Raw genomic sequence first — 123,006 nt, 5'->3', positions numbered from 1 at the left:
AACCATTATTTACACTATGCGTTCGTCCGCTTGTCATTTCTTGTGTTCTCTTCCCCAGCACTTTACTGATTTCTTCTACAAGCACTTCTATGATCTCATCGTCAATCCGTGCTCCCGTTGGCTGCCTTTCCTCCGATCTCGACGCTATACTAAGCTCCCCCAGCTCACTGCTTCCATTTGTTCTTTCCTTGTCACCATGCCCGTCTTCTCCGGTGATGCTTTATATTATCTGCCTTTCTTCCACTCTTGTCCCCATCACTTCTTCCTGCATCAGGCCTTCCTCCACGCCCGTAATTTCGTCACAGTCCAAAATCTGACCCATCTGCCATTAGTTACCACTAATTGCTGCCCCCTAATGTGCGTTCTTAATCCTTGAAGTCTGGCTCTTACTGAATGTTTCTTCAGGAATTTAGATTCTTATTCCCTTCTCTTCTCTTCCCATGTCTCTTTCAATCAGAATTTTTTCACTCTGTACGTTCCCCGCGTTTCTTGTCGCTATTTCAACCATCAATGTGGATAATAACTTCTTTTTATATGCCCGTTGCCATGCGATTTACCTATCAATTCCGAACCATTTATATCTACACGCTGAAGTTAACTTTCCTTTTGTTCTGTATGACATCCGCAACTTTGCAGATTGTCCCTACTTTGTCCTCACTGTTTTCTCACGGCACTCCATATATAAATAAGCATTTCTTCCTAAGTTACTGACTACTGTTTCTATTTCTCCCTTCAGCTTGAACATCCCCTCTTCCATATTCCTTTTCTCTCTGAGTAACACAATTTCTCCCTCGTTGTTTCCAACTTTGGTCATTGTTTCCTCCGTTTTTTCTGAATTCATTATCTCAAATTTTCGAACTCCTTCACTTTTTCCTGTAACATAATTTAATCTGTTCAAACGTGTAAACTTCTCCCACTACCTCCTGTACTACACCCCTTATGACTTCGACATCTTCCCATCTCATGTTGCCAATGGAAATCGGTCCGAGGTTAACTTCACCGCCCCCTATGACTAGCAGCATCATAATGACTTCTGCCACCAACATCCAATCACCCTTCATTCCGATTTCCACTTTACCTCCTTCACTTTTTGGCTGTTTCCTTATTCCTTCTCCCCTGCCATCTTCCAATAATTACCAGATATTGTTTCACACCAATCACCTTCCTCGTCACTCTCCGCTTCTCTCTTGCACTCACCGCCCACACTCCACTCCCGCTCTACCGGCACACTCGACCCAGCACGTCCGCATGCGATGCCAGCTTAGGCTAGACTGAAAATTATTAGTAAACCAATTATGTCGCGTAATGAGAGTTCATTTTCATGCAACATAGTGAACGACAGAATAAAATTCGTTAGCTAGTTGTAAGTAGTTCATGCATTTTTCTATTGTCCTTTCATATCGTGACACAGTTTAACGATTGTTTTAAGAGACATGGCTTCTACATCCGGAAAAGAGCGCTTATATAAAGAGACAAATCTACAATGGGTTTTCACGAAACTCGTTGGGAGGAATATAGAAAAGCGTCAGTGTGATATATGTAATAGAGTTCTTATTGCAAGGATCAAAAAAACGAACCAATTTAAGAACACTTCGAGAAAGTTCAGAAAGAGTTATCAGGTAAAGATGTGGATTTTATTAAAAGAAAATATTGTTCCGAAGTCTTCAAAACTGGATTCCACAGGAAATGTACAAAGCCAACTGAACTGTGTCTTCAAATTTGACAACCGTATCTCTGAAACATGTTTTCTGAAAGATAGACGTTACGCTTTGCCTGTTAAGACATTTCATTCAGATTTACTAAGCTCCTTGAGAGACGTAGTAAAAATTGTGAATCATATTCGAGGGGCAGCTACGAATTCCAGATTATTCAAAATTTTATGCGATGAAGTTAGTGGCAAATTTAATGTCTTTTGTATCACACAGAGGTACGCTGGTTGTCGATAGGGAAAGTTTCAAACAGGGCATATGAGGTCGGCGAAGAAATAGGACTTTTCTCGAAAATAAGAAACAGATCTGTAATCAAAAATAAAAGATAAAACAATTGTCAAACGCTGGCGAATCTTTCTGAATTTTTCAGTGTAATTAACATTCTGAATATCTCATTACAAGGAAATATTACGTACATCATGGCAGCACAGAATAAAGTTGCACTTTTTCTGCATACCAACGCATAGTTCAAGTTGGCGATATTTACACAACTGTGTGAGCAATTGGTCAGTGACGAACCTGAAAAAATCACGTTTGAAAATTCCGTGATTCACCACTTATCTGCAGTGACATTTGTCAGTCCAATTCTTGGATATTAAGACCATTTTGATGATGACATGTTTAAAGACGAAGATGTCCCAGGATAAGTAGAATTTCTCAGAATACGCGAGGAAAGCATGATGGGATTTCAAAATGATGACCTCGGTACATTTTGGCGAAAAGTAGGTGGTGAATATCTTATTATAGCTAACAGAGCTCTACGAAAGATAATATAATTTGCTATCACTCATAGATATGAGAGTGGTTTCTCAACTTCAATAAGAGTAAAAAACAAAGGCCAGAAAGCGTCTTAATGTGGAACATTACTTGAGATGCGCGTTATTTGAAACTAAACCTAACAAGTAAACTTGCGAACGCAGAGCGATTCTAACCTTCAGGTTATCTGTCATTAATAAATTAAAGAAGTATATTGACATTGTAATTATTACTATATCATCATCATCATCATCATCTGTTTACCCTCCAGGTTCGGCTTTTCCCTCGGACTCAGCGAGGGATCCCACCTCTACCGCCTCAAGGGCAGTGTCCTGGAGCTTCAGACTCCTGGTCGGGGGATACAACTGGGGAGAATGACCAGTACCTCGCCCAGGCGGCCTCACCTGCTATGCTGAACAGGGGCCTTGTGGAGGGATGGGAAGGTTGGAAGGGATAGACAAGGAAGAGGGAAGGAAGCGGCCGTGGCCTTAAGTTAGGTACCATCCCGGCATTCGCCTGGAGGAGAAGTGGGAAACCACGGAAAACCACTTCGAGGATGGCTGAGGTGGGAATCGAACCCACCTCTACTCAGTTGACCTCCCGAGGCTGAGTGGACCCCGTTCCAGCCCTCGTACCACTTTTCAAATGTTCGTGGCAGAGCCGGGAATCGAACCCGGACCTCCGGGGGTGGCAGCTAATCACGCTAACCACTACACCACAGAGGCGGACTATTACTATATATTTATGTGTAATTTTATGATTCATAACTAGCAATTACCATTAACTAGCAATTACCAGCGGCTTCGCTCGAATGGGTTTCGTAATGTTATCAAAGCAATCGTTCCCCGACATTGTACTAAGACATTATCTGAAAAATCCTAAACCATAAAAACTTACCCCAAAATATAGTTTCATTTACTCTAGAAATTATTTGTAAACCATGTTTGCGGTATTACCTTTTGGGGCTAAGACGACCATGTGACATAGAACTGTATATGTGAGAAACAGTCTTCTCTTAAGCCGGAAAAATATATACATGTTACTTTAATTTTAAAGGAGATTCCAAATACCTATTCCCACATCTGTAACATCTCCAGTTTTTGAAATATACATAAGTATCCCCACACAGAGAATTCAACCCCTTTATCAGTCCTCCCCCCCTCCACCACCACAGGCATCTAAGTGTATTTTGCAAAAAATACATGTTTCTTTTCAAAGGATATTCCAAATACCGTTTTCACGTCGTTAACATATTTAGTTTTTGACATATAAGTATTGTACCAGGAAATGATTAAGGGGCCAGAGCATGGGAAGGATCTCATGTAGTGTTCGGTTTATTATTGGAGTAGGTACAGAGACGGATAGTATCGCAGGGCGAATAATAGATGGTAATTTTTTGATATAATTTATTAAAAATATTCACAGAAAAATCACCCTGCAATTGGGATTTCAAAATCAAATTCCCAGCCAATATTTTCCAAAAAGTGCAATTTAAAAGGTAGATGCTATTATCTTCTGAGGCGTCTACTTGCTTAAGGATGTCCAAAATAAATATTACTCTTTTATAGACCAAATACACCCTACAGTTCATCTAATATGAATTCGAACACAAAAATATCACTTTGCACCTTGAATTTTATCAAGTTCATCACTTATGGTGCTGACCTACAGTCTTTCTAATATTTTGAGCATAAAATGAACACACACTGTCATGAAAAAATTGATAGATTAAATGAAAAAGTGCGATCACTTGCTGTATGTCTCTACAGTTCATTTAAGATGAAAAATGAAATAAATAGTGCACTTGTAAATCCTAAAGTTCATATATGTGAAATTAATTCAATTTATGGTTGATTTTAAAAGGAATTTACAGTTTAAAATCAAGACATGAACCTCTCTTGAATGATTCTAAATTACGAGTTGATATTCACACGAAGCACTTGTTAGAGCACTGTAATGAACTGAGTGCTTTGTAAAAAGCCAGTCAGTAGGATTACTCACTCAGAATACGAGAAGATCTACTTACAAGTGTTGAGTTGTGCTGTACGGCGACTTGGTGTCTGGAACATTCCGCAGCGTGCAGCCAGGGCTCGAACTCAGCACCGGCGACGTGTTCAGTGAAGATACCACGTTAATCTCCCTCGTCGACGTCCCTCGATGGGTACCATAATTGAAGAAACCACGTAAATCCCACGTTAGAAGCGACGTTCAATGCAGCAGGATCTCGCAGCACTTTGCCAAGATTTCCGTTGATCTTTGAGGTAATGTCGGAACACGGAAATTTCAATTGGCTTTACAGAGCTCTCAAATATCACTAGAATTGATACACTGACTGACAGAGCAAATGCAACACCAAGAAGAAGTGGTCAGAACTTTATGCCAATTGCAGGGTAGACTGACATCACTGAGGTATGCTCATGATGTGAAATGCGCCGCTGTGCTGCGCACGTAGCGAACGATAAATGGGACACGGCGTTGGCGAATGGCCCACTTCGTACCGTGATTTCTCAGCCGACAGTCATTGTAGAACGTGTTGTCGTGTGCCACAGGACACGTGTATAGCTAAGAATGCCAGGCCGCCGTCAACGGAGGCATTTCCAGCAGACAGACGACTTTACGAGGGATATGATTATCGGGCTGAGAAGGGCAGGTTGGTCGCTTCGTCAAATCGCAGCCGATACCCATAGGGATGTGTCCACGGTGCAGCGCCTGTGGCGAAGATGGTTGGCGCAGGGACATGTGGCACGTGCGAGGGGTCCAGGCGCAGCCCGAGTGACGTCAGCACGCGAGGATCGGCGCATCCGCCGCCAAGCGGTGGCAGCCCCGCACGCCACGTCAACCGCCATTCTTCAGCATGTGCAAGACACCCTGGCTGTTCCAATATCGACCAGAACAATTTCCCGTCGATTGGTTGAAGGAGGCCAGGAGGCCTGCACTCCCGGCGTCCGCTCAGAAGACTACCATTGACTCCACAGCATAGACGTGCACGCCTGGCATGGTGCCGGGCTAGAGCGACTTGGATGAGGGAATGGCGGAACGTCGTGTTCTCCGATGAGTCACGCTTCTGTTCTGTCAGTGATAGTCACCGCAGACGAGTGTGGCGTCGGCGTGGAGAAAGGTCAAATCCGGCAGTAACTGTGGAGCGCCCTACCGCTAGACAACGCGGCATCATGGTTTGGGGCGCTATTGCGTATGATTCCACGTCACCTCTAGTGCGTATTCAAGGCACGTTAAATGCCCACCGCTACGTGCAGCATGTGCTGCGGCCGGTGGCACTCCCGTACCTTCAGGGGCTGCCCAATGCTCTGTTTCAGCAGGATAATGCCCGCCCACACACTGCTCGCATCTCCTAACAGGTTCTACGAGGTGTACAGATGCTTCCGTGGCCAGCGTACTCTCCGGATCTCTCACCAATCGAACACGTGTGGGATCTCATTGGACGCCGTTTGCAAACTCTGCCCCAGCCTCGTACGGACGACCAACTGTGGCAAATGGTTGACAGAGAATGGAGAACCATCCCTCAGGACACCATCCGCACTCTTATTGACTCTGTACCTCGACGTGTTTCTGCGTGCATCGCCGCTCGCGGTGGTCCTACATCCTACTGAGTCGATGCCGTGCGCATTGTGTAACCTGCATATCGGTTTGAAATAAACATCAATTATTCGTCCGTGCCGTTTCTGTTTTTTTCCCAACTTTCATCCCTTTCGAACCACTCCTTCTTGGTGTTGCATTTGCTCTGTCAGTCAGTGTATGATACACCGACACAGGTTGTAACGCACACTATCCTCATATTAATTTTACGGTTTTGAATTAGAATTCACAGTCCATGCTACGGAAAACGCAGTTTTCATGGAATTAAGATTTAACACAGTCACAGTTCAGAATTGTCAATAATTATGTCTGAGGTTCGACCGTCGAAAAATCACAGTCCATAAGCACTTGAAAAATGTTAGAAACAACAGTCTCTACCACAGTCTCTGAAATAACATTTTTCATAAATTAAGACGACCTTATGGCACGATTTACAACACACGAGTCTGTACTACTTAATAAAGTCATAAAAAGTCCTTAATGTTCAATGCGTTTCTCTCAGGAGCGGTCGAATGATCGAGAAAATGCACATAAAAATAATCAATTCTAGCCCTGATATTGGACGAATGTCGAGTGAAATAATGTCTCATACAGTTCACTATTGTATTATTGTAAGGGAAAATACGCCTCAGAATGATAAAATGGCCTCAAATTAGGATTTTAGTTCACCACACGCAATGACTTAAAATAGTGTCACAGTTCAAAGATACAGTTCAGAATTACGTAAAATTGGCAAAGTTCACAATGCCATATACTGATAAATGAAATACCTGACACTTCAATTCGCACTTCCTAATATAGCTTCACTCAGTTAATATAATTCTAAGTATGGTATCACGACAATTTAGTCGGAGAAATTTTTAGAATATTTCCGTCGTCGCGTCGCTGCAAAAACTTGACTTACGACGTCTTCGTACTATTTTCACAGCGTTCGAGTGTGGCCACTGCTATGTCCTTGCGAATCACGACGGAACATACTGTCCTTCATAAATGCAGAACACACACTGGTTATAAGCTTGGTTCACTGACCTATTTATACCGGTCTGCGAGCAGCGCTCGGAATCGGGTGATAAAGTGGTGATAATTCCTTCCAAAGTTTAACTTATTATATTTCGGAATCCACTGGACGGATTGATCTCAAATTTGCAGGGTTTCACTTCCAGAATATTGGCTATAATTCGGCGTTGGTCTCATGTTAATTGGTCCAGGCGTTAACAATTTCATAAAACAATTTTCGAGAGAATTCTGAAGGCGAGGGAAGCTATAGGCAGTGGTGACGTCACTTGACCTTGCTCGACTTGCGCTCTCCCTCACGCAGCGCAGTGAGAACGAGAAACTTCGCTCACACGGCTGTTCATGCATCGGAACTTAACTGTACGTTCATAATTCGTATGTGCGTGGGCCTATGCCTTCCTTGTACAGTATCTTCATACACAGAATACAACAATTTTCAATTCATGGGGGGGTCTTAACTGAATTCTCCGAAACAAAAGAACAGGTGATTCTTTACTTTGAAAGAAGATTCCAAATACAAATGTTCATGCCTCTAACATCTTCAGTTTTTGAGATATACGAATCCTCAAAAAATAATTAAACTCATTTTTCATCCCAGACCGTGACGTTGGTTCCCCCTCCAAAATATGCGTGTTTCTTTCAATCAATCAGTACTGATTTGCATTTATGGCAATCGCCCAGGTGGCAGATTCCCTATCTGTCGCTTTCCTAAGTTTTTCTTAAATGATCGCAAAGAAATTGGAAATTTATTGAACATCTCCCTCGGTAAGTTATTCCAATCCCTAATTCTCCTTCCTATAAACGAATATTTGCCCCAATTTGTCCTCTTGAATTCCAGCTTTATCTTCACATTGTGATCGTTCCTACTTTTAAAGACATCACTCAAACATATTCGTCTACTGATGTCATTCCACGCCATCACTTCACTGCCACCTTGGAACATACCACTTAGTTTTACAGCTCCTCTCCTTTCTCCAAAGTCTTCCCAGCCCAAGCTTTGCAAAATTTTTGTAACGCTACTCTTTTGTCGGAAATCACCCAGAGCAAATCGAGCTGCGTTTGTTTGGATTTTTGCAGTTCTTAAACAAGTAATCCTGGTGAGGGTCCCATACACTGGAACCATACTCTAGTTGGGGCCTTACCAGAGACTTATATGCCCTCTCCTTTACATCCTTTCTATACCCCCTAAACACCCTCATAACCATGTGCAGAGATCTATACCCTTTATTTACAATCCCATTATGTGATTACCCCTATGAAGATCTTTCCTTATAATATCAACTAGATACTTACAATGATCCCCAAAAGGAACGTTCAACCCATCAACGCAATAAATAAAACCGAGAGAACTTTTCCTATTTGTGAAACTCACAACTTGACTCAATCCAGTTTATCATCATACTATTGCATACTGTCCATCTCACAACATTATCGATGTAAATTTACAGTTGCTCACAATCTTATAACTTATTTATTACTCTGTATTTAATTTTAAAGGAAAATACAAATTTTCACGTGTGTAAGCTTAAGTTTTTGAGATTAGAGTTCCTCAATACAAAGTATTAATATTTTTCCCTTTCTTTCACCCTCCCCTTAAGTGAATTTTCCGAATACCAAAAATACTTTGTTTTTTTATTTATAAAGGAGCTTACAAATGGCAATTATCGCGACTGTAACATCTTCAGTTTTTAGATACCGACATATGTATCCTCATAAAAAGGAATTAAACTTCTTTCTCACCGCCCCCGCCGCAATTTTATTTCCCCTAGGAAATGCGTGTTCCTTTATTTTTAAAGGAGATTCCAAATACTAATTTTCACGTCTGTAACATCTTTAGATTGAGGTATAAGTATCCTCACACAAAGACTTCAAATAACTTTTCTTTAATTAATTGGATTTTCCAAAAACAAAAGATTACGTGTTTCTTCATTTTGAAGGGAATTTACAAGTACAAATTTCCATGTCTGTAACATCTCCAGTTTTTGAGATATAAGTAACCACATAAAAGAATACAAATAATTTTTTTATGTAATTAAGGTGGATTTTCCAAAAACATAACTTTACGTGTTTCTTTGCTTTGAAGGAAATTTCCAAATACAAATTTTCATGTCTGTAACAGCTCCAGTTTTTGAGATATAAGTATTCTAATTAAAAGAATTCAACCCATTTTTCACTCCACATCCACACGTAAGTTGGTTCCCCCCGCCCAAAATGCGTATGTCTTTATTTTTAAAGGAGATTCCAAATACCAATTTCCACGTCTGTAACTTTCAGTTTTGATATATAAGTTTCTCCAGAAAAAAGATTACAGTTTATTTTACTCATTTTCACACTCCCCACTGAAGTGAATTTTCTATAAACAAACAATTCCCGTTTGTTTAAAAGAGTTTCCAAATACCAATTGTAACGACTGTAACATCTTAAGTTTTTGAGATATACGTATCCTCATAAAAGGAATTCATCTCCGTTTTCATGCCCTCTACCAAGTTGATCCCCCCCTACAAATGCGTGTTCATTTATTTTTAAAGGAGATTCCAAATACCAGTTTTCACGTTTGTTACATCCTTAGAGTTATTGGTGTATATAAATACATTCTCAGACAAATAATTCAAATAATTATTCAATTCTTTCACCCCCTTGTTAAGGATTTTATTCGAAAACCAAAGAATACCTGTCTTCTTATTTGTAAAGGAAATTCCAAATAACCATTTTCAAGCAACAAGTACTTGAGATACGCTGTAGATAGGCTAATTTTCAAAATTCACCCCCGTTTACAGTTCCCTTAAGTGGATATTCCAAAAAAATATTAATGTTTCTTTAACTTTGCAGGAAATTCCAAATAACAGTTTTCAAATGTGTAATATGTTACGTATCTGAGATAATTTCCAGATATAATCTTTTTAGAATTTCCCCCGTTTGTCATCCCTATCCATCGGATTATCCAAAAGCACAAAAATATGTGTTTCATAATTTTCAAAGGAGATTCCAATGACTAATTTTCATGTCTGTAACATATTCAGTTTCTGATATATAAGTCTCGTCATAATAGGTATTCAAAATATTTTCCCTCCTTTTTTCACCCCCCTAATGATATTTTACGCAAACAAGAAATACGTGTTTCTTTATTTTTAAGGGAGATTCCAAATATCAATTTTTACGTCTGTAAATTTTAAGTTTTTGAGATATAGATATCCTTATATTTCATATTCACCCCCCCCCCCCTTTTCATTCCCTTAGCGACGGAATAACCAAAAATCCTCCCTTAGTGAGCACCTACACCCTAATATAAATTTAGTCCCAAAATTTCATCTCTTTATTTCCAGTAGTTTTGGCTCGTCGATGATGAATATTTCAATCAGTCAGTCAGGACATGTTATTTTATATATATAGATAAAGGTTAGTTGTATGAATGTGTTCTTTCTTCGATAACATTTTAAACGGGAGGGAAATCAGTTTCCTTGATAGGTCTTAGGGGTAAGAAGACTGAAATGGTTTTGAACCGCTGCTCTAGACTCTAGTCGATTATGTGATCAATAGTTTTATCTTGACGAGTTTTCATTCTAATTTCCCGAATTTTCCTACCTGAGGCTTGTAAACCAGTCCCAACTATATTGGCATAAGTTAAGATTTGTTTGGTGTGTTGAAACTTTTCCGCGGACTGGCAATAAATGCGAGAAAATGCGACGACGAGCATTACTTCTTCCTCTGGAACATACAATGGAATATTGGAATGCCTCATAAGACGTAAAACGTAACGTGATTTGTTGGAGACATGGGAAGATATTATCAAAGTCTTTATTTTCACAAATAGGGAGTAATAGCTTATGATTTCCATCGGTAGTAATATCTATAACAGTTTATTAAGTCCGAATATCATTCGCTACCCCCACGAGTTCATGAGCTCTACTTTAATAAAGAAAACAGCATTTTAAAGTTTGCCGAAAGTATTGTGATTTACTCCCATCAAGCCTCCGAATAAAAATGCCGCAGTATTATAGAACAAGCTCTCAAATCTTTACATTTTTCAGAAACACGGTTTTGCGATTGAATCCTCAAAGAGCTCTGCTGTTCTCTTTTGAATGAACGCTTATACAATCATGCAGCCATTCAATTTAAATGGCAAGATATCAATATAAGAATGCAGTTAAATACTTATGATCCACATTGACAATAATCTAAATGGTCGTGTATATACGCATTCGGAACTCCGTCGCAAAACTGATAAAAAAATTGCTATATCAAAATCTTTAACGGGAAGAAAATGAAAAGCTGATTTACGATTATAATTGATCATGTATAAAAATGTAATACGTTCAAAATTAAGTTATGGATATCATTTCATCGATTTATCTCCCAATTACTACAAAAATGAATCAGACATTCAACAGTTAATCTATTCGTTTGACAATCGGAACTATGAATTCTTCGCAGTCAAATGCTCTGCTAGTGGAAGCAGCAGAAGCCTTTTTATAATTACGTCGAAGGGAAAAAGGGCTCATCCTCTTCTTCCTCATCTGCCTGGCAAAAGGGCTCTTTCTCCTCCTCCTCATCCGCCTGATAAATCAATCAGTCAATAGTGATCTGCATTTAGGGCAGTCGCCCAGGTGGCAGATTCCCTGTCTGTTGTTTTCCTAGCCTTTGGAAATTGGAAATATATTGAACATCTCCCTTGGTAAGTTATTCCAATCCCTAACTCCCCTTCCTATAAATTACTGTTTTCTCCAATTTGTTCTCTTTAATACCAACTTTACCTTCATATTGTGATCTTTCCTACTTTTAAAGACTCCATTCAAAGTTATTCGTCTACTAATGTCATTCCACGCCATCTCTCCGCTGACAGTTCGGGACGTACCACTTAGTCGAGCAGCTCGTCTTCTTTCTCTCAATTCTTCCCAGCCCAAATTTTGCAACATTTTTGTAACGCTACACGTTTGTCGGAAATCACCCAGAACAAATCGAGCTGCTTTTCTTTTCGAATTTTTCCAGTTCTTGGAGCAGGCAATCCTGGTGAGGGTCCCATACACTGGAACCATACTCTAGTTGGGGCCTTACAAGAGACTTTTATGCCCTCTCCTTTACATCCTTACTACAACCCCTAAACACCCTCTTAACCATGTGCAGATATCTGTACCCTTTAGTTACATTCCCATTAATGTGATTACCCCAATGAAGACCTTTCCTTATATTAACACCTAGATACTTACATTGATCCCCAAAAGGAACTTTCACCCCATCAACGCAGTAATTAAATCTGAGAGGACTTTTTCTATTTGTGAAAATCACAACCTGACTTTTAACCCAGTTTATCAACATACAATTGCCAGCTGTCCATCTCACAACATTATCGAGGCCACGTTGCAGTTGCTTACAATCTTGTAGCTTATTTATTACTCTATACAGAATAACATCATCCGTAAAATGCCTTACCTCTGATTCCACTTGTTTACTCATATCATATATAGTCTAGTCAAATTGCACTTATTTTTGCCAGTAGTCTCCCATGATCCACTCTATCAAATGCTTTAGACAGGTCAATCGCGATACAGTCCATTTGACCTGCTGAATCCAAGATATCTGCTATATCTGGCTGGAATCCTACAAGTTGAGCTTCAGTGGAATAACCTTTCCTAAAACCGAACTGCCTTCTAACGAACCAGTTATTAATTTCGCAAACATGTATAATATAATCAGAAAGAATGCCTTCCCAAAGCTTACATGCAACGCATGTCAAACTTACTGGCCTGTAATTTTCAGCTTTATGTCTAACACTCTTTCCTTTATACACAGGAGCTACTATAGCAACTCTCCATTCATTTGGTATAACTCCTTCATGCAACCAATAATCAAATAAGTACTTCAGATATGGTACTATATCCCAACCCATTGTCTTTAGTATATCCCCAGAAATCTTGTCAATTCCAGCAGCTTTTCTAGTTTTCAACTTTTGTATCTTATTGTAAATGTCATTGTTATCATATATAAATTTGAATACTTCTTTAGCATTAGTTTCCTCCTCTATCTGGACATTATCCTTGTAACCAACAATCTTTACACACTGCTGACTGAATACTTCTGCCTTTTGAAGATCCTCACATACATACTCCCATTGTTCATTAATTATTCCTGGAATGTCCTTCTTGTAACCTGTTTCTGCCTTAAAATACCTATACATACCTTTCCATTGTTCACTAAAATTTGTATGACTGCCAATCATGCTTGCCATCATGTTATCCTTAGCTGCCTTCTTTGCTAGATTCAATTTTCTAGTAAGTTCCTTCAATTTCTCTCTACTTCCACAGCCATTTCTAACTCTATTTCTTTCCAGTCTGCACCTCCTTCTTAGTCTCTTTATTTCTCTGTTATAATAAGGTTGGTCTTAACCATTCATTACCACCTTTAAAGGAACAAACCTGTTTTCACATTCCTCAATAATTGGTTTAAACCCATCCCAGAGTCCGTTTACATTTTTATTTACCTTTTTCCACCGATCATGGTTACTTTTTAGAAACTGCGCTATGCCTGTTTTATCAGCCATATGGTACTGCCTTATAGCCCTACTTTTAAGACCTTCCTTTCTATCACATTTATTTTCAACTACGACAAAAACAGCTTCATGAACACTAATGCCATCTATTACTTCGGTTTCTCTATAGAGTTCATCTGGTTTTACCAGCACCATATCCAGGATATTCTTCCCTCTAGTTGGTTCCATCACCTTCTGAATCAGCTGTCCATCCCTTAATAGCTCCTTTGCCATTTGTTGGTCATGCTTCCTGTAGTTCGCGTTTCCTTCCCAATTGACATTTCGTAAATTCAGATCTCTCGCTACAGTCTCATTCCTTTCCATGTCGTTTCCCACATAGCGGGTTATTTTATAAAATAGTTCTGAATCCGTGTCAGCGCTACCCTTTCCCAGTCTGCACACTCCAAAGACATCAAATTACCAGTTATCTTTAGAAATGAGCCTTATACCTAGAATTTCATGTTTCTCATCTTGAACTTTTTCGTAGCTTACAAATTCTCCTTTCACTAAAATGAATACTCCCCTTTCCACCATTCCTATCCTATCTCTACGATACTATCTCGAATTTCGTGAGAAAATGTTAGCATCCATTATATCATTTCTCAGCCATGATTCAACTGCTATTACAATACCTTGTAAATATATATCTATTAAATTAATAATTCTATTCCTTTCTTTACAATACCCCCTCATTCCCTCCCTCCTCTTAGAGTTAGTAGCGTTTGACTACCTCCTCCCCCTCCCGAGTGCAAGCTTAACCTAACAGGCACGGATTAAACTCCAAGTTTAAACTTACAGGCCTTGGATTCGACCCTAGGAGGAGGAGGATGTCTAAGGCGACGAGGAGGAAGAATAGGTTGTCATACGCTACTAGGATTATGAGGAGGAGGAGGATATTTAGATAGATGAGATGAGACCTTCTCCTCCTTATCCTCCTCCTCATAGACTTAGAAGAAAGATTTTATGTTCTAGGGCTTAGAGTTGAACTTGGAACAGGATGGTGACATAGGACTAGCATGATTGTGTGAGGTTTAATACTTGTGCTTTATTTATAGGGCACAGGGGCTACACATTGTTCTGATGGGACTGGGGAGATGGTGTAAGTCTTAATATATGTGCTTTATTGATAGGGACATAACTTTAGAGAGCGACTTCAATTTCTTGAACCTGAGCTGCTGCAGAGTCAAAGATGCTAGCATGTGAGCTGATGCGTAATGCGCTATTAGTTTTTGGTGTTTGAAACACTGAATTTTTTATTGTAACGTTACGAGCTTATAGATTTGAAATATAGAGACATTCAATTGTCGACTGTAGTGTTGACATCACTTAGGGATTAAAACTTTGTGTTTAGAACAGAAAACGTTTTGCGCTTTACACGACTGGGAGTGGAACCCAGGGCTCTTCCCATTGGACTGCTGGGTGTCGTGCTAAGTAAATAACTGTGGATCGAAAGCGTGCGTTAAATTCAAAAACACCCAACGTTCGAGCTATGATATATTTGAAAATCACCGACCCGAATATGAATCTTGGGGTGGAACCCGAGGTCTGTAAGGTTAAGCCTAGACAGAGAGCCAGCGTCATGTGTGGTCAAGAGCGCGCTCATGTCATGTCTCGGCAAATACTTCCAAGTCTAATCAACTTGCACCTGCAGTCATTTTGGCCGTGCTAAATTCAGACAATAATTTTTACTTGAAATGCAGTAGGTTGGTACAAGTTGGCTGCGCGGCGTGCAGCTGTGAGCTCTGTGCTTGCATCCGGGAGACCGTGGGTTCGAATCACACTGTCGGCAGCCCTGGAGATGGATTTCCGTGATTTCATATTTTCACATCAGTCTGTACCTTCATTAAGGCCACTGCCGGTTCCTTCCCACTGCTAGCCTTTTCCTATTCCACCGGCGTCATAAGACCTATCTGTGGGAGTGTGACGTAAAACAAATAGCGAAAAAAGAAGAAGAAGGATTTTAAATAAAAATTCAGCGAGAGAAATGTATTTTGAGTAAATAAATTGTAAACTCTTCTCTGCTCGATGATGATGATGCTTGTTGTCTAAATGGGCCTAACATCTAGGTCTTCGGCCCCATTGCTCAGGTAACAACACTTCATACGTTGGCCTTACCGTCATAACAGTAGTAATTGTCAATGTTTAAATGTTAAAAGTTCAGATTATCTTGGATAAAAATGTGTTACGATGCTGTCATATGGCAAAAACGACACCGCCTAAAGGATTATTCTTTGAAAGAAAATTCATGGGTAAAAAATACCTGATTAGCGTGATTAGCTGCCACTCCCGGGGGCCCGGGTTTGATTCCTGGCCCTGCCACGAAATTTCAAAATTGGTACGAAGGCTGGAACGGGTCCACTCAGCCTTAGGAGGTCAATTGTGTAGAGGGGAGTATCGATTCCCACCTCAGACATCCTCGAAGTGGTTTTCTATAGTTTTCCGACTTCTCCTCCAAGCAAACGCCGGGATGGTAACTAACTTAAGACCACGGCTGCTTCCTTCCCTCTTCCTTGCCTATGCCTTCCAATCTTCCCATCTCCAACACAAGGCCCCTGTTCAGCATAGAATTTGCGGCCGCCTGGGCGAGGTACTGGTCATCCTTCCCAGTTGTATCTCCCGACCCGCAGTCTCACGCTCCAGGACACTACCCTTGGGGTGGTAGAGGTGGGATCCCTCACTGAGTCGGAGAGAAAAGGCAAACCTGGAGGGGTAAACAGAGTAAGAAAAGGGAAAGAAAGAAAGAAAGAAAGAAAGAAAGAAAGAAAGAAAGAAAGAAAGAAATATATAAATAAATAAATAAATAAATAAATAAATAAATAAATAAATAAATAAATAAATAAATAAATCCTACAACCTGTTTTACAGTCATTGACCGGGTCAGGGATGTAATGAATGATATATATATATAGGCTGTTATTACAATGGGGCCGCCACTCTGAAGGTGATTTATTAATGAGTGATAAATGCTATGAAATGATAATGGAGAGTGTTGCTGGAATGAAAAAGGACAGGGAAAACCGGAGTACCCGGAGAAAAACCTGTCCCGCCTCCGCTTTTTCCACCACAAATCTCACATGGAGTCACCGGGATTTGAACCACGGTGTCCAGCGGTGAGAGGCCGACGCGCTACCGTCTGAGCCACGGAGGCTCTAAAGAAAGAAAGAAAGAAAGAAAGAAAGAAAGAAAGAAAGAAAGAAAGAAAGAAAGAAAGAAAGAAAGAAAGAAAGAAAGAAAGAAAGAAAGAAAGAAAGAAAGGTAAATACCCGAAATTGAAACGGAAAACTAAGATGAGAGTGCTACCTGCTTTTAGCCAGTCCGTAGTTTTGTGCTGGTCTACAGATAATTCGTGAAATGATAGTGTCCCTTTCCTCTTCTTTTCTTGTTCGAAATACAAAAAAGGCACACAGCAATATATATTCGAATATTTCCTTACACAGTTAACGAAAAGCAAATCACCACACCGTTAAAAAACGAATTAGCGCATAAATTAAAATCCTTGTTCAGGACGAAGTTACAGCGAGAAATCACTCTGTTCTTGTTTCCATAAAATTTCTGCTTGAAGTACGAAAATTGCACAGGAATGTCACAAATTCCAAGATTTGTAAACACAATTTAAAAAATATAATCAGCACACTACACAATAAAAAATTAAACTCACTAGCGCATAACTATCAGATATCAATATCAAGCCAACAAGCACCTCATTGCGAACAAATTGCCAACATTTGCGACAGCAAAATCATATAAATAAAACTGGAAATGCGGCAATTTGCGGTATACAGCTTCCTGTCAGTGGGTAGTAGTCCAGCGCTCCAGCGGCATTATGTGAAACTTTCCAATTACAGCTTTTTGCTGGGCTTCAGAAGCGATTGTCAAAGCCAATATAGAGCGCAGCGAGGGATCCAGTCGGCCGTGGGTCGTCTTATCAGCGGCAAATTAGTATAACCAAATACAGTAGAGACAATACGCGACACTTACGGATTTAGTCTTAAGATGAGAGACAATTCGACGGTGGCGCTCCTAGTGCCTTGACCTGAAAAGTAGCGCTAAATTCAAATATCAATGGAAATACGTATACGAAAAAGGATAAATAAATTACGTCTAGAAAAAAGTGTTATTGAGATATTAAGTTCGGAGTTGCTAAAGCAATTCTGCATAAATGAATGAAGAATTATTTAAAAGGTTATTATTCAAAGACCGAAATTAGACATATACACAAGATGTGAAATGGACTGCTGTGAAATGGCTTGATCTTTCATTTATACATTACTTTTTTGCTTTGTCATCCCTGTCTGAACTTTTACGGTTATATTTGTCCTTTTTCTCATTTAAAAAACATTTTATCATCACATTAAGATACTTGTCAATAAAAATATCAGCACATTCTTTACACACATGATGCAATGAATTAACATTTAAAAGCTGGACAATTTTTCTCTTAACATGAAGCCTACTAAGAGAAAGGAAATCTATAAAATTAGCCTCAAAAACATTCAAAACTTCCCTATAAGCAATATTTGTTATTACATTAGAGTAAAGCAAATTTCCATCATCATATTGCTTCCAACAAAATGTGTACATGTCTTAAGTCACCCATATTTTTTTCAGAATTTTTAAAGTCGTTGACCTGGAAATAATCTGGACAGATCTTATAATTCTTATATAAGCGTAATGCCCCTTCTTTCTTGTACACGTTATCCAAATCACTTCTGTGACATTTCAAAACCCACAGATCACACCTACAACAATACATCGGTATTGAATGTTATTTGCGGCACTGTACAATAAAATATGCGTATTATATTTAAGCCAGTTAAAATATGGGTCGAGCAGGTCAGAAAATTATGAAGTACTATGAAAATCTCTTTGTCACTGGAAGAATATATATGCAATCACAATATTACTTACATTTTCTTGTCACGACGGAAACGAAAGAAAGACCGCGCTTTCTTCTCTTCTTCATAGTTACTGCAGCCAAACACAGCACATACCTTTACCCTCATGTTGAAAGGAGATATCAAGGAATGACACACGCTACTATTTAATTATGTCAACTCACTGAAAACGCATAAATAACACCAAAAACTTCACACACAAATACACGTGCTCTTATGTCAGAATCAGTAGTTCGCAGGTCCATCCGCTAGAGAGAGCTTTAATAGCTGTCCCTCGATATCTCGTTGAGTGTCGCTTGATGTCTTTTCTGTATTTGGTATAACTATATCCCGGTCTTGCCTATCTCGTAGGCAACGATCTGTGCTAAAGAAAGTAGAAGAAGAAGAAAAAAATATTTGGGAAGGAGTCGTAAGAAGAAATTCGCTTGTAGGTGGAAGCAAACACAGTATTGTATTTGGTGGAAGTTCGCAATCGCAATAGTTCTTTTTCTGTTATGGAATGAAACGTTATTGTTCTGAGGTTTTCTAATATCTTAATATATATAAGTAGGAAAGAGATTTAAATTTCCCAAAATACAACAATTTAATTTTGAGGTTTGTTTTTATTGACAGTCACGTTTGCATTAAACGAAAATCGCTTGGCGTTTTTTGTGGTCGGCGACGTAGCCTAAATAGTTGGTTCGACGCTCGCCTGTCACGTTCAAGGTTGCAGGATGGTGGACAAGAGGCTTTAGATTACTATCCTTGGATACCATAATGCAGCAGAGCTGTCAGGGTCATTTTCTTATCGTACAGTGTTCTATAGGACGACTTCTCTAGTTCTCTAGAACAGCCTGTTCATCCTGTGCCATTTCTCACTTGATTGGTGCATATTGCAAAATCTGATCTCAACCGGCCCGTGTAGCCTAAAAGCCATTCATGGTTTACATGCCATTAATTGTATTATTCATTCGATCATCATTGATTCCCTATCAGTTGTTTACCTATCTTTTTCTTAAATATTTTCAACGAATTTTGAAATTTATTGAACACATTTCCCTTGTTAATTTATACCTATACTTTACTCCTCATTCTATAAATGAATATGTGCCCCATTCTGTCCTCTTGAATTCCAACTTCGTATTATAATCTTTCCTACTTTTAACCCTGGAATGCCACACTCGCAAAACATATGTACAGTAAATACCACAGTGGTGTCCGATTGACCCAATCAAACTGTAGTCATTCATATCATATGCTCTGAATTTTACCACTTCTTGTTCTAGCTGTCTACCGTATAGTTAGAGGATACCGGCAAATGACTATTGGGATCTCTAATGCTTACATATTTTAATTAATTAAATTATAATTATAATGAAAGCAGTTGCAGCCTGAAAATTGCAGAGATACATAAATACATATATTTTGCTGGCGCTATGGATAATTTTCATAACTGTTTTGAGCATATTTGCAGCAAAGGTATTAAACAGTTATAAAACAGTCACTACAAATTATAGCACTGATAGTTCATCTTAGTGAGAGGTTACAAAATCCTTCACAGGAGATGTTTGCAATCGACACATACCATGGCATGCTGACTCTGACAGAATATTTTTGCACACTGCAAGCAAACTGCGTTGGTTTTTCTGTCATTCTGCCTTGGACAGACTGCACATCAAAGCTTCCTCCAAACATCTCGTCAGATAGACACTTGGTTAATTACTTCAATGTTCAAAAGTTTAGCAGTTGTTTTCTTTATAATTATAGTTCTGTACTGTAGGTATACTGAGCCGATTGTGACGATGAGGCTCAATGATTGACATGCCTAAGTCTGATATAGATGTTGATTTCCATAGGGAATCTGAAATATTTGTCCTGAATGAGCAAATTTATAATACCAATATAAATGGTCCGTTATTGGACATTATAAACTTTCCAGCTAGCTCATTCTTGGTTGCCAGCGTTTCGCCCTCGTGTGCTAGGGTGGGCTCGTCAGTTGGTACCTAGCACACCTACCAATACGCTGGCTAGTGCATACCGTGGAGGCCACTGCGTAGGCTAACTGGAGCCACCGGCAGTGCCAATGCACTAAGAGACTTTGTCTCATCACTAAAAATTTATGCCTGCTTGGCCATCAGATGATATAGATGTTGATTTCCATAGGGAATCTGAAATATTTGTCCTGAATGAGCAAATTTATAATACCAATATAAATGGTCCGTTATTGGACATTATAAACTTTCCAGCTAGCTCATTCTTGGTTGCCAGCGTTTCGCCCTCGTGTGCTAGGGTGGGCTCGTCAGTTGGTACCTAGCTCACCTACCAATATGCTGGCTAGTGCATACCGTGGAGGCCACTGCGTAGGCTAACTGGAGCCACCGGCAGTGCCAATGCACTAAGAGACTTTGTCTCATCACTAAAAATTTATGCCTGCTTGGCCATCAGATGATATAGATGTTGATTTCCATAGGGAATCTGAAATATTTGTCCTGAATGAGCAAATTTATAATACCAATATAAATAATTTATAATGTCCAATAACGGACCATTTATATTGGTATTATAAATTTGCTCATTCAGGACAAATATTTCAGATTCCCTATGGAAATCAACATCTATATCATCTGATGGCCAAGCAGGCATAAATTTTTAGTGATGAGACAAAGTCTCTTAGTGCATTGGCACTGCCGGTGGCTCCAGTTAGCCTACGCAGTGGCCTCCACGGTATGCACTAGCCAGCGTATTGGTAGGTGTGCTAGGTACCAACTGACGAGCCCACCCTATCACACGAGGGTGAAACGCTGGCAACCAAGAATGAGCTAGCTGGAAAGTTTATAATGTCCAATAACGGGCCATTTATATTGGTATTATAAATTTGCTCATTCAGGACAAATATTTCAGATTCCCTATGGAAATCAACATCTATATCATCTGATGGCCAAGCAGGCATAAATTTTTAGTGATGAGACAAAGTCTCTTAGTGCATTGGCACTGCCGGTGGCTCCAGTTAGCCTACGCAGTGGCCTCCACGGTATGCACTAGCCAGCGTATTGGTAGGTGTGCTAGGTACCAACTGACGAGCCCACCCTAGCACACGAGGGCGAAACGCTGGCAACCAAGAATGAGCTAGCTGGAAAGTTTATAATGTCCAATAACGGACCATTTATATTGGTATTATGCCTAAGTCTTTCAAAAACTGTCTGTGATTCCTCTTTCCTTGTTGTAATCCCAAACTGGCATGATTAAAAAGAATAAAAGAATTGACTCCACCAGCACCTAAGATTCCAAACATGACACAAAGTGGCCACCGCTTTGTTTTTCTACAGGTAGAGTATGTTTCACACAGTTGATAAAAGGTGTCGGTGCCACCTTTAGTTTCATTGTGTGTATGTGAATCATGACTGGTTTATTTGAGATTTCATTCACAGAGTTATCATATTTCACAGTTGATAATAAAATTACCAGCTTGTTTAGCTTAGATGAATACTGCACAAGGGTTTCCTCAGGATTGAACGCACCAAAGCAGTCCCATAATTCTCTTATTGCGGCCAATTTGTCCGCTTTTTTCCTTTTCCATTCATTCCGGTTTTCTTTGTTATCAAAGCATAAACAACAAAGAAGGAATAGAAATCTTTGTTCTGACATTGTCGCACGAAATATGTCGTTCCCATATGTGACAGCCCAGAGATTTTTGGTGTTAGAATATGACACTTGTAGAGCCCCTGGTATGTACAATAGCCCCAGAAGTGCCTGTATTTCACTAACAGTAGTCTCTTTCATATAGCTTTGTTGATTAGCTGTTGATAACATGCGACGAATTTCTTCGTTAGTGTGAGTCACAAGTAGATGGAGGATATTATCGTCTATCAACAATGACCGTGCTTCGAGAGGACTTTTTACATTTCTTGCAGCACCTTTTGCACCAGGGAGATGTATTCTGAGAATATTTTCACTCACAAGTCGGTCTCATTTCTCCAGAGTGTCTGAAGTCCAACTGTGCCCATCTTTCCCCTTCACGCTGGATATATTGCGACTTGAACTCAGTACCTCATCTTCAACTTCGGTGTCACTTTCATACTCAGCATTGAATTCACTTTTAAGCTCGCTGTCCTCGAACACATTGACAAATTCAAATTCTGAATCACCACCGATATCCTGCTCACTGTCATTATCTTCTAATGTTACGATCTGATAGTCCTTCCTTGGAATTAGGCATTTCAAACCTGTCTCTAGTAATAACGAAACACGTGTCGGCTTGTTATCACATAGCAAGAAATGCAGCAGCAAGGTAATCACCAGGAAAAGACAACCGTAAATACCACACCGGGTGTTTCCGTGACCCTGCACTATATTTACTTATCTTCAACGGATGTCTGCTTTCGCTGACAAATCTGAATGACGCTATCAGAGTGTGACAAGGTACTTACTCAATTTACAAACATGACTCGGTAGCCTACAGTTTCATTAATGTTTATTCAATAATATGTTTCCCACAGGGTCGCTGAGACTCCAGTGTGGTGTTCCAGGGTTAAAAAGCTTCACTCAAGCTTATTCTTCTACTTATGTCATTTCACGCCAACTCAGCACTGACAGCTCAACACATACCACATAGTCGAGCATCATATCTCCATACTCCCATGTCTTCCCAGCCCAAAGTTTGCAACATTTATCGTACCACTACTCCTGTGTCAGAAATCATCCAGAACAAATTGTGCTGCTTTCCTTTGAAATTTTTCCAATTCTCGTATCAAGTAGTCCTGGTGAGGGTTCCATACACTGGATCCATACTCTAACTGCTGTCTTACCAGAGACTTATACGCCATATCCTTTACATCCTTACGACAACCCTTAAATACTCTCATAACAATGTGACCGGGCGAGTTGGCCGTGCAGTTAGGAGCGCACAGCTGTGAGCTCACATCCGGGAGATAGTGGGTTCGAGTCCCACTGTCGGCAGCCCTGAAGATGGTTTGCTGTGGTTTCCCATTTTCATACCAGGCAGATGCTTGGGCTGTACCTTAATTAAGGCCACAGCCACTTCCTTCGCATTCCTAGGCCTTTCCTGTCCCATAGTCGCCATAAGACCTATCTGCGTTGGTGCGACGTAAAGCAAATAGCATAACCATGTGAAGAGATCTGCAGTCTTTCTTAACCTCGTTAATTTGATTACCCCAATGAGGACCGTTCCATATATTAACACCTAGGAACTTACATTGTTTCCCATGAGGTAATATCACCCCATCAACACAATAATTAAAACTGAGAGGACTTTTCCTCTTGATGAAACTTACTACTCGACTTTTCATCCCATTGACATTCATACCATTGTCTGTTGTCCATCTCACAACATTGGTTTAGTCCCCCTGCAGTCGCTCACAATCCTGCAACTTGTTCACTATTCTATCTCTATACATCATCCACTAATAACCTTATCTGTGCTTCCAGATCTTTACTCACGTTATTCGTTATGCTAAGGCTAAATAGCCTAATAAGAAGTAAACAGTATCATAGAAAGTTGTTGCAGTCTGCCTCATTCTTATTCGCAAATCTTGATTATCTTACTATCTAGAGCGACTTGTGTGTTCAGTTTCATTACTGATTATAATTCCAAAGATTTTCTTCATCCCTGCCGTACTACATGTGTTACTCCAATGAAATTTCACCTGCTCCTACATTTTGTAAACTGTTGTATATTTTGTATTCTCACTATTTGTATAATTTTCATCGTCATTCAACTCTGGAGAGCTCCAGTGAACTAACTGTTGGAATGCACACAAGTGCAAGCACAAATATTTTAGTAGATGTACCTATCAACACTGGCATTTCAATATTTGTTACAATCATTAGGCTCTTTGTAACACAATTCAGTGTGGTATCGTTCACAAAATTTACCACACAGATCATTAAATAATAAGGTACTTGCATTTTTCTGTCATAATCTCATCCGTGGTTTCGATAATATGAAAGTGACTGAGGTATTACGTTCAAAATATGATTGGGCTTAGGCAGTAGTTCCAAAATTCTCACAGGGTATACTCTAAGACAGGGCATGACAAATCCTGGATGCAAGACCACCCTGGTATTTAAAATTAGTGGATTACAGCTAGTTGCAGCAAATTTCCCTCAATTTGGCATTAATCAGGCATATAGAAGACATTTTATGATGACAAAGAAGAAATCCATGCCCTGGTTTGAAAATCTTAATTTGCCTACACAGTAGTTTTCTACTGGACCTACTTTCAGCTGTTTATTAAAAACAATCTGAAGTACCTCTTTTCATTTGCAATTACACTTTTCACTGGAACAAACTTTTGAATTTGTGTATATTGCAGTACAGTGGTTTTGCAGCCATGTCTTCATATATTTCTCAGGCTGATAACGTTATTCATGAAGCTGAACCTTCAATGTTCACGATTATGAGTGTAGCTAGAGAGTTAAAACTTGCTGACAGAATGGCAAAATTAAAAAGGAAAGAACCATGTAGTACTGCAGAAGGAATACGCAAGAAATTGGAAGGCATAATCTAACGGGAGGAGTTATCAAAAGGGCATACGGCGTGTACCTGCGCATACTTTTAACTACAGCCCTGTGCTTAGGCAAAGCAGTGCCAGTGTTTATCATAGTTGGTAGATGACAGCAGGGCAAGCAGTGGGCATGTCAGCGGACCGAGTACAGTCATCACATGAGATTGCATTACCGACAGGACAAGATGAAATTTAGAGAAGAATTTCTGCTACAGATGCAAAAAACAATTGGACAAATTCGGAACGGAGTGTGTATTGATCCTTCAGCGGCTAGTGACATTAGAACAAAAGGAACCCCTGTATCACTAAAGACTGACCGACTGACTGAGCAGTCATAGATTTAATGCACTCCTGTACCTGATAACTGAGCACCAGATGTAAACAAGCAGTAGTTCTTAGCATGACCGAATGTAGTCATATTTTGAACACGTAATATGAGTTCTACTAGCAATACTAAGAGCCTCCGCGACTCAGACGGCAGCGTGTCGGCCTCTCACCGCTGGATACCGTGGTTCAAATCCCGGTCACTCCATGTGAGATTTGTGCTGGACAAAGCGGAGGCGGGACAGGTTTTTCTCCGGGAACTCCGGTTTTCCCTGTCATCTTTCATTCCAGCAACACTCTCCATTATCATTTCATAGCATTTATCACTCATTAATAAATCACCTTGGGAGTGGCGATCCCATTGTAATAACAGCCTATATATATATCATTCATCACATCCCTGACCCGGTCAATGACTGGAAAACAGGTTGTAGGTTTTCACTAGCAATACTAAATCTTATCAGCCAGTCTTTGTAATGAATGGTGTGAAAGTGTTATTCATGGGGTCGGTTGATGTATGCATTTCATTAGGCTTTGGAAACAGGTATGTAAGAACATCTGGGTTAGTGAAGGAAATCAATAGGAAATTACCTCACTCCTCATTTCCATAGTACACCTCTTCGGTGACGCATACGCTATTTATGACAGCTGATGGTAGATCTCAGGGGGATCGAATTAGCCTTTAGGCTGAGGTCTCATCATACTGTTAAGAATTTAAAAAAACTGTCATATCTATCTAATATAATTGATGGCCTAAATTACGAAGGAAGTTATATATATAACGCAACAAAATTTTTTTCCTTCTAAAAGCAGGGTTTTATTGAGGATTCCAATACACCATGTTATTCTCCAATACAATACACTATTTTTCAACATAATCTCTGTTCAATGCTACGGCCTTACGCCACCTTAATGTGAGAGCCTGTCTGCGTGCATGGTACCACTCGACTGGTTTATGTTGGAACCTACGTCATGCTGCAATGATAACTTCCCCATCATCTACGTAGTGCTTCCTGTGGAGTGCATCCTTCATTGGGCCAAACAGGTGGAAGTCAGAAGGCACGAGATCTAGACTATAGGGGAGAGGGGGTGGGAGAGAGGAAGAACAAGCCACTGAAGTTTTGTGAGCTCCTGTCGGGTTAGCAGACTTGTGTGAGGTCTTGCATTGTCATGGAGAAGAAGAAGTTCATTTGCATTCTTGTGGCTACAAACACGCCAAAATTTCCTTAGAGTAGCACAATATACTTCAGAATTGATCTTTTCACTACGAGGGAGGACATAGAACAGAATAACCCGTTCAGAGTCCCAGAAGACCATAGCCATGACGTTACCAGCTGAGAGTACGGTTTTGAACTTTTTTCTTCGTGCAGTTTTGTTTCCGGTTCGAAGTCGTGAATCCATGTTTCATCGTCTATTACAATGTTTGACAAGAAATTGTCACCTTCAGCCTCATAAGGAGCAAGCAATTCTGCACAGATGTTTCTTCTTTGCTCTTTATGGTCTTCCATTAGGTGTTGAGGAACCCAGCGGGAACAAAGCTTTGAATACTCCAACTGATGGATAAGTGTGTCAGCACTACCAACGAGACGTCAAGTTCAGCAGCGAGGTGTTTGACTGTGATCCGACGATTGCCTCCAATAAGGGTGTCCGCATGTTCCAACTTTGCAGGTGTCACAGCTGTGTGCGGCCGGCTGGCACGCAGGAGATCAGACAGGTTTACTTGACCTTGTTGTGGTGAAACACGCCATGCTCAATGACTCACTATGCTTTTGTCTACTGCCAGGTTTCCGTCGACATTCTGCAAGTGCATATGAATATCTGGAATGCTCTGGTTTTTCGCCAAAAGAAACAATAACGGCTCTCTGTTTGGTATGCACCTCCGTTACACATGCCATTTTGAAGGCTAGTTGTAGCGCTGCCACCTATCGGAAATTAATGAAACTGTACAAGACGAAGCAGGAATATTCAAGGATATCCCAAACAAAACTCCAATTTTTTAAAACCAAAATTGGCTGAATAATAAAATGTGGTGGGTGGACTCAGGATATCTTATTCATAAGTTAGAAGTAACAGACATGAAAGTAGCAAGAATGATTGCTGGTACAAACAGGTGGGAACAATGGCAGGAGGGAACTCGGAATGAGGAGATAAAGGCTAATTTAGGAATGAACTCGATGGATGAAGCTGTACGCATAAACCGGCTTCGGTGGTGGGGTCATGTGAGGCGAATGGAGGAGGATAGGTTACCTAGGAGAATAATGGACTCTGTTATGGAGGGTAAGAGAAGTAGAGGGAGACCAAGACGACGATGGTTAGACTCTGTTTCTAACGATTTAAAGATAAGAGGTATAGAACTAAATGAGGCCACAACACTAGTTGCAAATCGAGGATTGTGGCGACGTTTAGTAAATTCTCAGAGGCTTGCAGACTGAACGCTGAAAGGCATAACAGTCTATAATGATAATGTATGTATGTATGTATGTTATATATCGAACGCCCCCCCGTAGTATACACATATGTATACACACAATATATTCACCCATGAATAACTATACTCCACTAATTGCTGTCTATTTACAGGTCTCTTACAGCAGGAGACCTGCTGGGCATTCTTTACCTGGACAGGCAACCTTCTGTAAATCTTGATTGACAGTTCGCCTTATTTTCACTTGATTTCGCAAATCCAGTCAGACAGCTGCATGCAGACACATGACGACTGTTCCTTGGCTTAACTCCAGAGAAAGTTTGCCACTCACACAATCTATTCACATGGCCACTCCACTCAGTGGACTACTCAACACCGACAAATCAATGTTCCACACACTAACTCCAAGGCAATACCCAGACAGTATTCCGCTCAGTACACGACGATACTCTGACTCCGGTGGGACACTGACAACAACCAGCACAACTGCTGTCCAGCACCAATCACTCGCTTCACGTCGGTACACATACAGTACTCAAAGGAAATACGCACATAGTACATTGTACTCCAACATGACGGCACTCTGACACCGATGGAACATTGACGACAACCAGCAGTACTCCCCTCCCCTAGTCCAGCCACTCAACTGCCTGTTTGCAGCTAGCCTCCCTTTTTTATTCTGATGATGGAGTACTAGAATCTTCGTGGTGCGGCTAGGGAGGGAAGATAGTCATTCCTCTCTTCAGGAGGCTCAAGGGGAAACTAGACGAGAAGAACAATAGAGGAGAAACCGCAGCATGTCCTCAGGCCGGTTGAGAAGTCCCTGGACTGTCTTACCATCCCTTCTAGGAAATACCGAAGGGGGCTGAACAGCGAGACGTACACAATGAAGTCGATATAATTCGAAGAAGCAAATGTAAGGATTAATACAGCTTGGATGATGTAGTGAACGATGACAAGTGTCTCCCACCAATCCCCAGAAGAAATGCCATGTGAAATTGTAGACCTATCAGACCATTATCTGTCCTGTCACAGTCTATTGTACTGAATGTTGACATACTACTGTATAAAGGAAGCTGAACCAAGAAGAGTCATGGAGACAAAGATGCTGAGATGCTTACAGATGTCACTGGATTGGTTTGTTTCCTATGTAGACTAGAAAACCATTTGGTGTCAGGCCACCCAGGTGCAAATACATGAAAGCTGACTATGGTGGTCGAAATGAGACCCTAGGGATGACTTAAGTAAGGATTGGCTGATCTGCTTTATTTTTGACATTGTAATGGACAAACCTTGCATAATTGGTAAGAAGACATATGTAATTAATTGTATGTAGGGTACTTAGATAGTACTATCATTATGTATACATATAAGCATTTAGTACTACAGTTTGTAATGGAGCACGCTGTTAATTATTTAAAAAAAATTCTATATGTTGGCATGGATAAAGTGAATCTACACCCCAATATGGCCTCGGACCAAATGAAATGGAGATGGAGGAGCCAAATAGACCTTGCAAATGGGCAGAACAAATGCTGATGAACCTATTGATGATGAAGCATGTATTTATTTAAAGTTAATTACAAGTAGGAGCAGAGGACCCTTTGGCTGTAACTGCCTCTGTTACTTAAATGTATCAATTAATATACAAAATCTCATAAAAAGAAACCCTGAAAGAGCATAAAATACATTTTCATACTGAGGATCTAAATGTCTAGGAGATTATAATATCACTTTTAACATTTTAGAAACATAGGCTATACTAACGAGGAAGAGAAAAGAGAGGAGAAACCTAAGACAAATTTTAATGCTGAGGTTGTTTGAGTCATCAACCCATAGACTGGTTTGATGCAGCTCTTCATGTCACCCTATCCTGTGCTAACCTTTTCATTTCTACATAACTACTATATCCTACATCTGCTCTAAACTGCTTGTTGTATTCAGACGTTGGTCTACCCCTACTGTTCTTCCCGCCTACACTTCCCTTAAAAACCAACTGTACAAGTCCTGGGCGCCTTAAGATGTGTCCTATCATTCTATCTATTCTTCTCGTCAAATTTTACCAAATCATTCTCTCACCAATTCGATTCAGTATCTCTTCATTCATGATTCGACCTACTCCTCTCACCTTCAGCATTCTTCTGTAACACCACATTTCAAAAGTTTCTATTCCCTTTCTTTGTGAGCTAATTATTGTCCATGTTTCACTTCCATACAATGCTATGCTCGAGACAAAAGTCTTTAAAACATCTTTCTAATTAATATATAAATGTTCGAGGTGAGCAAATTTCTTTTCTTAAGAAAGGTCTTCCTTGCTTGCATTTTATGTCGTCCTTACTTTTACCATCGTTAGTTATTTTACTACCCAAGTAACAGTATTCATCGAGTTCCTTTAAGACTTCATTTCCTAATCTGACATTTCCTGCATCACCTGATTTTGTTCGACTGCACTCAATTACTTTTGTTTTGGACTTATTTATTTTCATCCTGTACTCCTTCCCCAATACTCTGTCCATACCATTCGGTAATTTCTCCAGATCTTCTGCAGAGTCTGATAAAATCTCAGGGTTTTGATTTCCTCTCTTTGGATTGTGATTCCCTTTCCAAATTTCTCTTTGATTTTATTGCCTGTTCTATGTAAACATTGAAAAGGAGAGGGGACAAACTGCAACCTTGTCTCACTTTTTGGATTGCTGCCTCTTTTTCAAAGCCCTCGATTTATCACTGCAGACTGATTTTTGTACAGATTGTAGATAATTCTTCTTTCTCAGTATCTGATCCCAATCACCTTCAAAATATCAAATAAGTTGGTCTGTTCATCATCATCAAATGCTTTTTCTAGATCAACAAAGGCCATGTATGTGGGATTGACCTTAATTCGGTCCTATATGTTCAGTCGTGAAGTCAGGATTGCTTCATGCGTTCTTACATTTCTTCTGAAGCCAAATTGATCTTCTCCCAACTCGGTTTCAACATGTCTTTCCATTCATCTGTAAATACTGTAATACATGTTAAAATATTACAGGCGTGAGATACTAAGCTAATGGTGTGGTAGTTTCACAATTGTCAGCACCAGCTTTCTTGGGAATATGTATAACAAGATTCTGTCAAAAACCAGATGGCACTTCACCTGTATCATACATCTTACACACTAAATTCAATAACCTCACCATGCTGGTTTCTCCTAAGGCAGTCTGTAATTCTGATGGTATGTCATCAGTTCCTGGTGCCTTGTTCCTACTTAAATCTCTCAAAGCTCTGTCGAATTCTGACCTAAAAATTTATTGGGTCTCCCATGCCATCAGCATAGTGTTGGCTACTGATTGCATGATTCAAAGCAGTGTATCGATTCATTCAAGTGTCCGAGTGAATTGATTCACAGGAACGGCGAGCTCATGGCACACAATTCAGCTTACTTCCAGCGGAGAGTGCTGGTGGGGAGCCAAGCTTCCGTTGCAGCGAGATAGTGAATCATGGCACACCGAAAGAATCGTGCGCCCAGCACGGCTCAGTGAGACACAAGATACACACGGCTCCTTATGGGCACATTGGCGGAGAGCAGGATAATTAACTCATTGGTGGAATGAGGTAAAGTTATTAGTAATCACGGCACTAGGATGGTAAAAATTGCAGTAAGTCCATGAGATTATTGTGTGGAAATTGGAAGTGGATTGTGATATTGCACATTATATAATATATCCTAGTTATTCATGATAATGAGCAGGATTCACTTATTATGGACAACCCAGATTTATAATAATATAAAAATCTGTGATGGTTATTACTTTAACATTTTCTAGACTGGTCAGTATTTACCAGCAGTAGTGTATTTTTGGCTATCACAGACAATCCTGATTTTGTCTATGTATTTTAGTGCAAAACCATTGAGATTGAAATATTTTTAAAAATAGTTTCCTGTCAAATGGAAACATTTTTTTTTACATTTATCTTTTGAAAGTTTACATTGGAAAAAAAGAAAATCAGCACCTGCTTAACACGAAATCATGTAAAGTGAGTTGAATTTGGCATAGATTAGACAGGAACAGCAGTTTATGCAGAGGGATAAGAGAAATTAGAAGTGCACACCAAAGAGCAAAACAGATTTTAATGAATTAATTATTTAACCTTTTCAGTGCTAATATAATGCTGATTATTACACACCACTGATGAAGGGAATGCATATTGTTCCTAAAACATGTATGATAGAATAAATAATTTTCAATCATTACAAGTGTATTGACGAGGTGGACCCAACATAAACTATTTTAAATGGTTTCTTTGATAGATTTAGACAAGTCAATACAGGATCAAATAAAATACCTATTATGATTAAGTTTATCAACAGTTAATCGCACAAAGCGAGGGATATTGTTATTAGAGAAATTACTCCAAAATTTAGCTGAGTTAACGTAGTGGTCTTATAGGTACCATATCCCAAAATATGTTCATATTTTAGTAGGTATGATAAATAAACTCATTAACCCTCGAAGTGGCAGTCATTTATCCTGTAGTGGCAGTGATATTTTACCGGTGTTGCAGACACTTAGTATAAATTGTGTTAAAAATCGTTGACATGTTATACATACATAAACAGCACACCCTTTTATTCTCAAAAGTACAAGGAATAAGATGATGATACTAAAGCTGTTATTTATCATCCAAAAAGTGTAAGACCAAAAATATATTGAATTTATTTATATTATTTATTTTTGCAAAAGTTTTGCTATATGTAATATGTTTTTATTTAGGTAAATTTAAAACAATGTCATATACAAAAGGAGCACCAGTTCATAGTTAATTCCGTACTGGTATATAGTTTATAACACTGTTCTTAGCTGGAAAAAATATACCACAATGCATACAACAATTGTATGCTATCACTTGTACATTTCACTCAGAGTCACTTGGGTGGATCTCTCTTTTTACTCCACAATTGTCAGGCCTCCAGAAGTGCACTAATTTATGATAACACCCCTGGTGAATACCACCATTACATCCTGGACACCAGAATGTAGACTACTTCTTATTCTTCTTCTTTTCTTGCAAGCACACAACACACACATAGGCGATTGTTATTTTGTGGCAATTTTTCGAGAGCATGATATGGACCTCCTGCATGACCTGTTGGCCTCACAACTGGAATTGGGAACTGTTCATTTAGCAATCCCCTAACTATACTGACCATGAAGTCTTGTCTTGCTGAAGGTTATCAGCGTTCTTTATGTACAGGATGTATGAGTCAAATAATGTCATATCTAGAAGATTTGAAAAAATTTGCTTGCAGTAACTTCTGGTTGGTCTGGAACAAGTGGCATGGTAAATGCACTTATCTTTATTATCTACACCTTCCATGAAGATATTGTACTTATGAATCAGTAGTGGTTTCAACCCTTCATTTCCCTTTCGACTCCTTACAACATTGTCCTCAGCGTGGCACCCAGTTGTGAGACAATAAACTGGTTTCCATGTTTTCTTCTCTTTATAAGCAACCAGTAGAATGTCACCTTGCCTAAAGTAAACGGTTTGACTAGGTTCAAGTTTTGTACCTCAAACAATCTGAGACAGTCCATCTGAAGATTATTCACTGTTCCTGTGAGGTGTGTATCCCTTTCAAGTAATTTGTTAGCCAAGGGGATTTTTATATACGAGTTATCCGTGAATAAATGGTACCCTTTGTCTAATAAGTGGGTTCTTTCTAGCAAAGCCAAAATGACCTTTTGGGTAAATGGATCACTTCCATCGGATAGGAAATCTTTCCCACTATAAAGTTCCACATGCAAAACATACGAGGTCCTACTGTCACACACTTCAAACTTTTTTATGCCGAACCGAGCATGTCTTTTATTTGGCATGTATTGTATAAACACGCATCAGTTCTTCATGCCTATCATTGATTCGTTGATGCATATTTCCTGAGTTGGTATGAAATGCCTCTTGAATGATACATTTATGGCATCTAAAAAGGATGTACATACTTTGAACCAGGGATCGTGACCAGGTTGCCCCTTAGGAATATGATGTCCTGAGTTCAAATGATATCAACTGAAATCTCCTTAGTGACATGGTCTCTGCATAAAAGATTATTCCTTCGAGTGGATCCGTGTCCCAATAATGTGTAATATTGTTTTTGCTAGTTGTTTTACGTCGCGCCGACACAGATAGGTCTTATGGCGACGATGGGACAGGGAAGGGCTGGGAGTGGGAACGAAGCGGCCGTGGCCTTAATTAAGGTACAGCCCCAGCATTTGCCTGGTGTGAAAATGGGAAACCAAGGAAAACCATTTTCAGGGCTGCCGACAGTGGGGTTCAAACCTACTATCTCCCGAATACTGGATACGGGCCGCACTTAAGCGACTGAAGCTATCGAGCTCGCTTGTAATATTGTTGCAAAACATCAAGCCCATATTGATAATTATTGCTATAAATTTCTTTATTTCAGCTATAGTGACATCTACCTACCCGCGTATTCTGCTGTGCCTTGGTACTTCACCAGAGCAAAGTTTTTTCACTAGCATAAATATATGTCTGTCTTACAATCGAGTTCCACACAGCTAGATTAAAAAGCAAATAAAAGTAATCTATAGGGTGTGAATTTCTTTGTGATCAGTTCTTTATACCTGCACTTGCTTCTCTCACCTTGAATTCAGGGTTCTTTGGAGGTTCAGGGGGATAAACTATGACCCAAACTGGAGACACATTAGAAGGAGCAAGAGAAGAACTTCTGTTTGCACTTGCTGAACTTATATGACCTAGGCCTACTGTTGGAACATCTTCCACATTTTCTTCATCTTCACTATCAGATGTGTTACAGTTTGATGGCACATATTCTTCACCACTTCCTGATGAAAAATCTTCTAACTGCACTTCACTGTCCTCGTCAATTTCAAAATCTGATCCCTCACCATCACTGAAATCAGCCTTGAGAATTTCTCGAATATCACTGGAACGATCCAGAAAATTATCTGCCATAATAAGGGTATTTACACATTCATGAACCGGAAACTCTACATAGATCAATTACGACAATATTTAGAGGCAGAAACAACACGGAACATTACTCTTGACAACGTCAACAAGATATCTAACGACTAACACGAAATTTATCTCGCTAGCCAGCAATTCATTTCACCAGAAGAACGAGAAAATGATTCAGTATTGCTGACATGAGTGCATATAAACACTTCAGTACCGGGCGAGTTGGCCGTGCGCGTAGAGGCGTGCGGCTGTGAGCTTGCATCCGGGAGATAGTAGGTTCGAATCCCACTATCGGCAGCCCTGAAGATGGTTTTCCGTGGTTTTCCCATTTTCACACCAGGCAAATGCTGCGGCTGTATCTTAATTAAGGCCACGGCCGCTTCCTTCCAATTCCTAGGCCTTTCCTATCCCATCGTCGCCATAAGACCTATCTGTGTCGGTGCGACGTAAAGCCCCTAGCAAAAAAAAAAAATAAAAAAATTAACACTTCAGATTGATGTCAGAAGGAAAACTGGCGACTAAATGTAGCTGGCTCAGCTGAGACGTACGTGTGGCCGATTGCTGAGTATGTAGCAGCTAGCACAAGACAGCGGGATTATGATGCTACTTTGGCAACGATTTACACTAGATTAGTGCAACATGCTATTATACAAACTATTTCATGATTATGACCGAACATTTCTCCTTCGATTGATTTGTAATTAGCACATTACAATAAATAATAATTCGGTTATCGAAATAAAATAAAGAGCATGTCAAAATGCCTGATATCAGGCGTTGCCACTGGGCAAACGCATAAAACGCCTGATATCAGGCGTTTGCCACTTGGAGGGTTAAATAAGGTACATTTCTGAGTTCCTGTGATCCAGTTCCAGGCTTACAACCTATAGGTTATGAAACTTGATTACACATCACAGAAGATTATTAATCTTAATTTACAGGCCTGCAAACTGTATTATCACATGTTGATGTTCAGTAGATTATTTTAAATTTATATCCACAGAGTATTGCAATAAAGTGTTAGGACTTCCAGATTTTAAAAATTGGTATAGATCTTCCCAAGTGTATATTTCACTGTTATAGTAATATCTTTCTAGTGTAGTTATATAGTTGTGTTGGCTATCTGAATGTCATCTTAACAAAACATGAAATTGATGTACAGGAATGGACAGTCAGGTAGCAGTCGAGGGTCGCCTTCTGGACATCGTTGATTCTGCTTGGCGTGAGGATAGATTGCCAAGTGAGGATATCTGTGTTCCTCCTTCTGAACTCCCTGACCCTGAGGCAGATAATGGTGATTCACATATGACACTGAGAGAACAGGAACAGAAGTGGGGAGATCTTGCTCTTGGGATTCAGAGTGAACAACACCAAAGTTTCTCCAGTTGAACTGGACAAAAACTTACGAACTTTTGTATTTTTCCAAGGTAAAGATTATTGTAAACTTATGAAATCTTAAGTAGAATATTTTTGGTGGTTTTTGTGTAAAAAGCAAAAAAAGATTACTAGTGTTTTTATTTGGTGAGAAAATCAAGTGAACCATGTCTAATGGTTCAAATAACAATTAGTTTAGCACAGGATATATTGTTCTCATCTGCTATGAAACCTCTGCAATCCCATGGAGGTTTATTGAGGGCAGATTGCTCAATCATAATGAAATAAAGTGGATTTTATATTACCTAAGAATATTACATAGAGGGAATGGATTAGATTCTCTATGACAGAAATCAGTATGCACGTTGTAAAGTCGTATTTGTGTACTCACTAATATTACCTGTACTGTTGTGAGAGAGAGTGTTATGGGGGAAATATATATTAATGTTAAATACGAGAACGGTAGAGTCTCAATTATCCGAGTTAATGTGGACCAAGACTACCTTGAATAACCCAAAACGTGGATATAACGGATGGTTTCAGAATAACTGTGTTTTGATTACATATTAGACTAACTCTTTACTCATTGGACTAAATAGAATGGACAAATCAGGTTAATACGAACTCTCTTGTTTTCTTTTTCCACTCATTTAGCTGACGTCTGACATAGTAGTTTTAGTACTGAGAAATCAAGCCGTGAAACAGTAGTAGGATAGCTGTTAGTGATAATAGGCTTGAGCCATGAAATAATGAAGTTTTTGCATTGCACATTCAGACGGGTACTGATTAGATTAGATGTTAATAAAATGTCTTCAATGTACAAATGTACAACAGAAAAGGCTCGCACATTATTTTAGTGCATAAAATAGAGTCGTAAATGTAAGAAAAGTTGGCGTCTTCGAAGACCATAAAAAGTATTTAGTGGGACGTAAAACAAATAACTTATTATTATTATTATTATTATTATTATTATTATTATTATTATTATTATTGTTGTTGTTGTTGTTGTTGTTATTGTAAGAAAAGTGTTCTTATATTCTTTTGTACAATTGAAAAAGGTATTGCTGTACAACTTATGTTAATATGTTATATAACATGTACTGTATTTGTTTTTTAGTTTTCTGGATCATCCGGATTTTCGATAATTCGGATCAGTTCCGGTCCCACTTAATTCGGATAAACGGGGTTCTTGTGTACTGCAGGTGCAGGTGTAAGACGAGATGTCCATCGTGTCCCCATTTGCTGGTCTTTCTAGAAGTTAGTGAGATTTGAACCTGGGACATTCAAGTAGAGAGTCTTGTGGCTAGACCACTGTTCCATTGTGGCCCCATTCGTTAAAATCAGGAGCATTTCAAACCCAGCAAAGTTTCTTGTACCTGTCAATATCTGCAACCGTAGGTTTAATATACATATGGTCTCTTAATCAGTGTCTGAATAATATCTGGATAGTTCAAATTAGTATGTAGTATACATGAATATCGCTAAAGAAGAAGTAACTTTGTACTATTTATGCATCCTGTGTGTGTTTGTGTGATGTATTCAGTCATAGACTAAATTCCTTGAAACGAAACATTAATGGCAATTACCAAAGTTTATTCTCTGATGAGAGGCAAGTGCTTTTTTAAAAATTGAAGTATTTAGTTTTTAAGGGGAGCCTGTTAACCTCTAGAGGGCACATCCCCCGGTGGTGGACAGGAGGACCCTACAATTCAGTAGGGCTGGTTGAAATACCCAATACAACCTGCGGACCAACAGGCAGCCCAGTTCCTGGGGGCTTTAAAATGGACACCCCTCTCTAGGGGTCACAGATATGGAGGGCCCAAGCCCAGGGTATGGGTGAAGACCCCAACAGCATCAGTGGCGGAGAAGGTGGACTTCACTACGGCATTTGTGGCAGAAGAGGGAAACTTGTAGCGTCTGTTCTCCAGAGGAGTGGCTACAGGAGATGTCTGTACGCCAGTAGAGCAGCGTAGAATAGCACCTGGCAGTAGGTATAAAATGCCTTTTGGAGTGGTGACCCCATCGTAATAATAGCCTTTGTATGATATGGTTCTAGTGAATCAACCTCAAAAGGTTAGGGCGTCCCCTACTTAAAGCTACGTGCAGTTCTCCGAGTACTGGGGAAACTGAGAATTGGGGAACCAGTAACCAACATTAAGATAGGAATAATAAATCTTATGACCCTGACAGGAAAGGCAGAGGAAGTAGTAGATTTCATGGAGAAGGAGAAGGTGGAAATGATGGGGTTTAGTGAAGTGAAATGCAAAGGTAAAGGAAGGAAGAAATTGAGGAAAGGATACACATTATACTGGAGTGGTGGCCAAGAGGCAATAAACGGAGTGGGACTAATCATTTCAAAGCAATTGGAGGAGTATGTTGAAGTGGTAGAATGTGTTAGTGACAGAATAATGAAGATTAGACTAAAGATGAAGAATGAAGTGATGGACTTCATACAAATGTATGCACCACAGACGGGAAACACGGATCATAAGGATTCTTGGAGAAAGTAGAAAGAGAAATTTCAGGTGTGGAAGTGGTTATTATGGGAGATCTGAATGCACAGGTCGGAAACTAGAGACAAGGAAAGGAGGAAGTCATTGGACCATATGGATATGGGGAAAAAATTCGCGAAGGAGAGGAAATAGTTGACTTCTGTGAAAGGAATGGACTGATAGTGGGGAATACATGGTTTCAAAAGAAAAATAGCAGGAAAATTATGAAATATGGGTGGGGTGACAGAAGAACAAAGGACAAATCGCAGGAAGTTAATGGATGTGACAGCTTTACCAGGAGAAGCATTTGATGGGACCATAGAGTTGTGGTGGCAAAATTACGGTTGGGAAAAATGGAAAAACTAAAAGAGTTTGGAGAAAGCAAAATAAAAGTATGGAAATTGAAAGACAGAAATGTACAGGAAGAATTTCAGGAGAGATTGAAGCAACAAATCCCAGTTAATGAAGTGGAAAATGTAGAAGAGGAGTGGGCCAATTTTAAAAAGGCATTTGTTAGTGCAGCAGAGAGTGCTTGTGGCAGGAAATCTACAAGAGTGAAAGAAAAGGAGACATTGTGGTGGAATGAGAAATTGAGGAAAGTGGTGAAAGGAAAGAAGACAGCCTGGCAAGAATGGAACAGAGATCAAATAGAAGAAAGCAAAAGGAAGTATCTCAACAGCAAACGGAGATGTAAGAAGGTGGTAGGGGAAGAAAAGTAGGGAAGAATTTACACAAAAAATAGAAGTGGATATAAGTGGCAGTAAAAGGATGCTGTATGGACTTATAAGGAGTAAGAGGACAGAAAGAGTTATCACAAAACTAGTGAAAGAGGAATATGGGGAATTGTTAACATACCCAGAAGAGATAAAGGGAAGATGGAAGGAGTATTTTGATAAGCTATTGAATGTGAACAACTGTACCGGGGAGATAGAAGCAGTACAGTGTGAGGACTCAACAACAGAGGATGATATAACAGTACTGTAGGTGGAGTTAGCAATACAAAAGAATAAAATGGGAAAAGCAACAGGGATGAATGAAATCGGTGTGGAAATGATAAAGGCTGCTGGACCTGTTGGTGTGCAATGGTTGTACCAACTACTAAAGTGTATGTGGAAACACAAATGGGTACCAGAAAACTGGAAAAAAGGGATAATAATACCAGTGTTTAAGAACAGGGACAAGAAAGTTTGTGGTAACTATAGAGGAATCACACTTATATCGCAGGTAGTTAAAATACTGGAAAGGGTATTAGAATGAGAAGAAAGATTGAAGAAGAGTTACAAGAGGAACAATATGGCTTCAGGAGTGGAAGATCTAAAGTGGACTCAATCTTTAGCATGAGACAGCTGATGGAAAAGAAGTGGGAATATGGAAAGGATCTGGTCATGACTTTTCATAGATATAGAAAAGGCATATCATAGTGTCCCCAGAGAGAAGGTTTGGGAAACCATGGTTAAAAAGAGACTCGGAAGAGAAATGTTAGAAATGGTGTAAGCTAATGTACAACTGTGTTAGCAGGGTGCTGACCCCAGTTGGAAAGACAGAATGGTTTAGGAATAAGACTGGACTAAGACAGGGGAGTGTGCTGGTCACCTCTTTTGTTTGTTACGGTCATGGACGAAATTGTAAAGGAAACAAAGGAAGCCTATGGAGATAAAGAGATGAAGATCCTGCTATTTGCAGATGATGTCATCTGGGGAAAGAACAGCAAAGAAGTGCAACAACAACTAGATGAACTGAATAAAAAAATTGAGAAGTGTGTCATGAAAATCAGTACAGAGAAAAGTAAGGCTATGGTGATGTCGAGAGGGGGAAAGGCAAATCTGTCTGCCATCAGTTCACAGGTAGGATCAAATGTACTTGACCCAATTCATCTATGAATCGTCAGTCTTTGTTTTAGAATATGGCTTGAATCTACCTCAACTGGAAGAGCCATCCGTGGTTTACTGCACTCATTTTAACCTCTTGGGTACATTTGTCTTTGCCCTATATTAAATAAGAAATTGGGGAGAAAAGACAACTACCATCTCTCCTGATATCTACCACATAATTAGAAACTGTTACCTGGCCAGTCAATACACATTCCACGGATATATTTAAATAATGGATTATCACTTTTTGCACTATTATACATTTAGAATCCTTCATTTCAAATAACAGAACAAAGCAAGAAGCAGAGTTGCCTACTGCTCGATCCAAAAACATTCTGTGATGAGACTGTCAGCTGTCTTGAAGCCCTCTTCAGTAGTTCCTGGAAAGGCTGGAATGAGTCAGACTGGGGAGTTACTGGCCGGCCTGCTGGCACGAGACAACCTCTGCTTCTGTTGTCGCTTTCATCTGGTGTTTCTGTAAATTTTCTGGAAGGCCAAACTAGAACACTCGTATTCTAGCCGTACCCAGGAAATATTAGAACTTCGTCACCAGATGTATAAAAGCATGCTTGCCTCAAAGAGGGTGTTGTGTTGAGTAGTCAGTTATGAGTTGTGAGCTGAGAGTTCAGTAAGTAGAATGGTCATGTGAGTTGTCTGAAGTCTAGCTAAGTGTACAACAGTTGTGTGATGGCCAGTGGACATGATTTGAACCTGACTACATGGAATTGCTGTGTGTGCAGCAAAGTGAAGATTACGGAGGATTGACCGTTCTGGGTAAAGACTGCTAGCCAAAGAGCCGCTGTGAGGACAGACTTTTGTACATAGTCAGTAGTTCAGGTGTTGTTTTGTGTGTATGTGTACTGATTGGGTCATCCTAGATTAAATTAGTTCAATAAAATGGTGAGTACTTTATTCATTACAATATGGTCTTCCTGCCAAACCTTGGAGAAAGACACAGAGTTATGAATGCTATCAAACAGCATGAGCTGTTACAAGAGTTCATGACCAATCGGTGATACCAAATGGGATAAATATTAAATATCATAGCAGCCCATGATCTATTGTTCCACAACATTACCCAATTTCTTTCCAGCTCTATTGGATAACTGGTTAGCATTCTCACAGGTTCAGTTTCCAGCTATTGGTTTTGCTCTTGCTTGAGAATTGGGTGTTTGTGTGTTGTCTTTAACCCATTCCAGTCTGGGCCTTAATATCCCTAACAAACTGGGCATTTTTAACATTATATCTCTGCATCTGTAGGAGATACTTGCACGATTCTTTTTTCTTTGTGCTTGTTTGAGCATATAGTCTGGAAAAACGGTGTTTGTATTATGTCATCTATCACTTGAGATTTTAAAATTGTTTATATATTATACCATGTTTTGAGAATGGAATAAAGGTCTGACAGATAACTAAGCAAGTACAGTTTTCTGAAATACTGTTCTATTTACCCTATTTTGCTAATATAAAATGTGCATTGCAATTTTTTAAAAAAACAACAACAACAACAATAATGAGTACGATGTAAGAATAATAATTTTTCAATAATAATAGTAACAATTACAATAATGAAAATACCGGGCGAGTTGGCCGTGCGCGTAGAGGCGCGCGGCTGTGAGCTTGCATCCGGGAGATAGCAGATTCGAATCCCACTATCGGCAGCCCTGAAAATGGTTTTCCGTGGTTTCCCATTTTCACACCAGGCAAATGCTGGGGCTGTACCTTAATTAAGGCCACGGCCGCTTCCTTCCAACTCCTAGGCCTTTCCTATCCCATCGTCGCCATAAGACCTATCTGTGTCGGCGCGACGTAAAGCCCCTAGCAAAAAAAAAAAAAAAAAATGAAAATGGGCGCTCTTATGAAATTTTATTTTGATTGATAAATTCCACCAAAAGTTACTCAAATGTAAAAATATTGTTCCACTTACCACAAAAGACTTCTGAGAAGGAGAAAATACAGGCTTCTAAACAGACAACTTTTCTAATATGTAGACAATCTTGCATATTCACGCAAATTTGAAATACGCGGGAACATGCGCTAGGCCGTGAAACGAACCCCTTAATGAAATGTAAGAAGTTGTTTCAAATTCATGTGTCAATAATATGTTCATTTGCCCATAAACTTATATCGTAAAATATCGAAAATATCACTTTCGTCAAGCACATGTTTGCCGCAAGAAGCCATGTCTTAGAGTGTACTGAGTGACAACATCTACTGATGCATTTTGATCGAAAATATTGTAAATTCTCTGACTTAGACATATAATACTGCCATCTGCTTAAATACTCTCATAACTAATACATAAAGAAACATGATGTAACCACCAGAATGTGTGCATAGCTCGTTCTCGATTATTAGTGAATTGTCAAACCTTACTACGGGCTATGCCCGCAGCGCGGCCTGAGCGTAATTTCGGCTGCTGCAAGCTATGCTCGCAGTTAGACCGGAAAGAGTTAACATTAGATGTGTTGAGTAGAAAAATCTGCACCATTATTATTATTATTATTATTATTATTATTATTATTATTATTATTATTATTATTATTATTATTATTATTATTATTCAGTTTCCATGGAGGGGTTAAATTTTTAAAGAAGGTTTCTTAGCTGTTACTAATTGCGTAATGTCAAATTTCCCTTCCACCAGTATAGTGGTTCCTGAAATATCGTTTTGAGTGAGTGGGTAGTATTTCACATTTGTGTTTCTAGATGACTGTTGGCATTGACAGTTTTTATGAATCTTCTCTCACCCAGCAAGGACAGATTTCTTTATTTTTCTTACATTTCAAATATTATTGAAATGCAAAGTCATAATTGGATGGAAATCCAAGTAAAGTAATTTTTCTGAAAATCAGTTGAATAGGTTACCTAGAACAGGCAGGAACCATACGGTACAACAGTCTCATGTGAGAGCAAATTTTTAATACATGGGAATACAAGAAAATTGTGTTGTTACCACATTTTACTCCTTTTCGGTGTGCTATGTGTGAATAATAACAAAAAAATGTAATTGTAAGAAAAAATATTTTTTGGCTATCATTTACAGCGTTTTAACATCATCATTTCTTCGCTCCTGCAAGCTGGGTACAGTTGTGTAAGAGCCTCCTCCAGTTTGTCTTTTCCATCAACAGATGGTGTTCATATTTGTAATGCCAGTTTACATCTCTGATTTCAAGGTCCTTGAAAATCTGCTTCTCCCAGACATCACAAGGTCTTCCTTGTGGTCTGTTTTCAGGAACTCTGCAGTAAAAGTATGCTCAAGGAGTCCTATGGGGATCCATTCTTTTCAAGTGGCCATACCATTGCAGTCTCTTCACTTCAAGGCTCTCCAGCTTCTTTCCAATCCAAGCTGTTGGATATCCACCTTCCTTTTTTTAAATCCATTTTTGTAGACAAGAACAGTGGGACTTCATTTCTGTTGCCTGAAGACAACTCTTTGTTGATCCAGTAAGTGTTACTACTTCCAGACCATATATCAATACAGGTACCATATATATATTCTGTACAAGCTGATCTTGGAAATTAATGGAAATGTTTCATCCCAAAGTACACTGACTGACAGAGCAAATGCAACACCAAGAAGGAGTGGTTCGAAAGGGATGAAAGTTGGGGAAAAAACAGAGACGGCACGGACGAATACTTGATGTTTATTTCAAACCGATATGCATGTTACACAATGCGCACGGCATCGACTCAGTAGGATGTAGGACCACCACGAGCGGCGATGCACGCAGAAACACGTCGAGGTACAGAGTCAATAAGAGTGCGGATAGTGTCCTGAGGGATGGTTCTCCATTATCTGTCAACCATTTGCCACAGTTGGTCGTCCGTACGAGGCTGGGGCAGAGTTTGCAAATGGCGTCCAATGAGATCCCACACGTGTTCGATTGGTGAGAGATCCGGAGAGTACGCTGGCCACGGAAGCATCTGTACACCTCGTAGAGCCTGTTGGGAGATGCGAGCAGTGTGTGGGCGGGCATTATCCTGCTGAAACAGAGCATTGGGCAGCCCCTGAAGGTACGGGAGTGCCACCGGCCGCAGCACATGCTACACGTAGCGGTGGGCATTTAACGTGCCTTGAATACGCACTAGAGGTGACGTGGAATCATACGCAATAGCGCCCCAAACCATGATGCCGCGTTGTCTAGCGGTAGGGCGCTCCACAGTTACTGCCGGATTCGACCTTTCTCCACGCCGACGCCACACTCGTCTGTGGTGACTATCACTGACAGAACAGAAGCGTGACTCATCGGAGAACACGACGTTCCGCCATTCCCTCATCCAAGTCGTTCTAGCCCGGCACCATGCCAGGCGTGCACGTCTATGCTGTGGAGTCAATGGTAGTCTTCTGAGCGGACGCCGGGAGTGCAGGCCTCCTTCAACCAATCGACGGGAAATTGTTCTGGTCGATATTGGAACAGCACATGCTGAAGAATGGCGGTTGACGTTGCGTGCGGGGCTGCCACTGCTTGGCGGCGGATGCGCCGATCCTCGCGTGCTGACGTCACTCGGGCTGCGCCTGGACCCCTCGCACGTGCCACATGTCCCTGCGCCAACCATCTTCGCCACAGGCGCTGCACCGTGGACACATCCCTGTGGGTATCGGCTGCGATTTGACGAAGCGACCAACCTGCCCTTCTCAGCCCGATCACCATACCCCTCGTAAAGTCGTCTGTCTGCTGGAAATGCCTCCGTTGACGGCGGCCTGGCATTCTTAGCTATACACGTGTCCTGTGGCACACGACAACACGTTCTACAATGACTGTCGGCTGAGAAATCACGGTACGAAGTGGGCCATTCGCCAACGCCGTGTCCCATTTATCGTTCGCTACGTGCGCAGCACAGCGGCGCATTTCACATCATGAGCATACCTCAGTGACGTCAGTCTACCCTGCAATTGGCATAAAGTTCTGACCACTCCTTCTTGGTGTTGCATTTGCTCTGTCAGTCAGTGTATTTGATGTACAGTGTGATAGAATGTGGAAGCTTTCTGTGTTCTGTTGCTAATCTCCTGATACATGGTATTGTCTGGACAGAACACTACCTAAGTCATACCAGCTAACTTTCCTGATTTAGGCGGGAGACTCCTGATTTTTGACAGTTTTTTCCGCCTCCTGATTATTCTATTTTTTCTTCTGATTTTAGCTTATTATTTGGTGAACTTTAAACATTTGTTTTCAAACCCGCCATTTCAGCTTTGTACACAAGTGGCCGGAAGTCCTTCACTCATGGCAGCTTTCAAATGAAATATCAACATTTAATAATACGAGAAATGCGCTTGAATGTGCAATGTTTATTGAAACCTGTATATTGCGACGCGTATATCGATTGTCAATCTCTCATTCTCGTGTGTTATGTTCGTGTTTGTTCACATCAGTCTAGTCGATTCTAGGGACTAGTTGCTAGGTTTGGAGTCTTTTTTAATAATTTAGTGACAGAATTTCAAAGCAACTAATGACTTTTTTAGAGATTTTAGGAGCCATTCGGAGACAAGTCTGGCGAATTTTAATTTATTACTTGATAAAAATAACGTTGCGCTTCGCATAATCGCGCAGGCACGTGATGCAATATATTCTATGCATTTGCTAAGTAATGGCATCTAAGTGCATGACTGATTCACATGTGTGGAGCATGAGTTCATACGATTTTCGGAAGACTTATCAGAGACCGATCATCTCGCTCACATTCTTCTTGTGAGGGAATAGTGCTGTGTAATTTTTAACCTTGTAGCCTCGTATAGCAATAGTCGTGTTTTGAGACAGTAAGTGTTATAATATACAATAGCACTCCTGTGTTGCGCAGGACGTGTAGAATAAGCAGTTTTGACCAATTGTATTTCCTGATTCCTCTCAATTTTCCTGATTTTCATATCTAAATTTCCTGATTTTTGGTTTTATAAAGTTGGCAGGAATGCCTAAGTACTGGAAGTTGTCTACAATTTCCATCTCCTCATCTCCAATTCTTATATGAATAGTTGGAGAGTTTCTACTCATCACCAAGCCAACTGTCTTGATTTTGCTGATTTAAGACCTAAGGTTGTAAAAGCTTCATGTCAAAGATCTAGTCTAGCTTGTACTTCTGCTTCCGTCTCACCCCATACCATTACATCATCAGCAAAATCCAGGGCTTTGTTGCTGGATCCTATCTTTTAACTGCTTTTAAAACTTCATTCATTATAATTATGAAGAGTGGTGAAAGACAACTTCCTTGCTGGACTCCACTCTTCATTTCGAACCAACCTGACCTTCCATCCTGAACCTGGGCACAACTCTTGGTTTCATCATATAATCGTTGTACTCGTGATTTGATGTCATTGGGCACTTTTTTATGTCTCAAACATTTCCCATATATGTCTGCGTGGTACATGGTCACCTCTTTAGATGGTACATTTCTTCCTATCACCTTTTTCAGCAATGGTATGATGACTCCTTGCTTCCAGTCATTGAGTATTACAGTAGAACCCCTATTTAGCATTTTTCTAGAGACCAGAATTTTTTAACCTTAAATGGGGGTTAATCTTAAATCAAAGTTTCAGTAGAAAGCAAACCTTTTCCAGAAATCTTTGCCTGTATTGACAAATTGCATCAACACACATTATTTACACAATGACAACAATAAAACAAGGACATACCTACCCTACACACTATACTGTAATTACAACTAATTCTGTAGCACTAATACAGTATTTAAAGATAAAAATTTCATTGTTCCGTATTGAAAAGTATCACAGTTAAAATTATAGGTTGAACCTCTTTATTTATTATTTCAATTTAAACTAATACAGTAGTCAAAGATTGTAGATTCCCTGCACACTACAATATTATAACACCCACACCATATTTACCCAATGACAACAATATATTGAGCTACTTTGCCTGTATACAGTACATATTTACACAACTGTCAGTATCTCATTTTTTTAAATATTCAAAGATGGTAGTCTGCTTTTTAGCACTATTGGATTTTGTGTTCAAAATGCCCATTTCCAATTGGTTTAGTCCGTCTATGACAGAACTGTCAACTAACGGGCACATTTGCGTTTCTCTCCACTTCCCGAATCAAGTCCACTCCATCTGCAACATATAGAGTTTTTCTTTTCGCTGCCATAGTCAACTTCACTAAAACAATGAACTAGAGCAAACTGACATAGAGCTGGATATTCCGCAACACACAAACTGACGCTATACTCTAATGCTGCGACAGATGTACACAATCGAACAGGGCTCAGCCGCGTACTGCGTGCTTGCAAGCAAAGCATCGTGAGTGTTTGAACATTGTGTCATCGTTGGTCTTCGGCCTCAGTCGGCTAAGATTGAGCTCGCTTGTGCGTGTAGCGAGGAATCGATACGGAAGATGATCGAGACGATCACGTTATATAAACACTAGAGTCGTGGGTATCAGTATTGATAACAGAGAAACTAATACGGCCCAAATTTGCCCGTAACAACGGATGAATCAGTGAAAGGGTTCTTATTGTAACCGAAGGATATTGCACACATTAATATAGGAATTTTCGAAGGGCATAATATATTATTACTTCTACTGTTCTACAGCGGCCGCGGTCGGATGTGTATCAGAGTCTGACATTCCACTTTAGCGCTACGCATCTGCGCTTTAAATTTCTCTTATGCCTTGAATCACCCTTAGCAAGTTTATGCCGTCTTTTTCATACGTTCTTAATGTCCCATAATCATAACAAATAGAAATAAATAATTGCAAATTTTAAAATTTCCTAACGCTAAATGAGGGTTTTGCCATAATGTTAATTACGTTAAATCGAATATAAAATTGCATTGTTCTTATGGCATAATTTTTGGGACTTGGAAAGTGCTTCCATTAAATGCAGGTTTACGTTAAATCGAGGTCACGTAAAATTGGGGTTGTACTGTACATTCTCTTTCCAAATTTTGTTCAGTACTCTATACATCCACTGTTGTCCAACCTCTCCGAGTGCTTTGATCATGTCAGCACTGCATCCATCTGATCCAGCTGACTTGTTGTTTTTCAGTTGAGATACTGCTGTCTTCACTTCCAACCATGTCAGACTATTGGTATTTATGCTGCCAAAATCAAGGTTCATCATCTGAGGGAGTGAAATTTTCATCACAGTTCAGTAAAGTTTCAAAGTGCCTTTTGAATTCCTGTAATATTTTGTTCTTATCCCTAGTCACCTCACCATTAGGAAGTTCTACAGACTGGATATATTCAGTTCCAATTCTTCTACTCTTAACGATTCTGTATAATATGTTTTGACATGAGATCATAAATTCTCAGGGATAATTTGTTCAGAACATACCGTATTTACTCATGTATTAGACCCCCTCGCATATTAGACCCTCCTTAGCTTTTCAAAACTAAGAAAATGAAAAAATAAATCTCGCATACAAGACCCCTTAACGTAATTCGTCAGAGAAGAACAACGATCCCGTTTCAAAACGGGTACAAGCCTTACTGCAGCTCTGACGACATCACACAATTTTGTGAATAGTTTCGTCCGTACCACCCACACAATGAAAACACACGTCAAAGTTGTGCAGTACATCTGTGTTTTGTAGTTAAGAAATATTCGCATCTGTAGCGTAGGCTTACTGCAACTCTGATGACGTTGCCGAAATAGGTGAATAGTTTCGTGTCCGACCCGTGCATTGCAAGCACGCATCAATCGTGTACGTACTGTATGTATGTCTGTTTTGTAGTTAAGAATGTCGGTTAGCATAATTAGGTGCTGTTCTCGGCAATCAGTTTGGTTCCGGGTACCGTATTGCCAGAGATTTACGAATGGCAGGAAGATTGATATGCGGTAAAAATGGTACATGCAACTCCCTTCCATTGGAGGCCTGTCTAAAAAGAGCTGCACCTCCTCGGGATAAGGAAACGAGTTTACTTTAGTTACAAAATATTCACTGTTGTTGCTATTAATTTAGCAGGCGAGATCATTAACAAAGTGATCGCTGAATATCTCCTACCTCAGGCCAAATTAGGTTCTTTTTGGAGAGAAGTAGGTTTAAAACGTGATAAAAACAATCCAGTCATAACGATTGTTTTACTCGCCAATGTACCTCACGAATAATAATAATAATATTAATAATTTTACATCCCCACTTAACAATTTTCGGAGACGCCAAACAAAACATACTATGCAATAATAAAAAAATGGAGACAGCAATCGTACAAAATTAAATATTATGATAATAAAACGCATTACTGCCACACCTGTAGATATCCATAAATGCGGCAAACCTTCCTGTTATTGATTTTTAATCTTGTTGTTGAACTTCTGGCACTATGCGGGCACTTGAAAGCATACCTAACCTAAACAGTGCGGTCTCTCTTATCTCATTTACAGGTGTTTCGGTGAATCTTGATGTGATAAATGTGGAGAACAAGCATGAAATATACTTAAAAATAAGGGTTTGGCTTTCAATAGCAGCAGTTATCCAAAGAACGCTTCCAGCCACTACATATAACACTCGGAAGAACAACTCGTAACATACACTAATTATCAGCTGGTTGTTTGGCACAATTTCTACCAAAGCATGGCTTTATTCGGAAGGAGTGGCTTCTGCTACAAACACACACACGAACTGGGAATATCAGAGACCATCTCCAGAAACTATTTCAGAATAGATTCTCACTGTTTGGACGCTATAGTCGGGAACGAAACTATTTTTAAACGTTTCAAAAAAGACGGGAGCTCGAATGCTCTCGATCCATGTCATGGCTGACGAGATGGCAGTGAAGATGACGTCATTTGGAATGGCGACATGTCTGTAGGAGGGAAATTGGCGGCGCAAGACGATAATTCAAATGAAAGCAATGATTAGGTATACTGAAGTTGACTGTGTGGTAGGCCTACTGCTCAACTGACAGACAAATGACTGGCCATTAAGTTCTTTTGTATCAATATTGCATAATATGTAAATATGATACCCTTACCCTTTTCTCTACGGGGTCAAGTATGAATTGAGGCTAATCTGCGTAGCGAGTTTTTATGACCGTTTGCCCTTCCTGACATTAACCTAATCAAAGGAATTAATGAGATGAAATGATATGACGTGATATGAGTAACTAAAATCGACTGTATTTACTTTATATGTAGGTCTAATAATAATAATAATGTTATTTGTTTTACATCCCACTAACTACTTTTACGGTCTTCGGAGACGCCGAGGTGCCGGAATTTAGTCCCGCAGGAGTTCTTTTACGTGCCAGTAAATCTACCGACACGAGGCTGTCGTATTTGAACACCTTCAAATACCACCGGACTGAGCCAGAATCGAACCTGCCAAGTTGGGGTTAGAAGGCCAGCGCCTTAACCGTCTGAGCCACTCAGCCCGGCTATATGTAGGTCTAAAAGTCATGTTCACCATCTATTGTTTTTTACATTTAGAAATACTGCTTTCCAACGAAAATAGCAAGTATAACTCAAATACATTCACAAGTTTGTTAAAGAATAGTGTAGAATGTTTACATATTTATAGCTCTTGATAGCCTAGAAACCATGTGTTCACTGCACAAAATTTGAGGTTAACGCATATAGGGGGGGCCTTCCTTTTTGGGCTGTAAAAGTGGAAAAAAAATGGGGTATAATATGCGAGTAAATACGGTAATTTATATCTGTTCTGTGAAGTCTTGCTTCGACAACTGACTTACGGTTTGGTGAGGAATTTTACAGTATTCTAACTCATGACTCGCAATTTTCGGCAGTAAATTGTCGACACTGGATTATGGGAGCAATCGAGTGATGAAACCTCTTCAATCTTATGCCATCAGACATCCTTTTAAGAAATGAAGTTGCATAGAGAATATTTACGCACCTGATACCACCTCATGAAGAAGTGTCCTGTTCGGCGTGGCTTCATGTACTGGATGAGGTATGATGTGTCTCTAAACGGCAACATTCTGATCCATATGGTCTGTCCTTCCTATATACCAATTGTACTTTCCAAATAAATTTTGACAACCAGCTGACACTCCCTTCTTTTCAGCTTGACAAATTTCTGCACTTATTATGTTTATATTGTTATCGGCAAAGTAAATACTTATCTTAATTTGCAGGAATCAGTCCTGGTGCATGGCAGTACAAACCATATCTCATTGGCAGACTTGTCACAAAGTAGACAGTAGTCTGCTTCCAGAAACGGTAAGGATTTGGTCAGAATGTCTTTGTAGAACTATGTTGAAGTAACTCGACACATTTTCTGAAGACTCTTACTTTGATGTGCATCCGTGACCAAGGAATCACACTGAAGAACGCAAATATCACATTCCTGATTGTGAACTACTTCGTCGAGTGTGTGGAACTGTCTTCTGGGAAGATTGCCTTTGTCCTCCTCTGCAGAATCTTCATCGGAATATATAGTCATATCTGAGGGGGAGGGGGATTCATTGTATATGTCCCTGATGCCTGGTGTTGGTTTTCTTCCAGTATTTGTGATACATCCTCCAGGCTACTGAAGGTTAAAGATGTGTATGTTCAGTCATCAGCCCTAAGGCTGGTTGGATCCTCAACAGCTCCGCCATCAGCTGTCATAGATGGCCTAGGCATCACTGAAGAGGCGTGTTAGGGAAATGAGGAGTGAGGTAGTTTCCCATTGCTTTCCTCAAGGTTAAAGATAAGCAGAGAAATATAGTAACTGTACTTTAATTTGTGGATACACTGCAATGCTTAAAAATACATAAAATACAAAATGGCATCTATGTACAGGCCATACTTTTCCATATACATTATATTACTTCCTAACAATCCACCCTCTAGTGTCAACATACAGGAATGATAAGAAAGGCATGGAATGCTCATGATATAGCATCAAATAAAAGTGTATTCGAGAGGTGTGTAAATAGTATTTTAATGACAAGTTGATGTGAAGGGATTATACCGCCATCTTGACCCACGACGACTTGGCTATGAACATGGACATTCTCGTGGTTTTCGATTTGGACAGTTATTAGCAGGATGTGTACCTGATCTTGTTATATTTTGTTATGTTTGTTATATTTTATTATGAAAGTTTACGTTTGTTAAATAGTCTGTTGGCAGTGCAAGTGAAATTTGCTCAGTGTAGCTGTATCTTGTGCTTCGTGAATAAATAAATAAATAAATAAATAAATAAATAAATAAATAAATAAATAAAGGACATGCATCACTGTACAGTACAGAACGAGCAAATTTTCTTTTCGTAATTCATCAAAATAATTGGAGGAAATGGGATGCATAGTTATTACCATCCTTCCTTTAATACTTGTGAACATATTTCATGAATTAAATAATATAATTTTGTGTTGTCCGTCAAAAATGCTATTTGCCTGAGATGAGCTATTGTCAGTACCTAAAAGATCACACCATTTTAAAAAATTCTTGATGAAATGCAGTGAACAGTCCAGACACGCTAGCTAGACTGAATGATTATCAGAAGACCTGGCTTTCATTCAACATGCAATGTTGTCACATTTATGGTACTATTATCCGTACAAAGAATGATATCCATACCAATGTGGAGTACCACATGTCTTTCCCTAAGTGGTTTCTGTAAGATGAATTGATTGATCCATCCATTAATATATGCATTCATTCAGTTTGTCTATTTTTTTTTTTTTTTTTTTTCTTTTCAGATGGAACTTCCTCAGCTAGGCAAACAGTGTGCACTTGGAGACTGTCAACAGCTAGACTTTTTGCCATTTGAGTGTAACCATTGTCATCGTATATTCTGCAAGCAGCACTTCAGTCCAGACAACCATGAGTGTATACCTGTCAATCCTCTACCTCAGAGGAATTGTGACATTCAACATTACTATTGCTCAAAATCAGACTGCCAAGCTGCAAGCCCAGTAGAGATGGCATGCCCATTTTGTCGGCTTCATTTTTGTCTGCAGCACCGTCATCATGGATGTATCGATAAAGATGAAACTTCCTATAATCAAGAGCTAGAGCAATGGTTAGCACCACAGAGACAGTTTGAGAAAGCTAAACAGGAGGTTGACCAGCAGGTAAAATGTCTCTTATTGTCAGATCTTCAGAATAAATATAATTCCTTTATGATTTCAGAGTAGTTCAAACACATCTTAACGTATGATGTTTAAGATGAAGTAAAAGGGAAGAAAAATCAAACGGTCAGTATTGAACTAGAATTGATTTGAATGGAGGTCAATTCCTCCCATTGTTGTGGAAAAGTTTCAAAAGATACGTTTACAATTTTGAGGATGATGTCTGTTTCATCAACCAAATTGCTACATTTGTATACAAGATACAGTGATCTGTTTGCTACTAATTAACTTAAATTAATTTGTCAGTCAAATGACCATTGAAATAAACTGACCTACTGTTTCATTGGTACGTAAAATTAGTCATAATCATCACCATCATCATCACCTCCATCCAGATCAAGATTTTAATGGCACCTTTCCATGTTAGTCTACCCAGCCACTATCCTCAGCTGTGTTCCAATTCAGGTCCCTTCTTGTTCTCATCCAACCACCTTAGTCTATCTCTTGTTCTCCTTCCTTTAGTCTTAGCCTTCATCATCTGCTTCAGTAAGTATCTTTCTCTTTTCCATACATGTCAGTCATCATCGATTTGCATTTAGGACTGTCGTCCAGTTAGCAGATTCTCTATGAATTGTTTACCTATCCTTTTCTTTTGGAAATTATTCCAGTCTGTAATTCCTCTCCCTATAAACTAATATTTGCTCCAATTTATCCTCTTGAATACAAACTTTATCTTCATATTATTATCTTTCCTACCTTTATTAGCTCCAGTCAAGCTTATTATCGTGTTTGCTCGCACATAACTCGCACTTTTTTGACAAAAAATAAGTTTGAACATTTTTGGTGCGTGATATATGCAGATATTTGTGTGCGATAGATCATATTCCTGAAAAAACGTAAAATTTGCATTAAGCTATTGAAACAAGACTACCGGCATAATTACCTTATTCATTGTAACTGCCTTCAATCTCCGATTTATTCTCGCATGCATCTGGTCACCATCCCATACTGCATCATCCTGTCTTCCGTCCATTGCATTTGCGATGTCCGTCTTCAAGCAGCCCTGCACAATAACATCTGTCGATGCCATAACCCAATAACACAAGTTCACCTGACGGCCTCTTTATTTTGGCTGTTGGCGTCAGCTCATGCTCCCCTCCTGCTATCCATTCGGCATACAATTTACGAATTTATGTATGTTGTCCTTGAAGGGCTTGTTGTCAGAAACATCTAAGGGCTGTAGACAATGTGTGAGTCCACCAGGGAATTATGAGATCAGTTTCCATTTCTTGAAGACGTTTCTTCGTGTCTTCCACCAAGTGTCCGCAGAAACTGTCCCACACTAGCATTGCTGGGCGTCGAAGCAGTGCCCTTTGCCGTGCTCCCCACACCGTATTGACCCAGTCCTGGACAAGAACTGTATCCATCCATCCTTTCTTTTGAACCCATACATGAATGCCTTTGGGAAACTTTGCTTTAGGCACTGTTTTTCTTTTGAAAATAACGTTGGGTGGCAATTTTCTTCCATCTGCGGTTATTGCTAGCATTGAAATAGTAATATTAAGTTATTTATTAGACCACCTAATAAATAACTTAATGTTATTATTTCAATCAAATATCATCAATATGGACCAAAAATGATATTTATTACATGTAATATTGCTAGCATGACAGTGCAGCGCTGTTTTTCACTCTCAGTTGTACGTACAAGCTCACTAGATTCTCCCTTCTTGTTGATGGTGGTGTTGCGTGGCATGTCGAAGGTTATCGGGGTTTGCTCTGCATTGCCAATCTGAGTTGAGAGGTAATTGTTTTTCTTCCGCATTTCTATCCCATGGTGATGAAAATCTATGATTTTGTCACTGAAATCGCTTGGCATTCTCTGATAGAGAGATGTTTGCCTTCGCAGACACAATCCCTTTCATGTCATGAATCTACGGACCCCACCCCTGCTCACTTTCAGATCCGAACAGCTGCTTCCTCCTTTTAATCGCTGGTTTGCACGCTTTGAACTGTAGCATCTTGTGCGAGATACTGAAGCCATCATTTCACAACTATGTAATGTAATGAAGCAACTTATCTTCCAGCGCAGGAAACTTACCAGTTTTCGGCCCTCTGAATGGCTCACATGTTCGGTTGGTGGTTTCTAGCACAGCTTTCTGTTTACACCAGTAGCGAACATTAAACTCAGTCACACTGATTCTCGACCAGCAGCTCTGTTACTTAAACCCAGCCGTATAACTCCCACATATTGACAAAGACAGGAGAGTGAGAAGGAGGGCTGAGTGTGACTGACTAACCTAAGAATGCGGCCTTGGGCCAGGAGTTTGGGAGTTAGGTATTTTTGTTACAACAGCTAGCCTCAACCGTTCTGCAGGTAGAAAGAAATACAGCTTCTTGTACTGTTACGTACAAAGTACCATAACAGCAATTGGTACAGTCCCGATATTTAATGTAGGCACATCCATGGAATGTCCAAACTTTAACGTCAGAAATTAATACGAGTTATGTGTGGTGATTTTTTCCCCCCTGCAATTTCAAATGTTGAAAATGGGGTGCGAGATATACGTGGTGGCGAGTTATATGCGAGCAAATACAGTAATCTGCTAATTTTATTCTCCTCTGCCAACTTGGAACATCCTGCTCATCGAGCAGCTCATCTCCTTCCAGGTCTTCTCAGCTCATTGTTTGCAACATTTTCATATCACTACATTTTTTTTGTCAGAAATCACGCAGAATGAACGTGCTGCTTTCCGTTTGATCTTTCCCAATTATTATTATTTTTCTTTTACAATTTTGCTTTACGTGCACTGACACAGATAGGTCTTATGGTACTGATGTGATAGGAAAGGGCTAGGAGTGGCAAGGAAGCGGCCATGGCCTTAATTAAGGTACAGTTCCAGCATTTGCCTGGTGGGAAAATAGGAAACCATGGAAAACCATTTTCATGGCTGTCGACAGTGGGATTCGAACCCACTATGTACTGAATGCAAGCACACAGCTGCGCGACCCTAACACCATGGCCAAGTTCCTCGGTTCTTTTCCAATTCCAGTTCGCGGGGCTGAGTGGCTCAGATGGTTGAGGCGCTGACCTTCTGTCCCCAACTCGGCAGGTTCGATCCTGGCTCAGTCCAGTGGTATTTGAAGGTGCTCAAATACTTCAACCTCGTGTTAGATTTACTGGCACGTAAAAGAACTTCTGCTGGACTAAATTCCGGCACCTCGGCGTCTCTGAAAACCATAAAAGTCATTAGTGGGACATAAAGCATGTGATTGTATACATAGACGTTCAATGTTAAAAATCTTACAGAATTTTGGACTCCATCCTAAATTAATTAAACTGATTGAACTTACTTTAACTAATACCCTGTCAAAAGTAAAGTTTAGAGGAGACGTTTCTGAGCCATTTTTGATTAAAACAGGGTTAAGATAAGGAGACTGTTTATCATTATTTAATTGTGCATTAGAATTTATAATAAGGGAATGGTACAAGGTCAACCCAAAAAACATAAAAGTTGGAAGCTCCAAACAAAATTTAAGTATTTGGGAGAAATCATGACTTATAATCTTAATGAGAAACCAGCTTGGCATAACAGAATAAATAAACAAAATAAACTACGTACAATAAAAAAACAAAAAAAAAAAAGCTTATCGACAGCAGCAAAATTAAGATGTTATAAAACAGTCACACAGCCAGAAATAACGTATGCTTGTGAAACCATTTTTAAAACTACTAATTCAGCTGAAACAGTCAAAATGCTCAAGACAGAAAGAATAATAATTAGAACATGCATAAATAAACAGTATCAAGTTAGTGGACAATGGAGAATAGCATCCAATAAAACAGTTTATAAGAAAATTGAACCAGTATTGTTCTTTGGACATCTTATCAGAACACTTGACACCAGATTTAGCAGAAGAATAATTGAAAAATTATGGAATAGCAAGACTAAGATTAAATGGATCACAGAAATTAAGGAGGATATTAAAGAACTACAAATAACAATAGACGATCTCAAAAACAAAGTAAATATTAAGATACTTCAAAACACACACACCAGGCTACACACCAAGACCAATAATAAAAGAACAAAGGAAGGCAACATCTCTCAGAATGAAAAAATATTGGGCTGATAGTAAATCAAGAAATCCTTTATATTAGTGACTGGAATGGTCCAATGTAGGCCATAAAATCTACGTATATAAAATAACTTGGACTGACTGACTGACTGACTGACTGACTGACTGACTGACTGACTGACTGATTCATCATCGCAGAGCCAAAACTACTGGACATAAAGAAATTAAATTTTGGGGATACATTCATATTAAGATGTAGGTGCTCGCTAAGAGAGGATTTTTGGATATTCCGTCGCTAAGGGGGTGAAAAGGGGGGTGAAATTTTAAAATGAGTGTATCTATATCTCAAAACTTTTAAAGTTTACAGAAGTAAAAATTGGTATTTAGAATCTTCTTTAAAAATAAGGAAACACATATTTTTTTGTTTTCAGAAAATCCCAATAGGAGGGGTGAAAAATGGGCTGATTGCCTTTAACACATTGCGGACCGGGTGCCGTTCGCCCCATGCACAGCCCTGTTCCCGGCCACTTTCTAACTACCTCTAAGCTGGAGTGCATGCATACAAATAAACTCTCAGAACTTCAATAGCTTTTGAAGGACTATTGTGTATTTTTCTATTGGCCTTCCTGAATAGTTGTTGAAATGCAGGGTATTTCTTGAAATCTATTTCGGCTCATAGTTATCGGAAATATTGGTGTTTTTATTAGGGGATCGGTTGGCCAGTAATCTTTCAGACATGATTTCTTCACCTGCCGTATCAATATACACAGAGGATTAATTTTTTTAATTTCCCTGCTAGTGACATTAGTCCACTTTAGTGTTTTAGGGGATAAGTTATGAGAATGTGATTTCTGCTCATAGTGTAAGTTTGTCTTTTCAGCTACATACTGAAAAAATTCCTCACCAAACATAAGTCCTGCTACTTGTCCTATGTTTCCAGATTCATTAGGCCATACCTTTATACCAGGAGCACCTTCAAAATCCTCTAACCTAGGTTCACTGTTGTCCATAACCCAGTCGTCAGAAAACACTGCATTATTTACAATATTTAGAATATTTACACCCGTAACACAAATATACGACTCGTTCTGCGCTACGTGAGTTCCACACCTTGCCTCAACATCACTCGAAACATTTCCGTTAGAAGATATTTCATCGTCGAACTCTAAATACTCAGCATCACTTAATATTCGGAGCCTGTATCAGCACATAATTCGCGAATAATTTCATCTTTGTGTAAACACGTGCGATCGCTAGGCGCCGCCATCTTGCATGGCTCTTCGAACTTTGTAAACATGTTGTCAAGAAATGCAAAGAAAATCTACGATATGAAGAATACTCGAAAACAAATGCGACTATCGATTGTGTAGAACCATACGTAACAGAGTTCTATCACCCTTGACCTCCAAATAGTTCCCGTATATCTCAAAAGATAGCACTATAGTTCAGTCTGCTGGGTCTGCTGCTAACACGAGATAACTCGGGACCGGTCCGCAACGCTCGGCTAGGCAAACACGAGTTTTCTCGGGACCGGTCCGCAATGTGTTAATGAGGGTATCTCAGGAACTGAAGATATTACACACCTGAAAATTGGTGTTTGGGATCTCCTTTAAAAATAAAGAAACACACATTTTTTTTTTTGTTTTTGGAAAATCCAATTAATGGGGGGGGGGGTGAAAAGGGGGTGAATTTTTAAAATGTGGTGTATCTGTATCTCAAAGCTTTTGTAGTTTATAGCTGTAAAAATTGGTATTTAGAATCTCCTTTAAAAATAATCACATATTTTTTGTTGTCGGAAAATCCCAATAGGAAGGGTGAAAAATGGGTTGAATGCCTTTCATGAGGCTACTTATATTTCAGAACCTGAAGATATTGCAGACCTGAAAATTGGTATTTGGGGTCTACTTTAAAAAGTAAAGAAACAGGTCTTTTTTCGTTTTTCGAAAATCGAAATAATGGAGGGTGAAAAAGGGGATGAATTTTTAAAATGAGTGTATCTACATCTTAAAACTTTAAAAGTTTACACATGTAAAAATTGGTATTTAGAATCTCCTTTAAAAATAAAGAAACATGTATTCTTTTGTTTTCAGAAAATCCCAATAGCAGGGGTGAAAAAAGGGTTGAATGCCTTTAATGAGGATACATATATCTCAGAAACTTAAGATATTACAGAACTGAAAATTTGTATATGGGATCTCCTTTAAAAATAAAGAAACACGTATTTTTTTGTTTTTGGAAAATCCAATTAATGGCTGTTAAACAGGAGTGACAAATTGGGGTGAATTTTTTGAAAGAATATATCTACAGAATATCTGAGAAACGTAAAACAGACGTAAAAGGTAGTGTTTGGAATCTCCTGTAAATGTAAAGAAACATAGGTAATTTGTTTTTGGAAACTCCACTTGAGGGGAAGTAAAAAGGGGGTGAAATTTTAAAATGAGAATTTCTACAGTATATCTCAAAAAACTTAACATGTTACAGAAGTGAAGAATGGTATTTTTTTATCTATTAAAAATAAAGAAACGTGTATTTTTAGTTTGCGGAAATACCACTTGGGTGGAGGGGGGTAAAAGTGGCTGAAAATGGGGTTGAATTTTTTAAATTAGGCTACTGATATCCCCAAAATGAAGATGTTACAGACGTGAAATTTCATATTTGGAATCTGCTTTAAAAGTAAAAAAACATGTATTCTCGAAAAATCCAGTGAAGAGCGTGAAAGAATTAAAAAATTCATTGACTTAATTGTATGAGAATACTTACATCCAATAAAAAACTAAAGTTGTTACAGACGTGAAAATTGGTATATGGATCTCCTTTAAAAACAAAGAAAAACGCGGTTTTTGGGGGGGGGGGGCGGGGAAATCATCTTGGGGGGCCGGGTGTGAAAAGGAGTTGAATTCCTTTCATGAGGACACATAAATCTTAAACTGAAGAAGTTAGAGTCGTGATAATTGGTATTTAGAAGATCCTTTACTATTAAAGAAACAAGTATTTTTTGCCGGAAAATTCACTTGGGGGGGGGGGGCATGAGTGTGAAAGGAAGAGCAAAAAAATGAATTATTTTTATGGGGATACTTATATCTCAAAACTGAAGGTAATAGACATGAACATTGGTGTTTGGAATCTCCTTTAAACATAAAGAAACACGCCTTCTTTTAATTTTTTGTGTGTGTGGGGGGGGGGGGTTAAATAAAATTAACGGCGGTGGGGTGTAAAAGGAGGTGAGACCAATTGATTTTACTATTCATAATGTACTTATAAGGAGCCTCCGTTGTTCAGGCGGAAGCGCGCCAGCCTCTCACAGCTGCGTTCCCTGGTTCAAATCCTGGTCACTCCACGTGACATTTGTGCTGGACAAAATGGAGGCAGGACAGGTTTTTCTCCGGATACTTCGGTTTTCCCTGTCATCATTCATTCCAGCAACACTGTCCAATATCATTTCATTTGTCGTTCATTAATCATTGCCCCAAAGGAGTGCGACAGGCTTCGGCAGCCGGCACAATTCCTATTGTCGCCGCTAGATGGGGGCTTTATTCATTCCATTCCTGACCCGGTCGATTGACTGGAAACAGGCTGTAGATTTTCGATGTACTTATTCTGATCATAAACCAATCATTTTTAATCTTTCCTGGGTTCGTTTTCAAGAGCCATCTTTTCCTTCGGAGAACGTTCTTAGATTACAGTAGATTCTCCTGGCATATAAATAAAAATTTAAACACATTGGAAATAAACGATAGGAATGAGATTGACCGTCCAATTGTTCACCTCTATATTAAGGTCAATAATGCACGGAAGTATTTCATTCATATCGCCAGAAATCCTGCACACTTACTTATGCGCGACAATGGTGCTGGTCATATTGTCAAGAATGACAATGGCAGCAGATGTAATTTACCGCCAAGTAGCGGTTGCATCTTGCTGTGGGGTCCAGAACATCTATAATAATAATATTAATAATAATAATAATGTTCTGGACCGTCGTCAAATGTGCGGACCGCGCTGGAAACGGGTCCTGGACGGGTAATGACTAAGAATGCAGTCCGGCCGCGGGTTCAGTACCGCCAGGGCACCCAAGACGACACCACGCTGGATCTTCTGAAGGATTTGATCCATATTAAAAATGCTTATAGGAAAAGGTGGCAAAGATTTAGTAACCCTACTGACCGGGTGGAATACCTGGACCTAGTCCGGGAAGTACGAAATCGATTGCTGGAAAGAAAGATTGAAAAAGTGGAGGAAACTTGCCGTAATCTATTAGAAAATGAGTCAGATCGCGAATTTTGGCAGATTATATATAAAACAATAAGCATTCAATTATAAATTTTAGTATAATACCGTAGCGAAGCACGGGTATCTTGCTAATGTAAAATAAATAAAATACAGTAAATAATTATTATTTTCCAGTTCTCTTGTCAAGTAATCCTGATGTGGATCCCATATACAGGAACCATACTCTAATTGTGGTCCACCAGAGACTTGTATTCCCTCTCCTTTACATCCTTGCTACAACCCCTGAATACCTTCGTAACCATACGAAGAGGTCTAAAGCCTTCATTTACAATCTCGTTATTGTGATTACCTCAATGAATATCTTTCCTTGTTTCAACACCTAAACACACACACACAGTGATCTCCGTGAGGTACTTTCACCCTATTAACACAGTAATTAAAACTGAGAGGACTTTTCCTCTTGGTGAAACTTACGACCTAACTTTTCATCCAGTTTACCATCATACCATTGTCTGCTGACCATCTCACAACATTGTCAAACTCTTTTTGCAGTCGCTCACAATACTGTAACTTATTTACTACTCTATGCAGTATAACATCATCTGCAGAAATCATTATCTGTGATTCCAGTTCTTTACTCATATCATCTATATACAGTATTTACGCGAATAATCCCCACATATTTTTTAAAACAAATTCAGGCACGAAATTGGGGTGCTGGTTTTATTTGCGTCAAAGTTGGCAACATGCTCCTAACTCACCTAGTTTTTGATGTTGGGTGTACAGTTATGCTTTGTGTAACTGCAGATGAAATAAAACTGTCCCCATATGTCATATTTAAACGGAAAACTATTGAGAGTTTTAATTACAAAATTCTTTTACATTAAAAAAAAATAGTATTATACGGAGTAATTTAAATTAAATATTTCTCCGCGTCACGATAGAATGCGTCTTCCAGAACTTGAAGGCGTAGCTTTCCGCACTTTTACTCACTTCATTGTGTCTGTAGTGTGTTTCATAGTTGCTAAGTTCAAGTGAAATCGTATATTCTTTTGTATTCAGCGTTTTAAGGAACACCACAATATCACTTAGCAGGCAGTGTGTGGAGAAACTGAATCTGCGAAGACTGGTGATGCCAGCAGTAGGCGAAAAAGCATGGCTCATAATTATAATCAAATCCTACGTACCAAACAATATTCACAATTAAAAATAGGAAAGAATTTCCACCAATCAATACTTGTTTTTTTATTGCTTATATTAAGCTACAGGACCGGTTTCGACCCCATATACAAGGTCATCTTCAGCTGAACCATGAATACATATTTATATGATGAAGCTTTGATTAAATTGCATTGTCAAAGGAATGTTATATGATGTGCATTTAGTCACATACAAATGGGGCATGTCTTATCGTGAATTGGCATATATGTCAGTATGTACAACACTGCAACTGTATGTCTAAAATATCATGCTGAGGTGTTTTATACACTAGTTTTGAGCATGATATTTTAGACATACAGTTGCAGTGTTGTACATACTGACATATATGCCAATTCACGATAAGACATGCCCCATTTGTATGTGACTAAATGCACATCATATAACATTCCTTTGACAATGCAATTTAATCAAAGCTTCATCATATAAATATGTATTCATGGTTCAGCTGAAGATGACCTTGTATATGGGGTCGAAACCGGTCCTGTAGCTTAATATAAGCAATAAAAAAACAAGTATTGATTGGTGGAAATTCTTTCCTATTTTTAATTGTGTAATTCGTCAATACGGAAATGAAGATTATAGATTACGATACCAAACAATATTGTCAATGCCGATGAAACTTTTTTTTTTTTTTACTGCCGAGCCCAGGGGGACTTATGGTTTTAAAGATGAGGTCACTGTACTGTATTGCAATGCAGACGGAATTGAAAGACTTCTCCCTTTGTCATAGGAAAGTTCGATTAGCTACAATGTTTTAAGGGCGTCGGACACTTCCCGTGCAAGTATAAGGCATCTAAAAATGCAAACAGTGCAGTAAACCAAAAAATAAAACACTTGCACACGGGAGCCAGCACAATTTTTCCTTGTCTTTGAATCGAGCTGTTTTTCTTTCGTTGCGTGAGGTTATGTTTGTCAGTGAATTATCCAAGTGCATTATTTGAATAATATAAATGCACCTTGTTGGATACATTTCAAAAATAGATGTTTTCAATGGTTTTTGAAAGTTTTAAACTGTGAATTGAAGTTACTTGCATGCAGGAGTGGGTATCAGAATATTTTGTGACTCGGCAGGAGTCGGCATTTCTGAATTACGAGTGGGCGGTTAATTCAAAATTACGTAATAACATGGTTTTACTGTGTTGCAAAACTAACACCCGAGTTCGCCAGTGTGTCTGTTTCAGTTGTTTACATTGCATGAAAAGAATTATCCACCCCCGGTTGTGTTACTATCTGAGTAAAAAGAGACCGCGTGTGAGAAGTGTTTTAGACGTGGAGTGTGACGAATTTGTAATTTAGGAGAGGATTCTAGTGATGCAAGTGACAACGAATATTCCGATCTACAGAGAATCGAGCCTACTGCAAGTTCAGATTAATGAAATACCTTTCACGTAAATAGGCCTACTTACTAATTTTCATGGCATTTTATAGCAGTGATAATGTATTTTTATCATCTCAGTCAAAGTTCCTATTTGAGTAAACAACACTTGGACCTCATGGAGTGATATGAAATGTTTGTTTATACCTATGTTACTCTTTCAATGGAAGGAATTTTAGTTCATTTCATTTTTTTTTTTCAAAATGAGCTTTCCTAAAATTAGGGTGCGGGGATTATTCGCGTAAATACAGTACATAAGAAAACATAAAGGTCCAATAATACTGCCATTCGGACACCCCTCTTAATCATTACAGGATCACCTATTTAATTATCGAGTTCTTTTTTTAAAAATTCATTTAACCACTCTTATGTAGTCCAGTTTTCGTCAGCAATCTCCCAATGAACTACCCTATTAGAGTAGAACGCAGCCCGGAAGGCGGTTTGAAAAGTGTTGCGCAGTAACATTCGCACGCTTTGTAGTATGATGTGTTTTCCGCTGAGCCAATAGAATCATTTCAGTAAGAGGTGCCTGTTTGTGCGGGTCACGAGTAAATGTTTTGAGTTTTATTTCTAAATATCATAATCGACGAATTTAGGGAACTATTTGCGTGTGTACGATAGATCCAGGAAGAACAAAAACACAAGTATTCCGTCGACAGGCGAGGGAAATAGTATTTAAAGTGTATTTGTATTTGGTAAGCATGCAGCAGCAGGCGCTCATAGGCGGAGAAGGTGAGGAACGCCATGTTGCCATGCTTCAAAAGAAGACAGCACTCACGTGTAGTATTGGCCTGCAAACAGTACAGAGGATAAAACAAGCTTCGGAAATAAAAATAATGCGGTGTTCAGGTTGCTAGAGAAGAACCCTTAGAGGAAGAAGCCAGTGACGGTCCTCGATGATTTCATTAAAAATGTTCTGCGTACAACAATATTTGATATGTATAAAAACGGCGAATATCCTATGTCATTGAAACTGGACCGTCCATTTACCTTCCTTAATATCTTGAAAATTTTTCTCAACACTTTCGCGGGGTTTGATGTTAAAAATTAATTTGGACTTTTAGAAAACGTTTAAGCTCACAAAAAATATAGGTCATCGCTTTGGAATTAAAGATATAACTGGATGAAAAAATGTTGCGAGCACCGATTCGCAACACGTCCTTCCGTGGGAAATTATGGGGCGAGCGCATCGAACGAGATTCGATCCGTGACCTCCCAGTCAGAAATCCCTAATACTCATGAGTAGTTTAAGTGTAATATATAAAAGGAAGATACAGCAAGAAATAGTGGAAGTGAATGAGTAAGTGTAATAGAATATCAGTGCAGTGAATAAGTGCAGAATTGCAATTGTGGTTAAAAGCATTTCTTAAAGCTAGTCTCAACTTGGGACATTTCAGTGAGCTGAGAATGAGGCAAACTTGTGCAATCAGAATATTGGTCAGAGAAACAAGTAAACAGACTACAAGGTCATAGTTAGAAGCTTTTAGAGGGTGGACCAGGAAAAGCAAACCTGTTGTTGGTCACGTAGCAAGGTGCCCTGTAAAAATAAGAACGCATGCTGTGGTGCAATAATTCTTTCTAGAAAGAATCCCTGGAAGGTCACCAGTCACATGTACATCCATGAGACGGGTGGGACCACACTTGAAGTAACCAATAGGAAACTAACAGATCAGGGATGTGAGGGAACATAGTAGTAGGGGATGACTTGTTCCAGAAGCTCAGAGAAATGATAAAGGGGAGTGACAAGGGAGCCTCTTGGTCATTTGGTCATTCTGCATCATTCTGTCATTCTGTGTCATTCTGTCGGTAGTAATCCTGGTGTCATTCAGGAAGTTATGCTGTTAACATTGGAAAGGAATGTTCTCTTGGGAAGGGACGGACACTAGATCACTTGGCAGAGAAGAGACTCTGTAGAATAAAGTCAGTGAAGATAGCAATATATGGAGTTAGTCAGATTAGGCAGTAGTTGAGCCTGCCATCAGTTAGTGAAGACAGCAGTATAAGAAGTTATTCAAATTAGACAGCAATTAAGACTGTCAAGCAGTAGAACTGGTTAGCAGTGTCCCACAGGGTAAAGTAAAGAGACAGTACTTAGAGAGCTCACCGAGTGTTCGAAGGAGACTGTAGCTTCAGTTATTATTCACCTTTAAAGTTCTGTGTTCGAGTCCTGAAACCGTCAGGGAAGATTCAGAGGAACACCACAACGAGGATTCAAGAGAGAAGCAAGAAGAAAGAAGCTTCAAAACCCGAGATAAGTATCTACTAGTTAACCTCTTAACTGGGCATGACGTATATATTCGTACGCTGAATGTTACAGGGTCATGGGCATGACGAATATATACGTACTCGTCTTTTACCGCGAATATCTCCTGGGTATGACGAGCTACTTTGTCGCGTCGTGTATTATCGTCTTAATTGATGTTTTTCCTGCACTATGGCAACAAATACCACATATCACGCTCCTTGAAGCTTGTTGGCTTTTATTTTACAACTGTACGGTGTTACTTGTCCGCAGTAGGCCAAATATGGCAGCATCTAGTTCAAGGCGTAAGTTCGAAACGCTCGAAGGAAACGAGATTATTCAACACTTAGAGAACGATTGTGACGATTTATGTTCTCAGAATTCCAAAGATGAGTGGCTTGATACAGATGATGATGATGAGTCTGATAGTGAAAGTGGTTCAGAGAATGAGAATGAAGAACAAGATAAACAATATGACGTATCGGATGAAGACCAAGTGCTAGACATGTTTCAACCTTTCCCGCCGCGTGGTGTTTCACGTCAGAAATTCGTATTTTCTGGTGCTAGTGGTGTAAATGTGGACTTCGACGATGAATCCAATGTGTTGGAATATTTTGAACAGTTCATAGAAAATGACATGTTTCAACTTATTGCCGAACAGACCCATGTGTATGCTAAACAGTTTTTAGAAGTCTATCCGAACTTGAAACTGCGGTCGCGAGCGGGAGATTGGGTGGATACAAATCTAACTCAGATAAAATCTCTAATAGGACTTCTAATTCTGCAGGGGATTGTTCATAAGCCAGAAAACAGTATGTACTTCTCCAAACGGGAAAGTATCGCAACCCCTTACTTTTTGAAAACTATCTCTGAGACAAATCACTGCAGTTCTAGTGAGGTAAACGACGTAAATGGCCGTGAAGTTAATGTAAAATCTTTCACAATGTCACTAGCATGATGTGTAATTCGTAAATATTCCTTTCTTTTTTGTTTTAATTTTAGGTGCTAACATATGGACATATGAACAAAACACTCAAATTTCAAATAGGTAAGTGACCTTGCAGTTAATGAAAAATGGTTCAGAATGTCACATGCATGATATGATATTTATAAATACCCTTTGCTTTGATTTGTTTCAACTTCCGGCTGTAAAATATGGGCCAAACTCTGAAATTCCAACCAGGTAAATGACCTTGCAGTTAATGTAAAAATGGTTTAAAATGTCTCTAACATTAAAATTTATTAATTAAAATGCTTTTATTTTACTTTTTGTACCACAGGTGAATGATATGACTAACTTTTCTGCCTATCCTGCTGTGTAACACAATCTGCTGAAAAAATACACAGGGCAGGTTACACCAAGCACATCAATAATACCCAGTTAAGAGGTTAAGAAACTTTAAAGACTGAAGGGAATTTATAAATGTTGTAAAGTGAATCATAGAAGTGTGTGTATTTTCCAAGGAAGTCAGAGACTGATAAACTGGTTATTTAAAAGTAATATTGAGAAGAGAATAATTACAAGTGTGATGTAATATTATTGGAAGGGTATATTTGATAGTTTGTTTAAATAAATTAGACTAAGAATTTAATGGTGTCAAAGTGTCTTATATAAAGGTCAATCTGATATTCGAACCCAAGTCCTCAGCCTGTCCTGTTCATAGAATACGACAAAAATGTTTACACATACATGCTGTTATGAATAGCCACATTGGCATCACCACACCTCATACTTCTGTCTCTCTCTGCGCAACGAAACCGCCTTCCGGGCTGCGTTTTACTCTAAAGGCCTTGGATAGGTCAATAGCTATACAGTCTGCTTGATCTCCTGAATCTAAAATAACTGCTATATCTTGCTGGAATTCTACAACAGGGATGCAGAAAACCCAGGCACCTGGTCGGTGTTGTGAATGCATTTTTGTTACTGGCGCCTAAGTTTGGTTCCCCGAAAAAAATCAGTTTTTCATTTATTTTTCATATTCATTCTCACTCACCGATCAACGTGCAATAAAAGACCATACACGACATACAACATGTCTTCACTGTAAAAGCTTAAAACTACGGCATGATCTTCTCTAAAATAAACAGCTGCTAGACCAAAAAGAACATACATATATTGATTGTCCTTTGCATGGCTCCGTCATTGTATATCGATGAGTGGGAGACTTGGCACTATCGACAGTGGATAGTCTATGCGTGTAATGCAGTTGACCCTCATTTGTTACAGAAACAGAGTCTTTGGTGGAATAATTGAGAACTAATTACTTCATAGTCACATGTAGTCGAAAGTACATTGAATTTGTGAAACTGTGTTACATTTTAGTCGTTCTGTGTGTGTCCTTTGTTGTTATCCAAGTATTAATAATTGCAGGGCTTAGGCCTTTGAATCTTATAACTCTTCGGGTTTGTGTGAGCACTTAATATTGTGCTAGCCTTCAGACATGAAACACAATAAGAAATCGGAGTGCGATGACCAATGAAAGCAGGCTAAGTTGATTCATTTTTTCACAACTCCCATGCATATTAAGCGGATATTAGGAGAAAATAAGACTTGTTTTTCCATAATTAGCACAATAGTTCAAGCTTCCAGTTTGTCAATAATAGAGCCTGTAAACAAAGTTAAATCTGAAGTGAGAAATGCAGTAGACCTATAACAAATACAGTAGAGACAATACGCGACACTGAGCGAGATATCGAGGGACAGCTATTGGAGCTCACTCTAGCGGATAGACCTGAACGGTACTGATTCTGTCATAAGAGCACGTGTATTTTTGTGTGAAGTTTTTGGTGTTATTTATGCGTTTTCAGTGAGTTGACATAATTGAATAATAGCGTGTGTCATTCCTTGATATCTCCTCTCAACTTGAGGGGAAAGGTATGTGCTGTGTTTGGCTGCAGTAATTACGAAGTAGAGAAAAATGCGCGGTCGTTCTTCAGGTTCCCTCGTGACAAAAACATGTAAGTAATATTGTGTTTGCATATATATTCTTCCAGTGACAGAGATTTTTATAGTACAGTACTTCATAATCTTCTGACCTGCTCGACCCATGTTTTAACGGACTTAAAATATAATACGCATATTTTATTGTATAGTGCAGCAGTTAACCTTCAATACCGATGTGTTGTTGTAGGTGTGATCTGTGGGTTTTGAAATGTCACAGAAGCGATTTGGATAAAGTGTACAAGAAAGAAGGGACGTTATGCTTGTATAAGAATTATAAGATCTGTTCAGATCATTTCCAGGCCAGCGACTTTAAAAATCCTCGACTATACAGCCAAGGGTATGTTACATTTTTACTCTTAATTGTACGTAAATATTCCTCAAAGCATCACTATCGACAACATTTTCAAACTTTTCTTTCTTTTATCCCTCTTCTCAGATTAAAGCCGGGATTTTATAGATTTTCTTTCTGTTAGTAGGCTTCATGTTAAGAGGAAAATTGTCCAGCTATTAAATGTTAATTCATTGCATCATATGTGTAAGGAATGTGCCGATATTTTTATTGACAAATGTCTTAATGTGATGATACAATGTTTTTAAATGAGGAAAAAAGACAAATCCAACCGTAAGATTTCAGGCAGGTATGCTAAAGCTAAAAAAGTAATGCATAAATGAAAGATCAAGCCATTTCACAACAGTCCATTTCACACCCTGTTTATATGTCTAATTTCAGTCTTTGAATAATAACCTTTTAAATAATTCTTCATTCATTTATCCAGAATTGCTTTAGCAACTTCGAAGTTAATATCTCAATACCACTTTCTTTCTAGACGTAATTTATTTATCCATTTCCGTATATACATTTCCATTGATATTTGGATTTAGCGCGATTTGTTCAGGTCAAGTCACTAGGAGCGCCACCGTCGAATTGTCTCCCATTTTAGCAAGGCGAAATCCGTAAGTGTCGCGTATTGTCTCTACTGTATTTGCCTATAACCAGGTAAAAAGAAATTTGAAGAAGTGATGTAAGTAACTTCCTTGCCTAGCGTTTGATAAAATTACAGGTATGGCACAATGTAAATCATGTGTTTTGTTTCCAAATTCTTCAGATCATTCTTTGAAAGTAGTAACAGGTTTTAGAGGACCATTGAAAATAGAAACATTTAAGAAACATGACAAGTCTTTACAACGCAGAAACTGTGTGGCAGCTTATAATACAGCATTATTTCCAAAAACAATGTCCTTGACCATGTGTGTAAATAAAATGGATTCTTATGTTTGACAATAAGAAGAAGCTTTTCAATATTGCATATTTACAATATTGCATATTTATTGCAAAAGAATAATAAGCCATTTACATATTTGAGTGAGAAATTGGGAGTAGGACTGAGAGAGGATTATAGTAATAGAACTAGTTGCAAGGTATTTATTAGTCAAATAGCTGAGCAGGGTGTCTACTGATACTGGAATTTAATATAGGTACTGGAAATATACTGGAATTTTGAACCATATACTGGAAAAATTATACTGGAACAAATATTGTAACCGCTGGTTTCGAGCGCATACATAAATAATAATACGGTAAAACCAGTAGTAATAATAATAGGAATGCGAAATAATAATAATAAAATAAGAATAATAAAATAAAGTAATATAAGAGTAATAATAATAATAATAGTAAAATAATACCAGTAGTAAATAATATAATACATAATAATATGACTAAGGAAATAGTGGCGGTGTATTGACATCAGAACATAGAAGCGTGACGAGTATCTTTTAAATACGCAATATTAAATCAAATATAGGAAAAACTTACAGGCCTAAAATGACAACTAAGACAGGATGTGGAAGGTGCAGGAAGCCCTAATGAGGCCCATAGAAACGTATGACGTTGTGGGGAAGAAAAGACTTACAATAATTCACCCAACAGACAAATAATTATTAAGGAAATGAACATACAATTATAAATGAACAAATAAATGAACTGCGGATTAACTGATACTTGAGATACAAACAAAAGATGTGTAAGGGAAACAAACTTTTCGGTAACGAACAAACTTTGACATGATGATTCAGAATTTACAGAATGAAAGGAGGCAACCTTAAACGAAACAAAATTAATTACATAATTCAAGAAGGTGTTACAGTTACTTACAATTACAACTAAAGTTAGAAAAGAAGGTCTGCCTCCGAAAACAACACGTTGCGGACTAGCGTAATCGCTAAGTCATATAAATGCTCTATTTTGGAAAATGTGGAAAACTAGAGGAAACTCCGGCACACGAGATGAACTTCTACATAATTACTGAATTTACATTAAGTGGGAATAAGAATGCATTTAAATAGCATAAGGCAAAAACGAAGCGCTTACCTTTGGTGGCTGACGACCCATTGCGGGACGGACGCAAAACGCGTCCGCCCGCTGTAGTGATCCAAATTCAAAGACGCGGACAAAGTGACTCGCATACGCGAGGAGCCACAAACAGGAAATAGAGTGATAACAAATGACCAATAGCAACACTCCAGCTTGCCACATTCACCTATTAAAAATCCTAATATACTGACCAATAAAAACACTTGTACTTTTGACCAGTGACAATATTCTTCAGGAATCGCATATTGCATATTAGCGGATATTACAAAACGACAGGAAGGGCCACTTACACGTGGCACACCCTGCCTCACAAGTCATGTATAAAATTTCCACATCCCTTTCTATAATTTACAGAAAAATACAATTTAAATCAGGAAATGTAAATACCATAAATCTTCTTCATAGTCCATTTCTTCATATGCCTAAATATGTAATAACTTTTAAATAAGAAAACTTCATACAACAATTTACTTTACATAAACACTTCAGTTCTTTAAATGTTTTTGTTTACCTAAAATGATGACAAGACAAAAATTTACATTTACATAATTTTACATAATAAGGACTTCTGTTGCTTCACTGATTTCTGCTCACCAATGGCCACAATTATCATTCTTTATAATCTACCCTGGATATTTGCACTCCAAAAGTCCAGGTAATAAGAACAATTATTTAGGTTGGCATTATAACTTAGTGATTTTATTGGAAAGTAATACTTCCTCTATCCGTTTCTACCTCCTATGACCCTGTTCTGCCTTTCTTTTCCTATCCTCTGCTCTGCATTTCCCTTTTTCTACCTTTTTTCCTAGAATAATAACTTATGATTTTCTTTATTAACCCGGCATCGGGATGTGACGCCCTCATCGCCCAGCATTTCTCTTGGTGTTGTAGACAGTCAGTAACTTCGCCTTTTCTACTAATATTGTTTTTCAGTTTCTGTTCCCTTTTCCTTCATTCTTCTTTTTTTTGCAATACTTCAAATATAATAATAATGGATGCATTATATTATACCGAGCTCAATAGCTGCAGTCGCTTAAGTGTGGCCAGTATCCAGTAATCGGGAGATAGTGGGTTTGAGCCGCACTGTCGGCAGCCCTGAAGATGGTTTTCCGTGGTTTCCCATTTTCACACCAGGCAAATGCCGTGGCTGTACCTTAATTAAGGTCACGGCTGCTTCCTTCCATTTCCTAGGCCTTTCCTATCCCATCTTCGCCAAAAGACCTATCTGTGTCGGTGCGACATAAAACAAATAGCATTACATTATATGCTATACTTCAAGTAGCCTACATTATTCATATAATATAATGCATCCATTGTTATTTATTTATTTACTTATTACCCAGCTCTACAGCTGCAGTCGCTTAAGCATAAAAAGAAGTTTAAGCTATTACTGCAGAAATACTGTGGGCTGTTACTCAAGTTGTGACCCATTCTTCTGCTAGAAGTTTTGGCATTTGTAGTGATCTTTTTAAAATCATGTTTCCTGACAGTGAAATTTTGAAGAAGTTCAAGTTGCACAAGGATAAACCTGGACACCTAGTTACATGTGGACTGGGTCCATACTTCCAAAAAGAATTGACAAACTTGGTTAAAGAGTGTCCTTGCTTTTGTATTTTGTTTAAATTCTCTCGCTCAGAAGGGTCAAATGGATATGGCAGTTAGATTTTGGGACGGAAACTTAGTTCAAACTTAGTTCTTAAATCCGCATTTTTAGGTCATGCTACTGCTGAGGACCTTCTGATGACATTTTTGCAAAACTTGAAAGACACTGGTTTGGATGCGAAAAAGATGCCGCATGTATGTAAACCTTAAGTTGTTGAAATTGAAAGATCTAAAGAAGTACTTAGGTGATTCACCTTCAGATCTGGAGCTGTTGGATTTTGGTACCTGCTCCTTGCATACTATTCATGGTGCATATAAAACGGCACACAACAACTCTGAATGGAACATTCACAGATTTTTGCGCTCTCTATATTACTTCTTCAAGGACTTTCCAAGTAGACGTGCAGATTACAAACGCATAACAGGATCACTTCTCTTTGCTCTGAAGTTCTGCTCTATCATATGGGTCAAAAACTCAAAAGTTATTGAAAGAGCTGTGGAAATGCTGCCACATATTAAGAAGTATGCTGATGCTTTTGAGGAAAACCTCCTGCATCAGAAAACTTTGGAATTATAAAATGTTTTGTAGGAAATGATCTGCTCCCAGCAGAGTTGGGATTCATGCATTCTATTTCCCTTGAACTGGAACAGTATCTCTCTAAGTATCAGAGTTATGATTCTCTTTTGCCTTTTATGTTCTCTGATCTGAGTACCGTGCTTGAACACCTGTTGGAAGAAGTGTAAAGAACCAGATTTTAGCAAATACTAAGAAACTTCTCTCGATTGATTTGAAGAAAACAGAAAACCTCAAGCCCTTCCCTGCTGTTGACATTTGATTTGCAGCCTTAGCAACTTTAAAAGGTAAGGGAATAAAAGGTGTGAAAGTTCTTCAGTTCTGTGAAGACTGCAGAAAATTTCTTGTTGATACTTGTATGAAGATTTTTGTCAAAAGCCCTCTTACTTTCAAGTTTGTTAATAATGCTATTTGTTTTACGTCCCACTAACTACTCTTTTATGGTTTTCGGAGATGCCGAGGTGCCGGAATTTAGTCCCGCAGGAGTTCTTTTACGTGCCAGTAAATCTACCGACACGAGGCTGACGTATTTGAGCACCTTCAAATACCACCGGACTGAGCCAGGTTCGAACCTGCCAAGTTGGGGTCAGAAGGCCAGCGCCTTAACCGTCTGTGAAGTATCTCAAGAAGTTCGATCCCAAAACGATCGATTGGACAATTTTCTTGGCACCGCCTATTTTCAACACATTGTTTCAAAAGAACTGATCCACTTCACACAAAAAGTGCCGGGTCTTTTTTGGCAGCATCGCTACTGTAGAAAGAGGTTTTTACAAAGAATGCCTAGTAGAGAATCTTCATAAAAGTAGCTTGATTGTACAGCATCTGGTGTATTATGCAGAGTGCTAAGGAAGAGACAAACTGGCGAAAGAGGTGAAAAGACTGAAAAAATTACAGTCATGTGTGTGTATCCTGTGAGTATAAGCTATAGTCATTATGAATTGGTAATTAAATACATATGAAAGTAATTCACAAATTTGTTATAAAATGTATAAACTATATAGCATAGCACGCAACTTTTTGTACATTGTATGTATCTTTAGTCCTCAGCCCGAAGGCTGGTTGGATCCTCAACAGCTCCACCATCAGCTGTCATAGATGGCCTAGACATCACTGAAGAGGCGTACTAGGGAAATGATGAGTGAGGTAGTTTCCCGTTGCTTTCCTCACTGAGCCAGAAGTTGCTATTACATATCAGTCTGCCAAGCCCACTGAAATGCATGCACCAACCGACCCTATGAGCAATATTTTCACACCATTCATAGCAGGGGCTGGCTGCAGAAGAAATGGCATTACTAGCATCACTTATACCTCAGTCACTTTCATTTTGTCAAAGCCAAGGATAAAGCTGAGACAGATCAATGAAAGTAACAAGATTGCTCTAGCCCATACCAGAAGACATAGTGCACTGTAAACACTAGGTCCCGCCAGCAAAGGCAAATTTTACATATATTATAAAGCATAAAAACTTCAGTATATTGTACTGGGAAATAGTTGTTGGGCAAGAGCATGGGAAGGATCTCAGGTTGTGTACGGTTGCTATTAGAGCAGGTACAGAGAAGGATGATTTCGCAGGGCGAATAATAGTTGGTAATTAAAATTTTTGGTAATATTTATTAATAATCTCGAGCAAATCACCCTGCTTCTCATTCATCAAAAATTAAATCTTCAGTTGATCTCTTCAGAATGCAATTAAATAACAATTATATACGCTGTTGTAACTGAAATAAATAGAGTCTTTGTCTTATTCATCCACTCGATGTTAATAATGTTCAGATTAAATACCGACTTTCAAAGATCTCAATACACTCAAATTCAAAATAACACTTTGATCATAGACCTTCATTCAACCACTTTGTCAATTGACCAAGATTTTTAGACTGCAAAGAAAATTAAATCAATTACTTTTGGTGCAAACCTAAAGTCTGTCTAAACTTATTAAACATAATAGTAACTTGCACTTGCTTTAGCAATCCTATAGTTCCAATTAAATATTTTCAATCACTTGCTGAAGAAATCCTACAGTTCATCTAAATAAATTATACAGGATTGTTAACTGGTGCACTTGTTATAGAACAAGCTCTACAATTCAATTAGGTTGTTGTGAAATGACTTCAGTTTACACAAACTTTGAAAAGAACTTCCTAATGTTCATTTAAAAATGGATCTCCAGTTATGCTTGCTTTGGAGAGAAACCTAAAGTTCATTTAAATATAATCTAAAGTCTCGTTAAATGACCTCCTACAATTTCTACAAGTAGTAGGATTAGAATTCACACGATCAAAAATTAGTTTGTTAGACAAGGCACTTTTCATTTGATAAACGTAGCACTGTTGAATTTTGAGATTGAGTGCCTTATTAAAAAGTTAGTTATCGTCTAAGTGTAATTACTCACTCAAGAAAATGTAAAATACCCTTATGTCACCTGTGTTCTGCTCATAAGAATGGATGACCTCTGCAGCTTGATGAGTGGAACTTCTAAAGCGAACAGACTGAACTCGAACTCAGCACCAGCAGTGTACCACGTTCCATCTCACGAAGACACCACATTTTAATTCCTCATAGATACCATGATTAATCCTTCGCTGGATACCACGAATATCCCTCGAAGACACCACGAATAATCCCACACTGGATATGACGTTCAAAGTAGTGTGAGATTACGACACTTCGCCAAGATTTCCGGTGTTTTAAAAAAGAAATGTAGAAACACGGGAAAGTTCAATTGGCACTATGCAGCAAGTCGTAGCACTGTTAATTATCATTAATGAGTTGCATTTCACACTGAAATAAGTCCGAATGCACAGTTTGTACTCGCACTTTTATACTATGGCATTGAATACGCGACTTGGAATAGCACAGTCTATGTCACAGTTCGAACTACACGTCAAGTTACTGTGGTAATAAAATGAGATCACTTCTGAAGTCGAAAGCACAGTCTTTCACTACACAGTTTGTAAGAAAGGAAATTAGACACTAGCACAGTTCATAATATCCACAAATTATGTCGTAAATTCAGTATTAGAATGATTATCATAATCCATTAAATACTCGAGTGAATGCAATTAACGCCACTTCTATAACAGTCTCTTGAATCCTAATATTCACTGCTTAAGTGGTTTTTATGAATGAGTTTTCATAATAAGGGTTCGTATGACCTAATATCACCTTCAAATGTCCTTAATATTCAGTTCTTTTCTTATGACACTGATTGAATGTTCAAGAAAATACGTGAAAATTAGCTACACTCAGTCCTATTAATCACTGAATATTCAAGTGGAATAATACTGTAAATAGTTTACAATAGTAATTGTACACGAGAAATGCATCTCAAAACTAATGAATTGTCACTAATTGGAAGTTTAATTTATCACGCACAATTTCCTAATATCCTTGTCACCGTAAATGATAACGACAAAGTTCAAATATATGAGGAATTAACAGAGTCCATAATACTGTCGAATGGCAAATTAAACATTGGTATTCTCAGTTCTACCTAAATACACAGTTAATATCACGAGATCACTTGTTCAAGAAATTCGTAAGTCTTATACGACAAAACTCAGTTTGATAGAATTTTATAATATCCCACACGTCCACGACGCAGTTGAAGTTTCACTTATTACAATCTCGCACAAATTCAAAGTCTTAGAATATGACATACTTGTATCTCGCGATGAAGCAGCATAACCTTCAGTCATGATCGTGTTGTAGATTTCAACTGACTATCCCCTCAAGTCGTTGACCTTTTTTTATATTCTACTGGAAGCGAGCTCACTGGGTCAAGCGACAGAGGAGTGGTTATGTATCCCAAACTTCTACTTGTCATATCTTCTAAACTAATAGATGTTGATCTCAAATTTTTAACACTGTACATTTGAAATGTGGGTTACATGTTGGTGTTTGTCTCATTTTTATCTGTCAAGCCGTTTACAAGTTACAAAAATAATTTCTGGACATTTTCATGGGGAAGTGAAGTACACGTGGTGCTGACGTCACTTGACCTTGCTCCCCTCTCTCGCTGTCTCCCTCACACTTACACGGAGCAGTAGAGACGAGATCATTCCCTTGTACAGCTGTTTCTGATGTTACAACTCAGCCGTTTTTTAATGATTAAAGATTTTATAACACTGATGTGCCAGGACCTATGCCTTTCTGGTACAATATAGAGTAACATATTTTATGTTTTTTCTGTGATGCAGATAAAAGTGATTGATTTAATATATGGCCAATTCCAGGCATCGCAGGTTTACATTTGTACATTTCTTTTTAACATATATATGAAACTTACCATCTAAACAAATTGAGATTTGTGCATAATAATGTCTAGATGTTACTAAACAACCTCCACATATTTCATTGTAGTAAACCAGATGTATGCGATTTTATAAAATTTAAAATGTAGTGATCGGTGTTTACATGGTATGGACTTTTAACTTTACATACCTTTACGTTTTTCCTCAATTCTGCGAATTGTGGGAACTTTTATTAGTAATGTCAAGATATTTTTTATAAGAAGAACAAAGGTACATTTTGCGGAAAAAGATGTGTAAGTTGCATAATGTCTGCATAATATAGTTAAAGGCGATTGTCGCATGTTTACTTGCCAGCTTTGCGGGATTAGACATGCGAATCAGTGGTGTGGCAAAATGGCATGAGGGGCTAATAAATCTTTAACTCCGCATCAAATACGATCACTGAATGATAAAATGTATATTTAATTTTGCAGTAAGTAATAATAAAGAAGGGGTGTGATGGCGCAGCGGTCAAGCTGCGTGGAACCATCAAGACTGACTTGGTTCGAGTCCCGATTAATGCATGTGTGATTTTCGAGGAGAAAGTCGCGTCCGGTGGTTCAGATTTCACATTAAAAAATGAGGTCTTGTGGCTTATGCTGCTGAGATTATCGGTCACATAAAACTAAAAGCTTCATTCCTCCTAAAATAATAATAATAATAATAATAATAATAATAAGGTACAGTTAGCTGAACACGGCGTCGATGCTGCCTACATAAGAGTTCTCCAGCATATCTACGAAACCTCTTCAGCCTTCGTGAACATCAATGTGCCAACCACGGATTTTCCCATTCAAAGAGGTGTTAAGCAAGGTGACCCGATATCTCCCAAGCTGTTCTCAGCAGTATTAGAAATGGCCATGTCAAAAATCAACTGGCAAAGCACAGGAATCAAAATCAATGGGAAAAAGCTGAACAATTTAAGGTTTGCAGACGACATTACACTTTTGGCCAACGACATCGATGAACTACAAACTCTAATACAAGATCTTGTCTCAGCCTGTCAAAAAGTGGGACTATCCATGAACCTTTCTAAAACCAAAGTAATGCTCAACAAATGGGCCCCAGCAGGAAAGCTGCATGTGGGAAACACCACATTACAACAGGTCAATGAATTTGTCTATCTTGGGCAACTTGTAAACATGAAAGGGGACTTAAGACCGGAAATCTTCCGACGTATCAAACTAGGATGGCAAGCCTACGGAAGAAATTCTTCAATCTTCAAATCCAACATGCCACCCCACCTAAAGAAGATAGTCTTTGACCAGAGTGTTCTCCCCGTACTGACTTACGGTTGTCTTTGACCAGAGTGTTCTTCCCGTACTGACTTACGGTTGTGAAACCTGGACCTTGAGCGAGTTTGTTAAGCAAAAACTCAGAACAACCCAAAGAGCTATGGAACGGTTCATGGTAGGCTTGACGAAGAAAGACAGGAAGAGAGCAGATTACATCAGGTCAGTCACAAAGGTCAGTGACATTTTAGAAAGGGTGTTTACCCTAAAATGGCAGTGGGCAGGCCATGTTGCTCGGAGAACTGATGGTAGGTGGACAAAGCTTGTCCTTGAGTGGTGTCCGAAAGATCATCTCAGACCAAGGGGAAGACCACCGGACAGATGGGATAAAGACATCCGGAAGATTACTGGGATCAGTTGGCAGAACATTGCTCAAGACTGTCCCAGATGGAGAGACCTCATGAAAACCTACCTTGCTTTGGACTTAAAGAGGCCACATCATAAAAACGATTGAATATGGCTGATAGTGATAGTGAATAAGGTACAGTATATAACTACAGATACCGGTACTGCCATGTGGCGTATTTAATAAAGTAATGTGTTTTTATGAATTGTCACACATTTATTTAATACTAATAACAGTAAATGTAAAACGAACTAAAATATTAAAAAATAACTGAACTTTCAGTGCTTACGTAGCCTACAGTTTGAATAAAAGCTTGGTCAGGAAAAAATAGAATAAAATGAAAAACAAGTTTTGTTCATTCTGCTTCTGGTATAGACTCATCAAAATACCATTTCTCACTAGTAAAACGAGTCGCCAGTAATTTTCTTTCGATCTCACTTACATTTACAAAGCACTTGTCTTTCGTCGGTGGTTCACAAAACAGTTCAGCTTAATCGTTGCACTTGCGAAAATTAGTTACAAAATAAATATCACCATTACTTTCAGTTATGGTACAAACATAGTATTTTGAATGTTTCTTTCCGCTGTATTTTCCAAGTACAAAGTTACTCACTACAAAAGCCGTATCACGGGGTGGATTTTTGTCACCTGCTTCGATCTTGTAGTGTGGATGTAGAGTGTGTGGCAGTAGTTTCAGAATAATATTTTCTTGCCTGAACTATATATTTTTTGAATGGCTCCACATAATGTATATCATGTGTTCCTGGTAGTGCACAGAAATGTACTTCGGTCGAAGTCCGCAAAAGGAAGATGGACTGATTGCGTGCTGCGGGTATTCTTGTTTAAAAACTTCGTATGCGTCTTGCATTGTGACGCACATGAATCATTTTTGTTTTTTAATTTTTGTTCAGAGCTGTCCTTGACGAAGATAAAATCTCTTGCTTGAGGAGATGGCCAACTGATATCATCCGAACTGAGAAATTTAAGAACTTCTTGATTTGGAAGTGAAGACTTCCTGCACTTGCCGGAGGTAGATGAACTTAACCAAATTTTACACTCAGCGCAGAAACAACTTCCAGTTTCTTACGCGGACTCGCTGGTAAAGCCTGTTCCGAACGCTTTACAGCTTTCCCCAATGTTTGTTTGCATTTATAACCAGACGTTGGTGTACTCTGCTCTTGCAATCGATGTTGATGGTTGTGTTGTTGGACTTGTAGAACAAGAGGTAACTGTTGATAAGCCCTGAAGTTTTTTCTGAGCTCCATGTTTCTTCACCGATTCTTGTACCTATTGGTGGTGTACACGTAACTGGGTAGGTGTCATCTTTCTTCTCACGGTACCACTTACAACATTCCTTGGGAGTAAGCGGCATTATTAAATGTCACCTCAGTGTGAACACCGATTGCTATTCTAAAATACGGTACATGCTTTACAAGTGAGTGTGACGCAGAAACTGAATCCTGTTGGCAGCGGGTAGCTTCCCGGTCGCCTGCTCGCAAGAACGTCGTAAACACGCGACGTATTCTACTATCAGCTTCGTATGAATCCATTTGAAATTTTAAACAAATGATATAACAGCTTGAAAGGTTGTGCAGTATTGGTTTTGCATACTAAGTTTTATTAAAATTGAGCCATGCATTTTTTGTCTACAGAAACTTTTATACCTTTTTCGTCGTGTGTTTACACGGCCTGCAGCAATAAATTTGTTACCTTATTACACCTTATATAAACTGTTAATAACGTAAATATTTTACTGCAAAGAGAAAGAGCATTAGAATTAACATTTACTATAACTGTTTTCATAACTTTTCATCATAATAAACAGGAATTCTTAAAACTGTTGAGAAATATCAAATGAATTTAGCCTTTACATAAAGGTTCAATGAAGCACACAATTAGAAACTGAAAGACATCAATCAATTAATACATATCATAAAATTAATAAAATGTTATGTTTTATCTATCATAAAAACAAACTGTTGAGTTTTATTTTAAAATTTACTCTTTCCTACTTGGGTGAACTATTCTCTGGAATCAGCCATATATGTCTTTCTTGTGACTTATTATCTAGAACAAGTTTTTATTTATAATAAGCCTGGTACAGAATCTATTCAAGAACAGTTTACTTCCACAGTGTATGTTATGTGATACTCTTTCTTTGGCTTTGTTTACTGGATGTAAGTGTGATCCAAACAACCAAAAGTGCAATTGTCACTTATAAGCAGTGATGTTAGATAAGACTTTTCAAGTAGTGTGTGTTTTTTTTTTTTTTTTTTACAGCATTGTAAATTGAAAACAAACATTTCTATAGTATGAAGCTATAAATTCAACGATTTTTTTCATGTATATAAAACTGGCAATTTGTCAACTGTTTAATTGTTTTAATAGTCTTACAAACAATTTTGTATTCATTGGGATTTTTTCCAAAGTTGTATAAATTTTCTAATTAAAGAAATTTAAAAGGAATGGGTGAAGGGGAGTAGGGAGGCCCTGCGAAATATATTACAAAATTGTTTGTATTAAAAATTCAAGGCTAACTGAATTTACTAAAAACAAAATATGCATTTGTTGGCAAAAAAATTACAAACCTATCATCAAGGGTGTAATTCTTCCTGAAAAACTTTAAAAACATTCATAGCATTAGATACTGGAATGTTGTTGATAGTTATACTGAATATGCTGGAAATATACTGGAATTTTTGAAATGGAACTCGGTAGACACCCTGCTGAGGTGCTAAGAAGTGAATTTCTGAACTGAAAGATGCAAGTTGTGTTAGTTTACTGCTGGCTAGATCAGTGGACCATGGATCTGTGAAAGAATTAATTCTCTTTGTAACATTTGTAAAGTACAGTAATTCAATTCCTCTTACTCACTCCTTTAAAAAGTGGAAGTGCATCTGGGTACATGCAAGCACTTGAAAAGGAATTTGAGAATCTAGGCATTTCAGAATAGTTGACTGGTTCAAAGGTAGTTGTCAATGGAACAAGGCTTTTGGGTACCACTCCACCACCTTTTCAAAAACACTTGACATGCTGTAACTGATTACATAAAGAGATGTAGCGAAGTCAAACTTATGGTAGTGTACTATTCAGTTATACAATGTTATCTTCATTATTTTGCTGCAAACATTTCGCATTTCTATTTTCAAAGATATGGCAAAGGCTTTCAGACCGTGGCTGCCGTCCATCAAGGACAATGTTTTCTTGTTAACATTGAGGCACTCATACTGTGGCAGGAGAACCCTCAGTAGCTTCCTAGAGTTAGCAAGTATGCGAGGTGCGGGAGGAGCCTGGAAGGACTATCGGGCTTGTCAGGGGAAGGAAGAGTGCAGGTGGGTGCATGGTCTGTCCGGCGGGGTCCGCAGCAACATTCCAACCACATTACAATGTATCTAGGCTTTCTCTCCCATGTCCGACATTAAATCTTGCTAGAGATTAATTCCAAAACATTTTACAAAACAATGAATTCCATTAGACTGACTATTAAAACAATTCAGTTCTACAAAGAACCTATAATCATCATCATCATCATCATAATCATCAATGTCCCACTCCAGTCATCCGGGTGTGGTTAACAAGCCTCCTTCACTCCTTTCTGTCCTTCCGCTTTTCCTGCTCCATTTCTTCTGCCACATCCAATGCAGCTTCTCTAATGTCCTTCCAAATCGGATCCATCCACCTTCTTCTCAGTCTTCCAACTGGTCTCTTTCCCTTTAACTTCTCTTTCCAATTCCCTTCTTGCTACTCGTTCCTTTCCCATTCTTTTACGTATCCGAACCATCTAAGTCTTGCTTTCTGTATGTTCTGTTCTAATGGTTCTATATTTAGCTCTTCTCTGATTTTAATATTTTGAACTCTATCTCTTCTTGTCTTTTTAACTCTTTCCGGTCTAACTGCAAGCATAGCTCGTAGCGGCCAAAATTACGTTCACACCCCTCTGCGAGCATAGCCCGTAGTAAGGTTTGACAGTTCGCTAAAAATCGAGAACGAGCTGTGCACACATTCTGCCGACTGCATTGTGTTTCTTCATGTGTTACTTACGAAAGCATTTCAACAGATGGCAGTATTGTCTAAGTCAGAAAATTTACAATATAATTGACTAGTATGCATTAGTAGGTGTTGTCACTCAATGTACTCTAGAACATGGCATTTCACGGGAAGCAAGTGCGTGATAGAAGTTATATTTTTGATATTTTATGTAACCGTAATCCCTCACATCTAAAAAACAGAAAACTTTACTAATATGTAGATATTCTTACGTATTCGCGAAGTTATGAAACGCGCAGGAACATACGGTAAACTCTAAAGTGAATTCCAATCATAATGAAATGCAAGATGTTGTTTCGAATTCCTATTTGGATGTCAATATTTCCATTTGTGAATAAAATTACAATTACATGCCTTCAATATCATCTTCGCTAACAGCACCTTCCAAGCCAGTATCGTTACTAAAAATATATAAATAAAATTTCACAAGAGCTCCCATTTTGTTGTTGTTATTACTGTTATTATTATTATTATTGAACAGTTATTATTTTATATCATTTTCATTATTGTTGTTGTTTTGTAATTGCAATGCACATTTTACATGATCAATCTAGGGAAAATGTAACAGTATTTCAAAAAACTGTACTTAATAATCCGTCAGACTTTTTTTTCATTCGCAAAATACGGTATTATATATAAACAATTTTAAAATCTCCAGTGATAGCTGATGTCAAACAAACAACATTTTTAAAAACTAGATGCTCAAACAAGCATAAAGAAAAAAAATTCATGCAAATATCTCCTACAGGTACAGAGATATAATCTTTTTCAAATCCTTAGAAATGCCCAGTCCAGAATGTTTGTTAGTGATATTCAGGCCCAGAGTGGAATGGGTTAACCAATGTTTAAAAAAATTTAATTTCTACTGCTTGGATCTTACTAACTTGTCTCTTATTAGTTGCCAGTGTTTCTAGTCCATATGTTACAATTGGTATGAAATACTGTTTATATAATGTTAATTTCGTTCTCTCTTTGCCGGGCTGAGTGGCTCAGACGGTTAAGGCGCTGGCCTTCTAACCCCAACTTGGCAGGTTCGATCCTGGCTCAGTCCGGTGGTATTTGAAGGTGCTCAGATACGACAGCCTCGTGTCGGTAGATTTATTGGCACGTAAAAGAACTCCTGCGGGACTAAATTCCGGCACCTCGGCGTCTTCGAAGACCGTAAAAGTAGTTAGTGGGACGTAAAGCAAATATTATTATTATTATTATTATTATTATTATTATTATTATTATTATTATTATTATTATTATTATTATTATTATTATTATTATTAATTTCGTTCTCTTGGGTACTTTGTCATCCCATAAAAGCTCTCTGACTTGATGACAAAATGTTGTACCTTTACTTGGTTGGTTATTAATTTCAGGGATGATTTCATTACTCCCATTAATAATGCTACCCTGATATGTTCTTCATGTATGTTCACTTGGCTTCTCTTTTTCTCTTTTCCACAGTGCATGACTACACTTTTTTTTTTTACTAATTACCATTCCAAACTCCTTCAGATTTTCATTCCAAATGCCCAGTCTCCTTTGTACTTCCTTTTCTCCCTTTCCCCAAATCACCACATCATCTGCAAATACCGAAGTATTCACTTCATCACTACTGATACTCTGTTTTACACGTTTTATGATTTCATGCATCAATATAATAAACAATAATGGCAACAGTGTACTTCCTTGCTTGAGACTTTTTTTTTTTTTTTTATATATAATGTTTCAGTCACCACTCCCCACTTGTACACTGATTTTACTCTCATGATACAACATTTTATCTTGTTAATTAATGATTTTGCTACATTCCTTTTCAGTAGGCATTCCCATACATGTTTTCTCTTAAATGTAGCATAAGCTTTTTCCAAATCCAAAAATACAAATATGATTTCCTTGTTCCTTTCCAAATGTTTTATCTATGACTTTCTCCATTATTTTTAGCCCATGTGATAATAGGGTAATACCTCTGCAATTTTCACATTTCTTCCAATTTCCTTTTTTGAACAGTGGTACAATGCTTCCTTGTTGCCAATCTTCAGGTATCCTTTCATCCTTCCATATGGCATTGAGGGCTCTGTATAGCCACTGTAGTCCAGTGCTTCCTGCTGCCTTAATCATATCAGCATTGAATTTGTCTTTTCCACTTGCTTTACCTTTGGTTATTGTTCTCACTGAAGCTAAAATAAAGATTTAAAATGTAACCATAAGGTTGTTAGCACTGTTTGTAGGTTGGACAATATGTTAAATACGTCTTCATGCTTTGAGAAAGACAACAGAAATTTGGGCATGCACTGTTTTTTTCCATTTCACGAATGTTGTTATTTTTGTTTGTGATCAGTGTAACAATTCAGTGCCATATTAGTTGTGATTGCAGTAGCTGTTGGCCTGTTAATGTGTGTGTATAAAGCCATTGTAATCTAGTTAGTTAATTACTGTTGTAGTGCAAGTGTTCAGTAGATAAAACTACAATACTAGTTTAAATAGCAGTGTAAATTCAGTATTCAAGTCTAGTGTTAATATCATTCATGTGTTTACTATTTATCTGCCTAGTTGAAACTAAATGTTACAGTATTTTTAAGAAGACAAAGTAGATGAATTCTGAAAGTGGCATTTTGTGTAGTGGCGGAAATTTCAGTTTTGAGCATAGGCTAGAATGAAGGAAGTTAGGGTTATAAGAATGCATATGTATAAACTAGGAAAATCAGTCTGTCACTTTATAAGCACGCTGACTGGGTGTATTGATGTGAAATAATAATAATGGCAATGAATGACGTTGATCCTGCAAGGACATCAGTCAATGTTTCAGACATAAAGAACCTTGGTGAAAAGGTAAAAGGGCATAAAATGAGTGAGAAACACATAAACGCTGGTATTGAACATACTACTGTATGTGTGGTAGAGTAGACGATTCCATTTAGACAGAACATACAGGCTTAATTAAACAATCGAATAGGTTTTGAAGAATCGATACATTCTTAGTAAGTTAATCTCTCCTGTGGGCAGTTTGAACTAGCGCTCAGGGGCTATGATCAGATACATACATCTGATAACCCAGTTACTTTTTGAGGTTTTTGCAATATTGTATGATTTTCACTATGTGATCATTCTATCTCGGAAGCAGATTTCTATTCAGCCAGTGCCATTGGATTATTATTATTATATTTCATGTAAAAATATTGTGGTGCTGGTCAGTGAAAATTGACTGATTGGGGAGGGGAAGAGATGGTGGCACAGCCCTCTTAGAGTAAAATGTCATGAACAGCCACTAGGTCAAACATATTGTTGCTGTGCACTGAATTCTTCCAGCAGTCTCACAAAAAGCTACGAGAACTGAAAACAATTGCTGATATTCTCAAGATGAAAGTTTGGATATTTTAGTGTTCGCACACTGTAAGATGGGTAGCCGCCAAGTTTGGTTGTGTATCAGTTCTAGTGACTGATTGGAAATGTCATGGTGCACTTGCAAAATGTAATTGCAAGTAAAGATAAAGCTGCACCAGTGCCAAAAGGTCTACTGAGAAAGATCATTGATTGTAAATTTCTTTAAATGCTGTATTTTTTTTATAGAAATTCTGAAGAATTCCTCTCTCCTATTTCAGAGAGAGCAGCTATTTCTCAGCACAATTGAACTACATGCAAAAAATACAACAGTATCACTTGAATAACTGAAAACTACCCCTGGCCCAAATGAACATCTCCATTATTGGCATTTTCCAAAAGATACAGCTGAAGGGAGTTGGGACAGCTGCACGTTCTGCTGTCAACTTGCAGAAATAAAAAGTAATTAGTCATAGTCTCACTGGAAGGATAGATTTTTAGTTCAAGGAACTTCATACTATCATAGTTTCAATCAGTCAATCAATCAACATTGATCTGCATTTAGGGCAGCCACCCAGGGTGGCAGATTCCCTGTCTGTTTTTTTCTTAGCCTTTTCTTAAATGATTGCAAATAATTTGGAAATTTATTGAACTCAACTTCCCTTGGTAAGTTTTTCTAATATCTAAGTCCCCTACCTATAAACAAATATTTGCATCAATTTGTTCTTTTGAATTCCAACTTTATCTTCGTATTGTGATCTTTCCTACTTTTAAAGGCGCTACTCAAACTTATTCGTCTACTAATGTCATTCCACGCCATCTCTCCACTGACAGCTCGGAACGTACCACCTACTAGAGTAGATAGTCTCCTTTCTCCCAAGTCTTCCCAGCCCAAACTTTGCAACATTTTCATAATGCTACTATTTTGTTGGAAATCACCCAGAACAAATCGAGGAGCTGCTTTTCTTTGAATTTTTTCCAATTCTTGAATCAAGTAATCTTGGTGAGGGTCTGATGCACTGGAACCATACTCTAGTTGGGATCCTACCAGAGTCTTATATGCCCCTTCCTTTACATCCTTATTACAACCCCTAAATACCCTCATAATCATGTGCAGTGATCTGTACCCTTTATTTACGCTCATTTATGTGATTACTCCAATGAGGATCTTTCCTTATATTAACACCTAGGTACTTATAGTGATCCTCATAAGGAACTTTTACCCCATCAATCAGTAGGGGAAACCGAGGCAATTAGAACATTATCATAAAAATACCACAAAGTAACTAATGATATTTCTGCATTCCCACACATTATAGTGTGTTACTCAATTTGTGCAAGAGTTTTTTTTTTTTTTCAAATTACCCTATCAATTTTGTATTTTATTTTCCTACATATGGTATTTATATGATAATGTTCTAATTACCCCCAGGTTCTCCTAATTAGAACTGAGAAGATTTTTCCTATTAGTGAAACTCGCAACCTGACTTCTAACCCCGTTCATCATCATACAATTGTCGAGGTCTTTTTGCAGTTGCTTACAATCTTGTAACTTATTTATTACTTTGTACGGAATAACATGATCCACAAAAAGCTGTACCTTTGATTCCAGTTCTTAACTCATATCATTTGTGTATATATAAGAAAACACGTCAGTCTCGATCAAGTAAGCAGTGTGAGCGGTTGTGCTGAGTGAGTGTTGAAGTATGGGGATAACGTTGGAGCTTTATCGATTGAGGATTGAAAGTTGGCAGTACAGGAGGAGGAAGAAATCTGAATTGTGTATGAGGATGAAGAGAGAGAAAATAGGGAGGATGGCAGGGCTGCTGCTGGCAGTGGTGCTGGAAGTGCTGCTTATGATAGGTGGAGTGGAGATAAACCCAGGACCTGGCCCAATTGGTGCCCTAGGGTGGGAGGGAGGCGTGTCAGATAGACCAATTAAAGGAAGTGATAAGAAATCATTCCAAGGAGTTAAAGGACTTAAGGCAGTGCGTTAAGAATGAGTTAGAAGAGGTGAAGGAAAAAATGGAGAGTAATGAGGCAGAGATGGAAGAAATGCGAAAGAAAGTTCAGATGCTTGAGGGGGAGGTGGTGAAACTCAAGCGAGAAGTAGCGGATGGAAACCAGGAACGAAGGAAGAAGATAAGGTGACACTAGTGTATAAGGTGGTGGAGATGGTACAGAGCAGAATGAAGATAAACTTTATTGAGGTAGATATTGAAGAGGTTCAGAGAGTGGGAAGAGTGAAAGGTAAAGGTGGCAGACCAATTAAGCTTACATTGATAATCTACCGTGATGGCTGACATTGTCCTAAGGAACGCAGAAAATTTAAAGGAAGAGAAGATATGATTGAAACAGGATATAGGCAGTGAAGCGAGCAGAGAGTTTAAAGTGATAAGAAGACACATGTGGAGAGCGAGGCAACAAGGATTGAGAACGTTCATTAGGGGCAATAAGTTGGTGGTGGGGAATGGAAGATGGTCAAGAGAATGGTCGGCTGATAAGTTGCAGGAAATGGACAAGAATTATCTGCAGGCTATTATGCAAAACGGGAGCGGCAGGTGTGACAAGAGAAGAGGAGGGTTCACCTGGTGATGACGGAGTAACGCCTTTGGCGAGAAGAATAAAGTCCAGATTAAAGAGAGGAGAGTCAGCAGTAAAGATCGCCAGGGAGAAGAAGAGGCTGACCAACGTGTGGTGAGGGGTCAGTCGTGCGTCACCGGCAAGTGCTGTGGAGGTGGGGGAGGAGAGTAGCCGGAGAAAGGTAATGAGCAGGGTTAGAAGTGTAAGTCTAAAGGATCTGTGGGGGAAGAAAAGCAAAGGGCAGGGGGAGAGGGGGAGCAAAGAATCTACTAAGACATTAAAAAGAGGTAGAGAGCAAGGGAGAAAGAGAAGGAATGCGTGAGGCAGTTGCCCAGACGTCGGCGATTACTCTGGAGAAAGTTTTTCTATCTTCTGCCAATCGGAAGAGTCTCTTATTTGTCTCGGTACTGGTCCACTGCTTGATGTTGTGTTGTACACAGCAGATATAAATAGAAATAAGGGTGAAAAGGCAGGGGCAAATGAAAGTAGCAGGTAGCTAGGGTATAAGATAGGCTTTGTAAATATTGAAGGGGTAGGAAGTAAGTTGGGTAATGTTGAAGTAGGTAAGATGGTGGAGAGTTTTGATATAGTGGCTCTCCTAGAGACATGGTTAAAAGTAGGGATAAATGTAACTTGAGATTCGTGGTACAGAATAAAATGAAGAAGAAGCAGAGAAGGAAGGGAAGAAATCCAGGGGGTATTTCATTATTAGTTAAAGAAGAGTTAAGTGATCAAATTTTAGATATAGATAATGAAATGGAAGAAGTAATATGGATTCAGTTTAAGCTGGAGGGAGATGAGATGGAGTGTGTCTGCTTGGGTTTTATATACGATCCACCAAGGGGCTCGATATATGCAAATGAATATGTTTTTGAAGGTCTGATAGAAGAAATAAATATGATTAGAGGGAAGTGCGAAGAGGATGGATTAATTTTGTTAGGGGATTGGAACGCGAGAATTGGGTGCTCCAGCCCAGAGTATGGTAAAGAGAAAACAAGAGTAAAGATGGGATGTAGGAGAAGTGAAGATAAAGGGAGGAATGGCTATGGGCAGAAGTTGCTACAATTATGTGGGGTGAGCAACTTGTACATTCTGAATTGGTGGTGGAAGGGTGATAGGGAAGAAAAAATGACATATTACAAATGAGGGAGGAAGTGTTATTGATTTGGTAATTAGTTTGGAATATATGTTAGATAGAATAAACAGGATTGAGGTGGTTGATTGGGTAGCATCACATCATTCCCCGGTATATGTAATCGTAATAGGAGTGAGGTAGTAGAAGAGAGGGGAGGGGGAGGGGAAAAGGTCGCAGACTTCCCAAGTATATTTGGACTGAGGAGGGTAAAGCGAAGTTCAACAACTACCTTGAAGATGCAGAATTTCAGATCATTAGGGTAGGGATTGCCCCCTATTTCCTGGTCAAGCTCAGCCAACACACAAGATATCCCAAGATGGACCTTTCGTTTGCAAGCTGTCCTAATTTTGAAGGCATTTAAAGGACAAGGGCTGATGACAATACAAGAAAAAGAACACTTTAAAACTAGATTTGACATTTATTATAAAATAAACACAATAAAATTAATTTAACTACAAACAATACTTGCTGGGCGTTACTTTTGAAACTCATGAAGTTACAATGGATAAGTAAATGTTCAGTCAGTTCTCTTGTCTGGAATAGCGTTGACATACTGGGCTATTCTGTCTATACTAATATTATAAAGAGGAAAAATTTGCATATTTGTTTGTAACGCATACACTCAAAAACTACTGAACCGATTTTAAAAATTACTTCACCTATATAAAGCTATATTGCCAGTGAGTAACATGGGCTGTATTTTATTTTTAAAACAATTCGAGGTGGGAGGCTCTGGTGGAGATATAAAAATAATAGGCTAATATAGGCAAAATATTGAATTTGTCGTACAGGGACGAGACAAAGTTCAATTTAATCTCCTTGACCCAAAGAACAAAACTCGGTAAGTCCTACGGCCCTGAAAACCCTGTTTTAAAGCCCTAAAACCAACCGTTATGGAGATATTGGCACTATACTACCCCTGCTCTAGGAATCGGATAAGAAAATGAACTGCCGTAACCATGGCAACGTCAGCTCTAGGATTCTACATTAGCGAGATTATCTACAATATATCACAGAAACCTAACATGTTACAGACATTAAAATTGGTACTTGGAATCTCCTTTAAAAATAAATGAACACACATTTTTGGAAAATCCACTTCTTCTTCTTCTTCAAGAGCCATATCCGGTTGCCCAGACGTCAGTGATTACTCTGGAGAAAGTTTTTCTGTCTTCTGCCAATCGGAAGAGTCTCTCAGTTGTCTCAATACCAGTCCACTGCTTGATGTTGTGTAACCATGTTATCTCTGGTCTGCCAACTTGCCGTTTGCCCTCTGGAGAATGAGTTTTATTAGGCCATATTTGTTTCCTCTTAATATGTGGCCTAGATAAGCTATTTTGCAAACTTTTATAGTTGTTATTAGTTGTTGCTTCATCCTAGCTCTCCTTAAGACTTCATCATTTGTTATCATATCTGTCCAGGGTATTCTAAGCATTCTTCTGTCCAACCACATTTCAAAAGCGGCAAGTCATTTGATACTTGTGGCTTTTAAGGTCCATGTTTCTGCTCCATATAACAGTACTGACAAGATGTAGCACTTCATTAATCTCTGTCTGAGCTTCAGATTCAGGTGATTATTACAGAACAAAGAGCTCATCCTGTGAAATGCAGCTCTAATGTTCTCAATTCTGCATCTGGTTTCCTTATCTGGATCCATACTGTCTGTTATTATGCTGCCGAGGTACTTGAACTGGTGGACTCGTTCTATTTTACGGTTGTTTAATGACAAGGTGATATTTGCATTACTATTTCTGCTAAATACCATTAACTTAGTTTTTGTGCATGTCCCCAGGTGGCAGATAGGGGAATGCCTCCCAGATATGGGTGGTAGGAGGGAAATGAAATACCTCCCATGGACCAACAGGCAGGTAGCGTCCGATCCAGAGTGGGTGGCTACACCCAGCGCCTGTTCTCCATGTTAGGAGCGGCTGTTTTCATACAGGGGAAGGCAACGGGAAACCGCCCCAGTGGCAATATTCCCAGGAAGTTACTATGGAGAGAGAATCCACTTAAGGGGGTGAAATAATAAAAAAAGCAGGTGAATTTTTAAAATGAGTATCTTCTACTGCTTTTCCCATACCTGTGGCGTCGTGCGTGCGAACTGTGTCACAGATGTGGATTTGATCCTGTTTCATGCCTGGATGCCCTTCCTGATGCCGACCCTATGGGTAGGGATGTAATTACAATACCAATATAAATGGTCCGTTATTGGATATTATAAATTTTCCAGCTAACTCATTCCTGGTTGCCAGCGTTTCGCCCTCGTGTGCTAGGTTAGGCTCATCAGTTGGTACCTAGAACACCTACCAAGACGCTGGCTAGTGCATACCATGGAGGCCACTGCATAAGCTATTTGCAGCCACTGGCAGTCTCTTCTTCTTCTTCTTCTTCTTCTTCTTCTTCTTCTTCTTCTTCTTCTTCTTCTTCTTCTTCTTCTTCTTCTTCTTCTTATTCTAGCCTATTTCAATCCACTGCTGGATATAGGCCTCTTCCATGTGCTTCCATCGTCTTCGGTCTTGAGCCACTATCTCTTTACCAAAAATTGATTGTGCACACTTGATTTGACACTTGTTTGTTTCCTTCCTATACTATACCTTCAGATTTGTTTCTTTATACATCACATATTTCTTCTCATAGGAATCAATTTGTTCTAAAATTAAAGATGCTTTCATTTCTCCATTTAGTATCTTCCTGAAGCTGCTTTATTTTTAGGTTTAATTGTGATGATTTCTATGTCTTCTGATGTTTCTTTATTTGTTTAATTTCTCCCTTGATTTATTTTTGCTCTTAGTCTTTGATTTATTAATTATTTAATAAAATCTTTGCCTAAGGAGGGGAAATGAAGCCTAGGTACCCATCTTGCAAATATTTGCTTTTGAACTAACTTAGTTGTTTGTGCCTTATCCAACTGTATTTCAACATTACTGTTTCATTCTTGCACTAGCCTTCATATTTTTTGGTGGCAAAGATGGTTTTCCGTGGTTTCCCATTTTCACACGAGGCAGATGCTGGGGCTATACCTTAATTAAGGCCACGGCCGCTTCCTTCCCACTCCTAGTCTCTCCCTGCCCCATCGTCGCCTTTAAGACGTATCTGTGTCGATGTGACATAAAGCAACTTGTAAAAAAAAAAATTGTTTTTAAAATAAAGAATGTTTGTGATTAGTAGCAACGAGGGTGCATTCGTGTAAAGAAACACATTATTAAACAGGTGTTATAGTGTAACATTTATATTTAACTTGTGTGTTCAACAGTCTGAGAAGCTTTAAGTTACATCTGAGTCGACATTGGAAAGTACGGCTTCCTTCTCAACAAAGCACTGTATATATCTCTCATCTACCATGTGCCCACTTTCATATGACTAATTATATTCTCTTTTATCCTAAATAGGTTGAAGAAGGCTTGTCTCGGGCTCGCAAGAAGGCTGCCTCAATGAATACAGCCAACAAGGTGCAGTTAATGAGGCTGAAAAGCAAAGCAACAGGTTCTAAGGCAATTCCAAGTGAAGATCGTGTGTACTTTCTGGTTTTACCTCCTCTTTCCACCAAAAGCATGGGAAAAGCTGTATTTGTTTCACGTCAGTGGTCTGTTGGACGAGTTATTGATGCTGTTGCAGATATCTGTGGAGTGAGCAATAGGAACAACTGCCTCCAAGCTCCAAAGTTAAGACTATTTAGCCAAGCTGATGGTCGTATAGTTTGTTCAAGTCTGGAGAAGAAACTTGATGACCTTCTCACCACAGAAGTTTTATATAATGGTGAAAAATTAATTTTAGAGTATGTATCTCCTCAGAGTGATCAAGAAATACAGTGTTTAGAAAATGTGAACCTATATGTCAGTGGTTGAATGCAAGAGTTCTTAAGTTTATTTTTTTCTTAATTCAGATGGTCAAATATTAAAATGGAAATTGATTTTTGTAATACTCTAGTAGTTTTTCAGTACTAGTGATTTTATGGTTAGTGGTGCAGCCTCGTAGCTACCACACTCTTTATTCATAAAGTTTAATTAATTTAGATTTGGAACTCTGTAAACTTTACATGATATTGGTGTTTCATTTGAATATTGTTTCAGACTGTGTTACATGAATTTGCTTTCCTATGCCCAGATATGAGAAAATCATTAGTGAGATTTTGTGTTAGTTTAACATGGTATTATTAATTTTAATAAAGTAAGGAGTTCTGTGTTATACCTTTCCTGTGAATGTCTATTGTGTGAAGTTTACCTTTGTCATTTCACATGCATGTAGTGTGTTTAAAAAGAAAATTAAAAATATCAAAACTATATCATCTGAATTTAATATTTAGTGCTTCTTATTATCATTGTAAGGAACCTAGTTTCTCTTTAATATTGTTTATACCCTCCTCTTTACCTTCCCAGAGAGAGGATAGGAATGACATGTTCCATTTTCCAGAACTGGTACATGATGTGTCCCTCCTCTCATGTTTGATTAAAAATTTATATTTTGTTACCTCCAACCGATCCTTTTTGAGTCTGCACTGCAGTATCTGAGTGTGTGAAGTGAATTGGCTCTATCAATTACCACTGTTCTGCATTTTGGGCAGTCTCTCGGATAGCAGATTCCTTATAAAAAAATTTACCTGTTTTTCCTAAAATAATTTCAAAGAATGTAGTAATTTATTGAACATCTCCCTTCGTAAATTATTCTAATCCATAACTCCTTTTCCTATAAACAAATATTTGTCCCAATTTGTATTCTTGAATTCCAACTTTATATTGTTATCTTTTCTACTTATAAACACCACTCAAACTTAGTCATTTACTAATGTCATTCCATGCCATCTCTCTACTGACAGCTCAGAACATACTGCATAGTTGAGCAGCTTGTCTCCTTTTCCCAAGTTTTCCCAGTCCAAATTTTGCAACATTTTGGTAACACTACCCTTTTGTTGGAAATCACCCAGAACAAATCACGTTGCTTTTCTTTGGATTCTTTCCAATTCTCAAATCAAGTAAGCCTGGTGTGTGTCCCGTATTTTGGGACCATACTCTAATTGTAGTCTTACCAGAGACTTATATTCCCTCTCCTTTACATCCTACTATAACCCTATATACCTGCATAACCATGTGCAAAGATCTGTACCCTTTATTTACAATCTCATTTATGTGATTACCCCACCGAAGATCGTTCAGTATATTAATATCTAAGCACATGGTGATCCACATGAACTTTCATTCCATCAATGCAGTAATTAAAACTGAGAGGACTTTTCCTTTTTGTGAAACCCACAACCTGACTTTTCACTTCGCTTGCCATCATACTATTGCCTGCTGTCCATCTCACAACATTGTTGAGGTCTTTTTGCAGTCGCTCACAATCTTGTAACTTATTTATTACTCTTTCACCTCTTAACACATTGAACACTTGGCATATATGTAACCTGTTAAATGTTGTATACTGAGCATTTTAGCTATACTTTGAGACTTTATAATTTCAACACTTGTTGAGATAAATGAATTATTCTTGTTGTATCTAAAACTATAATCACCTATTTCAGCACTGATCTCGTTTAGTTTTTGAATTTTTTGCACCAGAATATGAAAGGGGGCCAATATATTTATTTTTAACCTTTAATTTTTTTAAAAAATTTCAAATCATGTTTGTAATAATTTTTCATATTTACATCTAACATTTTTACATTAGTATGCTATTACTATGTTTATATGAGAGAAAAAAATATGTGATTGGTCATTATAATCCTTCTTTTTTTTTTTTTACAGTCCCAGTTAACAAAATTTTTACTTTGTGTGATAAAAGTTCAAAACATTTAGTTAAACAGAGAGGCGTATTGCACCTTTCACAATACCATCACGTATCTCCTGACTTCTTGTACAGAATGAAGGAATTGACCACTGCCATGGTGAAGAGATGAAAAAATACTTTCTTCCACCACTTCAAAGTTTTTCTATCAAATGGATAGTAAGCTAGTAGCAGGTTGTTGTGGTCCACACCAGGTTTGTTTTCATTTAATCTAAGACAACATCTGGCTTCACTTTTTCTGTTGCACCAAATCTAGATTTTACCTTGACTATAAACACTGTGCTGTTGATAACATGTACACACACATGTGTATCCCTCCACTTCAAACAAAACAAGTGATCACCTCTACAGAATGAAAATTCTCCTTTCTTCAGTGGGAAATTCATGAGGTCTTTTGGACGCCCCCTTCTATTTTTCATTACGGTACCCACTGCAAGGGTGTTTTCCTTCCATAGCTCATCAAATAATGCTGGGCTTGTGTAAAATCTGTCCATATAGTTGACATGACCTTGCCCTAATAGGTTGCCGCAAAGTTCACAAACCAATGTTGTGATGGAATTATCCTCGTTTCTGGCCCTCCCCGATTACATTTTTATTTTTACTACATAACTGGATCTGGCATCAGCAACCATGTAAAATTTCATCCCGTATTTATGTGGTTTGCTTTTCATATACAAGCGAAATGAAATTCTGCTTCGAAATGGACACCGGCCTTCATCAATAGTCAAGTTACATCCTGGGTGGAATGAAATACGGCATTTTGCAACTAAAACATCATAAAATGAGCGTATTTTATGAAATGGATCATGACCAGGCTTATTTCCAGGTATAAAAATGTTGTTAATGTGCAGCATATTTAGAATTTTTAAAAAATCGATCCCTGCTCAGAAACTTTCTAGCGATAGGTTTGGGTTACGGGATGATTACTCCAGTAATTGCTTAGTTTTGGCAATTTCACAACACACATATGAAGCATTATGCAAAAAAAAAAATACAGTTCAAATAATTTCACTGTTGTCCACTTATACCAGGTAGAAATCTGTTTCAGTGTTCCAGCTCACCGCATTTCTGCAATACTCACAGCAACATACCTGTTAGTTTCAGTTTTTATAGATTTTATTACGTCTGCACCAAAAAACACAGAAAAGTAATCGAACAAAGAACTCTTACTATTTTAGCGTTCACACCACTCTGTTTTTGAAAATCTGGAGGAGATTGTTTGCTATCTTCCTCTGTATAGTTATAAGCAGATGCAGACTGTCACCTCAGAGGGTGAAATGGCCTGACGAACTGCTTAATGATATTCCGAACCTCATATTCATTATCGTCATTACCTGAAAAATAACAAGTACCATATACCAAAATATATCGAAACTGTGAGTTGGAATTCAGTTACAAGCTAGCTGAAGTACAGAATATATGCCACTGGCAAATTTCTGTTTATATTGTGCTATTGTCATTATAATTGTGTATGTATCTTTACCTGAATAACTGACAGATCCTTCATCATAATCACTGTCATCCAGTTCGGATCCTGAATTACAGTTTATTAGGGTTTCTGTAGCACTATCACTGAGCGAGTCAACACACCATGATGCCATTGTAGTAATGAGCGGGAAACCAAAGCGCGCGGAACACATCCTCGCTACTCTTCAAAACAAGCATGTGTATTCTATCCAGCGAAGGTCAGTGGTCCATTTAGTAGCAGTATGCGGTACTGTAATGCTGTCATTCATGTTAATGGGAAGAGACATGGACGTATTTCCAGCAAGCGATTATTTATTGGTTAAGAGAAAACCAAGCCCGACTGGCGCATGGGCACCGTATATGGCAGTAAATGAGGGAGCCTGAGCAATGCTCGGGCCATGTTCAATGTGTTAATGATTACAGGATCAGATAATGCTTCACCTACTCTAATTCTATGAGTTCTGTTTTCTAGAACTACAGCCACACATTTATCTAGTCTAATTGCACTCATTTTCAGTAGTAGTCTCCCATGATTACCCTATCAAAAGCCTTAGACAAGTCAATCGTGATACAGTCTATTTGACTTCCTGAATCTAAAATATCTGCTGTACCTTGCTGGAATCTTACAATTTGAGCTTCAAAGGAATAACCATTCCTAAACCCGAAACTGCCTTCTATCAAACCAGTTAGTAATATGTCTAATATAACCAGAAGGAATGCCCTCCCAAATCTTCCATGCAACACTTCAGGCTGACTAGCCTGTAATTATCCGCTTGATGTTTATCACCAGGGGTCGAAAAATACTGGGCGCCCAGTCGCCATGGCGCCTGAATTTTGAAATTCAGTTTGGAAAATGTATTTTCCCTAATCGAGAGTTCCCTTACATCTATGTACGTTCCCACCACTTTATAAAGTAACAAGTCGTATGGTGTTTCGCGTGTTTACTGCAGTTCATAATTATATTTTAATATCTGCAGTAAACATTTTCACTGCTTTTGCCAGAGTCTTGAATTCTGTAATTGGCGCTTTGTACCTTGTAACTTAACGTTTCAGTTTTGCACTGTGCTTGCTCACTAATTTAAAATGAAAGAGAATTAAAATATTCATGAAATATTCATTAACTCAATTGTCGGACTATGTACTCTCACTTAGTACGTACCCGATTACTTACACATACAATCGTTGATGGTTGCCACCTACAAATAAATGTAACGATAATAGAATGAGAATCTTAAATATATCTAGGGTGTAGGGTAATAAGCTTACTTTGACAGCATAACATGTAGGTTCTGGAAAAAGGACATTATCGTTTGGTTTCCCAACTAAAGTTTGAGGTTATCTGACCTACCATTAAAATAAAACAATTAATTTAATTTGCTACTAAACAAAATATGTTCTTTAAATTTATAATTTAAATGGTGAGATTTGCTGTGATAATTTAGATGATATAAAAACTCTGAAATTACAACTGAAAGATACTCTTAGGCATTAAATTTGAAATCCTCTTGACCGGACATTTAAAAGTTGTACAAGAAATTTATCCCTCACTGTTTCACTTAACAGTACCTTGAACACTTGGAGTGTTATTATGACGTATTCCTTTGAGTTCGTATCAGATGTAGGTATCTCAAACCTAATTTGGTGAAGTATTCTTTTAGTTTCACAAACGAGATATAGAATGGCTAAAAATATAATCACACTTCACAATCAGCTTTACAATTAATTCACGGATAACTGTTAGTCTGTATTACGACGACTCAGTATTCGGCTGTCACCGAACTGACACAAGAACTGAAGCGCACAGATACACGAAACACACTCCAAACATATACTATAATCCATTAGGTCACTGATGACTACGTATCTGTGTCACTGCTTTACCTCCGACTGACTGACTGACCAACTGTGGCCTCACTCTCCATATGAATATCCATCAACCAAGACTCCTTCCAACTGACTACAACACTTCGTTGTTCGAGGCTGTCCATCCAACTGACTAACCACTATAGGATCCTGCTCTTTATATAGACACTAGTTGTCATATGGTATAACACCCACGTCATAGTTAAAAACAGTCCATGATACCACTCACACCCAGCTCCCAAGTGTTACAGATTGTGTTGAAATAGCTTGAGGCAAACTAGGAACTCTCTAAATTATCTCATGCTTCTAAATGCATAAAATGACAGAGCAATGACTCGACAGTTATGGTAACAGTATTGCACCATGTGTTGTAATGTCTTAAAGTTGTTTTACAAATAAATACATATCTATACTACTGTAATATACAAAGAGGTAAAGTTTGTTTGTATGTAATGGGTAATCTCAGGAACTACTGCACCAATTCTAAAAATGATTTTACTAATGTAAATATTCATTATACCTGAGGGACATCGGCTGTATTTCATTTTCAAAACAATTTTAGGGGGGGGGGGGGCACGGATGGAGATACAAACATACTACACATAAAATAAATACAAAATTTTAATCCACCTTCTCAATACTTAACAATCATGCGATGTTTACAAAAACATTACAATGTGCTATTACAAGGTACTAGTTTCGGTCCTATAAGGACCATCATCAGCCTAGCCAAGATACATAAATGTATACCATAGTCCTAAAACAGAGTTATGCGGTGAGATGAAAGATGGGGATGTGGTGGAATGATATACATATAAAATGGTGAAAATATGAACTGTTGTAGATGTAGCAAAGTTATATTGAACAATGACAAGTAAAATATTTTGGTATATGTCTCGTAAAATTACAATATTAATCAACAATTATCTCAGAATTGAATAAAATAATCTCTAGTTGACGAATAGTCCAAGGTTGCACATTTAAAATTGGGTTATGTCGGATTCTGTTTCTGTTAAGTTCTAGAAGATATGAAGTTCAACATTGGCGCAGAGGGAATTATTTTGTCCAATAAATCCACAACAGAGTTTAAATGTTGACAAAACTGTTGGACATATCTTGTGGTAGATTGAAAACTTGCTGTGTTACAAAGGAGCAATCCCAATTCAATAGGAACCAAATGAACCTGGACAAAAGAAAGTTTGAGTTAATGCAAGAAAAAATTGAATGAGGGGACGAGACTGGCGAAACCAAATGAACCTGGACAAAAGAAAGTTTGAGTTAATGCAAGAAAAAATTGAATGAGGGGACGAGACTGGCGAAAAAAGAACAAACATTGAGAGCTCACCTTGCGCAATGTGAAACACGCTTGCCAGTTGAGTGCAACTAACAGAGTGAGAGCAGCGTAAAGCAGAAGGGAAGGAAGTTAGTGAGGGGAGGAGCATAGAATGACGTAAGTGGGGAGGGGTGGGGAAATGGGAAGTGGCTTAAGGCGAGGTAGGCAGGAGGAAAGATGGTGACGTTTGTGTTGGCGGGGGACCTTTAATTGACTTAAAGAAAGAATTTTGGTGTACTGACTTGCTTTTCCTGAAATAAGTGTTGAAAAGATCAAATAAAATATTAGGTTTCTCGGTTATTTAATTGAAATTGTAGTTAGCGTTAAAGTATTGGTCCAAATGTATATAAAAATTCTTGATTATATTAAGTAGAGGGCCTTTATTAGCTATTTTGAGGATATCCATGTCTAATTCGATGTTTGTAAATTTATGATTATAGTCGACCATATGTTGGCCAATAGCCGAAAATTTGTTATATTTGACTGCATTGAAGTGTTCTGAGTATCTTATATTAAAGCTTCTACCGGTTTGCCCTACATAAGAAATATTAGAACAGGAGTTACATTTAAGCCTGTAAACACCTGACTTTTGCGTACTTATTAATTTTATTAATGTGTGATGTATTATGTAGAATGTGTGTATTGTTGCTGTTGGTTTTAAAAGCTATTTTTACGCCTTTTTTCTTTAAAATATTAGTGATTTTATGAATTTCGTTGGTGTACGTGAAAGTAGAGAAGGATCCGTATTTAGGTAGTTCTTTTTTAAGTGTGGTTTTGGGACGGAATTTATGTTTGTTGATAAAACTTTCTATGAAATGGCTGCTGAAGCCATTGAATCTTGCTATGCTACGGATAGTATTAAGTTCAATATAAAGATCTTTCTTAGTCATGGGTACATTGAATGTTCTGTGAACAAGGCTGTTATATGTTGCTTTTTTGTGAGGGTGGGGGTGAGCTGAATCTTGTTGAATTGTAACAGCCGATTGGGTGGGTTTTCTATAAATTTTATAGGTTAAAGATTCCGGATGTCTAATAATGGTAAGGTCTAGAAAATTGATCTTTTGATCTGTTTCTGACTCCAAGGTAAATTTAATATGAGAGTCAATGTTGTTTAGAGCTTGAAGAGTGGTATGGGCGTCATCTAAGTTCTCATTTATAACTACCAAGACATCATCGACATACCTAGCCCAAAAGAGGATATTATCAAAATTGTTGTTGATTTTAGTGTTTTCAAGAAAGTCCAGATATAAATTTCTGTGAGGATACCTGAGGCCGGTGAACCCATTGCCAGGCTGTTCTGTTGGTAGATGGTGCCATTAAACGTGAAAAAGTTATTGTTTACAACCAATTTAAGCAACGTGATAAAATCTTGAATTGCTAATTTACTCAAGTGACTATTTTTATTTAGGTTATTTTCAATGATGGGAATTAATTTGTAAATTTGGATGCTGGGGTACATGTTTACAATATTTATTTATTTATTTTTGCTAGGGGCTTTACGTCGCACCGACACAGATAGGTCTTATGGCGACGATGGGATAGGAAAGGCCTAGGAGTTGGAAGGAAGCGGCCGTGGCCTTAAGTAAGGTACAGCCCCAGCATTTGCCTGGTGTAAAATGAGAAACCACGGAAAACCATCTTCAGGGCTGCCGGTAGTGGGATTCGAACCTACTATCTCCCGGATGCAAGCTCACAGCCGCGAGCCTGTACGCGCACGGCCAATGTTTACAATATCAAAAGAGTGAAGTGAGTAGTTAGGTTGCATGCTGAAGTTGTTTAATTTGTCTGTTAATTCATATGTGTTTTTAATGGACTTCTTAGATAAGAATTGTTAGTTCATAACCTTGAATAAAAATACTAGGCTAATATAGGCAAAATATTGAATTTGTTGTAAAAGACAAGACAAAACTCAATTTAAGCCCCTTGACGCAAAGAACAAAACTCTGTAAGCCCTATGGGCCCGAAAACCATGTTTTAAGGCCCTAAAACCAACCCTTTTGGTGATATTGACACCACACTACCCCTGCTGCAGGGTGTGTGTTTAATTTGTAAATACATGTAAATAAAATAATTGTACCAACTGACAGGATGTAAAAATTTACGAGTGAATACGAGTGTAGTAGATTAAAATGCAAGTCATACTAGAGAATATGTCATCCAAACAGCTCAAAGACGAACTTACCAAGATCAATCTCCCGACGAACGGGAAGAAGAAATCGCTACAGGCGCGACTACGGGAAGATCTCGTGGAAAGAGGAGAAGATCCTGAAAAGTTTTTCATCGAAGTCAACGAAGGTGCCGACGAAACATCGGAAGATGAGGTAAATATTCCCAAAATGTGGTCTAACATAATGACTATGATCCAGGCACTCGATGATAAAATCTCAGACGTTGATTCACAAATTAAATCCACCATAATGGAACAGAATGACAAAATTTCAGGCAAAAGTTCAGAAGAAATTTCTCAAGCTAACTCAGTTTTAACCAGATACATATCACAAGTGTACACACAGGTCTACAATGCAGAACAGAGCCTAGAATAAAAAATTTCAACCGTAAATTACAAAATTTCATTGCAAATTAGAGACGTCACCGATCAATTAACGCAGCAGATATTGGACATCATGTCATAACTGGGACAGATTGACCAGATCGATTGTAGAGTAAGCCAGCTGGAAGGGAATATCTTGGACCTCAAGGAGGGGGTGGAAATCCAGGTTTCCGGCATAAAACAACAGGTTGAGGGGAGGATTTCTAACATCGAGGAAAATCTCAGGAATCGTATTTCTGCTGTTGAAGGAAGGATAGAAAACTGGATTTCGACCATCGAGGGAGATGTGCAGAACATAAGGGAAAGCATCCTTCATGCAGTAGGAGATAGATTGACTCAAACAGAACATATCGCCACACCTCTACCAGCAGTACAGGACACCTAGACCCAAAGGTGATTATAGAGAGTCTTCCAGAATTCCACGGGTGACTGGAGGAGAACCCAACTAGCTTCATCGAGGGATCGGTTCAACCTATTAGGAAAGACTAATTTACCAAAGCACATCTTCGTGCAACTCATCACACCGCGATTAAAGGGGCAAGCTACTACTTGAAGGGTTTAAATCTAAACTGGACGGACTTCAAGGGGAATTCCTCACGAGTTTAATTCTGAAGGGGTGAAGAGCTCCGTGAAAAGGAAGCTACTGACTGAGGCACAACCGGCTGGCATGAGAGCTAGCGCCTTTGTCCTACAAAAGTACCAACTCTTCAAGCATCTGCATCCGGAAGGAAGCGAAAACTAGATCTAACCAGATATCACAGAGCTACTCCACGATACGATTACTACCAGATTACTACCGCCTAATAAGTCTCACCACCTTCTCGGAAGGGTAGTGCGAGCAGTGGACGGGGTAACCTATTCCATCCACGGACAGACTAACCTAACCGCTAAATGCATGAACATGCCTATTGTAATTGATGTTGCAGTGATTCAGAACCTGATACCTGACATCATATTAGGTCACGACTTTTTAATGGAACATAAGGTGATCCTAGACTACGCAGATTATGAAGTCTTTTTGGGAAAAGTCAGACATCTGAGGGTCGCCTGGCACGATGGAAATCTCTGGACTCACAAGGGTACAGAAGTTGAGGTAAACCTGAGAGATACCCAGTTAACACATCTTCAACCGAGTGAAGAAGAGGAGCTGAGACATACCTTAAAGAACTTTCCGGAAGTCATCACCAATAAAATAGGATGGACTACCATGGTAACGCACACCATTGAATGCAGCACTTCCTCACCTATCAAGCAACGTCCATATCCAATCAACCCGGATAAACACAACTTCATCATCCAGAAGATTCAAGAGATGGAAGGGCAAGGTCTCATTGAACCCTCTACATCCTGTTGGGCTTCACCTATCGTCCTATCGAAGAAGAATGGGGCCGTGCATGGACTTTCGCAGGTTGAACGAGAAGACTGTTAGTGATGCCTATCCCCTGCCTGACCTGAAAGACTCGCTGAAACAAGTGGGTCTAAGATTTTCAGCACGCTGGATTTCAACTCCGGATACTGGCAAGAGGAGGTTGAGGAAAGTTCTAGACCACTGACCGCTTTCATGACACCGAGAGGATTGTACCAGTTTGCAGTAATGCCCTTTGGATTGAAGAATGCTTCTCCCACCTTCATGCGACTGATGGATAAGGAATTATCACGATATGTTGGAGATTTTTGCCAAGTGTATCTCAAGACCCAGGGTTTCACACAGGTCTCGCACCTAAGTGGGTTGGTCCCATTGAGGTGGATAAACAGCTGGGCTATGGGGTCTACTTACTGAAGACCAACCCTCCTGTCAAGGTCCACGCATCGGAGTTGTGGTGAGTCATCCAACCGCTGCGCATACAGAGTAAGCCTGGAGGATAGGCTACTAATGACACAGCATCATCTGGTCATCGTGAGGAGAACACATTGACTATTATTGAGGAAGAGGCTGGCAGCGAGGCAACCCCGACCCCTGACAATACCAAATCATTTCTTCCTGTAATGACTTTGGTACACAAACTTTAAATTGACCAGAATGACACTCCTTTGACAGGAAACCACTCCTTAGTTTGTACTCATGTTTACTTTCCTTCACTTCAACATGTGCCTCCTTATCTCTTAGCAAGGTCAGGATAGCATACATCTCATCCTTCCTCTCTTGTTCCAACCTGTTGTGACGTAACCAATCCCATTCTGTCATGTTGTCAGTTACACTACCCACACATACCAGTATTCCTTCTGTTATCTCTACATACCTGGACTCCGTATTGCCTGATAGATTCCTACTGAGAAAATCGGCCAAGACAACCCTTAATGTGTCGAATAGTAAAGTCATATTCACTGATAGTCAAAATCCACCTTGTCATTCTTTTACTTGTCTTAATAAATACCAATGCCTGGTGATCTGTCCATATCTCAAACTTGTTTCCTAATACATACATTCTAAACTCAACAAATAAATAATGGCTAAGAACTCAATTCTCATAATGGTATACCTCTTTTCTGTCAAGCTGAGTCCCTGACTCGACAAGGAAACAATACCCAAATTTTCTTCATCATCCCTCTGGCACAAACATCCGGAAATACCCTTTTCTGATGCATCGGTCATGAGTATGATCTCACGATAAGGCATAGGGTATTTTAACATAATTGCATCATTAAAACCTTTCTTCAGCCTAAGAAATGCCTCATCATGTTCAACCGTCCACTTCCATTTAGCTCCACCTTTCAATAATCCTCTAAATGGCTCTAACAACACTGCATATTGAATAATGAAACATCTAAAATAATTGCAAACCCCTAAAAATGATTTTAACTGTGTAACGTTACGTGGAGTACTTGTGTTGTTAATCTTCTCTAATCTCGTTTGTTCTGGTTTTAACCCCTGTGCAGATACAGTGTGCCCCAAAAATGTAATCTGTTGTTTGTACAATGTCGACTTGCCCAGTTTTAATGTGAAGGCCCCTCTAATCTTCTGTAAAACTACATCCAAATGTTCCTTGTGTTCCTCAAAAGTGCGGGATGCTATTACCACGTCATCAATGTACATAGTTACAAAATCCCCTGTGTCCCGACCTAAAACTCTAGACATAGCATGAATCAACGCTGTGGAAGATGTCTTTGTTCCAAATGGAATCCTAGCAAATTGATACAAACAGTTCTTATATGCAAAGGCTGTGAGAGGTCTATCCTCTTTTCCGAGAGGAATGTACTAAAGTGAAGAAGATAAATCCATGATGGAAAACCATTTTTTTCCTTCAAAATGCTGAATAAGTTCTTCCACTGTTTCAGGTCTCTGTTGATCTGCCTCAATTCTCTGATTCACCAGCCTGGCACCCATACATAACCTTACAGACCCATCCTTCTTGGCAACAACAATTAAAGGATTAATACTATGGCTACAAGATGGTTCAATTATTCTGTAATCCAGCATAACGTTTGTTCGTCGACGGCACTAGTATATTTGAGTAGAATGGGGTACTTATGTCCAAAAAATGATGGTCATGTACTACAAATTTGCCTTCATATATGTGTGTTCTTCCTGGCTTATCCCTAAATACATCTCGATACTCTACTAACATCGAACACAATTGATCTTCCTGTAATTGACTCAAATTACTTCTCATCACTGCCTCATACAGACTGTCCCTCAGATTCTGTCATATGGACACGTGACACACATCAAAACAGTTCCTCTCACTAGGAACTTCATTCACCTCTCTTATATCTTTAATAGAACACACGTTACCAACACCTACCTCAGACCCATCATATTTTACACATACCGAGGACAAACAAACACTACCTGAATCAAAGTCTAATCTAGCCCCATGATTTGTAAGCCAATCAGCTCCTAAAATAACTGAATACACAAGGTTTGGTACAAGGCATGGCTGGAAGTTACATTCATCTTCAATCATGGTTGGTACCGCTATCAGTTTATTGAATCTCTATGACTTACTACCAACAGCTGTTTTCCCTCACGGGAATTTCCGTTATATCCTGATTTTCTTTCAGAACTTCCTCGTGAAGCTTGAAGCTAATGCATGTCCTTTCACTACCAGAATCTAATAGTACCTTCACTTTCCTTCTCCATATCATAATCTCTATCATCGGTGTAACTACCTCACTACTTATATTCTCAGTATTATAAGTACTTACATCACTTACCAGACCACTTCTTATGTCTAAATTTATGCTACTATTAATTACTTTACTATCTATGACTATATCGTTACTTAAAACATTTGACTTACAATTACTTAGGTCACAATCACGTCGTTCTCTTAAATCTACTTTCACTACACAATTACATACACTATCTACCTGTTTTTGACTGCTCATACCTTCGGACTGTCCACGTGACCTACTTATCCAGTCCGCTGAGAGTTTAAAGTGCTCTGGCTTGATGATGACTCCTGAATAACATTCAAATTAGGCCTATTATTATCTATCTGACTATTCTGTTCTGAATTTCTCACATAATTAACATTCTCACGCCTCTCATCTCCAGATTGCCTCTGGTAACTCTGCTGACCCCTATCATTATTGAAATTTCTATTAGTCCTCGGCTGATCATAATTATTACCCCTCTGATAATTTTCTGACCTGTTTCCCCCTCCCTCTACTCGTCTATTTTGTGGTCAACTACCACCTGTGCTAGTATTCAGAGCCTCAAAACTGTCTAATAATACCTCCATTTATTTAATAGTACTGCCTTTTTGCATACAGGCAGCTTCCCTAATCCATACCTGCCAACTTTCCCGATTTAGGCGGGAGACTCCCGATTTTCGACAGTTCTTCCCGCCTCCCGATTATTCTATCTTTTCTCCCGATTTTAGCTTATTTGTTGGTGAACTTTAAACATTTGTTTTAAAATCCTGCCATTTCAGCTTTTTTACGCCAGTGGCCAGAAGTCCTTCGCTCATTGGCCGCTTTCAAACGAAATATCGAAGTTTATTAATGCGAGAAATGTGCGCGAATGTGCGATGTTTATTGAAACCTGTATATCGATTGTCAATCTCTCGTTCTCGCGTGCTGTGTTCGTGTTCGTTCACGTCAGTCTAGTCGATTCCGTCCTCTTTGGTCAATTCTAGAGACTAATCACTTTCTTAGTAATTTAGTGACATAATTTCAAATGATAACGACTAGTGACTTTTCTAGAGATTTTAGGAGCCATTTGGAGACAATTGACTAATTTTAATTTATCTCAGTATAAATAAAATGTTTTGTCTGTACATTGCTCAGAATTTAAAAATAATATTTCCGTACCGGTCGTGGTCATAGTAACAAGGGGAAATACAAGTTTTAATTTTCCGTAATGTCTGTCAGTATGTATGTATGTATGTACGCAGGCTCATCACGAGAAAACGGCTGAAGAGAATGTAAAGAAAATCGGTATATAACGTCGGGGAATAAGGCGCTACAACCTAGGCCATAAATAATTTTATTCACGCTGAGTGAAATGGTAGTTTAGGGGAAGGCCTAAAATTTAATTCTCAAATATTTGTTTTTATTGGCCCTGGTGATAAATACTACGTAACTAAAGTTATATATTATTACATTTCCTATCATTTATAACTTATACATTTTGACTGTACTGGCTGTGATAACAGAGATATTCAAGAATTAGTTTTTTTTCTTTTGCTAAGTCCATATCAGCGCCAAGGTACGAGAAAATGGGTGAACAGAATTTTATGTAAAGTCAGGGAATAAGGAACTACAGTCTATGCTATAAATAATTTTATTCACTCTGTTTGAAATGGTAGTTTAGGGGAAGGTGCCAAAAATTTAATTTTTAATTACCTATCTTAGTGGTCATATTGAAAAGTACTACATAACAAAAGTTACAGAGAATGCAATTTCCTAATATTTGTCTTATTCAGTTTTGCAAGAGACAATTCTCATGATTGATTCGTATTGAAACTGACTTACGCATATTATCACAAAAATAATTTATTCTATTATCACCACCTATTCAATACAAGCTACGTGCTACGTGGATGAAATCTACATAATACTATATACACTTCTGAGGGACATTTTTCGCCCCTTGTTAAGGGCATCATCAACCTTTGGGTAACCTTAAGTTCAAATGTCTGAAATATTATCTATTCATACATGGATTAATGTGTAACATACTTTTCATTGTAATCCATGTATGAATAGATAATGTTTCAGACATTTGACCTTAAGGTTACGTACAGGCTGATAATGCCGTTAACAAGGGGCGAAACATGTCCCTGAGAAGTGTATATAGTGTTATATAGATTTCATCCACGTAGCACTTGGCTTGTATTGAAAAGGTGGTAATAATAGAATAAATTATTTTTGTGATAATTTGCTTATTCAGTTTTACCGCTCCGACTACAATAATATTGGTGGTGATGGTGATTTAATTTTGAAGATTATAAGAATGAGGAAAGTCATGAAGGAACGATCACTTGAATAATAACACAAGAGGGAGTCATGAAAGAAAGGACGACTCACTTTACATTAGATGATCTAATATCACAGATTTGGAAGAAAACTAAATGTGAAGACCTCCAATATAGAAAGCTCATAAAATTGATAAAAAATAACATTACATTGACCATTGTTGTGATGTGCTTTGTGTATTCTGCTGCCATTTATCTACGATAGACGGGATTACTGCTGCGTTTCAAGTATAACAGCCTGCCTGAATACTGGCGGGAAGAAGCTGGGGAGTGGGGAGTTAGATCTCTCTTCTTTAGCATGCCATTCTCTGGTTCATAAATTTTCTGATACTACTGGTACGTAACACACTAGATCATCATAGTATTCCAGCTATTCGATCCCTACTCTGAGGTAGTAATTTGAATGAGCAGTGTGCACACTTAAAGAGAATAATTACACAGGAGTGTTCGCGGCTGTCTGCAGCCTGGTCATTCTAGCTCTGAAACTTTGAATTGTTAGATTGACACCATAGTTCTTTTCGCTAAAAGTGAGAAAATGTGCTGTTTTCATTTTATTGAATATGTCGTATGAAAGCATTGCTTTTAATCGCGACATTCATACTGGCGTCGTCGTAATGACATGTTGACTTCAGTTGGGAAAACTATAAGGACAGTCTTTCTGAGAATTCCGTAGCGAAGCATGGGTACATCAGCTAGTTATTTGATCCAAATAGCATTGCACTTCGCATAATTGCGCGAGCGCTTGATGCAATATATTAATCTATGCATTTGCTAAGTAATGGCATCTACGTGCATGACTGATTCACACATGTGGTAGGCTTATCAGAGAGCGATCATCCCACTTACGTACTTCGTGTGAGGGAATAGAGATGTGTAATTTTTAGCCTTGTAGCCTCGTATAGCAACAGTCGGGCTTTGAGACAATAAGTGTTATAAATATATCGTAGTATTGTGTTGCGCACGACGTGTAGAATAAGCAATTTTGACCAATTGTATCTCCTGATTTCTCCTGATTTTTCCTGATTTTCAAATCAAAATCTCCTGATTTTTGGATTTGTAAAGTTGGCAGGTATGTTATCCTATCAGAACAATGTTTTAACATAATCCTTATGATATCAACTTCTGCCCCTATGCTATTAAGGTTTTTCCATATGAGCACGTGTGCCAGAAAATATTCAGTCATAGACACTCCCTCCTGTTTTCTATATTTACCAAACATAATACTTTCTCTTTCACGACCTTGTACATTTTCATCCCAAAAATTGTCAATGAACTTCTCTTTAAATTCTCCTAAATTTTACATATTATTATGGTACACTTGAAACCATGTTTTACTTTCTTCGATGAAAGCATTTGACAAACTCCAACATGCATTCCCATATGATAATATTATCCCTCAACTTACTTGCAAATCTTTTCTCGACTAATTTTACAAATTCCATAGGACTGAACTGTTTACCAGAAAACTTAAGCAACTCTTGGTCCCTACTGAATGAACCACTTGTTACTACCACTTCTCTTGCAGTCTGACCTTCTCTAATTTCTTGCTGTAGTACTCTGTGGCAATTCATTACTTTTCCTTCTGCTACTCTCTCAGCATTCTCTTTTATTATTTTCAGTTCTTCCTGTAATTTTTCTTCTTCCTCTGTCACCTTCTGTGTCAAAGTTTCCTGTTTGTTCTGTAGTTCACTGACCCACCCAAGCCTACGGAGTGGCCTCCACGGTATGCACTAGCCATGCGTCTTTGTGGGTGTGCCATTTACCAATTGATGAGCCCAACTTAGCACACGGGGGTGAAACGCTGGCAGCCAGAAATGAGTTAGCTGGAAAATTTATAATGTCCAATAATGGACCATTTATATTGGTGTGGTAAAGCAACTTGTAAAAAAAGTGTTCTATTTTGCTATTTGACTGTTTACTACTATTTTTGCTACTACTACTAATTTGTTCCATTCTGGACACCACCAAATTAAAAAGTTGTAGGTCCATCCCCCCTGACACTTCCTTTTGAGTTTCAGGGTGCTTCTCAACTTCTGCACTTTCGTGACTTACTTCAGAAACTTTCATCATGTTCACCAGCTCCCTATTCTCCACCTTAGCTTGGATGTTCGTAGAAGCAAAAGTTCCTCGTCACGTGACTTGCTATAGTATTCTTGTCCATCTTTGGTTCTCTAGTAATAGCATGCGATCTCAAACTGATTTCCCTTTTCAAATCCCTTGGCATGTAACACAAAATTACACTCCTCACATTTACCGGTTATAATTCCGTTGGCTTAGATGTGCATATTCTTCCCAAAATCAACCTAGGGTATACTGTCATTCAGAACAAGTTCTGAATTATTCGAGCTCCACGTTGTGGTGACACTTTGCGCTTGCTCACTAATTTAAAATGAAGCAGAATTAAAATATTCATGAAATAAAATACTCAATCATCAGATTACGTACTCTCACTTACTACTTACCCGATTACTTAACACATACAATCGGACTACGTACTCTCACTTAGTACTTACCTGATTGCTTACACATACAATTGTTGATGGGTGCCAGCTTCAAATAAATGTAATGATAATACAATGAGAATCTTGATAATCTAGGGTGTAGGTTAATAAGCTTACTTTGACAGCATAACGTACAGGTTCTGGGAAAAGGACATTGTCGTTTGGTTTCCCAACTAAAGTTTGAGGTTATCTGATTTACCATTGAAATAAAACAATTAATTGTATTTGATACTAAACAAAATATATTCTTTAAATTTATAATTTAAAGGCGAGATTTGCTGCGATAATTTACATGATACTATAAAACTCTGAAATTACAACTGAAAGATACTCTTAGGCATTAAATTTGAAATCCTCTTGACCGGACATTTAAAAGTTGTACAAGAAATTTATCCCTCACTGTTTCACTTAACAGTACCTTGAACACTTGGAGTGTTATTATGATGTATTCCTTTGAGTTTGTATCAGGTGTAGGTATCTCAAACCTAATTTGGTGAAGTATCCTTTTAGTTCCACAAACAAGATATAGCATAGCTTGAAAATATATTCTCACTTCACAATCAACTTTACAATTAATTCACGGATAACTGTTAGTCTGTATTATGATGACTCAATATTTGGATGTCACTGAACTGACACAAGAACTCAACCGAACAGATACACGAAACACACTCTGAACATACACTATAATCCCTTTGGTCACAGACGACTACGTATCCATGTCACTGCTCTACCTCCAACTGACTGACTGACTGACCAACTGTGGCCTTACTCTCTATATGACTATCAATCGACAAAGATTCCTTCCAACTGACTACAACCATCGCTCGAGGCTGTCCATCCAACTGACTAACCGCTATAAGATCCTGCTCTTTATATAGACACTAGTTGTCACATGGTATTACTCCCATGTCATAGTTATAAACAGTCCATGATACCACTCACACCCAGATCATAAGTGTTACAGATTGTGTTGAAATAACTTGAGGCAAACTAGGAACTCTCTAAATTATCTCATACTTCTAAATGCATACAATGACAGGACGATGACTCTACAGTTATGGTAACAGTATTGCAAGATGTGCTGTAATGTCTTAAAGTTGTTTTAAAAATTTCATGATTGTTCCATACTGAATAGAGAAATATACAATATTAAATAGAAGGAAGGTTCCACCTTTTCAATACTCTGTTATTAAGTTGAACCAAATAGAAGTTACAACCTGTTAATTTGAGACTGGTTTCAACACATTTGGAGTGTCATCATCAGTCAATTGGCAAAGCAGAGCAAAAATTATATCGTATAAAGTTCTAAAAACACATAATACAATGATCACAGTCAAAAATAATACGTAGAAAAAATAACAGTATTTCATGCCGAAGCTATTCCAGTTGATGTTCATAACACAATGATCACAGTCAATAGTAAAAAGATCAGTACTTTTTTTTTTTTGCTAGGGGCTTTACGTCGCACCGACCCAGATAGGTCTTATGGCGACGATGGGATAGGAAAGGCCTAGGAGTTGGAAGGAAGTGGCCTTGACCTTAATTAAGGCACAGCTTCAGCATTTGCCTGGTGTGAAAATGGAAAACCACAAAAAACCATCTTCAGGGCTGCCGACAGTGGGATTCGAACCCACTATCTCCCAGATGCAAGCTCACAGCCGTGCGCAGCACTATTTGTACAAGAAATTTATCCCTCACTTTTTCACTTAACAGTACCTGGAACACTTTGAGTGTTATTATGACGTATTCCCTTTGAGTTGGCATCAGGTGTAGGTATCCACAACGTCCCCATGATCCTCCTTATTTTCCCCCTCCCCTCCTTTTTTCCTCCCACCCTCTAATAAGCGCTCATTATTCCCCACCTTTTCTTTATTTATCATCTCCCATACTTTTATCAATCACCATGGCAAGCTGTTCGATTTGAGCCTCATATTGTAATTCTTTTAAATTTTCTTCCTATTTTTAAAATATTTTTATTTGATTTTATTCTTTTTTAATAATTCAAATTCTTTTTAAAATGTATATATCTGCTTCGAATTGTTGATATTAAGTCCTACACTGTATTCTTAAGACTTAAATTACATCGCTTTCCACTCTTCGGCTGAAAAAAACAAATGCCTACAAGACCTTGCCTAGCAACAACTGCATATCACAAGTGCAATTTCATAACAAGTTATTCTTCAATTTTTCATCTTAGAACAAGTCCTTTAACTCGTTATTGACCTTTAATACAAGGTCTTCATAATATGTGAATGCAGCGCAACAAGATTATACAAGACATGCTTATGAAATTCAACTGGAATTATTTTTGCACAAAATAGTGTTGATCTTTTTACTCTTTTGTCTGTGATCATTGTGTTATGAACATCAACTGGAATTGCTTTGGCATGATAGTGTTATTTATTCTACATACTCTTTTTGATTGTGATCATTGTATTACAGTATGTGTTTTTAGAACTTTATGGTTTAGTTTTTGCTCTGCTTTGCTAATTGGCTGATGATGACATTTCAATTGTGTTGAAACCAGTCCCAAATGAACAGGTTAAAATATATAAAGTATTGAAAAGGTGGATCCTTCCTTCTATTTAATATTGTATATTAAAGTTGTTTCACAAATAAATACATCTATATATATAAAATAAGAGTTTTGTCTGTACATTGCTCAGAATTTGAAAAGAATGGTATTTCTGTATCGGTCATGTCCACAGTAACAAGAAAATGAATTTTTTACTTTTCCGTAATTTCTGTCTGTCTGTCTGTCTGTCTGTCTGTCTGTCTGTCTGTCTGTCTGTCTGTCCGTCTGTCTGTATGTATGTATGTACACGCATCACGAGAAAACGGCTGAAGAGAATTTTATGAAAATCGGAATGTAAAGTTGGGTGATGAACCGCTACAATCTAGGCTATAAATTATTTTAATCATGCTGAGTGAAATGGTAGTTGAGGGGAAGGCCTGAAATTTAATTCTCAAATATTTATGTTATTAGTGGTCGTGTCTTAATGAAAATCGCTAGACAAAGATGGAAAATAAGTCGCTACAATATAGGCTACACACGCTGAGAAAAATGGTAGTTTAGGGGAAGGCATAAAAAATTTAATTGTCAAATATTTATTTTATTAGTGGTCGTATCTTCACGACAATTGGTATGCAACGTCGGGAAGGCCTAAAATTTAATTGTCAAATATTTATTTTATTAGTGGTTGTATCTTCACGAAAATTGGTATGCAAAGTCGGGGAATAGGTCGCTATAATCTAGGCTATCAATAATGTTATTCGCACTGAGTGAAATGGTAGTTTAGGGGAAGGCCTGAAATGTAATCTATATATATAAAATAAGAGTTTTGTCTGTACATTGCTCAGAATTCTGTGCCGGTAATGTCCACAGTGACAACGAAATGCATTTTTTACTTTTCCGTAATTTCTGTCTGTCTGTCTGTCTGTCTGTCTGTATGTATGTATGTACACGCATCACGATAAAACGGCTGAAGAGAATTTAATGAAAATCGGTATGTAATGACCACTGCAATCTAGGCTACAAATTATTTTATTCACGCTGAGTGAAATGGTAGTTTAGGGGAAGGTCTGAAATGTAATTCTCAAATAAGTTATTTATGTTATTAGTGGTCGTATCGATAAATACTACATAACTAACCTAACTTTAGTTATGTCGTAAGTTAGTAGTAGTTATGTAAGAAGTTATTAAATTTCCAATCATTTATGTCTTATACATTGTTACCGTACCGCATATAATCAGAGATATTCATGAATTTGGATTTTTGTTACTAAGTCCATATCAGCGCCGAGTCACGAGAAAATGGGTAAACAGAATTTAGTGAAAATCGGTATGTAAAGTCTGAGAATAAGGAACTACAGTCTACGTTATAAATAATTTTGTAAGACACCCTAATATCACAGAGTCGAAAGAAAACTAATGTGAAGGCCTGCAATATAGAAAGCTCATAAACTTTATCAACAATAACACTACATTGACCATTGTTTGTTGTGATGTGCTTTTTGTCTTCTCTTTCCTCTCATCCCCGATAGATAGGATTACTGCAGCGTACCAAGGTTTTTTTAAATTTGCTTGACGTCGCACCAACACAGGTAGGTCTTATGGCGACGATGGGATAGGAAATGAATAGTGGTGTGAAGGAAGCGGCCTTGGCTTTAAGGTACAGCCTGGTGTGACTGGTGTGAAAATGGGAAACCAGAATACCATTTTTTTATTTATTTTTTTTGCTTAAAGTTGCACCGACACAGATATGTCTTATACAACGATGGGATAGGAAAGTTCTAGGAAGTGGAAGGAAGCGGCCGTGGCTTTAATTAAGGTACAGTCCCGGCATTTGCCTGGTGTGAAAATGGGAAACCACGGAGAACCATCGTCAGGGCTGCCGACAGTGGGGCTCGAACCCACCATCTCCCGAATACCATCTTCAGGGTTGCCAGCAGTGGGGTTCGAATCCACTATCTCCTGGATGCAATCTCACAGCTGCGCGCCCCTAACCACATGGCCAACTCGCCTGGTCGTACCGACTGTAACAGCCTGCCTGTATATTGGTGGGAAGTAGCTGGGGTGTAAGATAACTTTCTTCTTTAGCATGCCATTCCTCTGGTTCATACATTTTCTAATATACTGTATCTGGTACGTTACACACTGGTTCATCATAGTATTCGAGCTATACAATCCCTACTCTGAGCCACTAATTGGAATGAGTAGTGTGCATATTTAACAGAATAATGACAGAGGAGTGTTCACGGCAGTCAGCGACCTGGTTATTCCAGCTCTGGAACTTTGGACTCTTAGATCGGCACCGTAGTACTGTTCGTTGAAAGTGAGAAAGTGTGCGGTTTTTCATTTGATAGAGTATTTTATATCATAACATCGCTTTCAATCGCTACATTCCTACTGATGTTTTTGTAATGACGTATGTTGAATTCAGTTAGGAAAACCACTAAGTTGGTCTTTCTGAGAATCCTGTAGCGAAGCACGGGTACATCAGCTAGTATCCTATATAAAGCAGCAAATCTCTGTATACATAATCATAATGCTAACACACACACATAGTACATAATAAATGCAATAAAATGAATCAAGTGATAATCTATATACCATATATAAAAGAACATGTCCTGACTGACTGACTGACTGACTGACTGACTGAATGACTGACTGATTCATCATCACCTAGCCAAAACGACTGGACATAATGAAATGAAATTTTGAGGGCACATTTATATTACAATGTAGGTGCTCGCTAAGGGAGGATTTTTGGATATTCGTCGCTAAGGGGGTGAAAAGGTGGGTGAATTTTTAAAATGAGTGTAACTATATCTCAAAACTTTAAAAGTTTACCGATGTAAAAATTGGTATTTAGAATCTCCTTTAAAAATAAACAAGTATTTGTTTTTGTTTTCAAAAAATCCCACTAGGAGGGGTGAAAAAAGGGTTGAATGCCTTTAATGAGGATACTTATATCTCAGAAACTGAACATATTTACAGGTCTGAAAATGGTATTTGGAATCTCCTTTAAAAGTAAAGAAACACATATTTTTTGTTTTTGTAAAATCCAGTTAAACAGGAGTGACAAATGGGGTGAATTTTTTGAAAGACTATATCTACAGTATATCTCAGAAACGTACAATGTTACAGACGTAAAAATTGGTATTTGGAATCTCCTGTAAAAGTAAACATAGGTGATTTGTTTTTGGAAACTCCACTTAAGAGGAACTAAAAAGGGGGTGAAATTTTAAAATGAGCATGTCTACAGTATATCTCAAAAACTTAACATGTTGCAGAAGTGAAAAATGGTATTTTTTTTATCTCTATTAAAATAAAGAAAAATGTACTTTTTGTTTTTGGAAAAACCATTGAAAATGGGGTTGAATTCTTTTTATTAGGATACTGATATGTCAAAAACTGAAAATGTTGAAGGGGAGGTTGTACCTTGTATTACCACAATGTTAAATTGGTCAATTGCAGGTACATTTTTCTCGTGAACTGTTCATGATAATGTTATAAACTTTTAATAGCTGGTAGAGGGAGAGTTTATCTCCCTTGACCTATTTTTGTAGGTAAGTACCTTGTATAATGTAATTTTTAGAGAATTTTTTGCAACTTGTTAAATTAATTTCCAAAATATCCAAATATTTCAGTTTTATTAATTTATAATTTCTGAAATATTAAACCTTAACTCTTTAAGAAATGCATCAATAATGTTCATCCCATTATCTATATGATTTAAAAGTTTTATTGTTCTATGACAGTTAGTTCTTGAAAAAAATGAACTTAAAAATTAAAAATATAAAATATCAGAAAACAGGTTAAAATTTGAACATAGTTTGTTACTCACTTTAGAACATCCCTGCACCATATCCTGGGTCATCTGCATTTTCTTTATCCTCCCTGGTCCTTTAAGCATTCCTTGAGTGCATTCTTGGCTTCCTAGCTATCATAGTCACTTCATAATCTGCTTTCTTGACATGGACAGCATCCAACTCGGAACATGCCTTCACCATATTTTTCCCAGGTTTTATGCCTAACTTTCGAAGCAGCCTAACTCTACCAACATTGCCATCATTAAATGAAACAACTGCATCATAAACACCCAAATTCAATGTATCCTTAACTACAAATACTGTTTTAGGAATTCTAGACCATATTACACTCTTAAATAATTCATTTGGCTTCTGTATTTTACCATGCAAACATTTATGCAACAGGTTATGATCAGTCAAACTTCTAAAAACTGGCTTTATTACATTGCACACTTCAACAGGCAATGAGTGCCTATGACTATACTGTTCACCAGCTGCTAGAGCACAGTTGTATTTACACCATAAGGTTGGTCCTTTGGGGCACAAGGCATGACAAGACTCTGTGTCAGTTGATAGTTTATGAAAATAAATTGCCCAGATATTCTGCTTCATTTTCATCTCACTGTCACAGTTCCTTCTAATTGCCATACCAAAATAGTTCTGCAAACTGTCTATCTCCTTGTCTGTGAGTCTACCATTCCCAGATAGTGGTTTTCCATCTGGTAATTTTATGCCTTTCATATCTTTCCTCAACTTGCGAAGGCGGGTTCCCATTCTTTTCTGAACATGTTCAACACATTCCAGCTTTTCTGCACTGACATCTCGATATGGCTTTGCTTCTACCACACTCCTGAAGCTCTTACTGTCTCCATCCCCTAAATATTTTACATACCTTACTTCAAACATATCAACTGACCAGGAAAAAATGTTTACTGCACCTGCAGCTTCCATATTCCCACTGGGCCCTTCAAAATTTACACTACATTCAGAACTTTCTTTATGTAATTTAAGTTTTTCATTATCTTCTATAAATCTACACTTATGACAGTACTTACTCAGAACCTCTACATCTAGCACTTTGCCATTATCCATGCTTGTTACAGTTACTACACTATTCAGACTAGTATGCCCTCTACGCTGCCACGTCCCATCAACAACCACAGCAAGATCTGTAGAATTATCATTAATTTCAATTGCATCACGGACAGCAGCCTTCATAGAGGCAATAGCACAATGCTTAGCAGCTTCACATAATGTACCTGTATACTTCTGAAATTTTGTTGGGCCACTTGGGAGATTCATGAGTGCACATAGTGTCTTACCAGCTAATTCACCTTTACCTATAGTACGCAATCCATACACAAACCTAATATTAGTTTCATCCCCACTGTGAACCTTCCTACTGGTATGAAATGAATACTGAGCTTTACAGTTCCTGCATTTCAGAAATAGTTTACTAGCAAGTTCATATCTTGCAGTGGTATCTTCACAACAAAATAAACTGTCACTAACATGGCATACTTTACAAACCGCTTTCAAAGAAGTCCCCTTACGTCAATTTCATTGGACATTGACTTGCTGGAAATTTTTAACCCAACATGAGCAAACATTGTATCTGATCATCATTATCATAATCATCACAAGTGTTTTATTTGTCTTGTCAATTTTTGTTAAATCTTTTAGCTGAAGATGTTGCATATTTGGGACAAAACATGTTCTATTTAATATTATACTCGGAGATTAAGCTGGATTATGTTTTGTAAATAATAAACTAGCTATAAGAAACTGACAAGTATTGGAAGGTGGGAATCTCCTTGTAACATAACCTTAGTTGTGTTGAGCCAATACGGGACAAAATATGAGATTTATAAGCTGTAAATCTCAATGACCGAAAAGTTTCTTCGTTGGCAACTTCAACAGCCATAGCAGTATTTGGGGCTATGAACAAGAAAATGAGAGTGGTGAGAATGTTTTAGAATGGACTGAGGAACACCATCTGTCTCTTATCCATAATAGCAAGCTCCCTTCGTCTTTTAACAGTGGTAGATGGATGTGGGGTTATAATCCAGACTTAATATTTGTGAGCGAGAAGATAACACATCAGTGCGTTAAATCTGTATGTGCTCCTATTTCGAATACACAGCATCGCCCAATAATGTTTCAACTGGTAGCTGCCATTAGACCTCAAAAGGTCTACTTTAAAAGGAGATATAACTTTAAGAAAGCCAACTGGGAAAGATTCACCAACTTACTGGATGAGAAGATCAAATCACCCAATCCAATTCCAGAAGCATATCAACAGTTCAATAATATCATCCGGGAGTGCTCAAGAGCTACAATCCCTAAAGGATATAGAACAAACTACATACAAGGTCTAACTCAGGAAACCTCTGCCCTCCTGACAGAGTATCATAAACTATTTTTTTTTAAATCCTTTCAGCAATGACACCATCACAATGGGACAACAAGAATTTCTTCTATTTCTGAAGTAAAATGGGCAAAGTGGTTAAGGTTGATGGAAGAAATTGACATGGGTAGGAGTAGTCAAAAAGCTTGGCGATTACTTAGACGACTCAGGGCCGGTTCTACCATCTGCTGGTAAAGTGGCTGGCAGCTGCCCGGGAGGTAAACTACCTGGGGGTGTAAATCAGTTGGTACTTTGCCTTCGTGCAACCACCTCCGCGCAAGTGCTGGGTAGCTACCCGGAGCTAGACACCGATATACGGAGTTGGCTAGACTGATTTTCAGCGACTTCTCGCTTTCGAGTGTGGTGCTATCTATCGTCAGATGTATGAAGCTCATTTCGACTGTCTTATTTTCCTGTGCTTGCATCTGTTGATTATCATCAAAAAGCCTAAAAAGGGGAGTCTTACGAGTATGGACAATGATTTATGTCAAGCTTTCGTGATTTTAATCTATGAGCTTCAAAATCAATACCTAATTGGGATTAAAATCTCAAGATTACATTTTCTTACACCAGTTATAACCTGTCATGTAAGGCAGCGTTTTTGGAAAGAATTCTCATAGTAGATTTGTCAAGTCGCTCACTCCGTAATAGAAGGTACACAGGTTTTCATCGTCTTTCTAATTTACATTAAAAAATTTATTTTCGTTCCCTGCCGTTGTTCTTAACTATTTTTCACGGGCTTCCATATACGTATATACACCCACATTTCCTTACGGGCTTATTGCCTTTGAGCATTCTATCTGCAGGCTTCTGTGAATTGATTAAGTATCTCCACGATGCTCTATTTGCAATTAGCTCTGTGACCTCGTTTAGTTCCACATGCTTCCATTTCTTGATAATGCATTCCATTCTAATTTTTAACTTTATGAAGATAAAGTTGGAAGGTACTGTTAAAGAACTAATCAGGGTAAATATCCATCATAGGAAGAGGAATTCGGAAATGGAATAGTTTCCAATTTCTTTGAAATCATTTACGAGAAGACTAGGTAAACAACTGATAGGGAATCTGCTACCTGGGCGACAGTCCTATATGGTATATTAATCGTAACATCACCTTCTATAAGTAGCACGTATATGAAGCATTTTCCTAGTAGACATAATATTGTGATTAAACATTTCAATGAAATGTATTATTAACAAAAGAACGTATCTAAAGAGGCATACAGATTAATACAACGCTAATAATGAAAATAAAAAAGATTCGTCATAATGAAG

The 123,006-nt window shown here is 38.4% G+C and overlaps 2 protein-coding genes across 4 annotated transcripts; one reads left to right on the top strand and one right to left on the bottom strand.

Annotated features, from left to right (window-relative positions):
- The first annotated feature begins 36,006 nt into the window (after positions 1–36,006).
- Positions 36,007–95,370, top strand: LOC136857633 (AN1-type zinc finger protein 1). 3 transcript variants are annotated; one of them, XM_067136431.2, is made up of 3 exons: positions 36,007–36,145; positions 53,068–53,442; positions 94,478–95,370. In XM_067136431.2, the coding sequence occupies exons 2-3, from the start codon at positions 53,068–53,070 to the stop codon at positions 94,931–94,933; spliced, it is 831 nt and encodes a 276-aa protein (XP_066992532.1). In that variant the 5' UTR covers positions 36,007–36,145; the 3' UTR covers positions 94,934–95,370. The 3 variants fall into 3 exon arrangements, with proteins under 3 accessions (XP_066992532.1, XP_066992536.1, XP_066992537.1); XM_067136435.2 differs by lacking the exon at positions 36,007–36,145 and adding an exon at positions 43,730–43,902; XM_067136436.2 differs by lacking the exon at positions 36,007–36,145 and adding an exon at positions 51,172–51,329.
- Positions 95,371–100,834: 5,464 nt separating this feature from the next.
- On the bottom strand, positions 100,835–120,626 carry LOC137496929 (uncharacterized). Its single transcript, XM_068225018.1, has 2 exons — positions 119,360–120,626; positions 100,835–101,379 (listed from the first exon to the last, which is right to left on the bottom strand). The coding sequence occupies exon 1, from the start codon at positions 120,624–120,626 to the stop codon at positions 119,421–119,423; it is 1,206 nt and encodes a 401-aa protein (XP_068081119.1). The 3' UTR covers positions 100,835–101,379; positions 119,360–119,420.
- Positions 120,627–123,006: the final 2,380 nt, after the last annotated feature.

This window comes from Anabrus simplex, chromosome 1, assembly GCF_040414725.1.
Source record: "Anabrus simplex isolate iqAnaSimp1 chromosome 1, ASM4041472v1, whole genome shotgun sequence".
In the NCBI taxonomy this organism is placed as follows: domain Eukaryota; kingdom Metazoa; phylum Arthropoda; class Insecta; order Orthoptera; family Tettigoniidae; genus Anabrus; species Anabrus simplex.
This window is presented reverse-complemented; position numbering and strand designations above follow the sequence as displayed.

What these genes read in the sequence shown, in the direction of transcription:
- LOC136857633 (XM_067136431.2), top strand. Translation starts at nt 53,068, where the DNA reads ATGGAACTTCCTCAGCTAGGCAAACAGTGTGCACTTGGAGACTGTCAA. An exon ending in AACAGGAGGTTGACCAGCAG is followed by an intron (nt 53,443 to 94,477) that starts GTAAAATGTCTC and finishes TATCCTAAATAG; the next exon opens with GTTGAAGAAGGCTTGTCTCG.
- LOC137496929 (XM_068225018.1), bottom strand. Translation starts at nt 120,626, where the DNA reads ATGAATCTCCCAAGTGGCCCAACAAAATTTCAGAAGTATACAGGTACA.